General features: G+C 38.8%; 2 protein-coding genes and 2 long non-coding RNA genes across 6 annotated transcripts in view; 2 read left to right on the top strand and 2 right to left on the bottom strand.

Annotated features, from left to right (window-relative positions):
* LOC116423278 overlaps window positions 1-15119 on the bottom strand; it is a 19310-nt gene extending 4191 nt beyond the window's left edge. Inside the window, exon 1 of the long non-coding RNA XR_004233826.1 lies at window positions 14744-15119. This is a non-coding gene — a long non-coding RNA (uncharacterized LOC116423278). The remainder of the gene's footprint in view (window positions 1-14743) is intronic.
* Window positions 15120-57453: 42334 nt separating this feature from the next.
* On the top strand, window positions 57454-89214 carry PRPSAP1 (phosphoribosyl pyrophosphate synthetase associated protein 1). The gene is made up of 10 exons (XM_003768460.4): window positions 57454-57623; window positions 67558-67610; window positions 70286-70352; window positions 76720-76892; window positions 77918-78033; window positions 78523-78578; window positions 78893-79038; window positions 84773-84843; window positions 85895-86041; window positions 86740-89214. Exons 1-10 carry the CDS (start codon window positions 57454-57456, stop codon window positions 86896-86898), a joined length of 1158 nt encoding a protein of 385 aa, XP_003768508.1. The 3' UTR covers window positions 86899-89214.
* Window positions 85326-89593, bottom strand: LOC116423277. Of its 3 annotated transcripts, none has more exons than XR_004233825.1 (3): window positions 89485-89586; window positions 86727-86868; window positions 85326-85708 (listed from the first exon to the last, which is right to left on the bottom strand). It is a non-coding gene; the product is annotated as an uncharacterized LOC116423277 (long non-coding RNA). The 3 variants fall into 3 exon arrangements; XR_004233823.1 differs by lacking the exon at window positions 85326-85708 and adding an exon at window positions 85935-86105 and having other exon boundaries at window positions 89485-89593; XR_004233824.1 differs by lacking the exon at window positions 85326-85708 and adding an exon at window positions 85935-86105 and having other exon boundaries at window positions 89500-89593.
* Window positions 89594-89826: 233 nt separating this feature from the next.
* QRICH2 (glutamine rich 2) lies at window positions 89827-122959 on the top strand. Its single transcript, XM_031968642.1, has 22 exons — window positions 89827-90650; window positions 91924-92013; window positions 95387-95476; window positions 95871-95972; window positions 96395-96844; window positions 96990-99871; window positions 99915-101122; window positions 102240-102325; window positions 102762-102859; window positions 103508-103622; window positions 105675-105929; window positions 107717-107839; window positions 108192-108266; window positions 108532-108696; window positions 109050-109171; window positions 112651-112716; window positions 113463-113564; window positions 116520-116720; window positions 117469-117616; window positions 118131-118215; window positions 119896-119997; window positions 122715-122959. Exons 1-22 carry the CDS (start codon window positions 90138-90140, stop codon window positions 122819-122821), a joined length of 7185 nt encoding a protein of 2394 aa, XP_031824502.1. The 5' UTR covers window positions 89827-90137; the 3' UTR covers window positions 122822-122959.
* Window positions 122960-130810: the final 7851 nt, after the last annotated feature.

Below are 130810 nucleotides of genomic sequence, written 5' to 3'. Positions count from 1 at the left end.
CAGAAGATTACAGGGATCTCTTATTAGTACTGAGAGCAAGGTTCTGTTGCCTTACTCATATCTGATTCTAGATTTCAATCTCAGGATGAAGAGTGCTAGCAGGAATGGGGACATAGTTCCAGGACATAAAAATGCTTGCGATTGCTCAAAGACTAATGTACAAACCAAGAGAGCAATGGCCACACCTCTCCTTAGTTTATACCACCTTGGAAGAACTTACAAACCTAAACCCAGCTCTGAAAATAGCAGTATGAAAAACCTGAAGCTTAGGACAGTGCCTCTTCCAACACGGGAGTAGAATCCAATTTTAACATAAAGTTAAAAGTAAAGAAATAGGTTGGAAAATGAGCATACAACAACAAAAAAACCTGGCCACAGAAAGTCACTAAAGTGACAGGGAAGATCAAAATACATAGTTGGAAGAAGACAACAATTTCAAAACAGCATCAAAGCCTTAAAGAAAAATGTAAATTGGTCTCACGCGCCCCCTCAAATTTTTTTTAAATCAAATAAGAGAGGTAGAAGAAAACTTGGGAAAAGAAATGAGAGTGATATAAGAAAATCATGAAAGGAATCAACAGATTATAAAACACACACACACACACACACACACACGGCTATAAGGTGGTACAGTGAATAGAGCACTGGCTTTGAAGTCAGGAGGACTTGAATTTAAATCCAGCCTTAGACACTTAATACTTCCTAGTTGTATGACCCTGGGCAAATTACTTAACCCCAATTGCCTCAGCAAAAAAGAAAAAAGAAAAGCTGAATTGCTTGCTGTCTAGGAAAGAGGGTGGGAAGAAGGGAGAGAGAAAAATTTGGAACACAGGGTTTTGCAAGGATGAATGTTGAAAACTATCTTTGTATGTATTTTGAAAATAAAAAGTTATTTAAAAAAGAAATAACACATAATAAAACAAAAAAAGCCAAATGGTAAAAGAGATAATAAAAGTTCACTGAAGAGAACAACTCCCTTACAAAGCAAAATTGGCCCAGTGGAAAGAGATATTTAAAAATTCAATTTAAAGGAGATCTCTAGCCAAATGGAAAGAAGTACAAAAGTTCATTGAAGAAAACAACTAGAAAAGAATTTATTTTAAAAATTCTTTTTAAAAAATTCCTTAAAAAAAGAAAAGAATTGCTTACAAATTAGAATTGGGCAAGTAGAAGTTAATGACTTCATGAGATAGCAAGAAACAATAAAACAAAATCCTCCAAAGAGTGCAGGGGAAGGAGGCAAATAACATGTTGGGTGCCTTCTTCTAGATCTCTCAATACAACGTGGACATCAATTGAATAGATTGAGAGTTTCCTGGTTTTCACTTACTCTTGGCACATAACTGGTCTACCTTCTTTTAAGTCTTATAGTTCTTTGGTGCTACCCTTTATGGAATTCTTGTATGCAATTTTTCATTATTAATATGTGGCAGCCCATTTACACTGTGGGAATTTTGTCCAGAATATATCAGCTTGCACTATGCATATACAGAAACCTATTGGAGAGTTTCCCTTAGAACCACTTTCTTAAAACTGTTCGGTTCTGCACACATATATTGTATCCAAGATCTACTGTAATCTATTTAACATGTATAGGACTGCTTGCCATCTTGGGGAGAGGGTGGAGGGAGGGAGGGGAAAAATCGGAACAGAAGTGAGTGCAAGGGATAATGTTGTAAAAAAGTACCCTGGCATGGGTTCTGTCAATAAAAAGTTATTTAATTTTAAAAAATAAAAAAAAAAGAACCACTTTCTTAGAAACTCTTCTTCTTAGAATCCTGAGGCAACTCTGAAGCTTGTATTTACATATTGAAGGAATATAAAAGAAGTTTCACCTTCCTCAGGATTAATTCAATCTTCCTACTTGGAACTCAGAATATAAAACTTGGAACTCTCTCAGAGGGGAGGAGAGAGAGAGAGAGGAAACACTCCCTCTTTGGCCCAAAACAGGTCAGTGTAGTTATGCAAATATCAAGACAAAACTAATTTTGTCACTACATAAAGGGTTATATATAAGATGAATTCCAGCTGACCCCAAATCCCTAATATATACAGAGTCAATGTATTCTGGAAGTTGTGTATTAACCAGGGGATAATCTTGATTCTCTTTTTTTCTTTTCTTTTATTAATTTTGGTTGGGAGAAGACCTTTTCAAGCACCAAGGTAAATAGTACTTATCAGAATTATGTAAAATGATGATTCCTTATTAAAATTGCATAATGATGAATTTAAAAATGAAGATAATCTTCAAAATTGTACTATATATAGCTCTGTATCCTTGTGGGAGAATTGTTATTTTCTGGATTTTTTTGTTCACATGAATTTCTCTGAAAGTCTTTGTTATGTGATAGCAGGGAAAATACTCAAAAAGATAGTATAGAAAATACTGAAAAAGTTACTAGAGAAACATCCAGATTTTGAGATTACAGACTTTTGACAAAAACACTCTGGCTGATTTTCTAGGGACAGCAAAAGTTTAATGAGGAGGAGAACATAGGAGGTAGGCATCTCTCCATGCCTCCAACTCTGTGAGTGTGAAGTTATAGAATTTAGTCAGAGAAGATGAGGTTTTAATGTGACAATAAGATGCTAAATAACTGCAAAATTGAAGCCATGCCTTTATGAGATACACTTTCATCAATAACTCAGAAAGGGAAAAGTGATTGGTTAAAAATAACAATAGAAGTCTGAGAGCCAGTAAGAGGCTAGATTGCTTAGCTCTACAAGCAGTTTGAGAAACTGTTCCAGAAGTGGAGCTTAAGAAGGAATCATTTTTAATGAAAGAATAGAGAGAAACTTGTCTTCTTCCTACCACGTTGCTCTAAAGCAAAACTATTCAACTTGTAGTTGTATCTACCAGGGAGCAAAGATACATACTCTAGATAGAAATAGATACAAAGTGGCACCAACTCTAGTAAGGAAGCAGTTTTAAGTAATTCAACACAGTGTCTCAGACAGCAGAGACATTATACCCGAAAAGATCTGCATGTGAACTCTACAAAGAAATAAAAGGATTTCTAGGACCCTACAATACCAGATGTTTTGAGCTGCCTTTACCACCTGTGAATCTTACATTTGTGACTCATCACCATTGTACTCTCAGTTTAAGTTCAGTCTTTTCATGTATTTGTGAGAGAGAATGTCCTAGCTTTACTAGAATGGTTTGTAAATATTAGGTTTTCTCTGCTACCTTGTTAAATGCCTTTGCTACAAGCTGATTGGTCCTACTTGCTGATTTTTCATTTGAAGTACATTGGTGGGGACTTGTGACTATAATGTTAGTCATGTAAGTAATCTACAAGGTTATTCCTAAAACCCAAAGAAGCAGCCATTCCTCTGGGGACCCCTCAAATGTGAGTGTAAGTTGTAGGAGCATTCTAAGGGATATTAGCTGTGTGGCCCTAAGAAAGTCATTCAAATTCTCAGTGCCCTCCCGGGTGTCCTAGAAGGCTAACTTGGAGAAAAGTCAATTGCTTTGGTAGAAGGAGTTCACTTATCAGGAGCTCCATATATCTAAGAAATCAGGTCTGATCAGCCCATCCAGACCCAAGATCCTGGGCTGTTTCTGAAATGCCTCCCTGGTTCATAGAGGTTCTTAGCCAGGAGGAAAAAAGGAAGAGAGGACTGAGAACCACATGCCAAATAGACTAATGAAATTCCCAGAAGACTTCCTTCTGGGAATCAGGAAGGGGAATTTGGTACCTCTGGAGTCCGGGGGCAAGAAAACTGGACTGCTTTTATCCTTTAAATAGCCAAAATAAATAGGCTATAGGGTTGGGTGTGTACACAATTTTCCTAAGGCTTTTATTTGGAATGTTTTCCACTTTTACATCACTCAGAAGCTAAAATGTGTCCTTGGGCTGTACCCAAAACAAACAGCTGGAATGGAAATAACCAGAAGTCCAGAAATGCAGCAGCAGCTCTCATCCGCTTAGCATTTGGAGAATTATATAACAGTCTATGGGTATGTTACACCCACCTGACATTGGATTTGAGCCTGCTTCATAGAATGTAATTAAGTCCTTTCTCATCACAAACCTCAGAAATTCCCCCAAGCAGTTACTGGGAATGCTTGTCAAAGGTGCCTTACTACTCTCTCATAGCAATTGCCTGAGATCTGGCTGTCCTTTGCTCAGGGCTCTGACTTCAATAGATTTGATGTGATGTAGCTAAAAGGCCCCAGAAGCCCATTAACAAGGAGTTCATAGGAAGTAGGGTAGATTTCCACTGTTCAGGGTCCTGGGAAAAAGGTGAAAGAAAAAACTATTGAAAAAAAAAAGATGCAGTATCTCTTAAGAGCTTATTATATGTCAGGCAAAGTTTTTTAAACCCCATATGGGGTCTTATAACTGAATGTGGGATCCCAAAATTATGATTATCAGTAAAAGTTTGGTTTGTATACCAATTTCATATACATATATCTGGGGTCGGGTAAAAATTTCTTGGGTTTAATGGGGCAATGAGTAGGAAAAGTATAAGAAGCCCTGTACTATCCTAGAATGTCTCTCTATGTACACTCTTCTCTCTCTTTTTCTACTGATAAATAGATATGTGTCCTCTTCCAGATTTATTTATTTATTTGGTTGGTTGGGTTTTTTTTTTTTTTTTTTGAGTTGGTGAATAAGGAAATTCTTTGTCTCCGTTGTTACCAGTCTTAAGCATCTGAATGTATGTGGCTTTGGTCAAACTGAGACCTGTTGTAGACCTTATCTTAAAAAGGCCAAGGTCTCCCATTGTATTCAGGGCCATCTCCAGTCATCCTGATCTGTATTTTTCCACTAGACTCAGATGGCTCTGGAGGGAAAGTGAGGCAGGTGACCTTGCACAGCCCTCCCTCACTTCAATCCAATTCACTTGCATGTCATGATATCATCTCCCTTATCTCACAGTCCTCTTCAAGAATGAAAGACAAACAACAACAACTCTTTTTTCTACTTATACATATACCACATGCTCTAATCACCTTGCACCTATACTATTTCAATAGGCATCTGATTGGCCACTATTTCTCCTTCCCTCCCACTCTATTCCAACCTATCTATCACTCAGCTGCAAACTGATTTTTCTAAAGGTGGATTTGACCATATCACCTTCCCCCTCCTCAAACCCTAGCTCAGTAAGTTCCATTGGCTCCCTATTATCTCTAGGATCAACTATCTAAATCTTTTGTTTGGCATTTAAAAATTTTCATAATCTGTGCCTTCTTACCTTCTTTCCAGTCTTTATACCTTGCCCTCTTCCATGTGTTCCAGAATCCATCTATGTAGTCTTTGAACATATCACTCTATCTTCCAGGTCCCTCCCTGCCTTTGTACTAGCTGTCCCCCATGACTGGAATGATCTATGATCTCAAAAATCTGTTCAATTTCCCTGGAATCCTCCAAGCCTCAGTTCAAATCCCATTTTCTTCAGGAGGTCTCCCTACCTGCCTTGTCTTCCCCTTTCAGATTATCTTTACTTACTTTGTAGACTCTCTTCAACTCATCGATGGGGTTTATGTCTATAAATTATCCTCAATCAACAACAGTGTGCCACTGTGCATACTAAAGTTTTTTGGAAACCCAGGTAAGAGTTGAGTACCAGACAGACATTAAAGGTGGAGAAGCAGCCCTGAAAAGGACTCAGCAAGTCCTTACCCAGGAGATGCTAGTTTCTCTTGAAAATCCCCCCCACATGTGAACTCTGCCCCTGCTGGACTGGGCAGATGAGGACAATTTATTCCAATGGCCATGAAGGAAAACTTAGAACTTGGTCAGAAATTGAAGATACCAAGGTCATTCACTGTATCTAGGACCACAGACAATTTTCCTGAATTCTCTTGCCCTGGACTCTGATGGCTGGAAGAGAAAATGAGGCTGTCAACTTCGTGCAATTGCTTCACTTAAATCCAATTCACTTACAAGTCAAAACATCACCCCATTATGTCATTGGTCCTCTTGAAAATAAAGGACAAACCACAACGCCTACTCTTCATATCTTCTATGAACCTAGACATTTACATATTATCTCCTTCACTGAAGTGAATGCTCCTTGAGGGCAGAGACTGATTTTTGCTTCTGTTATTGTTGTTTGCCTTTCTTTGTAGCCCTGGGACTTAGTGCTTGGCACATTGTAAGCACTTAATATATTATTTGTTGACTGACTGACTGACTGACTTGATATATGAAGACAGAAGTGAAAAAGGTTCCTGCCCTTAAGAAGCTTATAATCTAGCTGGGGGAGATAACATGTACATATTTAGGAATATACAAATTAGATGCAAATAGATACAATATAATGGAGGAGGAGAGGAGCTAGCAACTGGGATCAGAAAAGATTTAATATTGAAAATGATACTGGAGTTTAATATTGAAGGAAAATAGGGAAACTTAAGAGTCAAAAATTGGGAGCAAATGCTGGAGTAGGTCTGGGCAAAGAAAACACAATGCAACTACACAGAAATGGAAGATAGAATGGGACATGATAAAAAGACAGCAAGATGGCTCAAGAGCATCAGAAAGACCTAAATTCAAATCCTGCTTCGGATTCTTAGTAGTTGTGCAACCTGTTTACCTCAGTTCCTCACCTGTAAAATGGTGTAGAGATGGCAAATTACTCCAGTTTCTTTGCCAAGAGTACTCCAAATGGGATCGTTTAGAATTGGACATGACTGAAAAATGTCTGAACAACAATAAAAAGGACCTTAGAATGGACTGTAGTTTATATGAAAAGGAATAATGTGTAGGAAGGTCATATGGGGTCAGATACTAACAGAGTTTATTTTTGATCCTCGAGGCAAAAGGGGGCCACTGGAATTTACTGAATAGGGAAATGTCAGGATCAAATCTGTGCTTTAGGAATATCACTTTGATAACTATGTAGAACAGTGACATTAAACTCAAATAGATTCAGGAGCCAGTAATCCATAGATGTCAGGTACATGTTGACTTAGTTTTAAAATATGATGTTATCTATATTTTCTTGTGTTTTTATTTTGTTAAATATTTCCCAACTACATTTTAATATAGTTTTAATGTGGGGACAGGTTAAATACTCACTAAGAAGTGTTGCTGAGGTATGTTTGACATCTGGAGGGACTGTGATTTAGGAAACCTTATTACGAGTCTATTGCTACAATAAGGCAAGTGAAGAGGAAGGCCTTAATGAGGTGAGTGGTCATGGGAGTGGGAAGAGATAAAGTGAGAGAGGTGGTGGTGGTGGTAGAACTGGAAAGACATACCAATTGATTGGATGTGTGGGATGAGGGAATCAGGAATGACTACAAGGTGGCCAACCTAGATGACTAGAAGGATGAATGATATACTTGACAGTAAATGGGAAGTTCAAAAGAGAAGTGTGTTTGGATTAAAAAGATAAAGAGTTCTGTATGAATACTGAGTTTGAGATACTCATTGGATATTCAGTTTGAAATGTCTGCCAGGTAGTTGCTGGTGAAGAACTGGAGGTGAGAAAAATAATTTTAATTAAAAAAAAAGAACTGGAATTTAAGAGAGAGTGGCTAGGACTAAATATATGAATCTGAGAATCATCCACATAAGATGGTAACTGAATATATGAGTTATTGAAGTCACAAAGAGACAGAGAGAAAGATGGACAGAGATAGAAACAGAGAGACAGAAGAGAGAGAGAGAGAGAGAGAGAGAGAGAGAGAGAGAGAGAGAGAGAGAAAGAGAGAGAAGAGAGCTAAGAAGAAAAGATCCTTGGCATATATCCATAGTTAGGATGCAGGATAATGAAGGGATCCAGGCAGCAAGTATTTATCAAGCTCTTACTATGTGCCAATTCTGAAGATAGAAAAGCAAATAAGAACAGTTCGTCTTTAAAGAACTTAGATTCTACTGGGGAAAATGACATAAGAGAGCACTGAAAGGGGGAGGAAGGATCAAAAGAAGGGGAGAAAGGGACAGGAAGTATGGTGGTAAGATCCAGAAGAATCAGCAGCACATATAGGAGGGGAATGAAACATGGGCCCAGTACCCAAAATAAAGGTACTCACCAAGGGGAAAGAGGGCCAACATAGGGGAAATTTGTGCCAGAAGGAGAAGGTCCTAGGCTTTGAGGAAAGTTCCAAGGTGAGAAACCTTGATGAGAATTATGTTGGTAAAGTTCAGAGGCCAGAAATACATCCAAGAAGGAGCACAAAAGGAGAACAGTGTAATAAAAATTAAGAGAAGAAGGAAGAATACCAGAAAGAGATAATGGCCAACAGTGTAAATGGTGGCAAAAAAAGTCAAGAAGAGTGAAAATTGAGAAAAGACCATTGAATGTGGCAATTAGGAATTAATTGAGGAACTTCAGCTCAAATGAGTAATAGGATGGGAGGTTTGATATTTTCTCCAATCCCTATGACCTCTCAAACCTCTTCAAAATTGTGAAAAGAGCAATTTTAGCTGAGGGATGTGGTTGAAAGCCAGGTGAAAAGAGCTGAGTGAGAAGAAAGGAAGTAGAGGCATGTTATGGTGAGAACTCTCCTCCCCACCAAAAATTGAGTAGTCACCACCAGACAATGATTTATCTGGCAATGCATATGGTTGCAAAACAAATCAGACAGGGCTCTCAGTAGCCAAGGATGGCAAAGCTTGGCTTCTACACAGTTAATATGAAATTTAGAGAGAGTGAAAAATAGAAGTTTATAGTGATTGAGACATCTAGTTTCTCATTGATGGAGGGCATTGGGAGACACTGAGGCGAGGAGAGGGAGTAGTTTTGTGACTTTCCTTAAATCAGGTGAACTTTGGGAAGGGAGGTAATCTTATGACTTCTTCAAAATCAGGTAATTTACAAGAAGCTAATCAGCCTAACAAAATGGTAGAGAAAGCAGTAGCTAGATAGTGTGGTGAATAGAGCACTGGCCTGAAGCTAGGAAGACCTGAGTTCAAAACTGTGCCTAAATACCTAAGATTTATTAGCTATTTGGCTCTAGGCAAGTCATTTAACCCAATTACTTCACACATACCCCAACAAAACAACTCACAAAATGGTGGATAAATATAAAAATGGAGATACTACTTATTTAACCTATATCAGATTACTTGCTGTCTTGGGGATGTGGGAGGTGAGGGAGGAAGAAAAATTTAGAACACAAAGTCTTACAAAAATGAATGTTGAAAATCATCTTTACGTGTATTCATGTAATGAATGTAATGAATACATGAATATAAAAAATTGAGGCACTAATACTAATTTTTTTAAACATAATAGAAGAGAATGGGGGCAACTTTTTCTAGGTTCAGGTTCTTGCTCTGCCAATTACAAGCATTGTGATACTGAGCAAGGTGCTTAACTCAATTACCTCAATGTAAAATGGGAATAATAGTCGAACTACCTATTTCATAGAGTTGTTTGGACAAAAGCTCTCTGCCAACCTTAAAGTTCTATAAGAATGTGAGCAATGAACTATGGTTGAGAGACTGGTAGACTTAGAGTTAGAAAAGATCTTGATGTGGGTGTAGTGGTAGAGAAATGAGGGATGAGAATCCCCTCTGATCAAAGACACAGGTCCAATGTGAAAGAATTCACAAACCCCGAAAGTCAGGTATCACTGAGAAGAGAATGTCTTCACAGCAAGCAGGAGTCCTGCTAGGCAGCTGTGCCAAGAAGAAAAGTCCCTTGGCAAAGCATATTCCTACTTCAGACTTCTGCAAAGATTTGGGGTACAAAATTCTCTTTTTATTGGCATTCTGAGGCTTGGTTGCAGTTGGAAAGAGTCAGTGCCCCTAGGCCTAGACACTTATTTTGGAGTTTCAAGCCATTCAACAATCCCAGATCTCCAACTGAATAAAATCATTTTGAAGGCTTTTTTTTTTTTTCTAGAGCCTGGAATTTCTTGAAGTGGAACAGGCAACCCCAAAAGATCAATGGAGAGTGATTTGACCAACATCTCCAATTGAATGAAGCCACTTAACTTGTCTAGGAACATATGCTTTCCCAGACTTTTTGGAGTCTGAGACTCCAAATCTCCCTTCTTTTACAGATCAAAGGGGACACAGTTTCAGAGTTCACTCCCATTGTTTCCCCACAAAAGTCAAGGGAGACAGTTTCAGGGTTCACCCCTGTCAATCTGACTTCAAATCTCACCCTTGACATTTTCTAGTTATATGGAAAAATCAATTAATCTCTTTGAGCCTTAGTTCCCTCACCTGAAAAATGGAAACAATGCTCCCAAGGGGTTACTGTAAGGCAAGATGTACATAAAGCACTTCTCAAACCTTAAAATGCTACAAAGAAATATTAGCTATAATTATTTTTGTTGTTTGTAGTACCACTCAGAAAAAAATTGCTACCATTAGAATTGCCTGTTTTGAGAAGCTAAGCATATTCTAAAGTTTTTGATTAAATGAGAGTTACCAGATTACAGAGTCAAGGTCAGGGAGACAGGGATTGGGGAAGGGGGAAGGAGGAAGGGTCAGGACTTTGGTCCTCAGGGCATGATATCTGAGGAAGCACAGCAATAATTCTTGCAGTATCTTAGCTTGTCCTTCACAATCTGTCTTGACAACAATCACATCTGTGCCAGAGAATGTAAAATTGGGACAGTATTCTTTTCACAAAGATTTCTGGCTTTGCTTTTGCAGACTGTGAGGTTGAAAAAGATAAATATCTTTCTCACTTGTGTGCTGGAAGGAATAAATTGACTTCTAAATGTCCCCAGTTCTTCCATAGGAAGATGAGTTTCTTCCCTAAGGTGTTCTTTATCTCCTTACTTTGTTTCCTTTTATGGGCCTATTTTTCCCTGCCCCCTACCCCTAAGGGAGTGAGGGTCAGGCTCTCCTCTCCCAATTGGATTATTTCCATGGTTACATTGCCCTTTGCCCTGCTGCCATTCCCAGTCAATTGTTTTTGCCTCAAGTGAAAAAAAAAAGTTATTGCTGTACCATATGCCATAGCCACAACTCCCTGAATTACTATTCAATTTTCAGTGACAGAACTTTAAGCTTTTAGGAGGAAAAATCCCTCAACAAAATGCAAAATATGTTTAGTAAAATTTTTGGGGGGCTCTTTATTATCTTTTGTCAGGCACAAGTGTTAGTGCAAAGATGATCTCATTATTAAATCTTCCCAGTTCCATAAGTAACTCTTAATCATAGCCTTTATCAATGCAGGAGCCAGTCTGACTCTGGGAAAACTGAGCAGGAGCTTCTGGTGTTGTATATATGAATAATTATAACAATAGCAAACAATAGAGTACATACATTTTCTCTTGTGTACATATCCTATTCTGTAACATATTAATATTGTGAAAAAGTGCAAGAGAGTAAGAATGTCCAATTGTAGGTCTTGTCTAGAAACTAGCACCTTATAGTACAGTCAAATTAAATAGTAACAAATTATTAATTATTACCGTTGTTGAAATAAAAACTATAATTAAAAGAAGAAGCACAAGAAAAGGCAATTTGACCTTAAGGAAAAGCATCTATATCCTTGAGAAATTAAAAGAAATCTGATGTGCAAAATTCAGCAATAATAGATTCAGGCCACTTTAGTGAGACCATAATTTCTAGCCCTGGAAGAATAATTGAAATTCTGATATATCCAAGAAAAGAGTGTGTTCATTCTCTATATTAGTCTATCCCATAGTCTAGCCCAAATTAATATTAGATCAAATGTCTAGCAATCAAGTCCCTGTTCTATCAGTCAAGGATATCCTCTCAAGGAGCCACTAAAAGAGCTGGGTGCAGTACACAGCTGTAAAACTGGGTGACTGAGATTTTGTCCTAGAGAGCTGAAATATAAAGGATACTAATAAGTATTCTTCAGCAGCGAAAGAAGAGCTTAGCATCTACTTAGTAAGGATAATTAGTTAAAATAGAAAGGTATAGAATGGCAGCTAGAGCTGCCTCTTAGGTAAAATTCCTGGGAGTTTTGTGTCACTCATGGAACATGTATTTCATGCTATTTGCATTAGAAGCAAGAATAACTATGCAGTCCCATCCAGGAGACATTGATGAGGCACATCACTTTCCACTCTTTCTACTTTGTGGAAACTCTTTCCACTTGTGACTCCTTTCCACCCAAGAAATTTTTATGTGATCTGGTTATGCAGGTATATAAAATAGGTTTACAAGTGAAACATTTACTGATAAATCATAAAAAATTTATTTTAAAATAATCCTTTGATATGCATATAAATTTACAATTTATTAAAGATGAAATCAAATTTGCATATCAATGAGATAAATGTGCTTGTTTATTTTTACATAAACAATTAAATCTTGAATGCAAATCAAGACAATTCTGAGGTACCACTACCTTTCGGATTGGCTATGACAGGAAAAGATAATGAAGAATGTTGGAAGGGATGTGGAAAAACTGAGACACTAATACATTGTTGGTGGAGTTGTTAATTGATTTAATCATTCTGGAGGCCAAAGGACTATCAAACTGTGCATACCCTTTGATCCAGCAGTGTTTCTACTGGGTTTATATCCCAGAGGGAAAGGGACCCACGTGTGCAAAAATGTTTGTGGCAGCCCTTTCTGTAGTAGCAAGAAAGTGGAAACTGAATGGATGCCCATTAGTTGGAGAATGGCTGAATAAATTGTGGTATATGAATGTTATGGAATATTATTATTCTATAAGAAACAATCAGCAGGATGATTTCAGAGAAGCCTGGAAAGACTTACAATGAAAGATGCTAAGTGAAGTGAGCAGAACCAGATCATGATACATGGCAACAGCAAGATTATATGATGATCAATTCTGATTGATGTGGCTCTTTTCAACAATGAGATGAATGATGCAGTTCCAGTGGTCTTGGGATGAAGAGAACCATCTGCACTCAGAGTGAGGACTGTGGAACTGAATGTGGATCACAACATAGTATTTTTACTTTTTGTTGTTATTGTTGTTTGCATTTTGTTTTCTTTCTCATTTTTTTTCCTTTTTGATCTGATTGTTCTTGTTTAGCATGATAATTGTGGAAATATGTATAGAAGAATTGCACATATTTAACATATATTTGATTACTTGCCATCTAGGTGAGGGAATGGGAGGAAGGGAGGAAAACAATTTGGAACAAGAGGTTTTGCAAGGGTGAATGTTGAAAATAATCCATCTATATGTTTTGAAAATAAAAAACTAATAAAGAATTAAATCTTGGTGGAATATTTATCTTTTAATGTCAAATTTTTCATGACCCCGACTTTCAGTTACTTGATCCTTTATGGGGTTGCTACTCACAGATTAAGAAGCTTTGGTATATATGGAATTATGGTAGGGGATAAGAACTCAAAGACAGAACCAAAAAATAGTCCCTACTTTCAAGAAATTCATATGGACCTGGAAATGCTAGAGACTCTGAGACAATGAGTGATTTAGGATCATTACATGAGGGAGATGATAGGGTAGAGGAAAAATTTCCTGCCTAAGAAAGTAGTGCTACTTTTGGAGGCATTACAAATTCTCCCTTAGAGTTTATTAAATAGTTGGGAGTCAGAAATTCAAAGAGCAGAGAGCATTTGGGGGCTGGCCTATAGGTATATCCTTAAAGATAACAGAACTCTAGATTGAATGAAGTAATAGGCTGCATGAGCATATCAAATGTGTCTTTAAAGGATCCAGTCTGATTCTAGGACCTATTGCTTAGCATCAGAGAAGGCTTTGTTTCCTGTTTTCTAGGCAGGATACAAATCAAGGAAAGCCTTTCAGCTATAAACAGTTCATTTTCTTTAAATAGTATCAAATATTCATATCACTGCAGTATAACTGTCCTGAAGGCTTTTTGGAAGTGAATCAGACTGACTTAGCAAGCAATGACAGATATTATTGACATTTAGTCCCTCACCACCACAATCTCTTAAAGAGGAATGTTAGAATGCATTACATACTGGTTGAAACCTTGGCTTCTTCTCTTCCAAAGAAGAAAATTCAGGCAAATGCTAGAACTCCCATAAATCCCAGCATATGGTCTCTATCTCAGAAAGCACCCAGGCAACTATGATTTAAGCCATAGTCTGCTTCTTGGAAAGTGCAATTTCAACTTCTGAAAATTTAATCACAACCACTAACAATTTTAGAGATGCCTGATAAATAATGATTGTTTAGCAAGGGAAACTAACATTTTAGCTTTAAGTTTTCTGTTTATCTGTGTGAACTTCCAAAAATCACTTAGCTTCTTAGGATCTCATTTTCCCCAGCATTAAAATGAAAGGGATGGATCAGATGAATTCTAAAGTGCCTGGCAATTCTAATATCCTATGATCCTGTGCTTTCTCATACAGACCAAATGAAATTCCAAAGGACTAACCAAGTCTTTTAAAAATTGTAATGTAATCCTGGTTTGAAATTTTTGAGAATCCAGTTTTTGCCAGATATTAATGGAATGAGGATAGCATTATCAAAAAGGAGGACAAATAGAAGGAAAAGGGGAAGAAAGTAAAGGAGACTTACTATTGTTGCTATTATCATTATTAATGAAACAGCTGAATTCTATTTTTGAATAGAACCCCTTATGGGGAATTCTACAAATCCCCTAATTTGGCACTCAAAACATTTTCAGGTTTGGTCCCCAGGGGATTGGCTGTTCCCAAGTGTAGGGTTCAAAAGACACTCTGTGAGACTGCACTTCTAAAACTATAACTTTGAAGGCCCCCTAGGCTAGGGAGCTTACCTCTAATAGTCAGCCAGTAATAGCTAATAAATGAACACAAAGTAAAGATGTCAACTAAGATAAAATAGTAAGAAAAATACCTATAAAAATCCCCTCCTCCCTCATAAAGGTTGATAAACTATTCCATAAACTTACATCCTGGTTTCATATTTAGGGAACACATGTTCAAAGAAAATCACAGTAGCTTTGTAGGGCGGCTCATTCATCTGGGCTCCTTGGGTCTGCTCTTCCCTAGAGTTCAGTTCTCCACTGCCAGGGCTAATTAATCCTTGAATCCATTGTTGATACTCTTCTCTGCTGTCAGAGGCCATGCTCCTTAAAGCTGCTTACTGCCCTCAATTCTCTGTGATTGTTTTACTTCAGGTTGTGAGATCCCTGCTGAATATGATGTCTTGTTTTGGGCAGAAAGCTCTACTATAGAATACTACTGCTGATGGGAGAGAGGAAAAGAGAAAAAATCCTCCTCCTCCAATCCACCAAGATGGTCCTTGTCTCAAATTCTAACTGCCAAACTGTCTCAAGAATATGGAAGGTTTAGCTTTTTTTTTTTTAAACTCCAGTTAAATGAACAATTTTCAGATGAAGAAATTAAAGCCATTTATAGTCATACGAAAAAATGCTCTAAACCACTATTGATTAGAGAAATGCAAATTAAAATAACTCTGAGGCATCATCTCACATCTCTCAAAGTGACTAAAATGACAGGAGAAGATAGTGATAAATGTTGTATAGAGTTGTGTCCGACTTTCTAGAGCCCCCAAGCTGGGTGACAAAACCTACCATTGCTTTCTAGAGCCCCCACACAGGGGTGATTAAATTATCCTGCTTTCTAGAGCCCCCAAAGTGGCAAAACATACCATTGCTTTCTAGAGCCCTCACTCCAGGGTGATTAAAATATACTGTCCTAGTGGAAAAGTGATGAGGTAGGGCTTCTGAGGATAGTGGAAAAATGAAATCCGTTTGTTCTTTCCCCTTTTTATACCCTCATACTGTTATGTTAAAAAAAAAAAATACTGGGCATGCGCCCAGTATATACTGTGCACGTGGGACCACATAAACAACTTGCTATTGTACATAGTTTGCCACCTGGTATCACTTTTCCACCTGGTATCACTCTGCTTCAATCACAACACAAGTTGTCACCACCTCCTGACTTCTCAGGAAGGCAGAGAGCCCTTAGGGGAGATGAGGAGCTGAACCAGAGGTTGTCAGCAGGTTCCCTCTGGGCTGAAGGGTCTTATACCTCATCCAGAGTTTCCCCACTCTCTGTGACCCTCTACAGGAAAGGATGTGAGAAAACTGGAATACTAATGTATTGTTGGTGAAATTGTGAAATGATTTTGGAGAGCAACTTGGAACTATGTCCAAAGGACTATAAAACTGTGAATACTCTTTGACCCAGCAATGCCATTACTGAGTCTGTTATCTCAAGGAAATCATAAAGGAGGGAAAAGGACCCACATGTGCAAAAATTTTTGTAGCAGCTCTTTTTGTGGTGGAAAAGAATTGGAAAATTCTTTGCAGTAGATGTAATACATGTCCATCAACTGGGGAATGGCTGAATAAATTATGATATATGAAAGTAATGGAATATTATTATTCTATAAAAAATGATGAAAACTCTAGGGGCATGGCCAATTATTAGCTAACCAAGCTCTCACTGCAATTCAGAGAAACTTTTCTCCACTTTGTAAAGGATAAAAGGGCATAGCTATATAACTCATTCACAAACCTTGTTACTATCTATCCCTTATTTTTTTTACAATTACATCAATTGAGCTCAGGAAAGGGGTAGGATGAGTGTGGGACCAGAAATTTCTCTCCCCTTCCCCATGCTTTCTTTCTCCCAAATATTGTTTGAAATATACAATGGCATATAAATAAAACTGAATTCCTTTCCGCACCAGTCCTACTCCAACACATGACAGCATGGAGGTGACCCTGGTTTTTTAAAGCCCACACCAGGGGATATGAAAAAACTGGTAGGTTCTAGAATACTGAAAAAGCTTCTTTATATGAATGTATGGAAGTATAGATCTTATTTGGAAAAAGAACTGATTTCAGTGACTTTGTTTTTGTTTTCATTTATATGATTCTCACAGATATTTTTTTGTGCACTTTGGGTAACTAAATTGAAAAATACTGACTCTTTGAAAATCATTTAATTTTTCCACATATAAATTTGCTTTTGGTTTTGTAGGCTCTTGGAATTGTAATATTTTTATTACTATTTAAGAGATGGAGGTTGACTATACTATTTAGCTTAATTAGTTTAGGCATCTGCATTTTTGATTTCCTTCACAGGCTAATAGTACACTATTTCAAACTCCGATTCTTTTTGTACAGCAAAATAACTGTTAGGACATGTATGCTTATATTGTATTTAATTTATACTTTAACATACTTAACATGTATTGGTCAACCTGCCATTGGGGGGGAGGGGATGGGAGGAAAAATTGGAACAAAAGGTTTGGCAATTGTCAATACTGTAAAATTACCCATGCATATGACTTGTAAATAAAAAGCTATAATAAAAAAAAATCAGCTTAGGCATCTTAGTTACTCTTGGTTTATCTGGTATGTAGACTTTTCACAGGCCAAGCATTACTTGGGGACTTTTAATTTTCTCAACTTATGTAATTATGCTTACTGTCCAAAATTATACCACTGTAATTGAGAGTATATCATCATGGAGATTTTTAATTGGCTATTTTTTTATGATTCCAGCCTACAAAATGCCTGCAAAAGTGATTTATTATTTAGGAAACTGGAGAAAACATGGTTATTATATTATTTGGGTATTGAGATAATTGAATTGAAGGTTTTCAGGGAAATCCTTTCTGTCTCATTTTCAGTCAAATGCATATTTAAATTAGGTTCTTGAATTATAATGTTAAGCTGTTGTCTTTTTAATTATTTTTTTATTTTAAACTAAAATTTTATTAATTACCATTGGAGGGGGAAAGCATAAGGATGAGAAAGCATGGCACAGAAACTTCATGCCTTTACATCACAAACAATTTCTTTGAGAAAAGAATTGTTAGGCAGGGGATATTATGAGTACAAGATGACAATATAAAAATGTAATAGATTATATTTTAACAGACTTGTTATTGATGTGGGAGTTATTGCCTAGTCAGCTGATTGTGCAGCTAACTCATTGACTCATCAAAGATAAGAACAGAATTAGGTTTTTTCTTAAAGCCCAAGAAAGAAGAATAATATTGAGAAATTTAAGCAATTTAATCCTAAACTATTTAAATAAGTAATTGACCATCAAAATGGGAATGGAAAACAAAAATTATATTAACATTGATAAAATAATTTTTTCCTGAAGTTTAATTAGTGGAAATTAATTGCCACAACAAGGAGACCAAAGAGCTCAGAAAGTGCCTCAGTCAGCAAGCATCTGACTTGCTTGTACTATCATTAGAAGATAAGCTTGCTTATAAAATTTTACAAAGAATGATAGATTATCGGGAGCAATATCATCTCACAAAACAAGAAGAATCTCCAAGACAATCCCAATAAACTTTGGATAGAAAATGCCATCTACATACAGAAAAAAGAACTATGGAGACTGAATATAAATCAACATATACTATGTTCACTTCTTTTTTCTGTATTTTTTTTCTCTTATTGTTTTTTCCTATTGTTCTGATTTTTCATTCCCAACATGTTTCATAAAGAAATACATATTTTAAAAAGTTAATATACATGTATAATCAGAAAAAAAATTTAATTAAAAAAAGAATAATTAGGGGAGGATAAAATCAGCTTAAAGGAAGTGTGGTACTAATACCTGATACAGCAGTGATTGACTCAAAGTGCAAAATGAGACATAACATTTTTATATGTAGCTAATATGTAGATTTGTTTTGTGTGATGATGCATATTTGTTACAAGAGTTTTGTTTTTAAAATTTTCAATGTGGGACCAGGATGTGTGTGGGGAAGGGAGCTAATTATGGTTTTGCCAAAACTAAATGCAGACAAAGAAGAAAGGGTCATTGAAATATTTTTTTAAATGCCCAAAAGAACTGGGGGAAGTTCAGAAGGAAGCAAGATAACTTTGACATGTGGAAAGTGACATGTGAAATTTCTTATATACTCTTTATGAAAAAGAAAGCTTTATATAATAGTGGTTTATATATTCACATATGTAATACTGCCTCCCACTGAGGTGAGGTAGGTGCTAGGACACTGGGACAGCCCAGAACTAAGGGAAATATGATAGTTGACTGGCTGAAAGAATGCTGAGCACAACCTGGAGTACCTCTGTTGTTAGATAGTGTTGGAAGACCCTTGAAGGGACTTGAAGAAGAAACAAGTAGAGACAGGCAAGGCATGAATTTTTGCATGGCTAACAGAAAACTCCAGCACTACATGAGGAAGCCAGCCCCCATTCTGTCTCTTGATTTCCAGCGCTTATAATTCTGCATACAGCTGGGAGCAGATTTCCTAGATGAGATTGTTCCGTCTCTTCCTTGATTAAACTGAATTATTTTATTTTGTTCCTCTGAAAGGGTTTCTTTGCTATTGGGTATTCTTTGGTCTTTTCTAATCTAAGTTTCCTGACTTCTGTTTGTAATTTTGCTTGGATAAACGAATTTACGCACTATTTGTTATTCATAATTGTCTTTTATATAGCCAGCTTTGGTGAGAAGTTAAGGTTGCAATATTAGACTAACTAATATCTTTTTTTTGAGAGTGATCAGGAAAAGCAGTATGTATCCTGGACATTCCCACCCCCACTTCAGTATTGTACCTCTAGATTTACAGAGATTGAAACAGAATAGATGGACACAATTCTAACCCAATTCTTGCCTCACTTTGGAGATAGATAAGAGAACAAGCAAACAAATATCCCTTTTCTCCTGCTCCTATGAAAGGAAGAAGTCACTCTTGGAAAGGCATGGACCAGCTTCCAGATCAGATCTTTATCAGGGGAGCCAGCCATCTTTTGCTTAAGGAGGAGGTAGAAATGGTAAAAAGGAGAACCAAACAATGGTTATTATTCAGTTCTTTTTCAGTAGTATCAAATTTTTCATGATCTCATTTGGGTTTTGGGGGCGGTTTTTGGGCAGAGATATTGTGGTGGTTTGCCATTTCCTTCTCCAGCTCATTTTACAGATGAGGAAACTGCCCAGGGTCATTCAGCTAGTAAGTGTATGAGGCTGAGGAAGATGAATGTCTGGAGGTACTCTATCCACTGTGTGCTAGCTGTCTGAAAAAAAAGCAATAGTTTTAGACCATATTTAGAGATATAAGATCCATGCTATAACACAATTATGAGGGCATTGAGGAACTTATATGGAAGGTACCTAAAAGAGGGGAAGAGGGGCAGTTAGATGATGCAGTGGATAGAGCACTGGTCCTGGAGTCAAGAAGCTCTGAGTTCAAATAATGCATAGCCAAAAACAAACAAAAAAACCAAGAGGGGAAGATACTAAAGATACAGAAAAAAGCATGGACCTTAATAATGAAGAAAGGCAATGGAGATGACAGTAGTAACTTCTTTCCTATATCCTGCTTCTCCCATCTACTAAAAATATTTATAAGAATCACCTATGCATTAGATGTGGATATCTTCAGTGAGGGTATTAGTAGGGAACAAGTAAATTTTCAGAAATGATATTCAACAATAAAACATATCTTAAGCAGCTCACAACTAACAGATTGATAAGGAGAATATAAGATACGATTGTACTTATTGCTTGTTGATACAAGAAAGTTATTGATCTAGGATGACAAAGCTCTACCTTTATAAATCTTTCTTTTACAAAAAGGTACTTCCCATCCATACCTCTCCCATCAAAATCCTTCAAGCTTCCTTGAAAAATATAACAGAATCCAAGGTAATCCCAATAGACTTTAGATAGAAAATGTTATCTGCATCCAGAAAAAGAATTATAGAGATTGAATGTAAATCAACACATACTATGTTCATTTCTTTTTTGCTTTTTTTTCTCTCTATCATGGTTTTTCCCTTTTGTTCTGATTTTTCTCTCCCAACATTATTCATAAAATAAATAAATTTAAAAAGTAAAAATAATAGAAAAATATAACAGAAATAACTCTTGTTTCATTACCCTCTGATTATAAATGTTGAGTGAGGCAGAACACAGAAAATATATTCCCATCAAAGTTATTCTATACTGTGATGCATCACAGAGTCCAATTTAAAGAGAGATTCTTTGTGGATAGTGAGGTTTTCCAGATATTTCTGTTTGGGGATGGCATTTGCTGATTATATCAAGTCCTAAACCACTATACGTCTGTAATTACTCAAAAGAATTTTCCCTAACCATTCATATTGGAAAGACTAAATAGATGAATGATGGCTATAGCCCATATTTTAATACAAGTTTGGATGGATGACCTATATAACTTGTTCATCAGTGTATATATATATATATATATATATATATATATATATACACTATAAATATATATATAACAGAGGGTATAGATGGACAATAAGTTGGGACCAAATTTGAGCAAGGAAAGTAGGCTGTTGTCTTCAGGAAACTGAAGTTCTTTCTATGAAAACAAAGCCTCCTCTTTTTACTTATTAACATTCTCTAGTACTAAACGATAGTAAAACATACAATCCAACCTTCTCCACAAAATTAAAAACAAATGTTACCCAGACAATACCATATAACCACTGAAGAATTCAATTAAGAACAAGAGTAAAAGATGTCATCCAGCATTTGTACTCCCTGCAAACAGGATAGTCTGTTTTTAGAGGAACCAACCTAAAAGTACAAGTTAGACGGAGGGTAGTGCCTAAGACATATTTGAATTTTTTGTGTTATAAGAAGCATTATTAGTGGTAGAAGAAACAAACTACAGCTTTATATTTCAACTCTATATTGTACATTGGGTATTTTCTATTACATTCTTTTATCTATTACCTATTTCCATTATCTTCATTCTATTATCTAGGCATGAGCCCTACTTAAATTTTCTTTTAGAGATTACTCTTGGACTGAAGCAATGTGTCAGAAATTGAGAGAAGTCTTCCTCTATCTCTACTTCTTGGGGTACAGGATTTGCCATCACTCCCTTCTCGCTATGATGAATCTGGATCTCTGTGAGTCCAGAGCCATTTGTAGGGGAAAAGTCCTTTAAGCATATATTACAAGAAGATCTCAGGCTTATTTGAATATTTTAAGGTGTAGGAAATCATGAATCTAGACTTAAAAAATCTTTCCATTAGTAATAATTTTGTGTGTACCTGTCAGATTGGCTAAGATGACAGGAAAAAATAATGATGATTGTTGGAGGGGATGTGGGAAAACTGGGACATTGATGCATTGTTGGTGGAGTTGTGAACGAATCCAACCATTTTGGAGAATAGTTTGGAACTATGCTCAAAAAGTTATCAAACTGTGCATACCCTTTGATCCAGCAGTGTTACTACTGGGCTTATATCCCAAAGAGATTATAAAGAAGGGAAAGGGACCTGTATGTGCACAAATGTTTGTGGCAGCCCTTTTTTGTAGTGGCTAGAAACTGGAAACTGAATGGATGTCCATCAGTTGGAGAATGGCTGAATAAATTGTGGTATATGAATATTATGGAATATTACTGTTCTGTAAGAAATGACCAACAGGATGATTTCAGAAAGGCCTGGAGAGACTTACACGAACTGATGCTGAGTGAAATGAGCAGGACCAGGAGATCATTATATACTTCAACAACAATACTATATGATGACCAGTTCTGATGGACCAGGCCATCCTCAGCAACGAGATCAACCAAATCATTTCCAATGGAGCAGTAATGAACTGAACTAGCTATACCCAGAAAAAGAACTCTGGGAGATGACTAAAAACCATTACATTGAATTCCCAATCCCTATATTTATGCACACCTGCATTTTTGATTTCCTTCACAAGCTAATTGTACAATATTTCAGAGTCTGATTCTTTTTGTACAGCAAAATAACGTTTTGGTCATGTATACTTATTGTGTATCTAATTTATATTTTAATATATTTAACATCTACTGGTCATCCTGCCATCTAGGGGGGGGGGGGGGGGGGTAAGAGGTGAAAAATTGGAACAAGAGGTTTGGCAATTGTTAATGCTGTAAAGTTACCCATGCATATAACCTGTAAATAAAAGGCTATTAAAAAAAAGTTAACTATAAAAAATAATAATAATAATAATTTTGTGTGTATATATATATGTATCTATATATACTCATGCACACATATACATATACACATATATGTACGTATACATATATTTGAGTATAAATGTACAGTATTTGTTGTTTAAAACAAAAAGACTTTAAATAATAGTAATAAATAAAATAAAAATAATTTTAATATAAAAACCACTTCTAAAACCACTTTCAGTTTATCCATCATGGACATTCTAGATAATCTTGCATATACTCTCAGAAATGTACTACCATGAAAACAGCCCTGAATTTGGATCTTGGAAAAACACTCAGTAAACCTCAGTGTCCTAATCTATAAACTAAAGGGATAGGACTAGATAATCTCTAAAAATTCTGTAATTTTGAAAATCATTATTGACTTACTTCCCAGGACACATCTACGTTTCTATAACAGTTTAGATAAATATTAAAAAAAAAAAACAACAACTTTGTGGATACTTCTATATAACTTTCAATGCTAGTTTCTTTTTATTCAGTATATAAAGAAAAGGGAACTGAAAATGATTTATTTCTTTTCCCATACAAGTCTGATGCATGGCTGTGAGTAAATGGTTTGAAAGTTCTTAGAAAATCCAACATATGTGAGTATATGAATGGAATAGGATATTATTGTTCTATAAGAGATGATGAGCAGGTTAATTTCAGAGACACTTGGAAAGACTTATCTGAATTGATGCTGGGTGAACTGAGCAGAACCAAGAGAACATTGTATATAGTAACAAGATTATGTGATGATCAACTGTGATGGACTTTGCCCTTTTCAACAATGAGGTGATTCAAGGCAATTCCAATAGACTTGTGATGAAAAGTGCCTTCCGCAAATAGAGAAAGAACTATGGAGAAGGAATGTGGATCAGAGCATAATTTTTTTTTACCTCTTTTTGTTGTTATTTTTTTCCCCTTTTGATCTGATTTTTTTTTTTTTTGCTCAGCATGACAAATATTAAAATATGTTTAGAAGAACTGTACACATTTAGCTTATATTGGATTGCTTGCTGTCTTGAGGGGAAGAGAAAAATTTGGAACACGTTTTAGCAAAGGTGAATGTTGAAAACTAGATTTGCATGTATTTGGAAAAATGAAATACCATTAAAAAAAATCTAACATGGGGAAATCCACAAGGCTAATTCACTCTCTTTAAAAACAAAAACAAAAAATAGTAACAACAACAACAACAACAAAACTAATATTTATATAGTGCTTACTATGTGCTGGCATGATGCTAAGTGCTTCATTTGATCTTCAAAACAACCCTGAGAAACTGAAGCTATTATTTTTCTCATTTTGAAGTGTCTGAGGTTAATAAATCTGACTCCAGATCTGGTGCTCTGTACACTATGGTGCCATCTAGCTGCCTTAGCTATACTGCTGAGGATGTTGGCTAATTGCAGCAAGAGCAAGACAAGAGAGAGAATACAAATATATGTATTCTTGGACAAACTTCAGTGATTCCCTATTGCCTTTAACATTATATATCATCTCCCAAAAGAACATTAGAAATGGTGACAGAGTTGTAGGCAGCAAAACTCTCAGAAACTTTCTCCAAAGTTACAGTTACAGAAAGTATCCCAGATCAAATCTTGATGAGGAAATCTAAGAGGAAAAAAAAGTTACAATGAGTCATTTGTCTAGCCCACCTTCACTAGGTCTGTGAATATTGGGGTTGACATCAGACATTCCAAGAAAATACTCCAGGGTTCAGAGAGAGACACAGTATTGGGACCCATAGTGGGAAGCTATGACAGGAACAGGTGCTAATTGTCAGCTTTATATCCCACTGCCCAGTTTTAGGTTACAGATCTAAGGTGTTTGTTGATGGAGTTGGTGTTCCCAAATTAGGAGGTTTTGGGAAATATACCAAAAAAAGAGAAATTTCAGAAGCCATCAGTAACAGTGGTGTGGAAGGCCACAGAACAGGGTCTCATTCCTAGCCCTTAGCCAAGGCTGCAGAGAAATAACCAGGGCAGGAATCTCAACTCTGCAACTCTGAACCAACAGAGCTTTCCAGCTAATTAATAGGGATTGAGTCCAAGAGCAGTCTACTGTTGCTCAGGACCAAATCCAGGTCAGAAATTTGCAGAACTCGGACAGGAATGCAGCCATCAGACTTTGTTCTGGATCAGATCACTTTGGGAGCACTAAAAGCTTGCAGGCCACCAGTCTATCCCTGAGATACTGGAATAACACAATATTCAGTACCACTAGAAAATAGCAATAGGAATAGGCCAGACCTTCCCCCCTCAGAAGTGCCTCAGAGCCCAGTACTAACATCAAATCCAAAATCAGGAAGTGGGCTGGAAGAATGAGTAAACAAAAAAGAATCCTACCACAAAGATCTATTATTGTAGCAGGGAAGCACAAAATACAAACTCAGAAAAGAATGATTCCAAAATATCTATAAGCAATGCTTCAGAGAAAAACACAGCTTGGGTGCAAATTTAGCTGGAATTCTTAGAAAAGGTGATGTAGGAGTTGATTTTCTTAAGAACATATAAATGTTTTTATAAATGCAATGAGAACTTAATGAAAAAATGGAAAAGAAATAAAAATTATGGAAGAAAGATTTGGAAGGAGAATAAACAGTTTGGTGAAAAGAAGTACAAAACTTACCCAAACAACAAACTCCCTGAAAATTCAGATTGATCAAAATGTCTCCAAAAAGCAACAAGAAATATTAAAATAATGTCAAAAGACTAAAAAAAGAGAAGAAAGTATATCTTATAAAAAAAAACAAATGGCCTGGAAAATAAATCAAAGAGAAAAAAAATTTTAAATCATTGGACTATCTCATTATCATGACCAATAAAAGAATATAAACATCCTATTTCAGGAAATTTTCAAATAAAGGTACCAAAATCTCTAAGAGGGCAAAATGCAAATCAAAAGAATCAACCTTTTATCTTCTGAAAGAAACACCAAAATACAAACTTCCAAGACCATCATACCCAAAATCTATGGTTTCCAGCTCAAAGCAAAAAATACTGCAAGCACCAGAAAGAAAGAAATCAAGTATTGAAGAACCATAGTCACGAATGCATTCAATTTAGCAGTTACCTGTATAAAGAAGCAGAAAAATTAAAATATAATATTTTAGGAGGCAAATAATATGGCAAGTATGCTTTACATGCCAAAACTAAATATAATGATACAAGGAGGGGAAATGGATTTCTCTCTCTCTCTCTCTCTCTCTCTCTCTCTCTCTCTCTCTCTCTTTCTCTCTCTCTCTTTCTCTTTCTCTCTCTCTCTCTTTGCAAGGCAACTGGGATTGAGTGACTACTTGCTGAGGGTCACACAGCTAACAAGTGTTAAGTGTCTGAGGTTGAATATGAGGTCAGATCTTCCTGACTTCAGGCCTGGTATTCTGTACTACTGTGCCATCAAGCTACCCCAGGGAAAGGATTTTTCAAGAAATAGAGGACTTTTTATTACATTCAAACACAAGAATAAAGAGAAAAATAAAAAGATAATCATGAATGAACAATGATAAAAGATTAAACAAAAATAAAGTTCTTCCATTAAATTATGGAGAGATGATAAATATGCCCCTTCTGAATCCTGTCATCATTGGGGTTCATTCCTATAAATAGTTCAATTAAAGAAAGCCTGAGAATAGCTCTGTTACATTTTGATAATCTTAAGAAAAGAATGGAGAGAGGGGAAAAGACATACCCTGCAAAGAAGGTTGGGTGGGTGGAAGGAAGGAAGGAAGGTTAGGGAAAATTATTTCACATAATCAGAGTACATACAAGTAGACAGCTATACAAACAAGAAGGGGGGGGGGGGAGGAGAGTGTTAGACACTCAACCTTTATTCTTATCTGAACTAGTCCCAAAAAGGAAGAATACACACTCTCACAGAATTGGAAACTCTGTATGTAGATTTCGATCTTCAGGGAAATAGGAGAGAAAGGGAAGAAGGAAGAGGGGAGGGTAAAATAAGGAGGGATTCGTCCTAAAGAAAAAAAAAACTTTATGTAAAAAAAAAAAATTATAGCTCATTTCGAAGCATCAAAGAGTGGGAATCTGAGGAAATGTCCATAAATTTTAGGGAATAGATGAACAAGTTATGGTATATAAATGTGATAGTGTATTATTGTGCTGAACTTTTATCAACATAATGACTAACCAAAATTCCAGAGGATGATGATGAAACATTCTACTTATCTTCTCATATGGAGGTGAAGGACTCAGCATGAAGAACAAAGACAAATGTTTTCTAAGATATAGCTGTTGTGGAAATTCGTTTTGATTGACTATACATGATATAATGGTTTTGTGTATGTGTGTATGTGTGTGTATATGTGTGTGTATGTGTTCTAAAATGAGTTTGTATGAGAGGGTGGGTAGATTAAAACAAATGAAATATTCAACAAAAATTGTAAATTTCTGTTTGACTTTTAAAATCCTTCCCAACTTGGCCCCAATTTAACTTTCCAACCTTGTTATACACTAATCTCCTTCCTGTACTAGCCGTCTTGATGTTTTTCAGGTATCTCTCATCTTTCTGCCTTTGCCCTTTCTTGAAATATAGGACTTCCTTACTTCAGCTTCTTATAATCCCTTATTATCTTCAAAACTCAGCTAAGACCTCACTTTTTACATGATGTATTTAGAGATCTCCTTAATGTTCTTCCAAATTACAATGCATCTTATTTTACATATGTTTTGCATATATCTTAAATGGGTGTTGTTTTTCCTGGGTAAATTGTAAATTCTTAGAAGACAGGGACTGTTTTAATGACAAAAATAATAGTAGCCACTTCCTAGTTTGACCACTAGGGATCTCACTGCTAGTAAAATGCCTAACCTATTTGAAGATGATGGTCAAGGACTCCTATTATTTTACTTTATTTTATAATATTACATTATTTCAGTAGGCCCTACCAACAAACTTCTGGGATGCAACATTAAATAGTTGAAACCAACCTAACATGGGGCATTAAACAGGCTGAGGTCCTGGTTGGCTAGAGATTGTCAGGAACATCAGAGGCCAAATCTGCTTTGAGAAAAGCAACCAAATGAGTTAATTCAAACTCCTTGCCATCTAAAGAGTTTATTATGAATTTTATAGCAATTGTTAGGGAATCATGTTCTTTTAGATATGCAGGCAGCATTCCTTTCCCAGTCTCCTTGCTGTGCTGGGGTTAGGGTCACTCCTAGTGTTTTTAGTTCTGTTTGCCCAGTTTTTGCTCCTTTCCCCAGCATGGTTTCTGGTATCCTGTAGGGAAAATGAATCGAAACATCCAAGTTAATGTTATTTTTAGAAATAAAGATCATGCAAACCCAGCTTGTTGCATAGCCTGTTCAGGGAATGAAATCGGGGGAGAGAAGACCATATTTTTCTTGACTCTAATCTGGGTATCATTGAATAAAAGTACTGTTCCTTTTCTTGAATCACTGCCTAACCTCTTCTCTTGATATTGCTGAGATTCACCTTGACTTAAATATAGGGATGACAATTCTCTAATCCATCTTCCCTTTGTCTGATCCTTCCCTACTTCTGTAATGATTAACTTGATTTCTGAATTTGCTCCATCCTCTGTTCTTTGATCATCAAACATCGGAGACTATATTTCCATAATTCATGCTGAGCTTACAGACCAGCTAGCAACAGGATCATTTTTTAAAATGTGAATATTGGAAATAGGCTATATACAGGGTACGTTTAAAATGTCACCTTGTAACTAATTGTACTAAATTTTCTTCTGCAAAGGGGAGTGTCACAGCGGCAGGATCTACCCCGTACAAGGTGAGGTTAGTTTTTGTTTTTTTCCCCTTTGGCAACATTGTCTAAAGCAGAGGACCTAATATCAAGAAGACTTTAATCAAATCCTACTTCTGATATGTGACTAGCTGTGTGATCCTGAGCAAGCAACTTAACATCTCTGAGATTCATTTTCCTTAAATGTATTGACAGCTAAGTGATACAGTGGTTGGAGCTTCAGACTTGGACTGAGGAAGATCCAAGTTGTAGTTTTTCTTTATATACTTCTAGCTAGGTGAACTGAACAAATCATTTAACCTCTTGGCTTCAGTTTTCTCACCTGAAAGAATAAAAAAGTTGGGTTCAGGCCCTGAAGTCAGGAGGACCTAAATTCAAATCTGGCATCAGACACTTAACACTTCCTAACTGTTTTACCCTGGGCAAGTCACTTAACCCCAATTGCCTCAGTCAAAAAAAAAATTAAATTTAAAAAGTTGGGCTTGATGACTTCTATAATCCTTTCCAATTCTAAATGATCCTTAAAATAATAATCATAATATTGTTGGTGGTGTAGTTTAGTCATTTCAGTCCTATCAGACTCTTCATGACCCCTTTTTTGGAAGGCTTTTTTGGCTAAGATACTAGTTTGCCATTTCTTTCTCCAGGTCATTTTACAGAGGAGGAAACTGAGGCAAAGGGTCAAGTGACCCTTTAGGTATTTCAGTTATATCAGATGAGGAAACGAAGGCAGACTGGGTGAAGTATAAAATAACCAGGGTAAAATAACAAATAAGTATGTGAGTTTGGATTTGAACTCATAAAGGTGGAACTGATTCCTGATTCCAAGCCCAGTGCTCCATCCACTGTGCCACCTAATTGCCTAATAATAATAACAGCATTGGTCTTGATTATGTCAAAGGTAAAGATTAGGTCTGAGTAGCCAGTGACTCTTTCTCTAATAGCTGTCAGGGAGCTATGTCATTCAGTAACTTAAACCTTAGCCTTTTGTAATGAAATCTTATGAATGGTTTTAATAACTCTGGGGCAGCTAGTTGGTGCCAGGAAGAATTGAGTTCCAAAACAGTCTTAGACACTGACTGTGTGACTGCAAACAAGTCATTTTAAAAAATTCAATAAGCCTCAGTTTTCTTATGTGTAAAATGAGGATAATAATTGCATGTGCCTCTCAGTGAAGTTGTAAAGATCAAATAAAATAATAATTGTAAAGCACTTAGCACAGTACCTGGCACATTGCAAGTATAATACTTGTTAGCTGTTATTATTATTAAGCAGTTAGGTGGCACAGTGGATGGAGCACTGGGCTTGGAATCAGGAATCAGTTCCACAAATTTTGCAGTTAACCAAATCAAAGAGGTATTATTGTAAAGATACTTTCCATGCTGTCATTAAATAAACCTTCCTTTTTTAATATTTAATAGCACAAATGTCTCTGCTGGGTCTTATATCCCAGAGATCATAAAGAAGAAAAAAGGACCCACTTGTACAGAAATGTTTGTGGCAGCCCTTTTTGTAGTGGCAAGAAACTAGAAAGTGAGTGGATGCCCATCAGTTGGAGAATGGCTGAATAAATTACAGAATATAAATGTTATGGAATACTATTGTTCTGTAAGAAACGACCAGCAGGATGATTTCAGAGAGGCTTGGAGAGTCTTACACGAACTGATGCTAAGTGAAATGAGCAGAACCAGGAGATTGTTATACACGGCAACAACAAAACTATATGAGGATCAATTCTGATGGACGTGGCTCTTTTCATTAATGAGATTCAGGCCAGTCCCAATAGATTTCTGATGGAGAGAGCCATCTACCCTCAGAGAGAGGACTGTGGGAACTATGTGGATTACAATATAGCATTTTCACTTTTTAGTTGTTGCTTGCTTGCATTTTGTTTTCTTTCTCATTTTTTTTCCCTGTTTAATCTAATCTTTCTTGGGCAGAATCATTGTGGGAATATGTATAAAAGAAGTGCACACGTTTAACATATGTTGGATTGCTTGCTGTCTGGGGGAGGAGGTGGGGAGAAGGGAGGGAGAAAAAAAGTTTAAAACAAGGGGTTTTGCAGGAGTGAATGTTGTAAATTATCTATGTATATGTTTTGAAAATAAAAAGCTTTAATAATAATAATAATACCATATAAATGTTTGATTTTGTTCTATCCCTATGCCGGAATACCTGTCCTGGCCTAAATCAGATCTCACCCTTAACAAAAATCAACAAACCTGAAGCTTTGAGGATAAGCAAAATGTCTTACTTATGGTGCGAAGAAAGACAGAAAAGTCTAGAGTGAATTAAAAGAAGTCAAAACTCACCAGAGCAGAAACTTTCTCTATGTAAGAGTGGCGGCAGCTAGGTGGCGCCATAGTACACAGAGCACTGGGCAGGGCATCAGGAAGACTCATTTTCCTGAGTTCAAATCTGACTTCAGGTTCTTACTAGCTGTGTGACCCTGACAAGTCACTTTACCCAGTTTGCCTCCGTTTCCTCATCTGACATGACTGAAACACCTAAATAATAATGTAATGAGTTTCCTATAAACCTAAAGGGTGCTGAGACTTTTATTTATCTCAATTGAAGCTCTTCCTCAGTTCAAGCCTGGAGCTCCAACTACTAGTATTACTTAGCTGAGCTGGTGCTGTGATTAGGGTTGGATCAAATCACTGTAGATCAGAGCCGTTTCTTTGGCCTGGCCTACATATAAAACAATCTGGATAATAAAGGCTGCCCCTTAAAAAAGGGGGCCAATTGCAAAGTCAGCCTTTTCCCTTTTCTAAGGACAGACCCCAGAACTGCAGAGCTCAGAATAGGACTACATTCCTCAAGGGGCAGGATAGAATACAAGTTCATAGTTTTCCCCACACCAAGTAGGAAGAGCTGCTAAGGTTGCCTTGTGGCTTATTTCTCATTCTCATGGCCCGAGAGAATTCCCTGAACTCCAAATTTTGAAATCTGGTGTTTTAGAATGAAGATAGGGAATTCCTATATAACTCTAAAAACCTCTCTTGAACAACCTCTTGTTTAAGAATTATGGATCTAACCAAATAATTTCCAGTGGAGCAGTAATGAACTGAACCAGCTACGCCCAGAGAAAGAACTCTGGGAGATGACTAAAAACCATTACATTGAATTCCCAATCCCCATATTTATACCCACCTGCATTTCTTATTTCCTTCACAAGCTAATTGTACAATATTTCAGAGTCTGATTCTTTTTGTACAGTAAAATAATAGTTTGGTCATGTATACTTATTGTGTATCTAATTTATATTTTAATATATTTAACATCTACTGGTCATCCTGCCATTTAGGGGAGGGGGTGGGGGGGGTAAGAGGTGAAAAATTGGAACAAGAGGTTTGGCAGTTGTTAATGCTGTAAAGTTACTCATACATATAACCTGTAAATAAAAGGCTATTAAATTTAAAAAAAATTATGGATCTATCCTTCTAAAGAGGACAGAGGGGAGGTTTCTTGATTGTATTTTTAAAAAAGAGGATCATATATTTGATCCTGTAGCTGGAAGAGCTTCAAGCAACTAAACAAAAATATAGAGAAGCAAAAGACCTGGCCTTTAACTCTTATTATGAGTTTACTCAAGACAGTATGGACACAGTGAGAAAGGAATGGTAGTGATGGAGGTGAGATGATTATAACTACTTTGGGATTGTATTCCTTTCAGCGGCTCCCAGCCCCATATAAGGCTGGAATCCTATATGATCTTTAGGAGGATGATGGGGACAAGAAGGGCTGCTTTTCCAGGAAGGCTAAATTAATTTTCATCCAAGGGGAATACAGATGATAGGGTGGTGCTATAAGGAAAAGGTGGGACTTACTGAAGAGAGAGAATTGTGCTAATTATTTATAGGTTACTGTAATTCTTTAATGTGTTTTCTGCTTTTTTTTTTTTTTTTTCACTTGGTGAGGCAGTTAAGTGACTTGGTCAAGTGTCTAAAGTTAAATTTGAACTCAGGTCCTCCTGAGTGCTCTACCACTGTGCAACCTAGCTGCCAAAGTTAGGCCTAACAATTAACACCAAAAAAAACACAGATATCCTTCAGTCAGCACCGCACTATCCATTTGTGGAACCATCAGTTGCAATAAATATTGTGGATAAGTTCTCCTCCTTTGGCAGTATACTTTCCAGTCTCATTGATAATGAGATCGACACAGGCATTGTCAGAGCTAGCTCAGTGTTTGAGAGGCTGCAAAGGAAAGTGTGAGAGAAGAGAGATATTGGGCCAACTACCAAACGGAAGGGCTACAAAGCTGTTGTGCTGACCTCATTATTGTACGCCTGTGAAACCTGAACAGCACACCAGAGCCATGCCAGGAAACTGAATCACTTCCATTTGAATTGTCTTTGGAAGATTCTGAAGATCACCTGGCAGGATAAGATACCAGACATTTGAGGTCCTTTCTCGAACAAACTGCCAACCATTCCAACTCTACTGCAGAGAACACAGCTCCATTGGGCTGGTCACATTGTTCAAATGCCAAATATATGCTTGCCAAAAAGACTATTTTATGAAGAACTCACACAGGGCAAGTGCTCACAAGGTGGTCAGAAAAAGGACAAGTTCAAGAATTAATTACATTGGGGGACAGCTAGGTGGTGCAATGGAGAGAGCACAAGCCCTGAAGTCAGGAGGACCTGAGTTCAAATATGACCTCAGACACAACACTTCCTGGCTGTATGACCCTGGGCAAGTCACTTAAACCCAATTGCCTCAGGAAAATAAAATGAATTAATAACATGGGGCAGCTAGATAGTGAAGTGGACAGAGCATTGACTCTGAAGTCCTGGCTTTCTGAAGTCAGGAGGACCTGAGTTCAAATTTGGTCTTAGACACTTAGCACTTATTAGCTGTGTGACCCTGAGCAAGTCAGTTAACCCCAGTTCCAGAAGAAGAAGGAAAGGAGGGAGGGAAGGAGGAAGGAAGGGAGGAAGGAAGGAAGAAGGCGAAGGAGGAGGAGGAGGAGGAGGAGGAGGAGGAGGAGGAGGAAGAAGAGGAGGAGAATTGATTGCATGACTTGGGAGACACTGGCACAGGAACATGCAGAATGATGTACCCTCATGAAAAAAGTTGCTATGAGCAAAGCAAAATTGAATTACCTCAGAAGAAATTCAAGTCGTGCAAAGTTAGAGAAACAATCCCAAGTGTTCATAGGGACTGTTTGTGTCCAACCTGTGACAGAACATTCTGAGCTGTTATTGTTCTGATCAACCACAGTCAGACACGCTGTAACTTGACTCTAACATAATGATATCATTTTAGTCTTCATCAAGAACTAAGGACAACTCTCACCTAGCTGTCCCATTTTCTGTGGAGGCAAATAAAGACTTTTCTGTACCCAATTACAATTATCCTGAGTACAGGATCTGAGAATCTTTTTTTACCAATTTTACCAAATTTGAAGAAAATCTTGACAGTCACTAAATTCACTCAATAGTCAGAGATTTCCTGAAGGCAGACAAGCTCTAAGATATATGGTTGTCCTCAAGATTAGACCTGGTCCTTGTAACCCCCAAACTACTAATTAGTACTACTAATTACAAAGCTACTAATTACAATGATTTTACAAAGCAAATATTAGACTTACTCCTCTTACTCTTAGGGTATTAAAAATTCAAACCAGGAAGCCACAGCAAACATAAAATTTTAAAACCTAGAATGTAAGGGAAGTAAGATAAAATAGAAAATAAAATAGAAAAAACTTCAGATTGGGAATTTGGAGACTTGAGTTCAAATTCTGTTCTCACCAATAACTAGATTATAACCTTGTGCAAGATACTTCCATTCCTATGGCCTCCATATAACTAACAAAAAATTGTCTTTGCATGGACTTTTTCTATAATGGACTTAATGTCTTTAAGTGAACTTTACTCTCTATAGTGCTTATCTATAGAAAATACCAATCAATAAATGCAAAAGTATGTAAATATAAGTAGTTTGGATTTTGTTAAAAAGAGAAAAAGACTGGGAGAGAGACAGAGACAGGGGGGGGGGGAAGAGAAGGAGGGAGAGGGAAGGAAGAAAGAGAATGAGAGAGAAGGAGAGAGAGATTTAATCATTAAGAATAAGAAATATTTTCTTTTTTGGAGGGGATCATTAACAATACCTGGCCCCAGAGGACATAATTAGAAGCGATGAATATTGTAGGAACAGGTTGGAGGGAATCAGAATTAGACTCATTTTAATATCGTGTGTGTGTGTGTGTGTGTGTGTGAGAGAGAGAGAGAGAGAGAGAAAGAGAGAGAGAGAGAGAGAGAGGCAATTGAAGTTAAGTGATTTACTCAGGATTGCTTAGCTAGAAGTGTTAAGTGTCTGAGGTTAGATTTGAACTCGGCTCCTCCTGACTCCAGGGCTGGTGCTCTATCCACTGTGCCATCTCGCCGCCCCTAGATTCTATTTATTTATTATTTATTTTCATGGGAATATTTTATTTTATTTTTCAAAATTTTATAATAGCTTTTTCCCAAAATACATACAAAGATAGTTTTCAGCATTCACTCTTGCAAAATCTTGTAGAATAAGGAATATTTTCACCAAATATACTAAATTATATTTCAATACCAAGAAAAAGTTGGGAAAGGGGTGGGGAATTGAGAAAAAAAGAAAAGTAGTAAGAGACAAAGCTAAAAGGAAGAAAAGAAAGATGGATTAACAGAGAAATAACACAAAGAAGAGGGAGACACACAGAGCAGGGGAAAGGTACAATGAAGGAAGGAAGTAGTAGGGAAGCAGACCAGAGTCCTAAATCCAAAAAAAAAAAAAAGATATGGTTATTAGCCCCGGTTCTGTCACTTACAACCTATGAATCTTTAGCAAATCGTTTCACCAATCTTGACTTCATTTTCCTTTTCTGCAAAATGACTATCTTATTTGACCATCATATTAACTCTAACATTCTAGGATGCTATTGCATGTGCTATAATATAGAGACTGTATACATCAGTGGATTTCACTGTCTCTATTAAAGCATTCTCAATGCCAAACAGAAATGCTGCAGCTAAATTTAACATCTGCTCTAAGGAACTGATTCCCCTTTTGACTGCAGTGAGAAATAACAGTGCATCTGCAGAGCCTCCTCATCACCTTGGAATGTTCTCTGCACTACTGCTTATGTGAATTGGAGGAAGGAGGATTTTGAGGGAGATAAGCAAAATTATTGCAGAGCAGTAATAATAACTCCCATTTATATAACATTTTTAGGTTTTTTTTAAAGTTTTTTTTTTTTTTTTAGCACTCAACCGTATATGTAATCCATGGCATAGCGTCCTAAGTTGATTGGGTTGAATTTGTGAGGCTTTTTACAAATCTTATCTTTGGTTCACATCTCTGTCCAGAATTCTGGAAGCCTCGGAATTAATATCATTTTACTCCAACCTAAGTTTTCCCCTGAAAATGTCAAATACTTGTTGACTAATATTACATTTTAGTTCCAGGTAATCTCTTGAATTAGCTATACATATCAGATATAGGAGAGCCTTAATTTTACCCCCTCATTAAGCTCCCTAGCCCCTGAAAAAAATAACCTACAAAGTACTGATGGAAACCCAATAAACATGTAAAACATTCCTTTCTGGAAGGGATCTAGCATTCCCTGTGATCAAAATTCCCCTGGAAGAGAAATGGATCTGAGGTTGCCAAAAAAGTCATCCTTTTCCCATCGGACATGTATCATCTGAATAATTTATAATTGTTGAAGCCCTAATTCCAATCTTTATTACTTACAGTTATAAAGGAGGAAACATTTTAAAACACAGACTTTTGGAAAAAGGGAAGTTTTTCTTCAGAGTTAGAGCAAGGTTGGACTCATAACTTTTGAGAAGATTTTAAAATCAAATGAGACTGGCATAAAGTTAGCTGGAAGAATGAGGGACAAAATTAGGAGAGTGATGAAGGTGTATTATGCTGTCAGCCAATGACTCTTAACAGCTAAGTGGGGTACGACGTCCCCTAGAGTGGCTCCCCAAACTTGTACTCATAATCTCAAAGTGGATCAGTGTGATGACTACTCTTGGGTTCTTTAGGTCAGTGGTTCTCAAAGTATGGTCCAGAGAATCCTTTTTCAGAGAGTCTACAAATTCAAAATTAGTTTTTACTTATAGTAAATAACTATAAATGTAACCCACACAAACAAAAACTCTTTAGATAGATCCTAAGTAATGTTTAATATTATAAAGGGATATGAGAACAAAAGTTTGAGGACTATTGCTTAGTAACCCTAGGGGTAGCTCTTGAACTCCCACTGGTTTATTTACCATTGATAATCAAATGATAACTTAAATGGAGTAAAATGAGCAAAACCAGGGAAACAATTTATAGAATCACAAAAATGTAAAAAGAAAAACAACTTTAAAAGATTTGAGAACTTGACACTTCAGAACTCTGATCAATATAGTGAATGAACCATGATTCCAGAGTACTCTGGAATAGAGGTACTCTGGAGGTACTCTGGAATCATGATTCCAGAGTACCATCTCCTATGACCTTAAGTGGACCCTTTGTTCTTAAGTAGGCCTTTTGTCCCTTGTCAAATACCTCACATAGACCCCACATATGACCCTACAGATAACTGTATCCAATCAGAAAGGGAAGTTATAATGTCACTCCCCCTTAATCTCTCCCCCCAGAAAGATTATTTTACCTATCAAAGAACCTATCTGAACCTCACTTGTTATGGGCCAGAACTCTGAACTTGAAACAAGGATTCTTACAAGGTTCTCAAATCATACTGAATTTAGAGAACTATTAATCACCATGCTCAACTAGATAACCATGGTGATTAATAGTTTTCTAAATTCAGTATGACTGATTTAATCTTACAACAAATAATGGTTTCCTAGTGATATAATGATTGGTTTATACTCAGTATAGGCCATATAAAGCTGAGACAAACTCAGCCAGAGTGAGAGCAGAGACAGACTCAGAAGGGCCAGACACAGACTCGAGGGGACTCAGAGACACATTCATTCCATCTTCAGTCAGGCTCTTGGTGGCTCTCCTGGGGGACTGAGAGGCTCAGAGACAGAGCCCAGAGAAAACAAGTAGACTGGAGGTGGGAGCTCAAGAGTGAAGGAGAGCCAAATTAGTTCATTCCATCTCTTACCACTGTGGTGGTAGGGCTCTCCTCCTTAGCTTCTCCACTGAAACCAAGACACCCGAGGGCCTCTAAGAAAGCTAGCCCAGGCCCCAGGCAAGGAAACTAGATTGTGAAGGAGATAATAAAGGCTTTGGACTTTAACACCTGGCTATTCTTCTGGTGATTAATCCGCTGAAAGGAAGACTGCTCCAAGACCTCCAGAAAACCAATAAAAACACTACACTCACTAGTTTGCTAACTCCTTTTGCGTGTTAGTTGACTTGCTAAATGTCACAAAAACTAACATCTATTGGGACTCTAACACTTAACCCATTTGCTCTAAAACCCTTTTTCTTTGCTAAAAAATCTTTATGGATTTAGTCCACTCTTAACAGCATAATAATAAAATATTTACTCATTGATTTTGAGGTCTAAGCATACAAATTCTTTTGAGACAACCCTGGATACCAGCCTATAACCCCAATATATTTTGGGGGTATCACCCTGTACCTCATCATTTTGGTGGCCATTGCACCATGTAGCCACCACTTTTTCTGTTCTATTACATATAAACACTTTATTTAGTTCAAAAATTTAAAAATAAAACACAAACAAAAAACTATTAACCAGCTTATAGACTTGACTTTTAGCATAGGCATTACTAAGATGATATTGTAAGAACAGTTGATATAAAACATTCTTTTTATGGGAAAAAATGGGTTAAAACTTATGGTATAGTATCTGATAATGAAGCACAGATGTAATGAACGTTTGTGACAAAGACCCTTCTAGCTTCATAGAGATCTTATGCAGCTTTTCTGGGGTCTATCTCTATCTATAGTTAATACTTTCTTTGCCTTGAGGGGTAATGATCCCTAAAACTCCTCCTTCCTCTAGTGACTAGAAAGTTTTTCTACATCCTTACTGTCTTTGGTAACACATGTGACTCCTTTGCTGTTATCCACTATCTTAAAGACCTCCCAAGATTTTTGGACATTTTTGGAATACACAAGATCATTACCAGTTCTGAATATACCCACCATGGGATATTTATTTGCCCAAGATCAAGACCAAATGTCAAAGTAGCAGAAATGGTCATATGCTCATAGTTTCATCGAAGAGAGACAGAAAAGTGGGCTGCTACCCTCCACTCTCAGAACCATTTCAAAATAGCTTCTATAGTCCATAGATAAAAAGAAAAAAGGAACTATAAAAGCCACTAGGTAGCTTTTATAAAAAGTCATTAGTTCTTTCAGCTCAAAAGTCTATTGGGGACTCTTCATCATTCCATTTTGCAAACTCTTCTGCATGGTGGGAAGCATTTGCACCCCTCCCTCAACTTCTTAGCTGAAAATAGGCAAGGGATATATGCAGATAATCCAGGAAAGGACCCTGAAAGACTAGTTCACTTATAATATGAAGATTATAGTGTATTATTTAAAAGGTGAAATGTAAGTGAAGATTATGGCAAGTTGAGCAAATGTTTTTCCATTTTCCTGCTTATATAGATGGCAAGGTTTAAAGAAGGCAAAGAAATTTTTCTCATCCCATATGCTTTTTCAATAATATCAAAGTCTCTATAGAATTAGCTTTTGATTCCATAAAAGATTAGCATTTTGATTCCATATAGCAGCCAAAGGGGAAATGAAGGTATTAATATGTGTCATTATTCTTCTTTCTAGAAGAGGACCAATGACATTGTGAAGGGGCTGGCTTGACTTGGAATGACTTAACCTGAGAGTGACTTGAATTTAAATGAGGCAAAGTGCACAGTCTTTAGCCTCACTCTCAGTCTTCAAACTCTATTGGCAAGACAAAAGTCAATATTCCATTATATTCATCTAATATATTCAGGCATTCTCCAATTGATAGACACCTTCCTTGCTTGTAGTTCTTTTCATTTCATTTCAGTCTTTAAGGATTAGGAAAGTTTTTTAGTTTGGGCTTATCTCTTTCCTGGTATTCTTCACTTCTTCCTCTGGGAAAGGCAGGAGAAAGTATGTACTAATGATGTAATATGATTTTGTGATCTCCTGATTTTAGGGGGGCTTCTATTCTAACATTAAGTCAATAATCCTAAATCTTCTGGATTTGGAGTCTGCCTCAGGGACTTCTCATACTCCCAGTCTAAGAACAATAATCTGTCTGATTCTGAATAGACTACTCCTCAATTCAATGTTGACTGTCAGATAGTTTCTGGCCTCAGAATAGTCCCACAGACCAAACTCCTGAGACAATCGTGATAATCTTTTCAGTGATAACCAAATTCCAGAGACCATTCCTGAGCCATAGAATAAGTATGTCAATAATAGAAAGATGGATAAATGTGTCTCCTTGCTTTCTGTTTCTCTGCTGAATTCTCTTAGAATCAATCCACTTGGAATAGGATTACAATTACAATAAACTTTGCCCCTTGGCTAAGAAGATGGGTTCAAGCCTGCAAATTCTTTTGAGACACCTCCTGACACCAGTCTATGACGCAAATTTTTGGGGTCCTCTTCCCAACCTCAACACTAAGAAATGTGCCCACTTATTTCCCTGTTGCTTTATGTATTTCTACACCAAACTATGTTTTAATTCTCTTATCCATTTCAAGTAACTGAAATTTATCTGAAGTCCACTTCTGTTTTCTTTCTGCTTGAATATTTTTCTTCTAACACATTTTGATTATGAGAAATAGCAAGTTCTACTTCTTATTCCTCCTTTCTTTACTAACATTTTCCTCCTTTTACCTTTCTCTTTGTCCCTCTTAAACTGAAATAACTTAGTTTCCCTGCCTCAGTTTCCCTGAATTGTAATACCTCAGTTTCCCTAAATTCCAATTAAATTTTGCAGGCAAACTGAATAACCATTTGGTTATATATATATATATATATATATATATATATATATATATACATATACATACATACACATACATATACATACATACATGTGTGTGTATTAAACTATCTTTCAGAAGTTTGAATAAAGAGGCTCCCCCCCCTCCAGTTTTTTTCTCCAAAGCAATTGACATCAGCTTTTTTTGTTCTCTCTCTTACCTCCCCCCAGGCAAAGCTGCAACTTGAATCGGATAAGGTTTAATTGCCTCCTTTCTTTTTCTAACAAATCAGATTTTAAAAGTAGTCAAGCTTGTTTCATCAAATTATGCAAACAGGTTACAATTAAGTCCAATAAGAAATTAAAAACCACAAGCATTTCGTTTTATGCTAAGCAGCTTTGCAATATTGAAATGACCAATTGCCAGAGTTCTTAATGATTGTTTTTAAAACTTCACAGAATTCCTTAAATCAACACAAAAGACAGACAAATCACAAACACATATTACACAGATAACATTTAACATATACAAGGGAGAGGCAAATTCCTGATATCTCAGGAGTGCTCAGGTCAACAATCTCTCCCTTCCAGAAACTCAAATTGAGCCTTTAAAATAGGCTTTCAAATTCCAGTGTGGTACATTATCTACCTTCACAGAGAGTACCCAGACCAAAAAAATAACTAGAATCCAGATTTGTGCCCAGAGGCACCCAGACCAGTAGAATTTAAAAAAACACCCAGAGTTGTGTTCAGAAGCATCCAATTTTGTGCCAAAAGGCACCAAGACCAGATTGTGCCACAAGGTGTCCCTTTGGTACTTCCCAGAGTTGTATGGCTCATCAGCCCAACTTTTTCTGGAGACCCAGCTTTGCTAGCAATCAAACCAAACAGAAAACTTACCCTGTAGGGATTTCAAACCAGTTTTTCCACTGCAGCCAAAATGAAGGTGTCTATGGTAAGTTCTTGCTATGGCTAGAGATTTACTATACAGCACTTGGTGGATGAGGCAGTGTATGGCTATTGGATGAGAATGGTTATGTTTGTCCATCTCTTGGTTAATGTGAGCAATTATTCCTTTCTTAGACCCCACCATGCTAGGAGCACCATCAGTTGTCACACTGGCTAGTTTAGCCCAGTCCAGCTTCAAACCATCCATAGTTTGGTAAACCTTTTCATAGATAGCCTCTCCTGTTGTTGTTCCTTTGATGCTTTGCAGTGAAGCAAGCTCTTCTATGACTTCAAAATAATCATTAGTCTCATGAAAAAAAAATTAGAAGTTGTACAGAATCATGAACATCATTGCTTTCATCGAGTGCCAAGGGAAAATATGAAATTTTTTTTTATGGAGTTTTGCAAATGCTGATGCAGATTGTCTCCCATTTCTTCAATCCTCTGTGTAATTGTAGGAACCGAAAGACTCACTGTACTAAATAAATCAGGCTTCTCTGCACACATTTCTTTGGCAACAGAAAGAAGGCATTCTTTAACAAATTCTCCCTCCACGAATGGTCTGCCAGTGCGTGCTATTAGCTTGGCGACTTGAAAACTTACTTGCAGTGATGAAATATTTAGCTACTTCTGCTTCACAAAAGTATTTTGCTGAATTGTCAATGTATTTTTCAGTTTTAATATTTTATCTTTTCTCACTTCTCCAACCAAACAATTATATTTATCTTTATGTTGAGTTTCATAGTGTCCACACAAATTATATTCTTTGAACACAGACACTATATTCTGGCATATCAGACATACAGCTCTTTCCTTGTACTGCATGAAAAAGTAATCATTAAGTCCACTATTCTTTGAATATCCTATACTCCAAGTCAATTTTTCTTTTTCTTGACATCATTATTTCCTAGGGATTCCAAATTGCTATTAGTAAAATACCAATATATACAGTGCTACAAAAACAATATACCAGCAATAACTTTGCCCACACAGAGACATACAAACTGCAATGCCCAACTTCCTCCAAGCTGCCTCTGCACTGTGATGCTGCACTCTCTCTCCCGCTCTTCATGCTCCCGCTTCTGACCTTCACTGCTGCAGTGAATTTCCTCTGCAGTGGCTGTGACATGCGCAGCATGCACTGTACATCCCCCATGCTTGTCTGTTGTGGTGGCTGCCATTACTGTACAAGGCCGCGGGCCATCAGTTCTCTTCTGCATCTCTCTCCCTTCCCCACACCACACACCCCAGCCTGGGAACTCACTTTACCTTGGTATTGCCTCACACTCTGCCTCTGGAGCCTCAGCCCAGTGTTGGAAGTGTGCATTGCTAACACGAGTTTAGGTCGAACGTCACTTCCAGTCTGATTTTGCCATAACCCGGCGGACCCATAAACGTCCATAGCAGGCTGCATCTGGCCCGCGGGCCATAGTTTGAGGACCCCTGTCCTAAATATTGAAAAGGAGCATGCCTTTCAATTGTTTCTGGAATTATATGCAATTTGTAGTTCCTTATTGTTTCTATGGTCTTTTGTAGACATGCTTCTAATATTTGCTCCTCAGGTGTACATCCCAAGATATCATCCATATAATGATATAATGATATAAACATAACTTTTGGAAATGCTTTTCTTACTAGAGTAAGAGCAGCAGCAACATACATTGACACATAGTAGGACTATTTTTCATTCCCTGTGGCAAAACTGTCCATTCATTTCTTTTATAAGGCTCAGCTAACTTAACGCTGAGCACTGAAAAGGCATATCTCTTCATATCCTCCTTATCAAAAGGGATAGAATAGAAACAATCCTTAATGTCTATAACCCAAAGAGGCCATTCTCTAGGCAATTAAGTAGGAGATGGAAGTTCAGGCTGAAGAGTTCCCATAGTTTCCATCCATTTCTTAAATCAATCAATATACTCCATTTTCCAGACTTCTTTTTTTTTTTTTCAACAAATACAGGGGAATTCCAAGGATTAGAGAAGGTTATAAGTGTCCTTGGTCAAGTTGCTCCTGTACTATATCTAATAAGCCCTGAATTTTTTCACTTGTTAAAGGCCACTGTTCTACCCACACTGGTGTATCAGTTTTCCATTGAATGGGAACAAGTGAGAGTGAAGGCAGGTCTTCAACTATGCCCAAAAAGCCAAAGTACTCAATTATAATCCTAACTGTTGTAAAATGTCTCTTCCCCATAGATTGATGGGAATTTTTTTAACTACACAAGTAGTAAAATCTCCTGTTTCACCTTCAAATATCCATCTCAAAGGGGTAAGCATAATTTTAGCTGCTATTGATTCTTCTATGCCAGACATATGAGTGTCTGCTATAATCTATGGCCAATGATTGGGCCAATTGGCACCTCTAAAGACTGTACGATCTGCATCTCTGTCTACCAACCTTTCCAAAGGTGTGCCATTTACATAGATAATGAGCATAGGACGGTCAGCAGTAACAGCTGCAGTCCAGAATATTCCTGAATTCTGTTGCTGGCAATCAAAATCTGGATAAATATCACCAAATAGCCTATCAGGAGTATGTATCAGTAAACCTGATGTTATTACTTCTCCTGGGTGATAAATCATACATTGTCTACCTGTATTAGTGACTGGGGTATTAGCTATACATTCCCCAGTTTCCCAAATCAGTGTATGGATGGACACTGTTTTGTAACCCTCTCAGGATGTGAAATGGTAAAATCTATTATGTGTGGAGGTAAGGGATCTATAAGCTGCACAGGGACAGATTTCACCTCTCCAGGGAATATCTCAGTAGTCCCAGCTGCATACAACTCCCCAATTGTGATTCCTTTCCCCCATCAGGTTGCTTCTCAGCTGATTGATCATGGTGGAGTACTGAACTTCTAAAGACTTTCTGGATGTAACATTGGCTGCCATCATGCCCCGAGTGTTTTTTGCCTGAGACCCTGGAGCCAAGCCCTGCTTCCCATTTCCAACTCAATCTACATACTGATGCCCAATGGAAGCCTTTGTTGCATTTTGGACATGGAGTTTTGGGTCTTATTCTCCCACCCTGTTTTTTATGCCAACATTGAGCTTTCAGATGCCCTACTTAACCACATCAAAATCACTGACAAGTCTCTCTGGATTGCCAAAAGGGACCCTGTCTTCCCATGTTCAGATCTTGAAAAGTCTGCATTATAGCCTGGGTATAAAAAGTATTTGTAATTTTTCTTCCTTGGAGAGCCAAGGAGATGTGGAGTCTAATATATTTAAGAGTCCAGTGATTTTGCTTCTTTATTAACCTAACTATGCATGCTACACAGTCCCCTCGGGGTGGAGGAGGCTCTTTTCTTAGTTTTTGTCCCATTTCAGCTAAGAAATGAAAGTGACTAGTTTAGTCCTTACCAAAGTTTCCTGCTTGTCTATTTTTGTATTCATCCTATTTCCAGATCACAGGGGCTTCTCCACTGAGCTTATGATTGCACCAGTCAAATTGCTGAGTGTAGGTCCTTACCTCCAGAGCCTCACATTTAGCCCCACGTTGGGCACCAAAATGTAATATTTGGGCTAGCTTTCTGGAGGATCTCTGGATGGACCTTGGTCTTAGGTGGAGAAGTGATGAAGGCAGGAGAGCCACCATAAGTCAAAGATCAAATCTGGAGTCTGGAGTCTGGAGTCTGAGATCAAGCACCAGCACACACTCTCATTTCCAGTCCTCTCAGCCCTTAAATACCTTAGTACAATTACATCACTACAGCACACTGAGCATAGGCCAACTGTAGAACCATTACATCATCATATTATACTAAGTATATGTCAACTACAGTGATTACATCATTAAGTCACACTAAGTATATGTGAACTAGGAATCCATTATCTCATCAATCACAGTAAGTAAACACCCTACTATCCTTGCTTCAAGTATACCTTTTCCAGAGTTCTCCACTATCTTCGGTCTTCTACACTCACTGACTCTCACTGACTAGGTCAGGGAGCCTTAGGGTTTCTGAAACAGCTAGCATTTTTTGTTGCCCTTCCACAGCTGGGTAAACTTAAGTTTTTTCAGGAATTGCAACTTTCTCATCCCTCATCACTATTATATTGACATCTCTGCTTTTTCCTCTTATAGCAAATTTCTATAATCAGAGCAAGTAGTCAGTAGAAGCTATAAACATAAGATAAGTATGTAAGATCTTGCCATTTTAAATTTGAAAATATGTAGTCATTATATCCTAAAAAATTGGCATTAAATGAGTATTTGTCCTAGTCATCTGCTTTTTATTAGATACATATCCATATGAAATTAGATTTCTAAATGGGTACACTGTCTATAGGATATAACTGTTATTCCATTAATTATTGAAACAAAATCTGAAACATCTTCAGTATGGTTTAGAGAAGAAAATTTTAGTGCAATCAGTTTTCTTAGAGGGATATAATTTAATGGCATATTTTATGCTACATAAATGAAAAAAGTTGATTTTATTAATTTGTTATGAGTGTGGAAATAACATTTGTTTGTACTATGTGTTCTGTGGTACAGACATTTTTTTATAAATGACCCTCCCCAGTCTTTTACCATAGGAGTAGAAAGCCTCTATTAGCAAATAAGTTGTTACTCATGCTTCCATGACAACTGTTATTCAACCTTTTTATGAGCTTTGTCTCTTCTAGACTTCAGGCAATGAACTTCCAACTACTTGTTCAACCTGAATAACACAGATACCTAATTCTGAGACCTGGGCCAGGGAATGCCACAAATAATGCTGGCTGTCAGAGAACTGTTGGTCAGTAAGCCATAGAATTCAATGATGGGAACTACTCAGTCTCTGTTCAATATTTTTCAAGAATTCAATAATGGGTGCACCTTAACCCTACCACTCCTCAGTTGTACCTCTAAGCCATAAAATTAGCATATATGTAACTTGAATTTGCTCTTTTTTTCTCCTTCCTACAAAATTATCTTCTTGCTTCTGGCTCTTTGCTAAATTCCTTTGGAAATTAGCCTGCTTCAATTGGTGTTACAATTATAATAAACTTTGTCCCTTGACTTGAAGATGGGTCCAAGCCTGCAAATTCTTTTGAGACACCTTGTGATACCAATCTGGAACTTCAACCTTTTGGGGGTTTCCTTTGAACTCCAACAATATGAAATTATAATGGATAAACTTGGCACCCATCAAAGGGTCTAAAAATATATACACCTTTCCTTTCTATATAGAAGTTGGTTAATGGGAGCACATAACAAGGCATATAATGTCTGACTTTGTTGATGGATTATATAGTGTTGATACATTGGGGTTTTTTCTCTCTTTTTTGCTCTTGGGAATAAGGAAGGGCTCTTTGGAAAGGGATATAAACAATATATACAAAAAAAACCCACTTATTTTCAATGGTAGCAAATAGCTCTTTTTATATTATCATTTGCTTAATATAGAACTACCAAAGGGAATAGGTTCTCTGAAACAAATGGTAAGAAAGCCTGAAAGGCAGCAATAGAACAGTTCTTGGTCTTTTGTGTTCCCTATTAAAGGAAAGAAGATTGGTAGCAGTCTACATCAACAAAATTTTAAAGTGCCTACACATCTCTCAAATTGGCTAAAATGACAGTGACGGGGGGAAGTCTGAAATTGTCCTCTCTGATTTCATGGGGGAAGTCATGCGGTAAACTCGTGAAAAACTCCTCTGGGAGAGGCCCGCCTCAGGGAATCAAGATAAAGTGGCTTCATTCTGTTATCTTGGTTGTGACTAACTGTACCCTCTATTGAGCTGAAAATTAGTCTAGGTCCACTTCTAGTAGCTGGAACTTAGGTGGTCTCAATCAATTGGACATCTAGGCCTGGGGACAGTGACAACATTGAAGGAATATCATTCAATTGAAACTTCAGTCTCAGATTTCCTATTAAAAGGCAATTTTAAACTCATTTCTCTCTCCTTGGCATAGCTGGCTGCCAGGACTCTGGCCCACTGTGAAGCCATAATCCTTTTTATTTCTCTACTAGGACTTTTATTTCTCTGCCAGGACCTTGTCACTTGGAAATCAGTTTTCCTAGCTGCAGTGCCAACAATAGAACTTCCTTTTTTGCCACTAATATTTTGGGTTGGTGAATTCTTTCATGTTGAACCTGCATCAACCAGAAGGGGATTATCACCCCTCAACTCTCTGCACTGCCACTAACCGCATCAGCAGGAAAAAATAATGACGAATGTTGGAGGGAATATGGGAAAACTGGGGCAACCAATATATTGTTAGTGGAGTTGTAAACTGATTCAACCATTCTGGAGAGCAATTTGGAACTATACCCAAAGGACAATCAAAATGTGCATACCCTTTGATCCAGCAGTGTTTCTACTGAACTTATATCCCAAAGAGGTCTTAAAGGAAGGAAAGGGACCCACATGTGCAAAAATGTTTATGGCAACCCTCTTTGTAGTGGCTAGAAACTGGAAACTAAATGGATGCCCATCAATTGAATAATGGCTGAATAAATTATGGTATATGAATGTTATGGGATATTATTATTCTATAAGAAATGATCAGCAGGATGATTTCAGAGAGGCCTGGAGAGATTTACATGAACTGATGCTAAATGAAATGAACAGAATTAATAGATCATTGAATAAGAGAATAATAAGATTATATAATGATCAATTTTGATGGATGTGGCTCCTTTCAACAATTTTGACAAATCAAAAAGGAAAAGAAATGAGAAAGAAAATAAAATTTTTCTTGGGCAGCAAGTTAATTGTATGAATATGTATGCATATATTGGATTGTTTAATCCATATTTATCCATAAAAATATCCATAAAAATCCATATATTTTTACCATATTTAACATATATTGGATTACTTGTCATGTAGGAGAGGGAGTGGGGGAAAGAGGGGGAAATTGGAATACAAGTTTTTGCAAGGGTTAATGTTGAAAAATTTTCCATGCATATGTTTTGAAAATAAAAGGCTTTAATTTAAAAAAACGTTTGAAGTACTTAAAACAATATGGCATCCTCCATCTCTCTCACTTCCAATACTGATTAAAATATTGAACACTTTTTAAATGACTACTGCTGTGTTAAATGACACTGTTCTCCAGAAACTGGTTATATAAAAGCCATTACATTAAGTAGCTTTCTAATGGCCAGAAATGATACATACACATGTGCTGGGGTTGAACAAGAAATTTCTCTAGTTAATTTGATAAGCTTATAGGGAGGTTTAGGTTGGGCCTTATTCAGGCCAATCTGGTGATTCAATTCTAGAATATAAAAAAAGAGATATATAGAATACCTACTAGTTAACAAAAGGAGATTTACTTAGCCATAGCATTAAAGGATATTATTCAGCAATGATTTAGCACTAGGATGGGTAGATGTCTTGCCCCCATACAAAAATAATGTCTGATCAGTAGGGCATATTAGGTATAGTGATTAATACAGCATTGCACATTTGCCAACTGAAAAGGGCACTGATATCTCATAGATAACTTCATTTATACTTTAGATGACCAGAAAGCTAATGACTTGGGCCTTAGCCCCTGAACCAATCAAATCTCATAGTTGGCTTCCTTGTTTTTAAATAAGTTTTTTGATATTTTCTATTGCTTACTTCATCATAGTTATTGCGAGTACCTTTCCTCTTCCTCTTCCCAGAAAGACATTTTATATAATATTATTTTTTAGAGAAAAAAATTAATATAACTAATAGTTATAAAAACTAGTACAACTGATCAATACATGGAAAAAGTTTGAAAATATGTATAATATGTAAAACCTGTGGTCCTCCTACATCTGCAAAGGATTAGGTTGGGGATATCCTCTCATATCTTCTCATTCAAGTCCTGATGGACCTTTATACCTTTGTTATAGTTGTTTTTTTTTTTAATCTGTGCAGTTCTTTCTATTTACATTGTTGTAGTTGTGTATATTGTTTTCTTGGTTTTGCTTACTTTATTCTACATCATTTCATATCGATCTTCCCATACTTCTCTGAATTCATTACATATATCATTTCTTTTCTTTTCTTTTCTTTTTTTTTTTTTTTTTGCTGAGGCAGTTGGGGTTAAGTGACTTGCTCAAGACCACACAGCTAGGAAGTGTTAAGTGTCTGAGGCCATATTTGAACTCAGGTCCTTCCTGCTGTATGGTAAATATTTTCTTTATTAGAGTACAAAGTTTCCTTGTGGCCAAAATGTATTATTTCTCCACTTTTGTCAACATTGACCCTTGCATAGACTTGTGTTTTAGATTTTCTCCTCCTTCCCTTACCCTCCCCCCTAGATGGTAAGCAATCCTATAACGTATATCATTTCTTACAGCATTATAGTATTCCATTATATTTGCATACCATAATTTATTTATTTTTTCTGAGGCAATTGGCATTAAGTGACTTGCCCAGGATAACACAGCTAATGAGTATTAAGTATGTGAGGCCAGATTTGAACTCTGGTGCTCCTGACTTCAGGGCTGGTGCTTTATCCACTGTGTCATCTAAATGCCCACATACCATAATTTATTTAATTATTCCTCAAACGATTTTCTTTGATCTACTTTTTTTGTATATTATATTTTTATTTACAAAACATATGCATGGGTAATTTTCAACACTGACCCTTGCAAAACCTTCTGTTACAACTTTTCCCTTCCCCACCCTTTCCCCAGATGGCAAGTAGTCCAATACATGTTAAATATGTGAAAATATATGTTAAATCCAATATATGTATACATATTTATAAATTTATCTTGTTACATAAGAAAAATCAGATCTAGAAAAAAAGAAAAAAAACCTGGGAAGAAAAAAAATGTAAGCACATAATAACAGAAAGAGTAGAAATGCTATGTTGTGGTCCATACTCATTTCCCAAAGTTCTTTTGTTGGGTGTAGCTGATTCTTTTCATTACTGAACAACTGGAACTCGTTTGAATCATCTTTGATCTACTTTGATCTACTTAGCTATCACATAAATGCTGCTAAAAATATTTTGGAGTATATGTGCACTTTCCTCTTATTGATGGATTCCTTGGATTATAAACTCAGTAATGAAGTCGCTGGTTCAAATGGTATTGACATATTAGTCACTTTATTTGCATAATTTCAAATAGTTTTGAAAAAGGATTGTACTATTTCATAGCTCCACCAACAATATATTAGTTGAATTTATTCTTTTTCTTTTCTTTTGAAATGCTTATTCATTTTCTTTTACTATTTGATGTGGGTGATGTAGACACCAGATGATAGTATGTACCTGTTGGCATACAGGAACCACCTGACAGTGACTGCTGGAGATCCAACCCAGACCTGCAGAATGATCTCCTCATGTGAGAAGATGATACAAGGAGACTGAGAGGCAGTTGCTGTTCTCTAACCTCTCTGAGAGGCTGTTGCATTGTCTGACTTCTCTCTTCTCTTCCCTCTGCCTCCAATTTATCTCATTCCTAATCCACAACACCTGTGTCAGCAAAGGCTGCCCTGTAACTCCTTCAGATGCTATGATCCACAGCTGTGGAGGCTCTGAGAGAATTGACCTGACCCTTAACATGTACCAAAAGTTGGGAGTTCAGTTATATGAAGAATTCACAATGGCCATTCTCTCTGGCAAAAGGTAGATTTATTTAGGGGAATAGGTTATAGATAAAATGAAGGGATGCATAGACACAAAGAATGGTAAATACTAAATAGAGTAGCAGAGCATATGAAAGACAAGTTCCTCAGTGGAACTCACAATTACCTAATAGAAAGGGAGCATTCTATGAGGTTGGGGCATGTCCTTAGCTAGTAGGCTAAATCCTGAAAAAAGATTAGCAATCTAAAAGAGTTAGTTGTAAGGAAGAGATGCATAGTGGAATTTGAGAGATTCCACTTGGCAGAAGGGGTTGGTTTAGGCAAAAGATATTGTAAAATTGTGGTGATTGGAGGGCAGCTGCGATGGGATGGCTCATAAATAGATTTATAGGGAAAATTTAACCTCAGGGACATGAGTGGGATTTCTGAGATGACATGGCAAGGTGAGACTGCTGAAGACTCTTACAGAGGTTGGTTCTCAGGGATTTGATATAACTTGGATTTCAAACTAGACAATCTCCCTAGATGGTGGGACCATGAAGCTAAATCCTTATCAGAGACACTTGATATAAAGTCCCCCCCCCCATTTGACCCTTTCCCTTATCTGATCCTAATTTTGTCTATAGTTTTTCCAGTTTCAAGTAATTATCTTTTTTTTCTTTCAAAATTGCCTATCTCTTGTCTAAGCAGCCATCTCTTACCAATAGCTGTGAGTTGCATATGATCTGTTTTTTCTTTTAATTTTGTCTTTCCTTTGTTTTCAAAGAGGATCAATGACATCATAGGGTGATGTCTTGACTTCTGAGTGAATTGGATTTAAGTGAGACAGAGTTGCACAGAGTTGTTAGCCTCATTCTCCCAGAGCAAGACAAAACTCAAAAAGACTGGCAATGGCTTGGGATGCAGTAGATGGCCATCTTGGCATCTTCAATGTCTGACCAAGCTCTGAGTTCTCCACAGTCCCTACCTCAGTCACTGTCAGACTCTTGGAACAAATTTTTCTCATTTACCCTTTAGGGGAGGGAAAAAATCTTCACAAGCTTGGAGTAGACATCTCCCTATCTTACCCATGGGTTTCAGGTCCGTTGGTTACCATCAATCTGGCTTAGCCTGTCACTGAGATGGTTTTACAGGTATGGCCATTACACATGCTATTACTTCTCAGAGCTGCAGGTTACAGTTGGGTGACTGATTGGATACCAATGATAGATAAGCAGCCCTGAAAAGACCTTGGCAAGCTCTCAAAGCAGAGGTGTTAGTCCTCCCTTTAGCAATCCATATACTCCAATTTTTAAACAATATATTTTTAAAATATTAATGTATTGGGGAATATGATATATAGAGTTGGTCTATCAACAACAGTACTATATGATGATCAATTCTGATGGACATGGCCCTCTTCAACAATGAGATGAACCAAATAAGTTCCAATATAGCAGTAATGAATTGAACCAGCCACACCCATCGAAAGAACTCTGGGGAGATGACTATGAACCACTACATAGAATTCCCAATCCCTCTATTTTTGTCCACCTGCATTTTTTATTTCCTTCACAGGTTAATTGTACACTATTTCAAAATCCAATTCTTTTTGTACAACAAAATAACTGTATGGACATGTATACATATATTGTATTTAACCTATACTTTAACATATTTAACATGTATTGGTCAATCTGCCATCTGGGGGAGGAGGTGGGGGGAAGGAGGGGAAAAATTGGAACAAAAGGTTTTGCAATTGTCAATGCTGAAAAATTACCCATGCATATATCTTGTAAATAAAAAGCTATAATTAAAAAAAATAAAATAAAGAGTTGGTCTAAGCCTAATTTCTACCAGACTACTTTCCAATTTTTCCAGTACTTTTTGTCAGGTGAGGAGTCTTCTTCCTAGGTAATTTATATTTTCCATTCTATCAAGTATTGGGTAACTGAGTCCTATTATTTCTGAATTGCCCTTTTCTGTTCTGTACCATTGATCCTTTTTTTTTTTTTCTTTTTAAATCAATACCAGATTGTTTTGATGACTTTATTAATATAGTTTGAGATCTGGAAGTGATGGAGTCCAGATTAGCTAGATGGGCATTGATGGAGAGATCCTGAATTGCTATAAACAGTATAGAAACACAGCTACTCCCCAAGGCAGGCTGGGAAAAGCACTGATAGGATCATTAGTGGACCTTTTGGATTTTGGCTAGGCCTATTGTTCTTTATCTTTATTATAGCCCCACCCCAGGTAGAGGTCTCTAGTAAAATTCTTTGCTGAATTCTCTGCATTGACAAAATCATCATAATTCCACTTACTACATACAATCAGAAAACCATGTCAAACCCTCAAGATTCTATTTCCCCTACAAAAGATCTGCTCATACTATAGATCTTCCCTAGCTCTTTTTAGATTGCTAAATCCCTTTCAGTGTTAGCTCACCAAGATATACTCTTGCCTTCTCTCTCCTTAATGGCATCCATCTCCAAGTTAATTGTATATTTCACTAGGGAACTCCTTTTCCTTGCCTACTTTTAGCAATATAATAAAATCTTTGTTCCTTGATTTGGAGGATGTCTAAGCCTACAAATTCTTTTGAGACAACTCGAGACACTGGCCCATAACACCAGTACACTTTTGGGATATCACCCCACATCCTATCATTTTGGTGAACAACCTCAACATTTTGGTGGCCTGATACAGGGAAAGTCTGACTGCATCCTATAAGCTCAACAGAAATGCTATTTCCACTTCATCTCTAATGTTTTTTTCATCATTTTCCTTGATATTCTAGACATTTTGTTTTTCATAATGAACTCTGTTATTTCATCAAGTTCTATAAAGTACCCCCTTGGTAATTTAAATGGTATAGCATTAAAAGTATGAATTACTTTTGACAATATAGTCATTTTTATTATGCTGATATGATTATGCTGATAAGGAGCACAGAATATTAAGGAGCACTTTCTAATTGAAATTATACACAACTTTTGTGTCCCTTGGTAGGTTGATCCTCAAATATTTGGTGCATTTTGAAGTTATTTGGAATGACATTTCCTTTTTTTTTTTTTTTTGCTATTATGTAAAAATTCTATTGGATTTTGAAGATTTATTTTGTAGCAGGCAACTTTGCTGAAGCTACTGTCTCAATTAATTCAAAACTGTCCTATATCTTTTAGTTGAATTGCTACCTTAAGTGGGTATATGGGATGTGAGGGCTCCTCATCAATGAAGTACTAGTACTTATATTTGAAGATTTTTTCCCAGAGTAAAGTCTGAGTGGCATAAGAATCAAAGTGTAGTTGATTTACCTAACCCCAAGACCTTATGTTTACACAATTTATTTCAAGAAAAGATCTGAAGAATTTGTCGTCTTAATTAGACTTTAAAGGAAGAATCTCCACACTGGTAGGGGAATGAGAAAGAGTTCATTCAAGCAATGGAAGATGGATTAAGCAAAAGCAGGAATGAAGAAAAAAACCAAAGAAACCAGGGTTAAAAATGAGGAATAGATAGTGATGTGTTCTATGATGTGGAGTTTGTCACCAAATGATGGCAGGCATCAAAAGTTGTGAAGAATTCACAGTGGTCATTCTCTTTGGCATGAGGTAGATTTACTTAGGGAAGAGGTTACACAGAATGAAGGGATACAAGAGACACTGGTAATGGCAAATATGAAATAGACGTGGGAGAGCGTGTGGAAGACAAGTTTTTCGGTGGAACTCACAATTATCTACTAGAAAGGGAGTATCCCTTGAGGATGAGGCATTCCCTCAGCTGGCAGCATGCGCCAATGAACATAGCGGTATAAGGCTGCAGCGTGGAACCCATGTCCTTTAGCCATAGATGCCCTGTCTTGAAGAGACTTTCTGGGTTTCCTCTCTCTCTCCATTTACTTCTAAATAACTAGTGTCCCAAGATAAGCTCGAAGAACTTTTATCGTTTTGGAATTCGCTTACTGCAGTTTTTAAAATACCATGACCCAGGGCGTTGGCCATCTTGGATGCGAGCAGAAGCGTTAACCATGACTGACTAGCATAACGCTGTCGGAGGCTACGGAGAAGAGTCCCCCTGGTGGCAGGTTAAATCCTGAAAGGATTTAGCACCCTAAAAGAGTTAATTATAAGGAGAAGAGGGGTTGAGAAGTATAGTGGAGTTAGTGGCATGAGAGAAGGGGAAAGGGTAGGAATAGGTAAAAGGGAAGGGGAAAGACATCCCAAGGCAGAGTGCTGTGGTGGACTGACCCAAAGGAAAGTTTTGAAAATAAAAAGTTTTATTAAAAAAAAAAAAGTTCTTTTCTTCAGTGAATTTTTGTACCTCTTTTACTATTAGGCCACTTCTGTTATTTAAGACATTATCCTCTTTGGTATTTTTTGTGTGCTTCTTTTATCAGGCTGTTAATTCTCTTTTCATAATTTTCTCACATCACTTTTTTTTCCCCCAATTTTTTGTCTACCGCTCATCTTTTCCTTTAATTCTCAGGCTTGGGTTCAATTAGGATTTTTCTTTGAGATTTTGATTGTAAGCTGTTTTTACATTGCTATCTTTTGAGTTTATGTTATTCTTTTCCTATCACCAGAGTAACCTTTTATAGTCAAATTCTTTTTGTTGTTTATTTTCTCAGCCTATTTTTTCACTTTGTATTTTTTGTTAAAGTTGGGTTCTGACTCAAGATGGGGAGGCATTGTATCAAAGGTTAGGCTTTTTGGAGCTTTTTTAAGGCTTCTAGAGGAAGGTGGCACTTAAACTAAATTTTGAAGAAAGCCAAGAATTCTAAGATCATGGTTAGTTAATAAACATGCATTAAATGTCTTGTAAGTGCCAGGACATGTGCTAAGCACTGAGGCACAAAATAGGCAAAAGACAGACTCTGCTTCAAGGAGCTTAAAATTTAATTAGGGAAATAAAAATTTATGTCAGGGAAGGTACTAGAGTTGAGGGATTGAGACGGTTACCTCTAAAACCCAGCTTCTTAAATTGGCTCTTGACCCCATATGGAGGTTTCCTAACTGAATGTAGGGGTTGAGAAATTATGATTTACTATTTGTAAATGTTTGATTTGTATGTTATTTTATATACCTATATTCTTGGGATCACATAAAAATTTCTCTGGCAAAAAAGTGTGGCAAATGGAAAAAGTTTAAGACCTGAATGGAGATTAGACGAGAAGGGAATTCTAGGAATGAAAGAAAGCATGGGGGGGGGGGGGGGGGGGGGGGGGGGGGGGGCGGGGAGGTGAGGGGTTGGGGGGGGGAGGGAAAGCAAAAAAGTGCAATGAATTTGGAGTCAGAAGACATGGATTCAATTCCATAGTCCAATACTTAGAGCTTTGTGATCCTGAGTAAATCACTTCAGTTTTCTGTCAGTTTTCTAATCTGAGAGGTTCTAAATCTCAAAAGAGTTTTCTAAACCTAAGTTTTTATTATGCTTGTGAAAGAACCAAGGAAGCTTTGAACTGACTAAAAAGGAATGGAAAACCAAGGCAAGGGGTTGTGCCACCTCGGTCACCTAGAGTCAAATTCTGCTCACTTTTGTGTCTTTTAGTAAATCACTTAACTTCCAGGAACCCCCACAAACGCAGAAGTGTGCTGGGTCAAAGTGGAGCCAGTGTGAGCATTTAGCCCTGGGAAATCAGGATATGCTTGATTTGCTTTGTTGACCAAATGGAGAAAATGTTAATGATGCAGATTAAACTTAAAAGCAGGCTCCCTCCCCCAGCCGGATGTCAAACATTTACCATCATACCCCCGATCTAAGGTCCTTGCAATTCTAAATCTAAGTTCCTAAGAAAGCACATATAACACTGACACAGCCAGTGGAGGATCCCAGCCTTCCCCGGGGACTTTTGTCTATTACTGCGAAAAGGATGTTCAGCCAATCACCTCACCCTCCTTCCCTCAAACAAACGCGCATGCGCCAATGAACATAGCGGTATAAGGCTGCAGCGTGGAACTCATGTCCTTTAGCTATAGGTGCCCTGTCTTGAAGAGACTTCCTGGGTTTCCTCTCTCTCTCCGTTTACTTCTAAATAACTAGTGTCCCAAGATAAGCTCGAAGAACTTTTATCGTTTTGCAATTCGCTTACTGCAGTTTTAAAAATACCATGACCCCCGGCGTCCGCCATCTTGGATGCGGGCAGAAGCGTTAACCATGGGACTGACTAGCATAACGCGGTCGGAGGCTACGGTGTCCCCCTGGTGGCCGGAAGTGGAAACGATGAGTCCCTTGCCACTTTCCATAGAGAAACCGCCTCGGACGGCCCATCGGAGGAGGAGTCTGAGGCGAGGGGGAACGACGCTCTAGCCCGCGCCTCTCGGATTCTACTAGAGGGGGAGGGCCTAGCTCTTTCCCAGTAGTTGGAGCTCGCGGGGCGGGCAGTCACTAGCGCTCTGTGGGTTGCGGGAGAGCTCCGAGACTGCCGGGGGCTCGGACTGAGACCACCAGACTCCTCCCTTCCTGTTCCGACCTCGCCCCCTCCCCCCACTGCGTTTGCTCCCCGGGCGGAGGCCGCCTCGACCTTGGCCTCAGTAGTTCTTCCTGCCTCCCCGCGCAGCCAGCGCCGGGCCGGACGATGCCCAAGAAGCTGCTGCTGCTTCCCCCGCTGTCCGTGTCCTCGACCTTTCGCACCCTTCGAGCCCGGCCCGTCGCCTTCCCAACCATGAACGCCGCCCGTTCGGGATACCGGGTCTTCTCGGCCAACTCCACGGCTGCCTGCACCGAGCTGGCCAAGCGCATCACCGAGTAAGCGGGCGTGGGTGCGCACGCGCGGCGTCGGGGTGGCGGGGGCTGGTTTGGGAATCGGGAGATCGCTTCCCAGTCTTGGGCGAGTTATTTCTCCGGCCTGGGGCCGCAGTTTCGCAGTCGGTAAAAGAGAGGGAGTGTACTGAAAGTCTCTGAGGCCCTTGTAGCTTTAAGTGCCGTATTTGCATGTGGGCCTGCGAGAGGAGGCAGGTTTGCAAAAGCAAGGCCTAGGCAGAGAGAATGGATTTGGGGTCTTCTTCCTCTTTAGGAGTGATGAGCCTGGGCTCTTCACCAATTTGGGTTTGATTTTTCACACCTGAGCCAGAAAGAACCTCACCACGCCGACCACCTTCTCACTTTGCACGGACTTTGTTTCTTTTTGTCGGTGTTTCTTTATGACCTTTCATTAAAGAACTAGTCATTCACTTCAGCCTTTTTCTGCTTGATAAAAAACCAGGACTAATAAGACTTAGGAACCTAGCTATCCTTTCTTACCCTGTTGCTATTGCTCACTCAATCATCTCTCCCCGTAGAGGTTAACGCTATCCAAATTCGTCAGGCTGTCTCACATCCCAGGGGCCACGATTCTTACACACCTCCATTATTCCCCTCATTTCTCGACCAATACCTTAAATTCTCAGTTTGGTGCGTGCCCTCGGGTTTAGCTTTATTGTATTGGGATGATTGAATCACGAAATTAAAGCCGATCTGAACCTTAAGCAATCTAATCGACCTTCCTCTTTCATTTTATTTTTTTATTTTATTGTTTAGGCTATTGAGGCTTAGTTATTTGCCCAGGGGTCACACTACTAGTAAGTATTAAATGTCTGAGGCCGAATTTGAACTCCAGTTCCTTGGCCGGTGCTCTATCCACTGCGCCATCTAGCTGTACCAATTATTTTTTTATTTTAAAAAGATACGGAACCTGTGAAATAGGTAAGTGATTTATCTTCCAGTTCTTTCTTTTACCCCTCCCTAAGTGTAAGACCCTGAGGGTACAAAAAAAATTTTTTGGAGACTTTCTACCCTCAAGCTTAACATTCTTTTAGATTGATAGGCTCACTGAGTTAAAGCTGTTTTGTAATTTAATCTATACTCTCTTTTTAAAGTTGAGTAAATTCATGAAATAGCTAAGTTTAGTGATTTTTACCCAACAGTTCTTTTATTTCTACCTAATTAATTCTCTGTACCATTTAAGTGATGAAGAACCCTAACCCTGAAGTTAGAGAATCTGAATTCCTATCTAGTCTGTGACACTAGATATTCGAAGCTGAGCAAATCACTTAACCCCTGTTTGGCTCAGTTCCTGGTCTTTGAAATGGAGACTCTGGAGAAAGAAATGGCAAACCACTCTTATTTTTTCCAAGAAAATCCTATGGACAAAGCCCCCATAGGATTACAAGAGAGTCAGACAAGACTGAACAACACTGATTTTCTATCCCTTTCTTCCTGAGACAGTTTCACATATTCCACCCTTCCACCCCCCCAGTCTCCAAGAGCATCTCCCACTACTGTTGAGGCCTTCACTTTCATATTTGACCAAAAAAATTGAGGCTATTAACAAAAATTTCTTTATTCCTTATCTTGCAATCCCAAAATTTAGACCTTTTCATTTTCTTTTTAACTCCATCTAGTCTCTGATAAAGAGGTGTCCCTTCTCTTCTCCATGAATCCTTATTCTTACCTCTCTTTTCATTCAGATTGCTCCCATTATCACATCCTCTTATCTTCAATCTCTACCTATATATACTTCTTTTTCTCTCTGCTGCTTACAAACATACCTGAGTCTTCCTTAGATACTAACCTTACTAGATACCACCAAGCTGCCAACTATCATGCCTTCTATTCCTCCATTTTATCTCCTCAGTCTCCTCTTATTATCACTCACCTGAGACTTTTTCCAAAGCTATCGATTACCTCTTGATCTTTTCTTAACCTTCAGTCTTCTTGATCTCTGTCACATTTGAAATTGTTGACCCCCTTCTTTTTCTGTGTACTCTTTTATCTCTGAGTTTTAGTTAATGCTATTCTCTCCATGTTCACCTCTTCTCCCTCTGAATAGTCATCCATGTCACTCCCTGTGTTTTTGTACCAAGGCTCTATATAATAGTTGTGGGGGTATATTTCATAAGTTGGCAAGTGATTTGATTGTGGTGACATTTGAGAAGTTAAGTGTTAAGAATATGGTTAGAGTGGCAAAAATGTAGAGGATGACTTGTATTTGTACTCTATTTGTACTCCCTCACTTGGTAATCTGATCAGCTTCCATCAGTTCTCTCATCTCTGTGCCAGTGAATCCCAAATCTATATATCTAGCCCTAGTCTCTGTCCTTAGCTCCTTTTTACCCAGAACAAATTGCCAGAAAGCAATTCTATCCAAATATCCCTTACACATCTAATGGTATAGTGACTGGAAGCAGTTATATTAGGCTTCCCTCCATAAACTCCTGACAAATATAGATAGTATCTTGATAGGAAAATCCAGAAAAAAAAATTAGTGAGTCATTTGTCTTGCTTATCTCCAGATATGGAGACAGACTGGGAGATCATATCTAGCCTACGGCTCATGGCACACATTCCAGACCAAGAAGAGATCCCAATCCTATACTGAGGCAGGCACTACAGCAGGGCAGGTACAAAACTGCCAGCTTTATTGCCTCCTCTCCAGTTTTGGGTCACAGATCAAAGATGGAAGATTGAGAAAAGGACTTGTACAGGGGAGGGGCATTCCTAGGTGGTGAGGCCCTAGACTGTATGGGGAAGAGCTGGCAGCGGCAAACTCAGAGCAGAGTATTATTTCTAGCATTACACTAGTTTGCAGAGGAATAGCTAGGGCAGGAAACTTAGATTAAACAGTAGCCCACAGCTCTGACCAGTAGAACTTTTCCAAATCACTGATAAGTATAGAATCCAGGAACAGTCTACTATTTCTCAGACCTAAATCCAGAAACTTGGAGGACTTAAGAGTAGCATAGAATTTGCCCTGGATCAGACCATTTTGAGAACACTGAAAGCTTGCAGATCCCCAATCTGTCCCTGAGATCCTAGAATAACAAAATACCAAGAAAACAGCAATGGAACTAGACCAGATCTTCCCTCCAGAAGTGCCTCAAATCCCATCCTTAACATCTAGAATGAGTAAAGAAGAATGAGCAAACTGAAAAAAAGTCCCACCACAAAGAGCTGTTATAGTGTTAAACTCAAGACACAAGGTTCAGAAGAAAAGTGAATGACTTCAAATACAACTTGGACACATACCCAGAATTCCTAGAAGAAATGAAGCAAGAGTTTTTAAAAAGTTGAACATATTTTTATAAATGGAATCAGAGCACTTGAAGAAAAATTGAAAAAGAAATGGGAGCTATGGAAGAAATATTGAAACAGAAGTAATAGCTTGGCCTAAGAGATATAAAACCTTCCTCGAGAAACAAGATCCCTGAAAATTATATGAATGGGATGAAATCCTGTCAGTGATGACCAACCAGGATTTCAGAAAATTAATAAAACATTCTACCCATCTAATAGGGAAGTAAAGGACTCAGAATGCAGAAGGCAACAAAAAAAAATTTATATATGATCAATGCAGAAATTTGTTTTAATTAACCATACATGTTTATAATGAATTGTTTTTCTTGCATTCTCAACTGGGGGAGGAAGGAAAATGGTCAGAGGAAAGAAGGTAGATCTTCCCCCCCCCGCCCATTTCCCAGTATTCTTTCTTTGGGTGTAGCTGCTTCTGTCCATCCTTGATCAATTGAAACTGAGTTAAATCTCTTTGTCGAAGAAATCCACTTCCATCAGAATACATCCTCATACAGTATCGTGGTTGAGTTATATAATGATCTCCTGGTTCTGCTCATTTCACTCAGCATCAGTTCATGTAAGTTTCGCCAATCCTCTCTGTATTCATCCTGCTGGTCATTTCTTGCAGAACAATAATATTCCACAACATTCATATACCACAATTTACTCAACCATTCTCCAATTGATGGGCATCCATTCATTTTCCAGCTTCTAACCACTTCAAACAGGGCTGCCGCAAACATTTTGGCACATTTGGTCCCTTTCCCAAGAAGGTAGATCGTAATGCAGATTGATTTTTTTTTTTAATTGCTGAGGCAATTGGTGTCAAGTGACTTGCTCAGGGTCACACAGCTAGGAAGTGTTAAATGTCTGAGGTGAGATTTGAACTCGGATCCTCCTGACTTCAGGGCTAGTGTTCTATCCACTGTGCCACCTAGAGTCCCAGATTGAAATTTTTTAAAACATATTTTAAAATTTAATCTAATGTTTTAAAATATTTAAAAACAAAACTTATCTTTTCCCAAAAATCTATTTCCCAATATTTTCCAAGATTATCATCTACTAGTTGCTGAGATTCAAAACCCTTGTGTAATCCTCAGCTCCTCTGTCTCTCATCACATATTCAATCCATTGCCAAGTCTTGTTGCTTGAATCTCCCATGGTTTCTTCTTCTTCCTTTTTTTTTAATTAAAGCTTTTTATTTACAAAACATATGCATGGGTAATTTTTCAACGTTGACCCTTGCAAAACTTTGTTCCAAATTTTTCTCTCCTCTCCCCCATCCTCTGCCCCCCAAAAAAAAAATTTCCCTTAGATGACAGGTAGTCCAATGCATGTTAAATATGTTAAAATATATGTTAAATCCAAAATATGTATACATATTTATACAGTCATCTTGCTGCACAAGAAAAATTGGATCCGGGGTGGGTGGGGGGGAACCCTGAGAAGGAAAACAAAATGCAAGCAAACATCAACAGAAAGCATGAAAATGCCATGTTGTGGTCCACACTCTGGTCCCACTGTCCTCTCTCTGGTGTAGATGCCTCTCTTCATCACTGAACAAGTGGAACTGGTTTGAATCATTTCATTGTTGAAAGAGCCACATCCCTCAGAATTAATCATCGTATAGTCTTGTTGCCATGTATAATGATCTTTCTGGTTCTACTCATTTCACTTAGCATCAGTTCATGTAAGTCTCTCCAGGTCTCTCTGAAATCATCCTACTGATCATTTCTTAGAGACAATAATATTCCACAGCATTCATATACCATAATTTATTCAACTATTCTCCAATTAATAGGTATCCAATAAGTTTCCAGTTTTTTGCCACTACAAAAAGGGCTGCCACAAACATTTTTGCACATGTGGGTCCCTTTCCCTCCTGTAAGATCTTTTTGGGATATAGGCCCAGTAGCAAAACTGCTGGGTTAAAGGGTATGCACAGTTTCCCATAGCTTCTTTATTAGTCCCCTTTTCTTCACTCACAGGTTGCTTCTTTATTCTGGTCCTCATCTACTTTTACATGTACTGTTGCGTTAATCTAACTGGGCTTCAAGTTCACATCACATTAAATGCCCTTTCCAATCTATCTTCTATACAGCAGCCAAAGTAATTTTCCAAAAGTAAAAGTCTGATAAATTCCAGGGAGTCTTTTTTGCCTGTAGAATCAAACTCCTGTTTGGCTTTTAAATCCTTTTACAACCTGGTCTCTTATCTTTCTAGTTCGTAATTCATCTACATTGGCATACAGGACACTATCTCTTAGGATTTAGGTTTCTTTCAAGTCTCAACTCATATTCCACCTTCTACATGAAACCTTTCTTTATTAATTATCTTCTAGTGCCTTCTCTCCCATAACCATTTTGTATATAATTTTATGTTTTATATGTATATTTGTGTTTCCCATTAAAGTATAAACAGCAGAATCAAAAGAACATTGTATATAGTAACAAGATTATGTGATGATCAACTGTGGTGGACTTGGCTCTTTTCAACAATGATTCAACAGTAGACTTGTGATGGAAAGTGCCATCCTTATCCAGAGAGAGCTATGAAGATTTAATATGGATCAAAACATAGTATTTTCACCTTTTTTTGTGGTGTTTGTTTATTTGGGTTTTTTTTCCCCTTCCTCATTTTTTTCCTTTTGATCTGATTTTTTTTGCTCAGCATGACAAATGTGGAAATATGTTTAGAAGAATTGCCTATGTTTAACGTATACCAGCTGTCTTGGGGAGAGGAGGAAAGGGGGGAAAGAAGAGGGAGAAAAATTTGGAGCATAAAGTTTTGCAAAGGTGAATGTTAAGCTATCTGCATATATTTGGAAAAATAAAATACCATTTAAAAATAAGTTAAAAAAAAAAAGTAAATTTCATAAGATCAGCAATGATGTCACTTTTTGTATCTGTCCCAGTGCCTGCCATATATATATATATATATATTTAATAGATGTTTACTGATTAATCCGTTGATTTGAGTTGGAATAGTTAAATGAATTATATAACATCAGAACTAAAAGACACCTTAGAAATAATCTAGCTCAGTTCTTTCATTTACAGACAGGAAATTAACACTATTATAAGGTCATATATCTAGGTAGGTTCCAGCCCATGTCATCTGACTTCTATTTAGTTCAACAAACATTTTGTTTGGCTTGCTGTATCAAGGACATTCCAGTTAGGTATTGGAGGGGATACAGAGGTGAATGAGACACTCTTGCCTTTCAGGAGGAGCTGTCTATATAAAATAGAGTATAAATGCATAAGAAAGCACATAACTTCTGAGGCAAGTAAGATAGTTTTTGCCAATGTCATCATGGACTCCAGATTGTCTTAATTTTAGAGTTGAAATGGACCTAGCCAAGTCTAATTTTCATTTTATCTTTTTTCAGGGAAGTACTGACTTCCTTGCTACTAACCTTTGTGAGCATTTTATTTTTCTCTTCCTTTCCCTATTCTGCCTTGGGAAAGCAGGATAAACAAACCCCCTTACAAACAGGTCAAGCAAAAGAAACTTTTGCATCCATCAGAGCTTTTAAAGGGGAGCTGTATAATCAGCATGTTTCATCATGAGTCTTTAAGAATATGATTGGTAATTGTATTGATCAGAGTTAGAATATTTTGTTTTAATCAGTCAAGGTCCACCTTTTTACTTTAACTTCTTATAACCTCCCCCTCAAAATCTCTCCCACTCCCAATAACCATTGAAAAGACAAGAAAAATAAAACCCATTATAAACATGTATCATCAGTTAAAACAAATTCTCCTATGATCATATCCTAAAAATATTTCTTTTTCTGAATCCTTTACATCTATCAAAGGTAGATAGCATATTTCTATCAGTCATCTGGAAATCATGTTTAATCATTATTTTAATAAATGTTCAAGTCAATAGTATTCTATCATATATTCCATAACTTGTTTATCCATTCCCTAATTTATGGACATCTTCAGTTTCCCATTTTTGCCACCTTTTCCCCTTCAAAAAGAAACAAATATTTTTCTAGAGTTTTGATTAGGATTAATCTGTCCCTTAATCTACCATTGCCCTTTTCCTCCCTTTTCTTCTGGTTTCCCTGTTGAATATTTCCATACATACGTATGTGTGTAAATATCTATTTATGTATGTATTCCTTCTTTTGACCAGTAGAGAAGAAAATTAGATTGAAGTATCAGCACATTTCTACTTTGCCTTCCCTTCACTTTCACCATCAATATGTTTCTTGTCCTTTCTCTTCCGTTCTTTTCTTAAGGTCAAGACATAACAGAAAAAACTGTTCCTTGGCCTTATCTAATTGGATTCCCTTTATGAATCCTGATTAGAGGTATCATCTCCCTATATTGGAAAATTAGAAGTTTGCCCTTGTTTACTTTATGTTCATTCATATTTACCTTTTTATGTGTGCAAACTCTTGTTTAAACTTTAAAGTTCCTACATAGCTTTGAGCTTTTCATCAGAATGTTTGGAAAGCTTGCATTTCTTTAAAGAGATCCTTCACCCCCACTCTCCCATAGCATTATATTTAGTCTTGCTGGTTAAATTATTCTTGGCTTAAATCACATATCCTTTACCTTCTTGAATACTACATTATAAGATCTTTTCTTGATAGTGGTACTAAATCCTGTGTGATCCTGACTTCTTCAGTATTTGAATTTCTTTTTTTCTTGCAGTGATTCTAAAAATTTTTCTCCCCCTTAGTCTGTTTTCCAGGTCAGTTATTTTTGCCAACAAATCCTAAAAATCTGAATGAACTAAATAGAAGTCATACAAGATTATACTGTAACTATTAGGAAAGAGTAAAAATCTTGGAATAGAATAGTTAAAATTGTAAACTATAAAGGTTGACAAGCAAATATATAACACCCTACAAACCTACAAAACCAAACATAAAACCTACACGGGGAAAAAAAAATTGGCCTTTAATAAAAAAGGACTTTCTGATATTTTTTTCCCCTGAGGCAATTTGGGGTTGTGATTTGCCCAGGGTCAGTCACACAGCTAGGAAGTGTTAAGTGTCTGAGACCAGATTTGAACTCAGGTCGTCCTGACTTTTAAGACTGCTGCACTATCCATTGCATCACCTAGCTTCCCCTTTCAAATGTTCTTGATATAAGAACTGAGTATAGAAATTCTGAAATATAAACATAGGAGTAAAATGAAACTAAATTAAAAACTAATCCCTCCATGAGAAACAAAAAAAAATTTTTTTGGGGGGGATATATATATATATTGACAGAATCCATGCCAGGGTAATTTTTTGCAACATTATCCCTTGCACTCACTTCTGATCCGACTTTTCCCCTCTTTTCCTCTACCCCCTCCCCCAGATGACAAGCAGTCCTGTACGTGCTAAATATCTCACAGTATATCCTAGATAAAATATATGTGTGCAGAACCGAACAGTTCTCTTGTTACACAGGAAGAATTGGATTCAGAAGGTAAAAATAACCCGGGAAGAAAAACAAAAATGCAAACAGGGAATCAAGAAATATTAAAACAGTCAAAAATCCAGGAATTCAAATTGCATATATATATACACATACACACACATAGCTGTTTTTCTTTGAATCTTTATGTATAGATGTTTTAAAATCATCTTTTGCATTTATGTCCTGAACTCCTTGTCATCATAATGGGTTTTTTTATGGAGGGATTTAAAAAAAAAATTTGCCCATACTTCCAAGGTCGGTCCATCCTGAACCTGTTGCTTTTTTGCTGGGGGCGTTGAGTGTTGTATTTCAGAATCTCAGGGACAGCAGGCTGTGAACTTGCAAACTTTCAGTACTATCAAAGTCAACCAGTTGATCCCAGTGCCCTTTTATAGGTACTGCTTTTCTTGATGCAACTCTTCTCCCAGAGCCTACAGGCTTCAAAAAAAGCCTGTTTATCAGACCATGCTGGCCTCCCTGGTGGAAGCCCCCCTGCCAACCTTTACTTGTTCTGGCTCCTTTTGAACAGTTTCTCATTTATAGCCTTTATATGTAAATTCATATATTAAAAACTTCTCATATTTAGCCTTGTTTTTCAACCTATTTGGAGTTTCCAAAGTTTTAATTAAGACCTTAGTTCTACCTTATAAAATCCATATGCCAGTGAAATCACAGGTCTGATTGTTCCCATGATCTTTCTCTCCTTTTTCCTAAAACCTCAAACAAACCAAAACAAAATCAGATAGTCTCAAAATATTTTTTTCTGATGTATTTAAGATCGAAGGGCAGACTCGCAATTGTGAATAGAATGAGAGATGCTACAGTTAAATCTGTAGCATTGGACATGATTTGTGGCCTTTAGCCATACCATTTCCTTTCCTCAGTTGAAAAATATAGGGTTGAACTTTCTCTTTCCTTCTTTATTATTGGGAGGCTTTTAGAGTATTGTAAAGTTCAGGTCCTGCCTGAAAGACATTTTTCTGGGATATAGGATACAGAAATCGGTGACCATTATGTTACTCATCAGGTTGTTGTTGAATGGGAAGAGATATTGGATAGTGCTTCTGTGCCACTCAGACCCTCTGTCATCTTTTGGCTATCTTCTTTGAGAATGGCTTTTTCTACTCCATGAATGGCAATGGTTCCTCTATATCCCCTATACTATTAATATATACTATTAATCACTGTTTTTCCTCCTGTAGGCGTCTTGGTGCCGAGTTGGGAAAGTCTGTTGTGTACCAGGAAACAAATGGAGGTGAGACTTTTGCCTTTATTCACTAACTTCCTTAGTTTAGAAATAAGCTTTTTATGCAACATTTTTTAGAAGCTTCTCAGTCTTTTGCATACAGTTTCTTTGACAACAAGGATAAATAGGATCTATAGATTAAGAGCTGAAGGAAATTTTCAAAGTTAGTCCCCGCACATTTTACAATAAGGAAATGGGGTCTAGAGAGGGGAAGTCTTATCCAGAGTAACAGATATGGTAAGTGGCAGAACCTAAATTCAGGTTTCATGCTTACTTTGTGTCCTTAAGTTCTCCTTTTTCCAGTGTATGTCCCTAGCCATTATGCAGGATCCCAGAAACATTTATATTTAGAAAATGTTAGCTTTTAGTATTAATTCAACAAACAGGTAAGAGCTAACTTAGTTGTGCTTGATGCATTGTGCTAGTGACAGAAAGATGAAAAAACACCACAGACTTTGGCCCATGAAGAGCCTTCAGCGCACTAACCCCCCCCCAAAAAAAAAAATCTGATCCATACCACATAGGAGGAGATTGTATTTCAATGTTACTGATTTTTTTTTTCAGTAGAAGAAAAGTAAGCTATCAACAAGAATATTAAAAAATACTAAAAGTCCCCAATTATAAAGCAAATGCAGATTGATAGAATTTCAGGGTTACATCTCCCATCAAATTGACAAAGATAAGAAGAGGAATACAGCAATGGTTATATTTGTTATTTTTTCATTTTTATATCACTCATTATATTATATTTTATATATTATATTACTCATCTTAAAGCATTCTACCCTTCTTTTACCTCAGAGAGCAATCCCTGATAATAAAGGGGAGAGGGGAAATGGTTTAGCAAAGCTATACAACATATCAAAAAAGTTTGCCTTGATGAATCTACAGTGTCCTTTCCCCCAAGACAAAGAAATAGGTGAAGGTACTCTTTCATATCCCCTGAGTCATCATAATTTCACCATATTCAGTTTTGATTTCTTGTTCTAGTGTTTTAGATCTTGTGTATATCATTTTCCTGGATTGATTACTTATTAAAGTCTTCCCATACTTCTCTGTATTCATCATATTTGTTGTTTCTCACCGTAGTAATCCATTACATTCATTTGCCATAATTTAGCCATTCCTCAAGAAATGAATATACTTTTCCCCTAGTTTTTTGATATTACAGAACATGTTCCTATAAAGAAACTAGCCATTTTGTTAAGAGTTTTGAAAGAAGAGTTTAATGTACTATCATTGATGGAGCTCCAAATTTAATCATTCTGAAAAGTTTGTAACTGTGTCCCAAAGATAGTAAATACTACATGCCCTTTGAACTAGGGTTATTACTATTAGTCACATATCCCAAATGGGTCAAGGACAGGCAGAAAAAATGATTATGTTCAAAAGTACACTGGCAATTTTGTCAAAACAAAATAGGTTTTTGTCATTTGGGGAAAAGCTGAACAAATTGTATAATGATTTTGTCAGAATAATTCAAAATTATGAATGATGTGTCCAGTGACTTTATGACTTATTTAAATTGTAGTTCAAGTGGATTAGTTCATGCATTGACATTTATACTGTTGTGAAGAAAGAATTTTTTTTAAAACTTCAGAACTCTGATCAAAGCATGAACTATGGTGAATTCAAAAAGTGATGGGCTAGAGATTTAGAATGAAATAGGCTTCCTCTTTTATAGTCAATGAATTGATTTGTTTTGCTGAATTCTACAAATTTGTAAAAGTGAGGGCTTCTGTTCAGGACAATGAGCATTATAAGTTAATAGTGATAGATAATACCTCCCCCCCTACCCCCACCCCTCAAAAAAAGCATCAATGAAACATTTTTTAAATTCTGAAAGTGTGAAGGTATCACAAACAGCAACTTTGTTTCTATCTTAGTAATTTTGTCATGTAGTTTTAAAAACCACGTAACACAATTCACCATGTTTTATTCAGATCTTGTTCTTTGTATATTGAAATGTTTGTATTTGTTGGTGATTAAGTTCACAATAAAAAAGAATAATAATAATAGATATCTAGCTGCTTGCTTACCTTCCCTATACTGTAGTGGTAACACCATCCCCCCCAATCCTCCCGGGTTCACTACTACAGAAATCATCTTGTATTCATCACTATCTCTTACTCCACATTATCCAAACTATTGTTAAGGCCTGAAAATTTCTTTTTTATTGTCATTATTTTTCCAAATACATACAAAGATAATTTTCAACATTTATCTTTGCAAAACGTATTTTACATTTCTCCCTCTCTTCTCCTCCCCAAGGCAGTAAACAAAAAATGCAGTTCTTCTAAACATATTTCCATATTCATCATGCTGCACAAGAAAAATCAGATCAAAAAGAAAAAAAAAAAAACACGAAAAAAGGGGGAAAAAACACACAAGCAAAGAAATAGAAACAAAGGTGAAAATACTGTGTTTTGATCTATATTCAGTTTCTTGTTGTGTATTTGTTTGTACATTGTTTTCCCCATTAGATTATAAACTCCTTGAGGGAAGGGACAGGACTGTCTTTTCCCCTTCTTTTTATATCCCTGGTACTTAAGCATAGAGCCTGACACATAGTAGGTACTTTATAAATGTTTATGGGCTGACAAGAAAACTTTTTTATAATATACTTTAAGTTATATCAATTGAGCTGTAAGCTATCTGAGTTTAAATTATTTTTTTCTTTTTAGAAACAAGAGTTGAAATAAAAGAATCTGTTCGAGGTCAAGATATCTTCATTATTCAGACAATACCAAGGTTAGAGCTCACTTACATCTCTTTCCTTTTAAGGAACTTATGTGTAGTACTACATAAATATTTCCTCCAAAATAGAATTTTTAGGTTCATGCAACTATGTGCTCATTAGAGCAAAATCTAACTCTCTGAGCAGTTTCTTCTAGTTATATAAGTTCTGCTGTGAGGCTTTTTATTAAACACTGTGACCATTTGTATCTTCCTTTATGAATATGGATCTCTGTTTTCTTAGAACTAGCAAAATAACAACTTTTTCTGACTATTCTAGTCTTAAGAAACATCACTGAAGTTCTGTGCATATTAGAGCTGTGAAAGGTGCAACAATGTGTGAATTTACATGCTAAGGGTGATAATATATCTATTCTGGGTATATGGGACCATGTCTCCATACCATGTAATGTTTTTCCCCATAAAACATTTTAATTTTTATTTATCTAGGAAGACAACTTTTTTTTTTTTTGTAATATATCATCATTTTTTTAGGTTTTTTAAAAAATTAAATTGTAAACAAGAGCTATCAATAAGAAATTCAGTTTAACTCAAATACTTAAGTACTTTTTGTGTGCTAGAGGCTAGAAATACAAATATAGAATAAAGGAGAATAAAGTACCTTCACTGAGGCATGGGCTCTTAATCTGCAGTCATTGGACTTGTTTTTCAGAATATTTTGGTATCCATATTTCAGCATATTTGTTTCCATTATAATCCTGTTTTATTTTATATGTTTATAAACATTCAAAGGGGGCCATAAAATACAAAAAAGTTTAAGAAGCTTTGGGTGGGCAAGATAGCAAGTGACTTTTAAATTGTGATTTAGGAGGTCAGATTAGATCATCTCTAAAGTCTTGTCTTGCTTTGACCATTATGATCTTGTGGTGCTTAAGATTTGCAAAGACTATCTCTAGCTTTTTTCTTCATATAGTTAGTATATATATAGTTCTGGTTTTGATGAATATCTCTTTGTATATATATTTTCCCTGTTTCTTTCATATTACACTATATTATGAATATTAATAGCTAACATTTATGTTTTGTTTACTGTGCTAAGCACCTTAAAAAATTTGATTTGATCCTCCCAACCACAGGAGATAAATACTATTTCATTCCCATTTTACAGATGAGGAAACTGAACATATAGTGGGTAAGTTATTCACCCAGGGTGATATAGCCAGCCAGTAAGTACCTGCGGGTAGCTTTGCACCCAGGTCTTCCTGACTGCAATGCTCTTCAGTGTGCTATAATGCCATTTATTTATAGGTAGCTGTTTCACAATATGTATTTCTATCACATTTAGAGTGGCTATGAATATTTTTATATTTACCATCAGGGAATAAAATTCAGATCAATAATTTGGGGGTCATGTTATCTTCTAGTTAACGTGTTCATGCAACATTTTGTTGTTGTCCTGGGTCCTAGTGGAGCTATGAGGTAAAAAACTGTCTCAAAGATCTCAGTCTCTAGAAACCTTTTTCTCTAAATGGCCTTGATTAGCTTATAAGGTTCAGCAATATTTAATTCTTCCTCTGTCTTCTCTACTAAAACCATCAATATGGTAAAGGCCTGTACCTTGGTACATTCTTTAATTAGACTATATTCCTGTAATAGTTGAATTTGAGTGAAATGGAATTAATGCAATAAGAGGTTTCTTTCTTTACTTAGTTGATCTCCCAACTGTTTAGTACTCAAAGGAATAATCTTTTTTGTTTGGGTTTTTTTTTTTTTTAATAAATTTAAATAACTTTAATGTACCTATTCCCCAAGTTGTACTACTGACATTAATTAACTGACATTAACTGGATGTTTGCTTCTGAATTTTTTTGTTAATATTTTTATTGTTACAATCAGCATATACAAACCTAGCCACAAAACTTCTTTCCAAGGACTAACCTCCCTAAATATAAAAGAAGGTCATCTGTAGGCTGGCCATTTGGTGCTGAGTTTTTGAGTCTCTTCAACTCAAAAAACAAAGAACAATACAAACAGGTCCACAGTCCTTGAAGATCTTGGCCACTTCCATTCCCACAGTGACAGTGATACAGCATTGGAAAGGGATAAAATATGCCAAGAATCTTGCCATTTGTTGACAGTCTGTAAAAGTGTTATAAAAGATGTCTTCAAAGAAATGTACAACCAGAAAAAGAGATAGTGAGATAACCAGTGGACAGATCAAGTGCTCTTCATTGAATGCCTGTCAGATAATAACAAAACTCTAGGAAAAACTTTTCCATAGTTACATGAAGTGGTGGTATGTTAACATGTATTACTTTGCTTAGCAACTTCCCTATTTAATTATGTAAGAGTTGTTTCCAAATTTTCCATTATTAACATTACTATGAATATTTTTGTATAAATTGCCTTTTTCTTTTAAATACCTGATATTAAAATCCAATTCAACAAAATACTTTTCACTTTAAGTACACCAGATACTGTAGAGGACTCAAAGGCCAAAGTTTGCTCAAAAGTTTTTTCATCTGGACTAAAAGTGGTAGGTAGGTGACTCAGTGAAAAGAGCACTAGAGTCAGGAATATCTGAGTTTAAATACAATCTCAGAAGTTAATACTTATTAACTGTGTGATCCTGAGCAAATTACTTAAACTCTATTTGCTTTTATCCACCAGAAAAGAGAATAAAATCCATTAAGAAAAAATTAAAATGTAAATAAAAGACAAAATATTGAAACAGTGACATGAGGAAATCAAGTCAATTATAGTACAATAAAGAAAGCATTAAAATATTCAAGACAAATTATAGCTCATCATGAATGGCAATAATGGATTTTGTTTCTGATATTTAATCATTCAGGCTCTCCTGAGGTGCTCAAAATGGAAGCAGGTCAAGAGACAAGTATAGAGTGAATAAGCTTTAATGTCCTAAACTATTCACTCTTAAAGATCATGATTGATGCTGTTCAGATTTACTCTAAAGGAAAATTCATTCTATATCACCTAGGCATAGATCCACTGCAATATAACTTATTTTTCTATCCATCCAAACTTGTTTGTATGTATTAAAAAATATTATTGAAATTGAAATTACAATTAAATGACTGAAGAGTCTTAGGAACCTCATGGGCTGATCTTGAGATTCCTTCCTCTACCTCTTCTTCTTCCCCTTCCCCCCTTTGGCTTCTTGGTTTTTTAGTTTAGGTTTTTAAACTTTTATAGATATTTATCATATTGTTTTGCTGGTGTATGAATTCTTATTCTTTTTAGTCCTTGCTGTTTTGGACTTGTATTTGTTTTTAATACTTTCCTTATTTCCTCCTTTAATGAATTGCTGCATCTGATAGACCAAAGCATAATCTTTTTTAAATTTTATTTTAATTTTGGGGGGCAGGTAGGTGGCGCAGTGGATAAAGCATCAGCCCTGAAGTCAGGAGGACCTGAGTTCAAGGCTGGCCTCAGACGCTTGACACTTCCTAGTTGTGTTATCCTGGGCAAGTCACTTAACCCCAATTGCCTCAGCAAAATAATAATAAATTTTAATAGTGTTTTATTTTTTTCCAAATACATGCAAAGGTAGTTTTCAACATTCACCTTTGCAAAATGCTGTTCCAAAATTTTCTCCCTTTTCCCTCCTCCTTCCCAAAACAGCAAGCACTCTTGAGTCTGAGAAATAGAGAAATTTAATTTTTAATTTAATGTGACAGTGTAAAGTTTATAAAAAATTTTTACTTAACCCTGTGAGCTAGTATAAATAGTATAAACCTCATTATACAAAATAGAAAATAATAAAACTAACATTCTTAGAGCACTTTTAGATTTACCAAATGCTTTTTTACCTACTGTCTCAGACTAAGTTTGACAGCCATTTTGTGTTTCTGATTTTCATGTTATTTTGTATATACTTGTATATGTACCTGTCTTCATCAGAATACAAGTTCCTTTCAATAAAGATTGTTTCATTTTTTTGTATTTTTTAACTCCAGTGCCTTGTCTATGCTTTCTCTTCCTCATTTGTTCATACTGTTCCCTTGCCTAAAATGTTTTCTTTCCCTCTCTTTATCTCATGAATTCATACCCATTTATTAAAGCCCAACACAAGACCTCCTGTGGTCTTCCCCTGTGATAACAATACTCTTGAGTTTCACATAGCTCTTTTGTTATATATGTGAGGCATTTTGTTGTTGTTTGTTGTTCAATCACTTGAGATGTGTCCAACTTTCCATGACCCCATTTGGGGCTTTCTTGGCAGAAATCTAACTGAAGTGGTATGCCATTTCCTTCTCCATCTCTCTTTACAGATGAGGAAAGCTGAAGTGTTTGAGGCTAAATTTGAACTCAAGGAGAGAAGTTTTCTTGACTTCAGGCCCAGGACCCTCTCTAGTTTAGCATTTTGCTGTCCCAGTACACTTCTTAGTATCCCTAATGCACTTAACCATGTAATAATGTCTGTGTTTGGATCTCATTTCTCTTCTAAATTACATGAGTGCAAGAACTTGTCTGAACTTAGATCTTCTTCAGCACCTCCCTCAATAATCTATATACAGGAGGAAAAGATTATAAATATTTGTTGAATTTAAATTTCTTAGAAAGAAGATTCTCACACTAACTAAAAAGATAAGACATTGTCTCAAGGAAAAGGCAAAAATATATTACTGGTAAAGGGGTCCCCATTGCAATTCTCCCTTTTGAACATGGAACTAATTATAGTTGTGATCAGCTTATGCAGAGAGTAGCAATCCAGAGTCAATATAACAGAATAGAAATTTCTTTGGTATCTTTGGTCTGTTTTTTTTTTCCTTTTGACAACAGATCAAAATGGATATGAAGAGGGAGGGGTGGGTCTGAGAACTTTCTCATTCATACTGTGCAGTTGGGGTTGGTTTCCCCCTGGTGGTAGCAGCATGATAATACAGCATGGATTGGTGAATGACTAAATCGTAGTGTGTGAATGGAATATATTCACATATGTGTAATATGATATAAGAAGTAACATGGCATTCAGAGAACTGTAGGAAGATCTTTATGAACTGACAATAGTAGGAAGCAAGCTAAACCACAATAACAATATATAGAAAAAACCATGGATGTAAATGGAAGCATTACATAACAACTAAATTCTGATTCGTTGTAATATATAATCTTAGTTTCTGGGAGAACAAATAATCATATCTGCTTCTTAGTAAAGAGATGGAGGACTGTGGGTACAGTATGTTAAGTGTGGCTTACTCTGTATCACCTAGTTTGGCTTTTTTGCTTGTTTTTGTTTTTTTGTTTAGAATTGGAGTGTTTATCAAGAAATGAATGCTGTATAATTAAAAATTAAGTAAGCTAAGCAGATTTTCCCTTGGATTGAGAAAAAAAAAATGAGATACTAGTATAGAAGTAGTATTGAAAGTGGAAGCTATGGTTTGACCCCAAGGAATGTGTGATCAATCACTTAGAGGTTAACTACTTCCCCCATTGTGTTGGTAACCAATCATGATTTTTAAAATCTCCAACCTAACCATATACCCTTATCACCAACATTTCCCCACTCTGCACCTACTTCTTAGCTGAATATATGCAGGTATCATTGGGAAAAATTCATCCCTACCTCTTATCTCCCATGCCAGAAGGAAGATTATGTGCTTGAAGATATTGACCAATGAATGAGAATCTCTTTTCATTTGAGGCAGGACAGGATGAGTCACGTGGATTATAGTCTAGATCACAAATATTATATTCTATCCCCTTGTCCCAATGCCTCTTTTTCTTCCTTTCACCCCACTGCCAAAAAACAACAACAAAGAAACCAAACACTTCCAAATTTCCCTTAGTGTTGAGTATAATACTATTCTTCATACTTATTTCTGACTCCTTGCTTTCTGTTACTCCAAAACTACATATCCAATTACTTGTCAGATCTTTGTTCTACCTTCACACCCTTTATGTCCTACTTTTTCTTTCAGCAGTCCAAATTTTTACCATCTGAAGGTTAAAAATAAAGCTTATCCCTTAGAAAGAACAAGTCTTTGAGTTCAACTGTGATAGTATTTTCCTTTTTCTTTTTTGGCAATTAGATTTTTGTCCCTAAAACCTGACAATTGTACAAGCAGGTGCCTATTGGTGTCACATCATGGTGCCTTGCAGAGTTTGTGATTGTAGGTTGGGATCTGAAACAATCCCCACAGTTACAGATAAGCTAGCATAAAAAAAATTGAGTATAAGGTCCAGGAAATGGGTTATTTATGTTGTCAAGTTAAATATTCATTAGTATTTAGCATGAACTGTTAAGTAGGTGGGGCTGGTGAGTCTTCCCTAGAACCCAAAAGAACAGGGAAAGAACTATGATGTAAAAGTTTAGCATTCTGATGCTTTGGTCAGGATTTGAAATGTTTTTCAGAATTAAAAAATGAATCCTAATGATTACATTTTAATGTTTTAGAGATGTGAATACAGCTGTTATGGAATTATTGATCATGGCCTACGCGCTGAAGACTGCCTGTGCCAGAAATATTACTGGAGTCATCCCTTACTTTCCCTATAGCAAACAAAGTAAAATGAGAAAGAGAGGTTCCATTGTGTGCAAGCTCCTAGCTTCTATGTTAGCCAAAGCAGGTAAGTACAACCAAAAATAGAAGTTTATAGTCTATCGCTTTGGCACTCTCATTATTGAAAGTGGAACAGAACCAAGTAACCAAGTATCCACTCTATATATATATGAGAGAATCAATGAGTAAATAAAGGAATAGATAAGGTATGAGTTTTGCTGGTCATTTGCATAGTATAAGTCTACTGCTTGGTTTTTGTAGAATTTGTATAGGGCTCTACTGGTAATTATGGCACAAACTCTTTCCACCAGTATGTTTCTTTTGCATTTTTTTAGTCTTTAGATATTAGTCTTGTCATTCTACTAGCCTTTTTTTATCTTTTGGCCTGATTTCATATATTTGTGCTGCTTAATTTGCTAATTCTGTTCCTGTCCAAATTGTTTTTCTTTTTAATATTTTTATGACTGAACTTAAAAAAAAAATCTTTTCATTCCTTATACCATCTTTTACTGGTATTTCTGATTCTTCTGCCAAGGTATTTTATTTTCCCAACATTATTTTGCTTTCATGCCTACAACTCAACTTTTCTTCTACATCAGACAAGTAGGAATAACAGAATTTATGATTAAACCTATAAATCGCTTTGCTTTTGATATTTCCACTTTGGTATTTTATTTTTCCAGTTTGCTGCTTGTTGCTTTTATTTTTCCTTCTAATTATCTTTTAATCAAACTATTGTCATCTGCATCTCTTCGTATTTCAGTGTATATTGACTCATTATTTAAATTTCTTCTTTTATCTTCTCTGTTCTTTGCTAAGTTTTCAGGAACAAGTTCAAACAAACCCTAAGTAGGAGCAAACTTATTTTGCTTCTCAGTTCGGCCTGGTGAATCCTTTGTGTCAGTAATTCTCATTGAGGTGTGATCTTAAAAGGACCTGTGTGTAACTGACTTGTTGAAGCCTCCTTTGTTGAACTGCCAGCATCACTCGCCACTCTTTCTCTCAGGGATCCTTAGTTAGACCACAAGATGTTGTCCAGTGTTTCGCTATTTGTAGGTGAGAACATTTTAATTTTTTGTTTTAAAATTTCAGGTTTAACACACATTATAACTATGGATCTTCATCAAAAGGAAATACAAGGCTTTTTCAGCTTTCCTGTGGACAACCTTAGAGCATCACCTTTCCTACTTCAGTATATCCAAGAAGAAGTGAGAAAATTCTTCTCTTAATGCAACTAGCAAAAACATAGTAGTCTTCTTTAAAATATTTTGTTCCTTTGTTCTTTTTCTGGTGTGGGATTCAGGCATCTAAAAGGCAAAACAGATAATTTTTCCCACAGAGGTCTCTTCTAATCATTTGTATAAGGCATAAGCTATTTCAGTCTCCCCATCAACAAGCCATGAGTATTATTCTCATGTTATTTATAGAACAAAAAAGGATTGCATTTTTTCAGTCCATTTGGTGATATTTTTTACTCTTCAAGATTGAAGATTCAGAATTTAATTCTTTTTAGCCCAAGGGACTTTTTTTTCTGATTTTAAATGACCAATATGTTTTAAAGGTTCTTCTTTAGTTATAGTATATTGCTCTGTTTCATGTGATTTTTTTTTTTTTACTTCTGATTTTTTTTATCTAATTCTGTGACTAGTAATATGCAGTGACATTTATGATTCTTTTTTTTTTTCTTCCTAATCCAGATCCCAAATTACAGAAATGCAGTCATTGTAGCCAAGTCTCCTGATGCTGCAAAAAGGTAAATAAGCCAGAAATGTTATCTCTTTGCCCTTTTTATTAGAATCTAACTTTGATAGAACTCAGTGATTCTTCTACTACAGTCAGTTTTAGTTGATGTGAATAGGTTCTATGTAATACCAAGAGTCCACCATCTTCATAAGATACACATATACACATTCAAATTGAGGAGCAGGCCATATTTTTGTGTAAATACAGAGTATGTTGGTGTTAAAATTAATTGGAATGGTTTTTTTGATGACAACTATATGATGAAGTGATTCCCTATTGATTCCTAGGGTTCTTTTTCATGAATGTTCTTGGGTTTTCTCCTAGAGCCCAATCATATGCTGAGAGACTTCGCTTGGGTTTAGCTGTAATACATGGAGAAGCTCAGTGTACGGAGCTGGACATGGATGATGGGCGTCATTCTCCTCCGATGGTCAAAAATGCCACTGTACACCCTGGTCTTGAGTTGCCTTGTAAGATTATATTTATTTTTATATCTTTTGAAAGGCATTATTTATGTAAAGGGCACTGAATAGAGACATCAGGAAACTCTTAATTGTTACTTTCCTTTGTTGGGCCAAAGTTTTCTCTTCACTGATTTGAAAAGGTTATGAGCTCTATATCCAATAACTTTTTGTTAACATTAATGCAGCTTAAGTTTTGCCACCATTTAACATACATTTAAAGGAGGTATAATAAAGTTATTGTTGCTGTGTACAATAGATATGCTTTTTAAAAAATACAATAAAACATAGATAACATTACATTTAAAACTAAGTATGTAGCTAGTGGGGATCCTTATGTATAGATAAGTAGCTACCATTTCTACTGGTCTATATCGTAGTTTTTGAAGTATGTCCTCGAGACCAAAACTATTTTCATAATACTACTTAAGACATCCTAATTTTTTTTAAATAGCTTTTTATTTTCAAAATATATGCAAAAAATAATTTAACATTTACTCTTGCAAAACCTTGTATGCTAAATTTTTCTCCCTCTCTTCCCTCCACCCCACCCCTAGAAACAAGTAATTAAATATATGTTAAATGTGTACAATTTTTCCATATGTATTTCCACAGTTAGCATGTTGCACAAGAAAAATCAAATAAAAAAGGGGGGAAAATTGAGAAAGAAAACAAAAAGCAAGCAAACAACAAAAAAGGTGAAAATACTATGTTATGATCCACATTCAGTCCCCATAGTTCTCTTCTCTGGATGTAGATGGATCTCTCATCACAAATCTATTGGAATTGGCCTGAAATCACCTCATTGTTGAAAAGAGTTGAAAAGATCAGAATTGATCATAGAATAATCTTGCTGTTGCTGTGTACAGTGTTCTCTTGGCAATACTCACTTCATTTAATATCAGTTCACGTAGGTCTCTGCAGGAATCTCTGAAATCATCCTGCTGATCATTTCTTATAGAATGATAATGTTCCATAACATTCATATAACATAACTTATTTAGCCAGTTCCCACCTGATGGGCATGTACTCAGTTTCCAATTCTAGCTACTAAAAGTGTGCTATTTTTTTTTCTGCTTTATAGTGTTTTATTTGTTTATTTATTTTTATTTATTATTTTTTTTTTTTTAATTTTTATTTAATAGCCTTTTATTTACAGGTTATATGCATGGGTATAAAAGTGTGCTATTACAAACATTTTTGCCCATGTGGGTCCTTTCCTCTTTTTTATGATCTTTTTTGGGATACAAGCCCAGTAGAGACACTACTATATCAAAGGATATGCAAAGTTTGAAAGCACTTTGGGCATAGTTCCAAATTGCTCTTCAGAATGGTTGGATCAGTTCAGAGCTCCCCCCAACAATGCATTAATGTCCTAATTTTCCCACATTTCTTTCACCATTTATCATTATCTTAGCCAATCTGAGAGGTGTGTAGTGGTACCTTGGAGTTGTCTTAATTTGCATTTGTTTAATCAGTAGTGATTTAGAGCATTTTTCCATATGACTAGAAATTTTCTTCATCTGAAAATTGTCATCCTTTGACCATTTATCAATTATTGAGTATTGTAGAATGAGTATTTTTCAGAATTTTTTACATGAAGTCAGATTTGCCTCATGTATTAATTGAGAATTATTTATAGAGACAGGTTAGTTAACATCTGCTTAAAATAGCTTAGTAACTAGTGAGGGAAAAACAGGAACATGAGGAATTACCCACCATTCTGATATTTTTGCCTTGTAAGTATTGCTTTGTCTCCATATTTATTCTCAGCCTGGAGAAATCTTTCGTGAAAATACAAATGAATTCATTTATAGGAAGCAAAGTTCATAGCGGCAACAGTACTAACTTTCTTCCCTTATTAACTTGGTTATTATACATGATAGAATTCTGTTTTAACTGGGTTATTTAGATAGCAGCTTTCCAGAGCAAATGTGTTTGAAATATATTTATATACAAGTAGACCTACATGAGACATCACTTTATTTTGAACTTAGAACTTGCTTTAAAATCCAGAGACCCTTATTTTAAATCCTATTTCTTTTTTTTTTTTTTTTTATTGAAATATTAAAAGCTCTGGGTTTGTGTCGGAATTTAAGACCAATGGAAAGATATTTCAGCTGAGTGCTTAGAATAACCTTTCCTTCTCTCCTGTATTTCCAGCCTTAAGAAATCAGCCATTAGTTTGGCTTCTGATGCACTGTTAAATAAATACACCTGAATATTCTCTCTTCCCCCTCCTTTTATCTCTCCTCCCTTATTCTCTCCCTTATCTACCTTCTATCCCTCTTGGGTTCTTATTGTTGGACTTGATAAGATTCTTCTTTTGCTTTTAGAAGCTATAAATGATCTTTTATTCTCTTAAACAGTTGCCCCAAACTATGCTATAATAAAAGGCTTCCAGTGTTTGTATTACTTCATTTATACTATTTCTGGGAAAGAAAGGGCAATGTCCTTGTTCTTTAAATAGGTTCTATGATTATGATATCCTGTTCTCATCCTAAAAAAGAGTTGTTTCAAAATCTGTTTCTCAGATACTGTCATGCCTTCTTGCCACCATGACACCCAATTTTGTATGCAGCATATATTTGATACACAATTAGTTTAGTTTGGAATGTTTGCATTCTTAACATTATAACCCTTCCATTAGTGAGAATCAAAAATATAAGCATTTCACCATTAATATGGATTTGTCTCAAATATATGGCGGTCATTAATTGGAAAGGCACTGCTTATGGGTTTTTTTGGCTATTATTTCTATTGCCTGTCCTAAAAATTGGATTTTCATGTCTCCTCCACTTTTTACTAAGTGTAACTGAGATTCAAGATCTTTTTAAACTAAAAACAAACAAAAACCCCCTGCTGCAGGCTCTAATTCTTTATACACATATATAGTGTTAAATTTGAGTTTCGGTGTATAGAAAAAATGGTAGCTATCAAGGAGGGCCATGTTTTCTGGCTTTTTATTTTGCCTAATACTGTGGCAGGTTTTGGGTTAAGTTTTAACTGGGGCTCTGTTCTTGAGCTGTTTTCTCTGTCTTATCAGACTTTTGTTGAGTACTGTTTTCTATTAAGGAATGAAAAAAACTTCTTTTAGGGAACAGAGCCGATATTTCAGTCAAGTGCCATCTAATCCAAAGAATTGATTTGGCTCTAGTGAAGATGCTGTGATAGGATTGTTAGAATTTCTCATACTCTGTGTAGAGTTCAGCTGTGACTGTCACATTTTACTGGGGACTGGTTTACAAGTATTACCTTAAACTCTTTTAAAAGAATATTGTAGTCACTTCTGTTTGTGGACTTAATTTTAACAGTTTTTGTCCACAATTAACCTTCAAAATTAGCTTTGTATTTAAGGTGTGTTTTTCTTAATGAACTGGAAAGCATTATATATATATATATATGGCTTCTGATGTTTTGGGTTTTTGTTGGTTTTGTTTGTTTGTTTTTTGCTCTTGACGTTTCTTTGATCCTAAACCACCATCATTAAAAACAAACAAACAAAAAAACTATTTTATTAGGATGAATTATTTTTAATGTGAAATGCCTATTGGATCTACTCTTTTCCTTTTTTAATTTTTGTTATATTGGTATCTTTTATATGTAACATTTATTCTACCCTATTCTAAAGGTTATTTTAAATAGTTTTTGGAATTGCCTTAACCAATTTTGTCCATTGTTTATTTAAAATATAGAAGAAATTTTGCTTTTGAGAGAGAGCTATTAAGTAACAAATTTTTCTTTATTTTGCTTCCCACCCAATTTTTGAATTTTAAAGAATTAAGATATTTTCAGGGAGATGGAGAATGTTTTGGTAGAAAACTAACCACAAAGTTGACTGTCATATTTTTTGTATCACAGTGGAACAAAACTTCTGCTGGTATTTGATGTGGTTATGGGTAGATGTTGGCTTGCAATTTCTTTCTTTTTTTGCAGAGTAAAAAATGATCAAGAAAAAGGATCCCATCTTTTTAAGAAGCCGGTAGGTCAATATAACTACCTACCTGTGTGGTTTATCTTAAACTGCTTAAAGACAGTTTAACTGCTTCCACTGGTAGCTTTTCCCTTTTTAAAATAACATTAATGGGAGCAGCTAGGTGGCACAGTGGATAGAGCACCAGCCTTGAAGTCAGGAGGACCTGAGTTCAAATTTGACCTCAGACACTTAACACTTCCTAGCTGTGACTCTAGACAAGTCATTTAACCCCAATTGTCGCAGCCAAAAGAAAAAGAAATAACATTAATGTATAGGAGCTTGGGGCTTCTTGGCCTCCATGATACAGAAAATAAAATTACTATTGGTAATTTTTTCTTGGACAGAAAGGCCAATATCTTAAATTTGCTGATAAAATAATTTCTCTTCAGCTCACCAACTGAATTCAGCAAACTTTTATTCACTGAGTTGTAGAGTAAAATGGGATTGAATTCAACTATTATCTCCTGATAATAAGAGCAGAATCCCCCAAATTCAATAATTGTGTGAATAAAATCAAAATATTTTAATTAACTTTGAAATCAGAGTTATTTTTCAGTCTTAATCTTTGTTTTATACAAAATCAGAACTACTTGTAAATTTCTGCACTCTAATTTCTCTTTTAGATATTTTTTTGCCTAAGTGGAACTTATTCTTTCTTGGGAAGAACTTTCAAATTCTGTTACTTGGCCCTTATGAAATTTTTTTTTTTTTTTTTTTTTTTTTTTTTTAAGGAATCTGGTATAGGTGGGGTGTGGCTATGTGTGAGATTTGGACATGGTCATTGCCTCACAGATGCAATTAAGGACAACCACACTAATCCATCTCCTGACCTATCTCCTTATTAATTTTCTGGCTTTGAGTTCAAAGACAGTTTGTATCTGTGGGAATATTCTTCCCTACATGTAAAGATAGTTTTCACCATTCATTTTTGTAAGATTGTGTTTTCTGGATTTTTTTCCCAGTACCTCCCTCCCCAACACAGCAAGCAATCTAATCTTGGTTAAATATATGCAGTTCTTTTAAATGTATTTCCATCTTTGTCATGTGCAAGAAAAATCAGACCAAAGGGGGCGGGGAGGAAGCTATGGGAATATTCTCAGTAAATTCCCAGATTTTCAGAAATTCTTTCTCTAATGAGTTCAACCTCTACCTAGAAGTAAGTCCAAGATGATTCCCTCCCCTGTAGCTGTCCAGTTTTTTTCTTCAGTCTCAGACCATGACTTTACAGGGGTAGGTAGAATCACCGCTAATGTCTATATAAGTTATTTCTGAGGGAAGCAAGGTGGCATGATAGATAGAAACCTACCTGGATTCTGACACATGCTGGCAGGGGGATCCTGGGCAAGGCACTTTCCCTCTCAGTGCCCCAGACAGCTCTCAGATGGGAGTTGGAGAGAAAATACTGATCTGTCCTACCCGAGGAAGTTCCTCACTAGGAACCTTTCAAAATAATTTCTGAACTGCATCAAAGAACATAGAAATTCAGACCAGCCACAGAGGGACTTGAAGCTTCTTTTCTGTTTTCTTCTTCCCAGCTGGTCTGAGACAGACCTTGCAAAAACAGCTGAGGAGTCTTCCAAGGCCTCCAATCCCAGGAAGGTCTGTGTTTCTGGCTCTTGGCAGCCTGGGACTACACTAGATTTGATGATGGGGAAGCATTGAGAATCTTAGTCAGTGGCAAAACCATTTTAAATGGTGAATGAGAGAGAGACATTTCTCTTCTGACTATAAATACTAAGTTTTTGTTGTTGTTTTTTTTTTCCCCAGTGATGATGGCTAAAGAAAAACCACCAATCACAGTAGTTGGAGATGTTGGAGGGCGGATAGCCATTATAGTGGTATGGAATCCTTCATTCATAGCAAAAACATTACAGACACTCGAACTTGTGGATGTCACTGCTACAACACACTGACACATGCGTACAGGCACATATATTGTTAATAGTTCATGCTTTTAATCTTTTTTATATCATAGTTTTACGTATTTGTATTTATATTTGGGGGAGGGGGTGGTAAGGCAATCAGGGTTAAGTGACTTGCCCATGGTCACATATTAGGTGCCAAGTGTCTGAGGCTGATTTTGTATTTTAGTCCTCCTGATTCCAAAACCTGTTTTCTATCCACAATGCTCCCTAGCTGCTTGATTGGTAAAGTACCTCCAGTCTTTTATCCAATAGCTCTAAAGACTGGTGGAAAAATTTATGAAATAATTGTGAAGGCCAGAATGTAAATTCTGCTCATGAAATGAGACAAAAAGAATAAAAATCTCAAAATTACATTTTTGAGCCAATGGTTATTCACTATGCTCTAGCCAAAGAGATTACTTCCATGATATTTAATAACAAATATTATTTTTATCACAAAGGTAAGCCTGTGTCCCAAGTTCAGATTCCTCCTACCTAGCGTTTAGTTTATTTTAATTTTGCATTCACCCACAACTCTCCTTAGAATTTCTTTCCTGGGGCACAGTCTTATTCCCTTATTGAGGAATTCTTCTGGTGTGGTTCCAATGAACTTGATTTATCAAGAGCTTGAATGAGAGATTAAATATTTATACTTATATACACTAAAATCCTGCTGTTTGGGCTAGTAAGACAGCCACATACAAGGCTTATTGCTTTGTTCATCCTTGGCTTAGGGTGGTCTTTAGTTGAAGTAGCCAGAATAATTGTAAACTCAGGATAACATACAGTGTGAAACAGCCTGCAGATAGAGATAAGAAAAATACATTTTATTCCCTTAATATTAGTATTTTATTTCCTTAAAAAAAAGAAAAGGCTGCTAACAGGAGAATTAAATTATCTTTCCTTTAATTCTGTGTTTAAAGTAAAGCACAGGAATAGATTAAGACAGTAATAAGTCTCGAATTCTGTTCTGCTTTCTCCCCAGGATGACATCATTGATGATGTGGAAAGTTTTGTTGCTGCTGCTGAGATACTCAAAGAGCGAGGTGCCTACAAGATTTATGTCATGGCCACTCATGGCATCTTGTCTGCAGATGCCCCTCGTCTCATCGAGGAATCATCCATTGATGAAGTATGTTCTGTTTTTAATCCTCCTTTACTTCGAGCTGGCCAATCATTGTTCATTGCTACTTTTTCTGTTAATGGCAAAAGCAGAAAACTCACAAACCTAGTATTTAAAAGTGTGAAATGATTTGGCTTGTGGTCCACAGAACATGACACATCTGAGACTAGAACCCAGGTCTTAAGGCCCATTTATAAGATTGTTATGTAGATACATGCATGTAGTGTTGCACAGTGCAAAATGTTTCATTCACAGGAACTTTGTGGGTTGATATTGCAGCCATGAAATGATGAATTTTCCCATTTTTCAGATTAGGCAAGCTAAGAGGTAGGAAGGGGAAACAGTTTGCCCAAGGGTAAGGAAGAAGTGGCTTTTTCTTGCCAACTGGTCAGAAAAGCATATTTTAGAATGTGATCATCAAAATCATTAGAAAATAACATCATTAAAAAATACTTCTTTGGGAAGCAATTTTCCCAATTCAGGTTCTCCAGGATAAATCAAAAACTTTATCTAGCAGAATATTTAATTAAGATAGTTGATCATCTCCTCCACCATTTTTTTTTTTTTTAATTGCTACCCAGCTTAGTATTCTCATTTCTATTGTAGAAACTAATATTATTAAAATGAGGATTCTTTGAAAGGAATCTGTGGGGAATTATTTCAAAAATTGATAACACTATTTCTTTTCTGTTACCTTGTGGCTTTAGGTGGTTGTGACCAACACAGTTCCTCATGAAGTACAGAAGCTGCAGTGTCCCAAGATAAAGACTGTTGATATCAGTTTGATTCTTTCGGAAGCAATAAGGAGAATCCACAATGGGGAATCCATGGCTTACCTATTTAGAAACATTACTGTAGATGACTAGAATGCAGACTTGCTTTTGTTCTGGGGCTTTTGAGGAAAAAAAGGCATGGCCATCAGTTATGTACATCAAATGTTTCTTAGGGGAGGAGAATGCTGGAGGTTTCTTAGATGGTGGATAAGCAAAAGAAAATTAACTTGAGCAGTGTTTATACCAGAAACTTTCTTTTACCCTGTGGAGAAGCATTGTAATAGAGATGATGAAAAAGAAATGAGTCAGCTGACTGAAGGGTCTCCTACCAATCCAATTCTTTTTTATAAAAGCTATTAAGTCTCATGCTTAAAATGAATATTTCAAAGACTTATCTGAAACTTTCATAACTCAACTACTTTGTTCATTTCTTGGAAAATGGATTTGTTACATTGAAACTGCTTCTACAAACAGAATACTTATCTGTAGTGCTTATGAATCAAGTTTCTGTTTAAGAAAGGAACTAAGTATTCTGCATAAGTATAAGCAAGAATGTTTCATTTCATAGGGTTAAATGCAGTTTATACATGGGATAGGAAATAGTACAGTGATATTTAGCCTATGAATCTGGCCATCTATACAGGCTTTCCTTAAGTTGCAATTTAAATACTTTATCTAATTCCATTCTGAACTACACTGTAGAAGTCAAGCCTCTGTCCCCATCCTCCTTCCCTCTTTACATGTGTGCTCAACCACCCCATGTCCTTTCCCATCCTACTACATGAGTTGTATGTATGGTGAATACTTGGGGATTAAATGATAAATTACATGGCAATGTGAAATTAAAATCCCTCTTTATTAGCTCACAATGTCTGTATGGTGTGTGAAATGAATAGATTCATGCTTTTGCCTGTACTCATCCCTTCTAATTGGGGTCAGTCATCTGTTGGGAGTTGAGGGTGTAGCTTACCTTTTGTAGTGACCTAGAATTCATTCCATTTTCATTAATATTTGAGGGTTAAAAAGCATAAATGGAACTATACTGCAGTCGCATTTCTCCCAGCAACAAGTTTTAAATGTACAGATAAAACTTTTTAGCCAGTTTAATTTAGTTCTTCCAGAACTGCTTCTACAGTACTGAAATTTGCTACTGTCTTGAAAATAGGTAGAATTTTGGTTGGGAAGACCATGAGGATTTAGGAAAAGCAGTGCAGTTTCTAGGGTGGAGCCTCTAGAGATCAATTAGCTGTGTAACATTGGGAACATTATTTTACCCCTCTGAATGGATCCATTTCCTTCATTGAAAGACAGAAAGGTATGGACAGAAGTCCCTTCAGCTTCTAGGATCTGTTGGCCTGTTTACCACAATAGCAAAATTTTGCATTTGATTCTAATACTGTATGGTAAATATTTTCTTTATTAGAGTACAGAATTTCCTTGTGACCAAAATGTATTATTTCTCCACTTTTGTCAAAGTTGGGTGTCTGGAAGACTGATTTCAGTAATTCTAAAGAAAAATTAACCATAGTTCTCCAAAGGTTAACTTGAGCTGATAAGTTAATTTTGTTTTCTTTGCTGTCATAGGAATCTGCTAGGGTGTAGATGGGTGTAATTTTTTTTTAAAGTTAAATTAATAAATGGCAATAGAGTACCTCTTCTCAATTTTCATTGACCTTTCCATTCAATCTATCAAAAGTTAGCTGAGTTAACATCCCTTTTATCATCACTACTCCCATTTTAATGAAGTCAAGTAGCATAACAACCTATTCATTTTTGCTACTTTGAGTGAAGAGAACTAGTCTTTGAGATGACATGTTCTGATTCACCAAAGTAGGGTGCAGAGTTTCTTTGAAAATTAGCTCCAGTCCTCTTTTAAGTGGGATGATTTTCTCTCTGCAGTAGTTTAGCAATACCGGATTTGAAGTCAAAACAAAACCTAATCCCACCTACCACTTAATACCTTTTTGACCTTCCAACACCTCACAACTTTGAGTCTTTTTTCATTTGCAAAGTGAAGAAATTGGACTTAAATCTTTTAAGAGCCTTTCCGGCCATGATCCAGTTGAACAGTGCCCATGGTTAGGCTTGAAATACTAAGCTTCATCTTTCTAATTTGCAAAACAGACTTAACAAGTGCACATTTAATTTTAGAGCAATCTGTCAATGTAGCAGAAGAAAGTCTTGCCACACAAAACACTTTCAAGATAATAGACATATATTTACCACTTCTCTGCCTCCATAGTGAAACTCCAAAGAGCCCACTTATTTTAAATAGCAAGAATCCTTAACCTTTTTTGCCCAATGAACTGCTTTGGCAGCCAGATGAGAATTTGAAGAGGGATTGGGGGGAGCCTTTAGAGTAATGTTTCTAAATTAATATAAGTTTTACAAAATAAAATAATTATGAAATGCGGTTGTCAAAAGTTGTTTTTCCAAATAAATTCATGGACCCTACATTAAGAACAAGTTAGCTGTTAAAATGGTTAGGGCCCTGGATTTGGTGAATTCTAACGTAGCTAGGTGACCTCAGCCCTCCAGATCTTAAGTTTTTTGGAAAGGATAACTTCGTGGAGTCAGAAGGCGATCACAGGCTGGCTTTCCTTGTTCGGATGCTGCTGGACTTGCGGGTTGTTGGTACGGATAGAAAATGCTTTTGAGGCGCGCGCCTCCCCAACGGACCTATCTTTACTCCACCTTTCCGTCCTAAGTTGGAGAGTTTGCTCTGCACCGGGAGTTCTTCAGTGGAACTCGTAGCGAGCCGTGCTGCTGCTTTTGCGACTGTTACCGAGCAACCACAAATAGTAAAAGAATAAAATCCCCTTCGGAGAAAACAAATGGTACGCCGGACGTTTCGAACCGCCGGGAGAACAAACCGAATTGGCGGAGAACCAATGGGAGGGAGAGGGTGGAACGCCCGGACTTGGAGACTTGGAGATTAGGTACTGCGTGGAGGTCTAGTTGACAACATAGGAAAAAGCTTTGAGATTTCCTGAATCGACGGTGGGAGGTGGGAGGGTGGGGGAGGGGGGAGGGAGGTCTGCCTGGGGCAGGGCTTCCAAGAGGGGCGAGTAAGCCCTTGCTTGGACAGCTTCCTCCCTGGGTTCGCACATCCTTAGATTCCCGATAGCGTCGTCCTCCGGCAAGTGGGACATCGAGCAGTCAGATAATAGTTAACTTGGCCGAGACCGCTGGAGGCAATTTGCGGGGGCTTGCCGAAGACACCCTTCTGGACTCAACGAGACGGGGCGAAGAACTGGCCTTTTCTTTCCACTGAGGGAGCCCATCCCGAGCCTGACCCATTTGAATGTTAAGTCGATCTAAGTGGACTAATCATGCCTTCCAGAGTCAATCTAGCCGAGCTGCTGGACCTTTCAATTGGCACGCCGGAGATTGGGGCCGTCAACTTCAATGCCCTCCACACCTTGCTCACGGTTGTGCTCAAGCAACTGAATCTGCAGGATTTCAAAACTGAGCTGCCACCCCAGATCACCGAGCAGACCCGGAGCATAGAGTCTTTACGGCTCCCCTCCAAGGAAAAGAGAAGACCCAGCCTCACCAAGCAGGCTTCTTTAGGGAGACTCGCACCTCAGGAAATAGAGGCTCAGGTGAAGGACCTGGGGGGACTGGTACAGGATTTAGGCAAACAAGTCCAAGCCATCGAGAACCAAATGCAGGACATCGGCTCCCACGTCAGTGTGTTTGGGGAGCAAATGGCTGCTTTGGACAAGCTGCCATCCGGTACCGATCTGCTAGAGAAGACTCCGAGTGGCTCCCGTGTGTCAGACATATGGCAAATGTTGCAGCTGAAAAAGAAAGTGGAAGCCAACGAGGATGGGGTTTCTAAGGTGAGCCAGTTTCGGTGACTGGCTGAGAGGCTGGAGCGGGAGAGGGGAAGGATCGTCTTCCCGGGGACTTGAGTTTCCTTTCCTCGTGGAAAGCTCATTAAAGTTTGGTCAAGTTAGGTTTCTCCTGTCATTAACTGACATGTTCTGAAGGAGGAGAAATACTGGCTGGGTTCATGGAGAGAAAGGAGAGCTTTGTGTTTCCTTTCCTAGACCTGTAACTGCAGTAGACATCGGAGGCTCTAGAAAAGGCAGGAAGTGCCTCCACACCAGAAAGTAATGGAGAGTAGGGGGTCCTGGTGGTGAGGGGGTGGGAGGTTAGGCATTCCAAGGTTTAGGAACACTCTGGCTCAAACTTCACACCTCCTCAGTCCTAATCTAGAAGATGCTGGAAAAGGACCTTAGACATCAGTCAAATCACTTCATTTTTCACAAAGTGAAGTCACTTGCCCCAGATCACATAAAATTATTGACATAGTTGGGACTAGCATCTCACCTCCTGCTTAGACTGGTGCTCTTTCCAATACTGAATTGTAATCTCGCCAGAGAAATCTCTAAAATCATTTCATTTTTGAAATTATGCCATTTTGAACAGGATACTAAGAAAAATTTTATTCAAAAAAGTAATAGCCACAAGAACTCAAAAGAATGTTTAGATAGTTGTGGTAAATATTAAATTTTGACCATTTCAATAGTAAAAACAGTCTGATATCTTTCACTCGTGAGCTACCAACACACACACACACACACAGTGGTAAGTATCAGTGCTGAGATTCCTGAACAATTTCAGGTCCCAAGTATCAGCCCCAGGTTGAGAGCTTTTTTCCTGACTGACTGGAGGATCCCACGACAGAGGTAAGAGTAGGACTTAAGCATCCCTCATTGACCAGACGTGCACTCATTCTTCATGGTAAAGGAGAAAGAAGGGTAAGACCCAGATAACAAGAGTTTTTTTTCTCAGCCTGGAGAAACTACCCCACTGGGTCCCAAGTAGGAGTATACTAGTATTTGTTTAACAAGTGACTCTCCAAGAAAAAAAAATGTTCATGACGTGCACTTTTAAAAATCTTTTAAGTTTAATCTACATTATTAACATTTTCTCAGCAACAACTCAACAAAATCAATACACCAAATCCTGCTTTGTTGTATTTGTGGATTTCCTGAGATGTAAATGCTGATATTGAAAATTTGACAGTCAACTCCAGTGGGTTCAAGTTGACTCCAGCACACTTCTGGATAGATAAATCATCCCAGCTTCTGTTGGTTCCTCCTGCAGGCCATAGGACTGATCGAGGATGTCATGAATGAAGTCAAAGACTTGAAAGGGGACCCAGAGAAGGGGTATCTTCAGAAGGATATTCCCCAGGTGAGAAGGCTTTCTTGCCCATCTACCGGGTCCCAAGCAGGCCAAGTGTCACCAGGATTCCTTCTTCCAGCACTCCTGCTGAGGTCAATGCAGACTTCCAAATCTTAGCAGTAATCTGGTCTGATTCTCAAAAATTAGGGGATCATTTGGGCCTTTACTCTAAAGAACAAGTGGATTTTTAAACCTGTAGAACTCTTCCCCACTCCTGTCCTCTATTGCTTAGCTGGCAGCAGCAGAGGTCACAAGCCCAAGCTTTAAGATTTGCACTGATTTTAAAAACTTCATAGTAGGAAATGGAGAAATTATCCAAAACTAATTTTAATAGAGCTATTTAAAAGTAAATTCCAGGAATCAGCACATTTTGGAGGGCAGAAGGCAATGTGAAGAAGAAAGAAAAGAAAAAGAGTGTGGCGGGGCGGGGGGGTGAGGAGGAGAACTGAAATAACTTGAGACAAAGATGGGAGATGGGATTCATTTGGCACATTTTGCTCTACTACAATCCCACAGACATATGCTATGGGAACACAAAGGGGCAGTAGAGAGCAAGGATTAGAAGAGAAAGGGAGGAAACTTCAAAAGCTACTGTCCTCAAAAAAAAAAGGCGTAAAACAACAAAGGAAAGCAATTTTTAATCTGGTTTGGATTTGCTTTCTTTTTTCTGTCCAAGAAGGGAAGTTTATAGCCCCCATCCACTTTCTAAATGAGGGACATAAAATAATCAATAGTTGCTTATTTTGCCCAAGGAACATGGGTGATAAATTAAGAGGACAAGGCAAATGTAATTAAGGAGACAGAGAAACACTGAAAAAGAAAAAGAGAAGTAAATAAATTCAAGGAGAATAGAAGAAAAAGAGGCATAGATAGCCTGAGAGATGCCTATTTCTCTTGCACCTTTACAAATTTGACCATATATCAGAGCATAAAAACCTCATAAATGCTGAAAAGTAGAATCATTAAATGAATCCTTTCTGAGTCATAATGCAATAAAAATTATATTCAGTAAAGACATTGGAAGCATAGATTAAAATTAATTGGAAACAAAATTCTAAAGAATGAATGGGTAAAAGAACATATCATAGAACCAAGCAATAATTTCATAAAAGACAATGACAACAATGAGACATTTCAAAACTTGTGGGATGCAGCCAAAGAAGTACTTAGGGGAAATTGTGTCTATCTCAATTTTTTTAAAAAGAAAGAGCAGATGGATAAATTGGATGTGAAATTTTAAAAACTAAAAAAAAAAAAAAAAAGATAAATTAAAAATCTTTAATAACACAGAAGTCCTGAAAATCAAAAGAAAGATACAGTACTGTAAATTTTTTTAATGGACTAAATTAAAGAGCTCATTTTATGGGGAGAAATAGATTAACCAATGATTAATTGTTTTAAAAAAAGAAGAGGCTAGGTTTCCTTATATCCTACTGTTTGTTCACTTGTATTTTAAACTAAGTTATTAGACAGTTTACCTAAGACTCAGAGAAGTTATAATTTGTCTTTGATCACAAAGAGTAAATGTTTGAAACAAGATATGAACTCAGATTCTTCTAAGTTTAAAATTTCTACTGGTTTAGAATTGTATCAAAAGCATATTGAGAAATTCTCCAACTATTCTTGATTAATTTCAACAGTAATTTTAATTATAAAAAATAAAATTCTAGACATAAGCACATTTCCCAGGGGTTTGGTGAAATTAACAATGACAAAATAAAAACAAAAACCCTCAAATGGCTGAGGCACTCTACTGTATTAATTTCTTTTAGGAAAGATTGAGAGCATTAAAAAAAAAAATTTTTTTTTGGTGAGACAATTGGGGTTACGTGACTTTCCCAGAATCACACAGTTAGCAAGTTTTAAAAGTGTCTGAGGCTAGATTTGAACTAAGGTCCTCCTGACTCCAGAGACAACATTCTATGCACTGTCCCATCTAGCTGCCCCTATGCTGTATTTCTAAACATCAAAATAGATATTTGAAATAAAATATTTTCTTTTTTTTTTTTCACGGAGGCAATTGGAGTTAAGTGACTTGCCCAGAGTCACACAGCTAGGAAGTATTAAGTGTCTGACAACACATTTGAACTCAGGTCCTCCTGACTTCAGGGTTGGTGCCCTGTTCAAGCATTGGCTCTGAGGGGAACCCACCCTAAGTCCTTTCCCCATTTTCCCTAATCACCAAAAAGGTTCTTCGACCAGAACTTAATGTTTCCTCCAGGTCCTCCCAAGTAACTATCGAATTGTCTTCTGGATACATACTTATCTTCCGACTTACAATTTCTTAGTGGGGAAATGGTCATATCCATGTAAGTTTTGGAATTTTATTTTCCCACAAACCAAGAACCACCTTTTCCTGCTTCCTTTCCCCAGCAAGCTTCTGACAGCTCCTTTCTAGCTGCATCACCTAGCTGCCCCTGTTATTTTCTCTGAGGAATTCTGAAGATTTTTTGCACATGAGTTGAGGAATGATTTCAATTCAGCAAACATTAATTAAGCCTCGATTATGTGCCAGGCCCTGGATGTTAGGTGTTAAAGATAAGAAAAAAAATGCATCTTGTCCTCAAAGAAGTTTTAGTCTTAATGACAGAAAACAACAGAAACTCAATGTACACAGATCAATAAGCACACAATATACAGAAAATAGCAGGTGGTGAAGTAGATAGAATTCTGGATCTGGAGTCAGGAAGACTCATCTTCCTGAAATCAACTTTGGTTTCAGACACTAGTTGTGTGAGTAGTCACATAACCCTCTTTGCCATAGTTTCCTCATCTGTAAAATGAGTTGGAGAAGGAAATGGTGAACTACTCTACTATTTTTGCGAAGAAAACTCCAGAGAGATCATGAAGAGTAGGACATGACTGAACAGCAACAGAACTTGAGAGGGGATAACATTTGGATTAAAGACATGTATTCATTTGAATACTTGAGTTATGTATGAGAAAGAACATTGGATATTCCAAAACTTTTAATTGTTCCACCAAGTTTCTGAAGAGATTAGGGTCCTTCTCCTTTTCCAAAAGGCTTTGAAAGGGTTGGTTGGTTTGGGGGCTGTAGGAACCCTAGGCCATGGTGGAGACAATATATTGAACAAATGTTCTGAATTTGCCCTTGTTTTTTAATACTCTCTTCTGAAGACATCTTTTTCTCTAGAATAAATTTCCCTTTTACTGGGCCATGAGAACAAAGGTGCTGGAATTTGGTTCTCATTTTTTTGTTGTTATTGTTCTTAGCTAGGACCCTTCTCTTAATCCTGGGTCATTTTTTCTCTTTAGGGATCTTACCACAGTGCCTTTGTTTTGTTTTGTTTAATCACTATTCTAGAGATGAAACACTCAGGGTGTGTCCCTTATCTGGTTTCTGTTTGTTTGTTTTTTGCAGGTATTGAAAGACACCAGAGATATGGTTTCAGAACTGGAAAATCAACTTCAAGATTTACAGAAACTAGTCAACGATCAAGAAAATAATCTGGTAGAATTATGCCCAGTACAGGGAAAAGGGGACCCTTGAACTGGGAAGGCGATTATCTATAGTCTTCACTTTCCTCTGCTGATCTAATTAGGTTCTTCTCAGCAAGCCCCCCTACTCATAATAACAATACTAGGAGTGCTCTCTGCATTCCGGATTTTCAGGATCCTGCAACCAAAAGAGTGCTTTTTAAGGTGTCAATCCTTACTTTAACTTCTAGTTCTAATTCAAGGTCAAGGGAGTTAAGATCTTTATCTGCTATGAGTCTGGTCTTCAGTGGAAAAAAGAAAGGAGCTGTCAGAAGCTTGCTGGGGAAAGAAAGGGGGAAAGGGTGGTTCTTGGTTTGTGGGAAAATAAAATTCCAAAACTTACATGGATATGACCATTTCCCCACCAGGAAATTGTAAATCGGAAGATAAGTATGTATCCAGAAGACAATTCGATAGTTACCTGGGAGGACCTGGAGGAAGCATTAAGTTCTGGTCGAAGAACCTTTTTGGTGATTAGGGAAAATGGGGAAAGGACTTAGGGTGGGTTCCCCTCAGAGCCAATGCTTGAAAAAAAAAAGGGGGGGCACATTGTATCTACAATATTATTCTAAGTCCCTGGATAATTTACCTAGTGGACTGATATCACAAGAGTTTAATTTTCTGTTTTATTAGGTATACCACCCTGGAAATTTCCATTAATTCCTACCTCAGGGACCCACTGAGATTTGGCTTAACTTTGTTTTATTAGATATTATATTCTACTCTGGAAATTTCCATTAATTCCTACTTGGGGACCCACTGGCATTTAGTCCCAGAGATTCTCTTGACCAGTGCCCTAAACTGACTTGATTAGATCTCCCCCAACACACAACCTGGAGAGTCAGTATAAGTGACTTTGACCACATGCTTCTGTCTTCTTCCTCTTAACTAGCCAGATGAAGAGAGGCCTTTAACTTCAGAGACTGCTCTAACTACCACAGATATGACCCCAGACAAGGCTTCTCAAGTCTCCAGAAAATTAAGTCCAGTGAAGATAACATCTGGTGCAGAGATTCTACCCACAGCTCAGGAAGCTGCTAGAGCAAGGCAGATTGGCCCAGCTCAAGAAGCTGCTAGAGCAAGGCAGATTGGTCCAGCTCAACAAGCTGCTAGAGCAAGGCAGACTGTCATAGAACAATATGGCCCACAGCCCGCCGGCGCTCCACAGCAATTTCCTGTAACCCCAGTTAGCGGCATACCCCCTTCTGCTCCCCCAGGCATTTCCCAGTTTCCTCCAGTAGCTCCAGGCATAGGTCAACTAGTTCCTCCAGGAGCCCTAGACATATATGGTCAGCCAATCCCCCCAGCAGCCCTAGACATATATGGTCAGCCAATCCCTCAAGTACCCCCAGGCGTATATGGTCAGCCAATCCCTCCAGCAGCCCCAGGCATATATGGTCAGCCAGCCCCTCCAGTAGCCCAGGGCATAGGTCAGCCAGACTCTTTAACCGCAAGAAGAGATCAAGTACCTACAGCTTTAGGTCCAGGTCAACCAGTACCTGGAGCTCCAACCACCTATCCGCTACCACCTGGAACCCCACGCACACCTCAGCCTGTTCCTGGAGCCCTACCCACCTATCAACAGGGACCTCGTGTCCCTAGTGCCTACCCTGGTGCCCCCGGGCCCTATCCTGGTGCCCCCGGTGCTGTCCCTGGCGCTGTCCCTGGCGCCTACCCTGGTGCCCCTGGTGTTGTTCCTGGTGCCGCCCCCGGTGCCGCCCCCGGTGCTGTCCCCGGTGCTGTCCCTGGTGCAGTCCCTGGCGCCTACCCTGGCGCCCCTGGTGCTGTCCCTGCTGCTGTCCCTGGTGCTGTCCCTGGCGCCGTCCCTGGCGCCTACCCTGGCGCCCCTGGTGCCGCCCCTGTTGCTGTTCCTGGAGCCTATCCTGGCGCCCCTAGTGCTGTTCCTGGTGCCGCCCCTGGTGCTGCTCCTGGTGCTGCCCCTGGCGCAGCTCCTGGTGCTGTTCCTGGTGCTCTCCCTGGCGCAGCTCCTGGTGCTGTTCCTGGCGCCCCCCCTGGTGCTGTTTCTGGTGCTGTCCCTGGTGCTGTCCCTGGGGCCTATCCTGGCGCCCCTGGTGCTGTTCCCGGCGCCGCCCCTGGTGCTGTTCCTGGCGCCGCCCCTGGCGCCTATCCTGGCGCCCCTAGTGCTGTTCCTGGTGCTGTCCCTGGTGCTGTCCCTAGGGCCTATCCTGGAGCCCCTGGTGCTGTTCCCGGCGCCGCCCCTGGTGCTGTTCCTGGTGCTGCCCCTGGGGCCTATCCTGGCGCCCCTGGGGCTGTTCCTGGTGCTGCCCCTGGTGCTGTTCCTGGCGTCGCCCCTGGCGCTGCCCCTGGTGCTTATCCTGGCGCTCCTGGTGCATCTCCTGGTGCTGTACCTGGTGCCGCCCCTGGAGCCGCCCCTGGTGCTGTCCCTGGGGCCTATCCTGGAGCTCCTGGTGCTGCCCCTGGTGCTGTTCCTGGCGCGGCTCCTGGCGCCTATCCTGGCGCTCCTGATGCAGCTCCTGGCGCTGCTCCTGGTGCTGTACCCGGAGCCGCCCCTGGTGCTGTCCCTGGTGCCGCCCCTGGAGCCGCCCCTGGTGCTGTCCCTGGCGCCTATCCTGGCGCCCCCGGTGCTGTTCCTGGTGCAGCCCCTGGTGCTGCCCCTGGTGCCGCCCCTGGTGCTGTTCCTGGCGCCTATCCTGGCGCCCCTGGTGCTGCCCCTGGTGCTGTTCCTGGCGCTTATCCTGGTGCCCCTGGTGCCGTCCCTGGTGCTGCTCCTGGAGCCGTTCCTGGTGCCGCCCCTGGCTCCGTTCCTGGTGCCGCCCCTGGCGCTGTTCCTGGCGCCGCCCCTGGTGCTGTTCCTGGTGCTGTCCCTGGGGCCTATCCTGGCGTCCCTGGTGCTGTTCCTGGGGCCGCCCCTGGTGCTGTCCCTGGGGCCTATCCTGGCGCCCCTGGTGCTGTTCCTGGTGCCGCCCCTGGTGCTGCTCCTGGCGTGTATCCTGGCGCCCCTGGTGCTGTGCCTGGCGCCTATCCTGGCGCCCCTGGTGCTGTGCCTGGCGCTGCCCCTGGTGCTGTTCCTGGTGCCGCCCCTGGTGCTGTTCCTGGCGCCTATCCTGGCGCCCCTGGTGCTGTGCCTGGCGCCTATCCTGGCGCCCCTGGTGCTGTGCCTGGCGCTGCCCCTGGTGCTGTTCCTGGTGCCGCCCCTGGTGCTGCTCCTGGCGCCTATCCTGGTGGCCCTGGTGCTGTGCCTGGCGGCCCTGGCGCTGTTCCTGGTGCCTACCCTGGCGCCCCTGGTGCTGTCCCTAGTGCCGCCCCTGGCGCCTACCCTGGCGCCCCTGGTGCTGTTCCTGGCGCTGTTCCTGGCGCCTACCCTGGCGCTGTTCCTGGCACCTATCCTGGTGCCCCTGGTGCTATTCCTAGTGCCATCCCTGGTGCTGTTCCTGGCGCCTACCCTGGCGCCCCTGGTGCTGTCCCTGGTGCCGCTCCTGGTGCTGCCCCTGGCGCCTATCCTGGTGCTCCTAGTGCTATTCCTGGTGCTGTCCCTGGTGCTGCTCCTGGTGCCTACCCTGGAGCCCCTGGTGCTGTCCCTGGCGCTTTCCCTGGCGCCCCTGGTGCTGTCCCTGGCGCTTTCCCTGGCGCCCCTGGTGCTGCGCCTGGTGCTGCTCCTGGTGCTGTCCCTGGTGCTGCCCCTGGCGCCTACCCTGCTGCTCCTGGTGCCTACCCTGGCGCCCCTGGTGCTGTCCCTGGTGCTGCCCCTGGCGCCTACCCTGCTGCTCCTGGTGCCTACCCTGGCGCCCCTGGTGCTGTCCCTGGCGCTTTCCCTGGCGCCCCTGGTGCAGCGTCTGGTGCTGCTCCTGGTGCTGTCCCTGGTGCTGCCCCTGGCGCCTACCCTGGTGCTCCTGGTGCCTACCCTGGCGCCCCTGGTGCTGTCCCTGGCGCTTTCCCTGGCGCTCCTGGTGCCGTGCCTGGTGCTGCTCCTGGTGCCGTGCCTGGTGCCTTCCCTGGCGCCCCTAGTGCTACACGTGGTGCCACCCGTGGTGCCTTCCCTGGCGCCCCTAGTGCTGCCCGTGCTGCCCGTGGTGCCCCCCGTGGTGCCCGTGGTGCTGTTCCTGGCGCCGCCCCTGGTGCCTACCCTGGCGCCCCTGGTGCTGTTCCTGGTGCCGCCCCTGGTGCCTACCCTGGCGCCCCTGGTGCTGTTCCTGGTGCCGCCCCTGGTGCCTACCCTGGCGCCCCTGGTGCTGTTCCTGGTGCCTACCCTGGTGCCCCTGGTGCTGTTCCTGGTGCTGCCCCTGGTGCCTACCCTGGCGCCCCTGGTGCTGCCCCTGGTGCCGTCCCTGGTGCCTACCCCGGCGCCCCTGGTGCTGTCCCTGGAGCCTACCCCGGCGCCCCTGGTGCTGCCCCTGGAGCCTACCCCGGCGCCCCTGGTGCTGTCCCTGGAGCCTACCCGCGCCCTGGTTGCTGCCCTGGAGCCTACCCGGCGCCCCTGGTGCTGTCCCTGGAGCCTACCCCGGCGCCCCTGGTGCTGCCCCTGGAGCCTACCCCGGCGCCCCTGGTGCTGTCCCTGGAGCCTACCCCGGCGCCCCTGGTGCTGTCCCTGGAGCCTACCCTGGCGCCCCTGGTGCTGTCCCTGGAGCCTACCCTGGCGCCCCTGGTGTTGTCCCTGGAGCCTACCTTGGCATCCCTGGTGCTGTCCCTGGCACCTATCCTGGTGCTGCTCCTGGTGCAGTTCGTGGTGCCCCCCGTGGCCCATTTGGTATCCGTGGTCCCCCTCGTGGGATCCTCCCTGGCCCCCGTGGGGCCTACCCTGGAGCCCGTGGTGCTCCCTTTGGGGTCCGTGGTGCCTACCCTGGGGCCCCACAAGCTTATCCAGGATATGGGGCCCCACCGGCTCATCTGGCAGGTCCAGGAGCCCCAGGTGCAGATCAGCCAATCGCTATTGATCCAGTTACTGGTCAGCCAATGTTTGTAGCCCCAGGTACAGGTGGACCTCCTCCTGGGTATCAGCCATATCCTGGAGGCCCATTCCAGTATCCAACAGGCCCTATGCCCCCATCTATGTATCCCGGAGCCCCAGAAACAAGTGCTCCAGCTCCCAGAGGCCCAGCAGCTGCTCCTGGCCAGGACCAAAGATCCACATCATTGCAAACTGGAGAAGTACCCTCAGCCACTGGGCAAAGGGCTTCTACAGTTTCAGCTGCTGATCAGCCTGCCTTTGTTGCCCCAGGCACCACCCCAAGTAGTGAACAACTTATGGGTCAAGCTGGCATTCAGACTGAGTTGCGTCCTGATGGCCAGCCTGATTTCATGCCACCCCAGCCTTCCTATAGTCCAACCTATCCTCCCTACATGACTCCTTCCATGTCAGGCCAACCTCCATACCCATCACCGCAGCCTTCCATGGTGTCACAAACACCATGGGAAGCCCCACCGCCTGGGTCCTTCGCCTACCCTGCACCTCCATATCGATTCTCAAGAGAGAAATCATTAGAAAGAGAGGGTTTCAGCTTTCCCTTTGCCTTAGAGACCCTGCGTTTGATGGGGGAGCTTACCAACTACTACATGATTCTGAAGGAGCAGATGGGGGCACTAGATGAAGATGCTGGCCATTCTGAGCTGGAGAAGTTGCAATTCCTGATAGGGAAATTAAGTAGGTATTGTCTGCTCTTGCCCTGCTCCAAACCAAAGTGAATTTCTTACCTCTTTGCCTTCTACTTTCCTGTTTTAGTTTCTAGGCCTTGAAACTCTGCTCCCCTAAGTGTCACTTACATACTCCTGACCAAATCATCTTCCTCCCTTGAAACTAGGTTTCCCTTGGCCTGTCTTGTTTTCTGAGAGTACTTTCCTTCAGGGCTTTCAGATTCTAATTTGGAGGCCTGATGCCGCAAGATAGGTGGCATGAAAAGCTGGGGAAGTAGCAGCTTCTAGGCAGAGGAAGGAGCTGCTCTGTGCCTGGTCCATTCTAATATATTTTAAAATTTGCTTTAATTTCCAGTTTTAACAATTCTTGCTAAGTCCTAAGCTCACTTTTTATCTGGTTAAAAAAAAAAAAAAATTGAAGAGCTTTTAAGTGCCCTATAAATTTTATTATCCTGCTATAGAGTTCTAATCATCCTAACCTAATTATAACTCTCTAGGGCCCTTATGAGTGATAGACTGTGAGAATCGGCCAGATTTTCTAGTGATTTCAGGGTTGGAACCAATGACATGTGAGAGGAGTGAGAAGTTTATATGCCATTGTCAAGCCTCCAGGTTAAGAAAATTGAAGAAAAAAGATAGCTTGTAGTTGAGATGAGAGAAAGCAAAAAGATCTTCATCTATGGCTTTAGGGTCTTAGACTAAAGATTTGAGATGGGGTAGGTGGCCACCTCCCCAGAACAAGCCAGGAAAATTTTCTGGAGAGCTGTTTAAGAAGAGTTTTGGGAAACTTAAAACAATGGTGTTCTTTCACTTCCAGAGAAAGTGGAGTTTTTCACATTAAGGAAAGGCATTGTGGGAACCATCTGGCAAGACAACTTTATTAAGCTCTTGTCAGCCTTTGCGCTAAGTATCAGGGATATAAATATAAATATAGTTCCTCAAGGAACTGAGGAAGATACCAAAAGGGAGATGAAAAGGTCGAAGAGAAGTTTGGAGAATCAGAAGCAGCAAAGCTAGGGTGTCTAACTTAGCTCCCTCCCCAACATGGAGGCCAGGGGGGGACCTCATCAACAGGAGAAGGGAGAGATGTTTAGAACTTGACAATTTTTCCTTTCCTCCTTTCATAGCTAAAAAGGCCTTCCCAGATGAAATGCTAGAACAGCTTCGTGGTCTTAAAACCTTAACCAAAGAAATTAAAGAGGAGCGGGAAAAAGTACGTGAGTAAAGAGGGACCCAACTTGTCCTGAAATCCATAAAGAACCCACCATTCCAAGGGGACAGTCAAAAGAATTTCAGAATAAAGTCCTTGGACTAGGCTGCTTCTAAGTAGTGAGACCCAACACAGGACTGAGGATATAGGATTCTAGTAGCTTTGTTTTTTTAATTCGCTTTATCCCTTGTCCCCCACTAATTAAGGTAGCCAAAAACTCCACTCTGTCTCTGAAGATAGGAGGTAGACAGCTAGAGAATACAATGGACAGAATCATCCTGCCTTAAACATTCAATAGCTGTGTGACTCCAATCACATTACTCAGTTTTTCCACCTATAAAACTAACCCCTTTCCTCCCAACTATTATCATTAAGTCTGGGCCAGGCTTCTGGGAGGGGAAGACTCAGGCCTAAAACTGCTGAACTATTGGGATTACAGATGAAATTAATGCAACGAATCCTGGAAGGAGAGGAGGAAGATGTTGAAGAAGAAAAAGAAAGGCCTGGACACTTGGGTTTACAGCTAAATATTCTCAGGTAAAAGCTAGGTCCTCAGGACCATTTGGTGTTTAGATACATGGGAAGCAGGTAAGATTAAGGGTCAGATGATGGAGAAAATTGGTCTTCTGGGATTTTATACTGTGAGCCAAGGAATTGATAATAATGAATGGGGCCATTCCTGGACTGGCCTTGTCTTCCTCATCTTGATCTGGGCTGTGAGGTCTGTCTCATGCTATGGGAGGATGTATAGCTAACCCAGAAGAGTGGGTGACTTCAGAACAGTCATGCCCAACATTGACTAGAATACTCTAGAAGACAGTGCCCAGGAGAAATGAGAGCAAAGCCTCTCAGATCCTACCCTAAACAAAGAAGCCAGAAGGGGTCCATGACTCCCCATCTCTGTCTTGGCTTCCAATCCTAATAGGCTGGAGGTTTCACAAGCCAGCTGAGTGGGCATCTGTCTACAGTCATCACAATGACCAAATGAGGAGAGAGCTTAATTTTCCTATAAGTATACCAGAAATGGAACTGATTTTTTTTAGAGAAGAGAGAAGAAGAAAAACCTACCTCACCCAAATCTGAGTTTTCATTAACCCTTTGAGTAAAGCTGAGCACTAATATCTAACAGCTCAAGTTGCTTGGGGACTGCCAGTAAGTAACTAGCCTTTTGGTTCTGCCGCCCAGACTGAATGTGAATGACATAGAGAAAGAGCTGGCCCTTCTGAGGGAACGGCAGGAGCAGGGCAAGGCCCTCATGGAACAATCAGTGAATGAAGCCACGATTTATCTACAGGAACAGGTGAGGGATCTGGGTCTTGGTTCTTAGAACCAGTTCTTAGAACTGACTAGATTGGAGAGAGCAGGCCTCTCCCTGCTAAGTACCAGATACCAAGTTTCTACTTTTGCTATCTTTCCTGGGGAAGTTCCATCTAAGTTTGGGGGTATGCCAGAAATATTGGAGTACACCAAAAATGTTGAGGTACCAGGGGGTGGGTCACAGTATCATCTCTGAATGAATTTAGCACCAAATCAAGCAAGCACATTTATTTGGGCTTATCCTTGATAAAAAGGGGGATGCACCCTGTGGGCCTCCTCCTCAGGGGAGCAGGCAACCCAAGAGTGAAGGGATTATATTGAGAAGGGAAAGAAGAAAAAACAGGAGAGTTGGTCAATCTCAGATAAGATGGGCATAGATAAGATGGGCATTTCCTGTGATTAAATATATCTCAGATAGGATATGCATAAGAAAAGTCCTTTTGTTCTAGAGAGAGTCAGAATACAGAAGCTGGATGTGCAAGGTAAAAAGGTCTTTTTGTAGAGAGATATTGGAGATGGGGCAAGCAAAATTTCTATCATGAGAGTCCTCTGGCTTCGAGTTATAAGACTACAGCACAGAAGCAAACCCTCTTTTGGTCATCCCCTGTGTTGTCTTACTGACCACTTTATGGCCATTTAAGGTCATTCCTAGGTTCTTCTTGTACTGACCCAGTCTAGCATACAGAATCTGCCCAGTGCCAATTATCCATTTTAAATTGAAGCTGTCATAAGTATAAACATACTTTCTTCTTTTTTAAATGGTATTTTGTGTTTTCAAATATATGCAAAGTTTTCAATATCCACCATTGCAAAACTTTGTGTTCCAAATTTTTCTTTCTCTCCTTCTTGCTTCCCCCTTGCTCAAGAAGCAAGCAAGTAGAGATAGGTTAGCCATGTACAATTCTAAAAATGTTTCCATATTCATCATGCTGAGGAAAAAAATCAGATAAAAAGGGGAAAAAAATAAGCAAACAACAACAAAAGGTGAAAATATTGTGCTTTGATCCACATTCAGTCTCCACAGTTCTCTCTCTGGATGTTGTTGGCACTTTTCATCACAAGTATATTGGAATTGCATAAGCATAAGCTTGAGCTTTATCTTGAGTAAAAGAGTAATTATATAAAGCTCCCAATATCAGCCATGTAGGATATATAGGTTAGGACGATAAAGGAACTGACTGATATGTGAATAGATCTTTAGGGCCTGCTTTATTTGTTTATTTTTCCAATAGTATTTTATTTTTCTAAATACATGTAAAGATACTTTCAACATTCAACATATTTCCATAATTGCCCTGTTGTACAAGAAAAAATCAGACCAAAATGCTATATTTTGTTCCTTATTCAGTCTCCACAGTTTTTTCTCTAGATGCAGATGGCATTTTCTATCCCAAGTCTATTGGAATTATAGGGTGTGTTTTAAAATGGAGAATGCATTCTTTTCCAATACTTTGGGTAATGATCGCTCACAGAAACATTTGGGGGGAGAGGTCCTATGGAATAAGAGCAACTTTCTCTCTCTCTCTCTGGAACTGTTAGGAGAAGTTGCTAGGTGAAATGAGGAAATCCCATTTTACTGCCTTTACAAAACCTCACACCTTCCCTGAGACTAGTAACTCAGACCCTCAGGTTTATTCCCAAATTCCCTAGGACAATGTGACTCTGGAGTTCTACTTAATAATTAGCATTCACTCACCAATAGGATCATGCAACACCTGTATGCCTTATAGAATCGGGTGTAATCTCATGGTTTAATTCAGAATTTAGAAAGCTTTTGGAGTCAAAAAAAAAAAAAAAACAAAAACAAAAAACTAGGCTCAAAACAATCCTATGGCAGGAGAGGCAGAGTCTGAATATCGCTACCCTAAAAACTAACTGAAGCAAATAGAACCTTGCATTGAACCCACAGCCATCAGAGAAGGCCTAGAAGCCACCCCTATGCAAAGAATCCTATTGATATATTTGTTTCATGCTGCTCCCTGAACCTAAACCCACCCTAAAAACTCTCCTCCATTGGACTTTCTTTGATATGTAGTTAGATAAGCTCAGGATGATCATAGAAGGCATGCTGACTTCGTCATCCACACTGCTGTCTATGAGCATGGTGCCACCTAAACCTCCAGTCCCCTTGGAACCAGGTAAAGTTGACTCACACACCACCTGTCCAGCTTGCAGCCTAGACCTGAGCCAGCAAGTCAGCAGGCTAGTACAGCGTTATGAACAACTCCAGGATATGGTCAACAACCTGATGATGACTCGACCCTCTAGAAAATATCATCTCCAAAACCAAGTAAGTCTGGCTGGGCTATCTCCCATACAGAGTATGCTATAGAGTAAGGTTTCAGGGCCACAGGGCCCCACTAGTCTAAACTCCACAAACCTCCATCCCTAAGTGGGGAAGTAGAAGCAATAAGTATAGTAGAAGCAGGTATCACCTAAAAGTAATTGGGTACCAATGATTCTCCTTCCCTCATACTCCCCAGAGGACTGCTATTTTGTTGGAAAGGGGAATGTTAGCAAGGATTTGGGAGGGAGTCCTAAGATTCAGTCCTACATCACTAACTGCCTATTCAACAACACCAATGGGAGTAGGCATCTCACACCCAATATAAGGGCTGCGTGGTACAGTGGATAGAGTACCAATCCTGGAATCAGGAAAACCTGAGTTCAAATCTGGCTTCAGACTCTAGCTGTGTGACCCTGGACAAATCACTTAATCCTAATTACTTCCCTTCCCTCCCCAAAAAAGAGTCAAACTCAACATAAATGAAATAGAATTCATTATTGCCCTCTCCTCAAAACACCCTCTTCCTAAATTTCCTATGATATGTCTAGAACATCACCATCCTTTTAATCACCCAGGTTCAAAACCTGGAATATAGTCTCAGCAATTCACTTATAATTCTGCCTCCATATTTCTTGTATCCATACCTTTCTTTCCATCCATATGGCCACCACCCTAATTCAGACTCTTAATTGTGTTCATCCCTGGACTGCTACTATAGCCTCCTAGTTGTTCACCCTGCGTTCAGACTTTCCCCTGGAGATGCATCCTCAACACAATACCAAGTTGCCATTTTACAAACACATATTTGACTAGGTCATTCTTCTGCCCAAGGGCTCCCTTTTGCTTCTAGGATAAAGATACAAACTTTTTTATTTAACATTTAAATTCCTTCACAAATCTGATTCTAGACTGTTTCCAGGCTTACTACACATTACTCCCTTTTATACATCCTATAATCCAGCTAAACAGGTATATATACATTAGAGAGGAATTTAACTTTAGGTCCTCTTCCTCAAAAGCCAGTGTTCTTTCCACTGTATATCCATATTGTCTCACTTCAAGGATCCTAGAAGAGGCCTATCCTGCTCTCCCAAGTTATTAGGTATTACTTGATATTTACTTTGCAAATGTGTTGAGTTTTATTTGTTATTTTTGTGAGGCAATTGCAGTTAAGTGACTTGCCCAGAGTCACATAGCTAATAAGTGCCAAGTGGCTAAGGACACATTTGAATTCAAGTTCTCATGACTCCAGGACCAGTGCTCTATCCACTGTGCCCTTTAGCTTCCTTGCAGATATGTTGTATATACTTCTCTAATCTATTGTTTCCACTTACAGGAAGATGTAAACATTTTGAGGGCAAGAATAATTTAATGAATGCTTGTTACACTCCATCACATTATCTGCACTAATTATTCAGAAACATGAGATTCCATGCAATAAAGAAACAGAGCTGGAGGGGACCTATTAATCCCACCTTTAGAACATACATTTCCATAGTGCTAGATCATTAGGTAGAGATCCTGCCTACTTTCAGATGCTGGGCTGGGGGTGTTGAGAAAGAGCAAAATTTATCCCCTAAACTACACCAGGAAAGTACAACTACTCAGTGTTTCTTCAGTACATCCCTTGGGGTTGATCAGTTCTTTAGTAGGCTGCTGTCTATTTCACATAACCTGACTTGGGACTTTGACATATCCTGAAAGAAAGGTCTATGAGTTTGTGGGGAGGGCAAGAGTCAAGCCATTAGCCTTAAAATAGCTTCCTTTTGTCCTTCGTCCCCACCCCTCAGGATGAAGAGCTGCTGGGTCATATCCAGGCCACAATACTTCAGGTGCAAGGTGACTGTGAAAAACTTAACGTCACCACAGGCAATCTCATTGAGGATCACAGGCAAAAGCAGAAGGACATTGATGTGAGATTTGGGCGAGGCTGGGTTGTACTGGGAGGAAGGGGCAGGAATGAGAAGGGGAAAAGGCTAGAAATGCATGAGTTCTCCCAGCCACAAGTCTGGCCCTTAGTGATTCTCATGAGGTAGAAGGAAGCGTCACCTTAACCAATTTCAAAATGGCATCCTTAGGTCCTCTATCTCTACCCATCACCCTGCTTCAGAATCACACAGAGGGATATATTAACCTGTAGGACTGGAGATTTTTCTTGGGCTCAAACTTAACTCTATTCTTGACATAGCCTCCCTCACTCCCAACTCATTCCACTACATCCAATGCTTTTATTTCTGTCTCTTTCCCTCTCAACCTTCTACCCAGGTGCTGTATCAATCCCTAGAAAAGCTAAAGAAGGAGAAAGCTAACAGAGAACATCTGGATTTGGAGATTGACGTGGTGAGAGGTCATGCACACTTAACAGGCCTGTTGTACCAGCTAATTCTTTGAAATGCATTTGAGGTTGAGGTGGTGGGGACATGTGGGGGGGGGAAAATGAAAGAGATTGGTTGCTGCCCAACCAATATATCTCCAGTGATATCTCTTGGGTAGATATCAGGTGAGTGGTTGAGATGGAGTGTGTCCCTAGAGAGACAAATTCGTTGGGGAATGCCTCCATTGCCCTTACCCACTGTGGGCACCTCCTTTAACTCTCCTGAGACAGAAAGCAGATAAGACTGCCCTTGCTGCCAAAGTGAGTCGGATTCAGTTTGATGCCACCACAGAGCAGCTGAACCAAATGATGCAAGATCTGCTGAAAAAGATGACTGGGCAAGAGAAGGACTGGAAGAAAGTACTGGACAAGCTCCTGGTAGAAATGGACACCAAGGTGAGGGACCCTACTTTGGAGTTGGAATTCTTGGGTACCTACTCCCTGAGGGTACCTGGGCATTCAAAGAGCTGAAGATGGCAAGATCTCAGGAGTTTGTACATCTTTAGATGGCATGAGGAGAAAACAAACTAAAAAAATTGTGCCCAGATAGCTACATTAGGTAATCTTGCCCTCTATGCCAAGGATTTTCTACTATCTTCAATGTTAAGGATTTTCTACTATCTTCAAAAGGTGGAATGTGGCTTGGAATTATTGCTATCGTTCCCCCTCCCCTTGCCTTTTCCTTGTTTTCTTGTTCCCTTGGATATCCATACCTTCCTAAACATCAATCCTTGTTTTTCCTGAGGAAGCTGGATCGCCTAGAGTTAGACCCAGTGAAGAAGTTGCTAGAGGATAGGTGGAAGTCCTTACGCAAGCAGCTGAAGGAGCAGTCCCCACTCTATCAGTCTGACGAAGCTGCTGCCATGCGCAGGTGAACTAAGTGGGCAGACACTGTGAGATCACACTTGGGTGGGGGTGGGGTAGGGAGGGGAACTGGAATGGTCCAGCACAAATGAAGGTAAAGGGGCCTCAGGAGTCAGTGGCAAGACCACAGGATGGAACGACCAATACCGACAGGTCAGTGGACTCCCTTGTTCTGGGAGAGGGGATCGAGGCAGACTTTTCACACTGTGCTCTCTCTGTAAGGGCCCAGGAGAGACTTGGATATGTGTGTGGGTTTCACTCCCCAGGTTTCCTCTGCACCTACCTGTTCTACAAGAGTAGGATAGCTGAAATATCCAGAACCACCAAGGGCGTGACAATATTGGAGCATAATTCTACCTCCCTGCATAAATTGGGTTGAACTGGACTATCTCAGCCTGAGATACTATCATCCTGTGAAAATATGAATATGATACTAGGAAACCTGGAAGGTAGCAGAGCTCAGATCCCAGCTTTTCTGGGTGGGCCTCTAGAGGGCACTAGCAAATTATCATAATGAATTTGTAAATATCCTAAGTAGCCACAGTTCCCAAGTAGCCAGGGAACTACATTAGGTTCCACCTGGAATGTGCTAGGGCAGACTTGTCCTCTGTCAGTCTGCTTTTCCTCCTGGGAAAGAATTTGTGTCAAGGAGAAATAATTTAAGAATTATCAGACTTCCTGAAAGCCATGATCATAGAAAGATATTTCTAGCAACATATTTCAAGAAATTATAAAGAAAAACTGCTCCAATATCCTAGAACCAAAAGGGAAAATGGGAATTGAAAGAATCCACCCATCACAGCCTGAAAGAGATCCCCAAATGAGAAAGAAGATGTGGCACCTACAGAGAGAAATATGACTGACCTGTACATATGTGAATGTGAATATGTGTAGTTTATGGATGTGAGATAAATTATTTCTCTCTCGTATTCATAACTGATTATTGAATCAGAACCAAGGTTTTTCTCCTTTTCTACTTACTTATCTAGAAATCAAGTGGTGTAGGAAATCTTTCTCAAAGACAGCAAAAGAAATTCTTAAGTTTGGGCTAATGGGAGGATTTCTGTCATTGTATTTACACAGACATGTCTAGGAAAATGTGGCTTCCCCCTTTTTGTGAGACAGGTGATATGGAAATTGATGAGTCTCTTTGACCAAGGCTAGGATAATCCAAATCATGTACCTCAAGACCCTCATTTTTATATAGCCCACCTTCCATTACAATACTCATTTTCTCATCAATTGTTAACCAATTGGGGCAGCTAGGTGGCGCAGTGGATAGAGCACCAGCCCTGAAGTCAGGAGGACCTGAGCTGTGTGATCCTGGGCAAATCACTTGACCCCAATTGCCTCAGCAAAAAATAAAATAAAATAAAATTAAATTAAATTAACAAATTAGAATTGATTATCACCTACTATTACAAAGTCATATAAACTGTAAGCCCATCACCTTAAGAAGTCTTTAGCATTCAAGAGTGCCACTGACTTTGTTTTATTAATAAACTTGCTAACTTTATTAATAAAATAATTAAATTACCCAGAAACTCCCTCAAACTTTTAAAATGTCACAGTTATGTGTGTAGATATTTCTGTATGTGACCATCTTGTGCATGAGCAGATGCTACCTACCCTGATCCTTGGCAAGTCCTCAGGGGTGGGATTAAAGTATTTTTTTTAATTTTTAAAATATTTTATTTTTCTAAATACATGCAATGATAGTTTTCAACATTAATCTTTGCAAAACCTTGCATTCCAGATTTTTCTCCCTCTCCCCCACCCTCTTCTCTCCCCAAGACAGCAAGCAATCCAATATAGGCTAGACTATGTACAGTTCTTCCAAACAAATTTCCACATTTGTCATACTGTGCAATAAAAATCAGATTGGGGGGAGGGGGGAATCATGAAAAAAAAAACAACAAGGTGAAAATATTATGCTTTGATCCACCTTCAGTCTCCATAGTTCACTCTCTCGATGCAAATGATACTTTCCATTATAAGTCTATTGGAATTGCCTTGAATCTCTTATATTTCCATATTTGTGATATTATACAAGAAAAACCACACCAAAAGAGAGAAAACCACAAGAAAGAAAAAGCAAACTAAAAAAAGGTGAAATTACTCTGCTTCAATCCACATTCAGTCTTCATAGTTCTATCTCTGGATACAGATGACATTTTCCATCCTAAATCTATTAGAATTATCTTAGATCACCATATTGTTGAAAAGAGCCAAGTCCATTACAGTTGATCATCACATAATCTTGTTATTTTGTTCTCTTGGTTCTACTCTCTTCACTTCACTGGAAAGACTCATATAAGTCTTTCCAGACTTTTCTGAAATCAGTCTACTCATCATTTCTTATAGAACAATAATATTCCATTACATTCATATACCATAACTTCTTCAACCATTCCCCAACTGACAGGCATCCACTCAGTTTCCAGTTCCTTGCCATATAAAAAGGGCTGTTACAATCATTTTTGCACATGTGGGTCCTTTTCTCTCTTTTATGATGTCTTTGGGATAAAGACCCAATAGAGACACTGCTGGATCAAAGACTCTGCACAGTTTTGTAGCCCTTTGAGCATAGTTCCAAATTGCTCTCCAGAATGGTTAGATCATTTCACAACTCCACCAATAATGCATTTAGTTTCAGGGTTATTTTTACTCAGGCTTTATCTCCAACTTATGTGTTCCCTGCTTTTTTTGTCACAGGGTTCAGCACTATTCTTTTTTTTAATTATAGCTTTTTATTTACAAGATATATGTATGGGTGATTTTTCAGCGCTGACAATTGCAAATCCTTTTGTTCCAATTTTTCCTCTCCATCCCCCCACCCCTTCCCCCAGATGGCAGGTTGACCAATACATGTTAAATATGTTAAAGTATAAGTTAAATACAATATATGTATACATGTCCATACAGTTATTTTGCTGTACAAAAAGAATCAGACTTTGAAATGATGTCCAGTTAATCTGTGAAGGAAATAAAAAATGCAGGTGGACAAAAATAGAGGGATTGAGAATGCTATGTAGTGGTTCACATTCCTTTCCCAGAGTTCTTTCTCTGGGTGTAGCTGGTTCTATTCATTATTGAACAAATGGAGCTGATTTGGTTCATCTTATTGTTGAAGAGGGCCACATTCATCAGAATTGATCCACACATAGTATTGTTGTTGAAGTATATAATGATCTCTCGGTTCTGCTCATTCCACCCAGCATCAGTTCATGTAAGTCTCTCCAGGACTTTCTGAAATCATTCTGCTGGTCATTTCTTACAGAACAATAATATTCCATAACATGTATATACCACAATTCAGCCATTCTCCAATTGATGGGCATCCACTCAGTTTCCAGTTTCTGGCCACTACAAAGAGAGGTTCAGTACTATTCTTGGAGTAAAGATAAGAAATCCCTCCAGTGTTCTTTGTCTTTCACATAACATGATATGCAGGAGGATTTACCCTCAGCTTTTCTATCCCAACAGGCAGCTTTTGGCCCATTTCCATTGCCTTTCATGTGACCGCCCCTTGGAAACAGCTGTACCTGGACCGTGAGTGCTTATATACCACCATCCCTTTAGAGAAACTTCATTTGTCTTCCTAACTCTTTCCTAGGACAGTGTCTTCCTAATTTCTTAACTCTCCCTTACCTTTCTTCCTTCTCTCTCTAACTCTCCAACTCTCATGTTGAGGTAAATATTTGGAAAGTACCTTGTAAACCTTAAAGCGTTGTATAAATTATTACTCTTATTATTACTTACTTATTTATACCTAATATAAAGACCATCTCCTTCCCTGGGTCTGGGAAGATGTATTTAGCAGATTGTTGTGGGGGTAAAGGAAAGTAATAATCTTCTATGAGATGTTAGGAGCTCTTTTTTTTTTTTTTTTTTTAATGAAATAGAAGTCTTATTGGATATTTGTTCAAATTCTTAGGCAAGGTCCAAGGTCCAAGTCATAACTAATATCTCTGGGGTGAATTATTTAGCCACTCTCACTAATATAAAATGGATAGAACAAAGGGGATCAGAATGGTAAAGGCCAACTGTGCCATAATCTAAGATGGTTCTCAAGGCCAAGATTGTATGCCATTGCAGAGTTCAGATCCCCTGATCTGAAAAGATATGGCCTTTATCCATCACTCTAGGATACAAATTTTCTTGAAAAACTGATGAATACGATAGAGGAGAGAGCTCTTGTCACTACTTGCCCCTCCCCCAACTGAATTTATGTAGGAATCATAAGTGGACTTAAATTAATCTGTATTGCTCATGTTGTTCCCATTCTCCATGGACAGAATCATCCCCTCAGTGCCTAGTGGCCCAGGACTGCCAGCACATCGTTCTAACCGTCCCTATACCATCTATGAACTGGAGCAAGTTCGGCAGCAAAGCCGCAAGTATGGGATGGCTCTGGCTGAAGAAGCCCTGTGTGAACAGGGATATCAGAGATAGTGTCAATTTCTAGAGAGCTGGAGAAGAGACTCAAAGAAGTATATTGGAGTTGGGTCAAAGGATTTGTTGCTTTGTGGGGATAAGGCTTGGAGCACCAGAAATGATTGAATCATTAAGGTAGATGAAAGCTCCCCCAATCCAGCCTCTCCCCAGAGTTCTAGCTACAGGTCCTAGTGCTGACCTCTTTTTTATGGTCCATTTTCTGCTAAAACTGAGTTCTACCCAGGACTCTGCTGAGTACTCATCTATATCCTTCAGACAACTCACCTTAAGTTACAGAGCAAGGAATAAAACCCATCATTTGGGGCGACAGAGTCATGGGGGGGCAGAGGAGAAAGTGAAGATGGGGAGCAGATCAACAAGCATTCATGTATAGGGACCAATTAATTAACAAGCATTTTAATAACTTACTGTGTGCCAGGCACTATGCCAAGCAGTAGGTTTACAAAGAAAGACAAAACATGATCTCTGCCCTCAAGGAACTCACATTCTAATGATGAGATAACATGCAAATGACTTATGTGCATATAAAATACATGGATTTTAAAAGGAAAGTAATCTCAAAGGGAAGCTATTGGGAGTCCTAGTGACCAGGAGAGGCTCTGGGAGCAGGCATATCTTGAAGACTGGATTTGAGCTGAATCTTGAAGGAAGCCAGGAAAACCAGGTAAGAAAGGAGAGAGCATTTTAGGACTAGATAAAGGCATAGAGCCAGTGGGAGATGAAATGCTCCCAATGTTACCGGATCACTATTTGTTGCTTTCAGTCATTTTTTGGTCATGCCCTCATTTGGGCGTTTCTTGGCAAAGGTACTGTAGTGATTTGTCATTCCTTCTCCAGCTTGTTTTAAAGGAAAAAAAACTGAAGGGAAAACTGGGTTAAGTGACTTGTTCAAGGTCACACAGCTAGTAAGTCTGGAAGATGAGCCTGGCACTCCATCCACTGGAGAGATAGGAAGGGTCCAGTTTATGAAATACTTTTAAAGCCAAACTGAGGATTTTGTGTTGGATCTTGGAGGTCATGGAGAGACATCATTCCTTGTGTGAGACATTTGAGGCTCTGCTGAAAGGCATTTTTAGTTCCAGGGCTCATAAACTTGACTCCCCCAGACTCCATAAGTACAACTTGTTTGGAGATCAGTAGGATGAGTGATTGGGCTCAGTTCAGTTTAAATTTTAAATCCTGTTTCAAGGACGATGAGTAGACAATTCCAGCTTTAGCATAAAGTTGCCATTGGAAAATCTCTGTAGAACTGGCCAACACCAATATCTCTCTCTCTAAATTCCCCATTAATTATTTAATTACTATACTTATTTAATCTGTTAAATAGGAGAGAGGAATGGATGGCATTTGGACCAAAGGGTCTCTGATGTCTCTTTCAGATCTAACAGTCAATGACAGTACATTAGCTCATCTGATTCCTCACAAGAACCTTAGAACAGGTATTATCATGCCCATTTTACAGATGAAGAAACTGAAACCCACAAAGATAAAGTGACTTAGTTAAGTGGCTCAACTGAGACTTGAACCCAGGTCTCCATGACCATTGATTTTTTTTAGTAGAAATATACAATGTTTTTTGTTTTTTTTTTACCTTGCCAAATCATACATTCTGTCAATTTGCTCATTCACAAACTTTTGTAAAATACTCTCTACATGCTGTGATTCCCCGTGACATTGAATTTATTTTTAAATGAAATTAAATGGTTTTTGATGAGCAACAACAATTAAAAAAAAACAAACCCTATTTTCTCTCCCTACTAGAAAAAAGGGAAGAAAAAAAAAAAAAAGAAAAGAAAAATGTTACCAAAAATATAGTCAAGCAAAACAAATGCCTGCATTATGCAAAATGCCTGTTTCTTTGTATCTTTGTATCTCTATTAAGAGGTAGGTAGTATGCTTCATCATTGGTCTTCCAGACCAATTATATTAAATGTAACATCCTATGGTAACTCCTCTTCTACTATGTAATCTCCTCTTTCTTTTGATGACAACCAAAGTGGAAAACTGATATTCCCTTTCCCCCAACAAAAGAGAACACAAGAAAGACTCTTAAGACAATGGGTGGATCTTCTACAAAGGGCTGATGGAAAAATGATTAAAAATTCCCGGGAAAAGAAGTCACAAGCCTTTCTAGCTGAAGTGGAAGAGCATTGCCACTGCAGCAATGATAGCTCTTTCCATGTCTGAATATGTATCAGTATCTGTGCCTTGCCTTTTCCCATAGGAAATATTTGAATAGTGTTTCCCTCGAATTTTAGAAAACAAAGCTCTTCCCTGCCTTAGCTTGTCTGATCCCCACAACCACCCTGGAAGATTAGTCTTACAGTAGGAAAACAGTAGGAACTATCTCCTGCTCTTGTTGTAGAGAGGATGCTTAATTAGGAAAACCTAAAGGCAGTAGAGAAATGAGAGCTATTGTCTTCCCTTTACAGATTAAAAAAGTAGGTCCAAAAGAAGTTAGTTAAAAAGCTTTGCCCGATCACACAACTGGGACTAGAATCTTCTGCCCTTGTACGTGAATCTCTTTCTGCTCTACCATAATGACTTTTAAGGTGGGTGATAATTGTATTTCTGTTGTCTCTCCCATACTGCCAACCACAGTGCGGCACACAGTAGGCCTCTAACAAAGAAGAGAATGCAATAGAATTGAGCAGAGGGCTCCTGCCAGAGGCCTCTATTGTTAAGAGGAAATATCTCTCTATTCTGGGGTCTGGATGAAATTTCAGGAAGCTGAACTAGAAAAGTGGAGCATCCAGGAATACAGCCCTAACCTAGGCTTGGAAATAATTGGCCTAGTTCCAAGTTAGGGTTAAGGATAAGGTAAAGGGATTGGACCACTTCCCATAGTTTGCTTTGGGACAAAGATTAACAACCCCTCTCTACTCTATCACCCCCAGCATGAGGTTGGGCCCTGCCTTCCAACGCATGGAACTAGGACAGCTGGAACGAAGTGTAGGCCGCCTGCATTCCATGCACTCCAAGATGCTGATGGATATAGAGAAGGTACAGATTCATTTTGGAGGCTCCGTCAAAGCCAGCAGCCAGATGATCAGGGAGCTGATCCAGGCCCAGTGCCTCAGTTCCTCCTACTACAAACGGTAGGACAATGGGAAGCCCTGTACCCTGAGGAGGTGGGCTTAGGAGGACATGCTTAGAGATGAGACAAAAGTTCTGGGATGACCCTTGTCATTCTGATAAAGCATCTGGAATGCTCCAAACATCTCAAAATTCTTATTTGGCCTCTGAAGTGATAGGACTCTGAGTGCCTTACTCCCCACCCTCCTTCTGGGGAAAAAAATGAAATAGAAAAAACTGAAGTCTATCCAGAATAACAGGGAAGATAAGAAGGATGAGATGCAGTCAGTTTTCTTTGTTCATCTTTTCCCCATATAATCTCTCTCTCTCTCTGTAGTTGATTCATGTTGATTATATTTTTTTTGTTTGGTGAGAGTGTCAATCATTCATTTAACGTTAAGTGCCTACTCTGTGCCAGAACTGTACTAAGCACTGATGATAAAAAGAAAGGCAAATAATAATAATAATAATAATAATAATAATAAATAACCAGTGTATGTGTGTGTTCCCAATTCACAATGCCTCTTGATTGCAGCTCTCCCGACTGGGACATGGCCCTTTTTATGCTATACTTATTGTACCTCCTGCCACTCTATGAGTCACTCCCTTCTTCCCTCTACTGGAAGGGAGCATTGACTAGCCATCGTCCTCTGACTCCCCAAAGAGAGCTATTCAATTCATTGCCTACTGTCCTGCAGAGTGAGCGGTATATCCTGTTCCATCACCCTCATTATGATTGTCTGGTGAACCTATAGCTATTGTCTTTCACAGGATTCAAGATATGCCAGATTACTCCTACATGTCAGTGCCACGACGTTGTGGTGGCAGCCATACACTTACCTTCCCCTATCGCCGCTATGCCCGCCTACAGCACCTGGCTCAGTGTGTCTATCCTACAGAAGATGGACAGGCCTTAAAGGTATGGAGACCTTAGCTGGGGAGAAGAGCACAGGAAAGTGGCAAGGGAAGCCAAGATTTACCTGCCTTACAACTATAGAGCTTAAATTTATGGAAAGTATATATATCTCACAGACTTCACTCACAGGAAGTTCTGTCTACCTTTGTCATTCTAGCACATATCTTTCTGAGGCCATAGGGATGACTTTATTCATGAAGTGGATGGAAAGGGAGTTATAAAAAGGTCCCTATGATCCCCTTATCATTCTTCTGGTTAAGGAGTTCCTCCTAACCTAGGTCCATGAACTTACTATTTTAAAAATTTATATAACTCTATGTCTCTGTAATTGATTTCGTTTGTGTGTATTTTGTTTACTTGAAAACATTATTCTGAACAGGGGTCCCTAGAGTGTTTTGTCCCTGACACAAAAAAGGTTAAGAACTTCTGACATAGATATGGATGACTGATGCAAGTTGGTAGTTTGAGGATGGGAGGTCTTGGGCAACCCCATAGTGATGGTGATATGTCCTTGCAGCATGAAGTGGACATCTTGGGCCTAGATGGACATATCTACAAGGGAAGGTTGGAGACAAGGCTTCCTGGAATCCCAAATAAGGAAAGTGAGTATACAGGTGCACAGAATCACCTGTATCCCTACCCTGTAAGTGACCCTGGCCAAGTCACTTCACCCTGTCTGCCTCAGTCTCCTCACTTGTAAATCACTAGGTCTGCATTAAGCTGACTTTTACCAGGCAGTTAGGCAACAACACAGGACACTAGATCTCAGCAACCAATAAACATTTATTAAGAATCTCCTGTGTGCTGGGATACAAAAAGAAACAGAAGATAGCCCTTGCCTTTTAGGAGATTATAATCTAAAGGGGAAGAAAACATGCAAACATACATACACACACGTGTACCTACATATATACACATATACATACAAGCTATATACAGGATAAATGGGAAGTAACAGAGAAAAGACACTGGAATTGAGAGGTTAGGACAGGCTTCCTATAGAAGGTGAGAGTTTATTGGGAGTTAAAGAAAGCCAGGGATGTCAGTAGTTGGATCAGAGGAAGGAGAATGTTTTAGGCATAAGGGACAGGCAGAGAAAAATGCCTGGAGCTGAGAGATGGACTTTCTTGTTCATGGAACAGCCAGGAGGCCAGTGTCACTAAATCAAAGAGTTCATGTCAGGGAATAAAGTGTAAGAATCCTGGAAAGCTAGGAAGGTTTATGAATGCCAAACAAAGCACTTTGTATTTGATCCTGGAGGTAATAGAGAACCACTGGAATTCATTGAATGTGGAGACAGGGGAGTTACATGAGCAGTTCTGCATTTAGGAAAATCACTTTTATGGCTGAATGGCAGATGGATTGGAATGAAGAGGTAAACTTGAGGCAGGCTGATCTCCCAGCAGGCTTTGGCAATTATGCAGGCCTGCATGGAATGGTGGTGCTATTAGAGAGAAGGGGCTTATGGGAGATGTTGCAGAAATGAAATGACAGGATTTGGCTTTGTTTCCTACTCCCAGCATCACCCTCTCTCGACCCCAAGCCCACTTCCCCAACATGCAAAAAGTGCAGATTCCCCATGGACCTTGTGCCAAGCACAAAAATGAGTTTCTGAGGGCGGATTCTACAACCTCTGCCCTTCAGGAATATGTTGAAGTCCTCACGGCAGGAAGACCTGTCTATACTGGTTTCCCAGTTGAGTTGAGGGGTTCAAATCCCAGTCCTGTTACTTACGAGCTGGATGACCTTAGTCAAGTCACTTCCTTGATCAGCCTCAGTTTCCTTCTCTGTAAAAGGCTAGATCTCTAAGAGACCTTCTGGCTCTAAACCCATGACTCTTAAGAGTCATACTCTGCCCTTGGTTACTGTCTAACTGGGCAGCTGGATGGTGCCACAGTGACTGAGTCCAGGGTCTGGAGTCAGGAAGTCTCGGACCCTCACCAGCTCTGTGACCCTGGCCAAGTCACTTCACCCTGTTTGCCTCAGTCTCCTCACTAGTAAAATGAACTGGAGAAAGACATAGCAAACCACTCCTGGGTCTTTGCCAAGAAAACCTCAAATGGGTTCAAAAAAGAGTCAAACGCAAGTAAAAAAAAAAAAAAAAAAAAAAAAAAAAAAACAATTACTACTAAAAGGAAGCGAGATATCAGCCCACAATGATCAGCTTCCCGGCTGTCCCCCTTGCCTGTGGATCCCTGAAGGTGACCGTGTCTGCCTTTCTGCTTGCACTGACCCCTTTTCCCTAATGTTCATCTTCCTGCTATCCTTCCTGAAACATCCAGGTCCTTTGAAGAACAAACCAAAGAATCTCTGTCCTGTTGGGCAAAATAGGCAATCCCCTTCAAGACCACAGAGTGCTCAGATGTTGGTGGCTTCTATGTCAGGTAACAATTTGGCCCTTGTTCCTGAAATCCTTTTCCTTCCCATCCCAACCCTGGGCCCCTTAGGTCTGGCACCTCCCTATGGACTCTGACATCAAAGGGAAGGAGGTCAGAAGGGAGATTGGGAAGGAGGGCTTTGGATATTGGAGAAAGAGAGTGTTCAAGACTTGGGAAACATGGGGTGGAGGGTCAAGATTGAGCTTGATTTAGGCATTTCTCCATCCTAGATTCTATCCATGAGCTGGATTTTGCCTCAGGACAGGTTTTGTTGTTGTTGTTGTTTTTTTAATAGCTTTTTATTTACAGGATATATGCATAGGTAACTTTTCATCATTGACAGTTGCAAATCCTTTTGTTCCAATTTTTCCCCTCCATCCCCCCACCCCCTCCCCCAGATGGCAGGTTGACCAATACATGTTAAATATGTTAAAATATATGTTAAATACAATATATGTATACATGTCCATACCGTTATTTTGCTGTATAAAAAGAATCAGACTCTGAAATAGTGTACAATTATCCTGTGAAGGAAATCAAAAATGCAGGCGGACAAAAATAGAGGGATTGGGAATTCTATGTAGTGGTTTATAGTCATCTCCCAGAGTTCTTTCGATGGGTATAGCTGGTTTAATTCATTACTGCTCTATTGGAACTGATTTGGTTCATCTCATTGTTGAAGAGGGCCACATCCATCAGAATTGATCATCATATAGTATTGTTGTTGAAGTATATAATGATCTCCTGGTCCTGCTCATTTCACTCAGCATCAGTTCATGTAAGTCTCTCTAGGCCTTTCTGAAATCCTCCTGCTGGTCATTTCTTACAGAACAATAATATTCCATAACATTCATATACTACAATTTATTCAGTCATTCTCCAATTGATGGGCATCCAGTCGGTTTCCAGTTTCTGGCCACTACAAAGAGGGCTGCCACAAACATTCTTGCACATGTGGGTCCCTTTCCTTTCTTTAAAATCTCCTTGGGGTATAAGCCCAGTAGTAATACTGCTAGGTCAAAGAGTATGCAATTTTTGAGGATAATTCCAAACTGTTCTCCAGAATGGTTGGATCTGTTCACAATTCCATCAATAATGCATCAGTGCTCCAGTTTCCCCACATCCCCTCCAATATTCCACATTATCTTTCCCTGTCATTCTAGCCAATCTGACAGGTATGTAGTGGTATCTCAGAGTTGTCTTAATTTGCATTTCTCTGATTAATAATGATTTGGAGCATCTTTTCATATGGCTAGAAATACTTTCAATTTCTTTGTCTGGGAATTGTCTGTTCATATCCTTTGACCATTTATCAATTGGAGAATGGCTTGATTTTTTATAAATTAGAGTCAATTCTCTATATATTTGGAGATGAGGTTATCAAAACCTTTGACTGCAAAAATGTTTTCCCAGTTTATTGCTTCCTTCTAATCTTGTCAGGATGGGTTTTTCTGGGATATTGGTTAATATAACCTTTAAGTAGTGGCTGAGGCATTAAGGTTCTTTCCAAAGGCCCCCAAAACAACTAGGTACATTCTTGTCCATAAAGCGGTTTCTTTTCCTTCCCAAGATCTTTCAGACTTAATGTTGCCCAGAAAGCAGAGCGCTGAGAAGTCAATGTAAAAAAACAAAACAAAACAAAACAAAACAAAAAAACTTCCTAATAAGTGGAATGAGCTGCCAAGTTCCCCTAACTGAAAGTATTTACTGTAGTATGTTGTGAGGGGGATTTTTGCTCCATTATGGGCTGGCTGAGATGGTTTCTGAGGTCCCTTTGAGCTTTAAGGGTCTGAGATTCTGTGAGTGACACCTACCTCTTGGGGCCTCAAAACTGGAGGAGGGAAGGGTCCAGGTGGTCCTTAAAAGGAGGCTCTTCCAGAAATATGGAGATTAATGAAAAGAACATTAGAGTGGGGAACTAGGTCCCTAGTACCTGTTCTAATACTAGTAAGCTGTATGTCCTTGGACAGTTCATTCCCATCTAAGTAAATTGAAAATGTTAAACTGGATGAGGGGAATATGTCCTATGACTAGAAATTAGATACTCAGCAGGCCCATTTGGGCTCATTTTAGACTGCTTCACAGTATCCTCTGGGACTCCTTGAAAAAGGGAATAGTAACTGACAGATGGTCAGTCATACTCCTATTTCTCAGACCTCTAACAAAGTTTTAGACTGTTCTGCTCTCCCCTAAGGCTCTAAGGAATGTATATTTAAGGAGGAATCTTAGTCTTAGCCCTGTCATCTTTATTCCCACTGGAGTTTTAAACAACATTTAGCGGGATGGGTAAATATACATGGAAAGCAGAGTTTAGAAGAAATACCAACAAGCATGAGTTTTACCCAAAAAAGGGAACCCTAAAAGAATTGTTGAAGCCTGTTTATTTTGTAATTCACAAGGGACAAAGGGGTACATTTGACTTTTTGTTTGTTTAACTTAGGTATAAGGATTCAGAACTTAAAACTTATATCCCCATAAACATTGGCTTTATCCTAACCTTGAGATTTTTAGTATAGCCCTACATTCAGTTCTGTGGTCAGTATGGCCCTGGTGAAGCTAGGCAAACAAAAGGCCTTGTCCTGTTGGGCCTACTAAGTAGAGAGAATTTCTTAGCATGTATTTCTTGTAGAATTCTTCCGGACTATGCCCTCTCTTAGACATTAACCAGATTGCATGGAGAAGGCGCCAGAAGTCTAAACCCCTGTTGTTTCTTTTGTCTCTAGCCCAGCAAACAAAGGGCAGACCTGTGTCCTCTCAGGGGCGCCTCACACAACTTAATGGCACACACCCACCAAGCCCCAACTCCGTTAACCCCAATAACCTACCCTAACACATCAGAGGATGCTTATCGAGATGTACATGGATCTCCTCTACTCTGCCCTGGATAAAGACCAAGCAGGAATACCCTGAGGCCTCAGAAAAAACATAACTTCACGCATAGTACTTGCCAATAAATGTTTGCAAAGAAGATGGCTGAGTGTTTATATTCAGCCACAAGGATTGGGGGGGGGGGGGGGGGGGGGGGGGGGGAGGAGGGGAATGAATGTATGTTAACGGTCAAGATGACACTTCCTTAATTCAACAAAACACAAAACTATTCTGCAACCACCAGAAACCACAGAACAGAATGGAATAATGTATTCTGAAGAGCAAAGTAGTTCAAGATGAAACACAGAAATGTAGTCTGCAAACCTGAATTTAATCAGCAATAAATAGGTGCACATTAATTAAAAGATATATTCAAAGCATTCCTACAAAAGAAAACACAGAAGTGAGCAGATTAATTGTTTTGCAAACACATGATAAATACCCCCCAAAAGCAAACAAATGTAGCAATCAAAGGAAACACAAATACTAAAATAAATTACCCCTGAAAAAAAGAGGGAAAAATAGAAAAAAGATATTTCTGGGGTTAGAAAAATAAATAAAAAAGGACCATTAAGAGATCTGTTTCTTGGCAATCAGAATTAAGTGACTTGCTCAGCTAGTATATATCTGAGGCTGGATTTAAGTTTAGATTCTCCTGACTATTCATTGCACCACTTAGGTGCCATATTTCTTCCTAAAAATGCCAAAGAGACAAGGATAAAAATGGATCTTAAGGAGAAGTGATGATGGAGAAAAAGGACTGAAATACCACAGATTAACCCTCACATCACCTTGCCTTTAAAAAAAAAAATGGCGCTTCTTGGTGCTACCCTAGTCTTATAGTTCTAAATTGCTAATTGTCTCTGCGATAGATCATCCAACCCTGAGATCCATTCTTAGCCAAATGAAGGGTGAGGTTCTTCTGAATGGTGGTGAAGCATGTGCCCAACTTTGCACATTTCCCCATTACAGGGTGCCCTAAATCATGCTCCCTCATGACTTGACATTGAAATCTGCTCAGCCTGTGGTGTGGAAGTTCTTCCAATATGCTCAGGGTTCCTAATCTAGGAATCTATGGGTCAAGGGTCTCCCTGGGCTACTTGCTCTGGTTCTAATCCTCCTTTTCTATGTGAATGCTGGCTTCCTCAAGTTGAATAGGGTGGACCAAGGCAGTCATCTGCCAGCAGGATGCTGCGCTGAGTGAAAGGGGAAGGAGGGTAGCCGCTTGGTGCTTGCTTGATCATTGGCTAAGGGTCTCTCAAGGTGTGAGTCCATTTTCAAATTCCAAAATCAGTAGCTGTTTGTCACCTGGAAGGCTGCTCTCACTCTCTGCCCTTAAGTCTTCTGCTCATAGGTATAGCCTACTCTGGAAGCGCTACTGGGTCTCTTTCCCTAGCAGCACTAGCAGATTAGGTTTTTAGCCTGCCTTTGCTGTGTTCATTTTCTCCTTCTCCCCTCCATGAGCCATGAAGCTAGCTTTCTTCCTGAGCAGACCAGAACTATATTCAGAATGAAGAAATTTGGGGATCTGGAAGAACTGGCATGGCACAAAATTTGATGGCTCTTGCCTTTCTCATTGTTTTCTCTCTTGACCCAGAGAGTTCAGTGCTGGGTTAGAAAGGAACATGGGAGTGTTAATAGTCCTGTCCTGACACTCCTTCCCTTGCCCCTTCCCTCTTTTCCAAAGTGCTTCCTCTAGGATGGCAACAGAGAGGGATGTGTAGAACTTGTCAGACATTCACATTCCCAGGCAACTTTGGACCATCTTCAGCTCTCAGAGACCTTCCCTAACACAGTTGAGGAACTGCCTGTATTAGGAGGTTATAATGGTTAACATGAGTTCTATTAGACTGAATGGAGAGAGGATTCCCTGAAGAGTTGTTCCCATGTCAAGGGAGTGGGTGCCTGGACTGACAAAATAATAGAAGTACAAGGTACCCTGATAAGTGCTGAGATATACAAGAGTAAAACAAAATACTCTCAAGGAATTTACTGTGGGGAGAAAACACATCTATGTGTAATACAAGGTAATTTAAGTAAGGAAAGGGCAACAATGACTGGGAACATCAGGGAAGGTTTTGTAGACCCTTTCTCATCCCCAATTATGTTCTGCCCTGCTGTGACTAGAGTGTGTAGCTCATCCTATTCAGCTCTTGCCCAGAATTATAATTAAATCAATACTAAAATCTCAGTCTCTGCAAAGCCCAGAAAAAAACACCTTCTTCAGCCACCATCCCTTTATATATTATCTCCCACATTAGAAAATAAGCTCTCCGGGGGCAGACAAGATCATTCTTGTATTTGTATCTGCAGTGCTTAGCCTATAGTAAGTGCTTTGTGGTTGTTCAGTCTTTTCTGACATGCCCAACTCTTTGTAACCCCATTTGGGATTCTCTTGGCAAAGATACAGGAGTAGTTTGCTATTTTCTTTTCTAGCTTATTTTTACAGATGAGGAAATTGAGGCAAACTTACTCAGGTCTTCCTGACTTCATGCCCATCCACTTTATCCAGTGTGTCACTTAGCTGCAAATGCTTACTAAGTGTTTTTTTTTTTTTTTTAATCCATTAACTAATTTATTCATGCTTAGAGAAAATGGGGAATCTAAGAGCAACTAAGTAGTAGAGGAGATGAGAAATGGAATCAGGAAGACCTGAGTTCAATTGTGGACTCAACTAACTATTGTTTTTCTTTTCAACTGAACTGGTCCCTGAATTAAGAATTAAGAGAAGATAAGGTATGGGAGAAGCAGATATGAATTCCAGTCACAGGAGACAGTATAGATTACACTACTGGTAGTTCAGTTTGGTTAACATAGAGTTTGTGAAGGATAATTAGGATCCAGGTCATTAAAGGACTAAAACTCCAAGCTGAGAAGTTCATAATTTATCCTAGAGACATTGGGAGCCATTGAAAGCTTTTGAGCAGAAGAATGACAGTAGTCAGATCTTTCCTTAGGAAGACTATTTTTGGCAGTCATTTGGAGGCTGGGTTAGAAAGAGACATTGGATATAGAGAGATCCATTAGGAGATTCCTGCAATACTTCAGGTGAGACATGAGCGTCTGAGTTAAGGAAATAACCCTATTAAATGGAAACAAGGGGACAGATGTGAAATATATGGAAGTATTATCATCAAGACTTGACAAATGATTGAGGATAGAGAAAATAAGGGAGAAGGAACAATAGGTTATGAAGCTGGGTGAATAGAAGGATAGTGAATAATCAACAGAAATGAGGAAGTTTGGAGGAGGAGGAGGAGGAGGGAGAGTTGATTATTCCTTTTAAATAAAGAGAAAGAAAGAAAGAAATGGAAGGAGAGAAAGAGGGGAAAAGGAAGCGAGGAAGGGAGGGAGGAAGGAAGGAAGAAAAGGAGGGAGGGAAGGAGAGAGGGTGGGAGGGAGGAAAGAAGTAACGATCAATTCGATCAACAGTTAACAATGCAGGATTGGAGTATAAGAGAGAGTTAAGGGTAGGATGGGTGGCACAGGGTATGTTTGGAATCAGAAAGATTCATCTTCCCGAGTTCAAATCCAGCTTCAGTCATTTACCAGCTGTACTACCATAGGCAAGTCACTTAATCCTTTTTGCCTTAGTTTTTTTTTTTAATATTTTCAATTTAATAAAATACATTTTCATAACAAAGCAGAATTAAAAAGGAAGATTGCACACGAAATTGCAAATCTATTATAATTTGCTTTTCTTTTTAAATATTTTTGGTCAAGAATACCCCAGATGGGTCCCAAAGAATTGGAGACCACTGAACAACAAGGATGGGATACATGGGTGGGAGAGTCATCTACATAGAATTGATCATTGAATCCAAGGGAGTTTAGGGGATTAGTATGAAAAGGAGATCCCACAATACCTAAACTAAGGGAATTGGGGGGAGGGAGGGCAGATGGATGATGATTAATAAAGGGAATGATCCAGAACAGAGAGACAGATGGGGAGGAGGACCAGGAAAGAGCAGTGCCATGGAAGCCAAGGGAGGAGGAGGGTGGTAGAGATCGTCCAGGAGAAGGTAAACAAGGCACTGAAAGCTGCAGAGAGGCCGAGGAATATGAGCACTGAGAAAAGGTCATTGGATTTAGCAGGATCATCGGTTACCTTGGAGAGAGCAGTTTCACTGGAGGGCTGGATCAGAAGCCAGATTGCAATAGATGGAGAAATGAGTGGGTGAGGAAGTGGAGTCAGTGAGCCTACAGGATTTTCTGTCCCAGAATTCTCTCACCCTTTCTTCTCTTCTTACCGAACCGAAGACCTTCCCTCACACTTTACAGAGATAACTGAGGCCGTTGCTTCTCCCTCAAACCTTATGACATCACCCTCCACTCTCCTCTCTTTTTCCTCAGCCTCTGACAATGAGGGAGCCCTTCTACTTGCGGGAACTGACATCTCCCTGCCTGGCCTTGACCTCAGCCTCTGGCAGATTGCATTCTTAATCACTCTTCTAATCTTCAGTCTCTCTACAAGTTCCTTCCTTGTTGTCTACTAGGGCAGGGAATAAACATTTATTAAGCACCTACTAAGGGCCAGCCACTATGCTAAGTGCTTTACAAATATCTCATTTGCTTCTCACAATTCTGGGAGGTACTTGATATTATTGACCCCATTTCACAGTTAAGGAAACTGAGGTTAACTGACTTGTCCAGGATCACACAGCTAAGTGTCATGAGTGTCATGAGTCACATTCTAACTCGGATATTCCTGATATCAGACTTGACCCCCTGGGCTCCTTAGGTGTCTTAAAGAACAAAACACATATTTCCCATCTTTAAAAAACCTTCACTAGACCGCTCACAGGAAGCTATTTCCCTGTGTCTCTCATCTGTTTTCATTTATCCTTTTTATATCACAACTTCCCCTATCATGGTTTCCATATATCACAGATCAGCATAAGAAATTAAATGGGAATTTGGGGGGAGTTTTGCAAAAGCTGCAAATGACACATGAAAGCCAGCAGATGATATAGAACCTATGACCAAATACTTAATGCTAATTTTATAAGGTACTGTAAATATACCATAAAAGAAAAACAAATTTTTTTTTCACTTTTCCTCCTTTTGATCTGATTTTTCTTGTGCTACATGATAAATGTGGAAATATTTAGAAGAATTGCATCTCTTTAACCTATATTGGATTACTGGTTGCCTGGAGGAAGGGGAAAGGAAGGAAAAAAATTTGGAACACAATTTTTTGTAAGGGTGAATGTTGAAAACTATCCTTGCATGTATTCTGAAAGATAAAAAAGCCATTATTATTTTAAAAAGTAATTTTTTTAAATAAAATTTTTTAAATACAAAAAACCCCCAAAATTCAGACTTCTCTGGTATGAAGTCAAAAATCTTTATAAGGATTTTCCATATTTCTGAGGCACTGTGCCCCAAATCCCCATAACTTGGAAGGGATAACTATACTTTCATTCTCCCTACATCCTTGCCTCCTTCATTTCTCAATCCTTTGTATTCTAGCTTCCCACCTCTTCACTTTCCAAAGTTCTCTCCAAAGAGCCAAAGGTATTATCAACAATACCCTAACCACTAAATCTGATGGATTTTTCTCAGTGTCATTCTTTCTGACTTCTGTTCACTTTGTTGGCCTCCCTCTCTTCCTGGATACTCTTCTTTTATCTCATTTGATGATTTCATCATCTCACATGGGTTTATTATCTCTACTCAGATAATACCCACATCTATGTGTCTAATGCCAGTTTCTCCAGTCTTACATTTATTATTGTTCAGTCATTTCAATTGTGTCCAATTCTTTGTGATCCCTTTTGGGATTTTCTTGGCAAAAATACTGGAGTGGTTAATTCTTTCTCCAGGTCACTATACAAATGAGGAAAACTGAGTTAAGTGATTTGTTCAGGATCACACAGCTAGTAAGTATCTAAAGTCCTGACTGGAGACCCAACATTCTATCCACTGCATCACAACTATTGCCTAAACTAGCTCGCTTCCCATTCTTTTACCTTACATCCCAGATCCATTGTTTTACATCGATGGTGAGCCAAGATCTCATATGGGAGTTGCATAACTGAATGTTGAGGTTGTGAAATTATGATTTATTATCATTAAATGTTTGATGTGTATACCTGTTTTATATACCTGTATTCCTATACCTAGAGTTATGTTACCAAATGTCATTTAGATTTGTCAAATTAGATACCAAAGATATCTCAATATGTCTAAAATAGAACTCATTATCTTTCTTCTCATACCTATGTTTTATTGAACTTTGTTATTTCTGTCCAGGTTATCATCATCCTTTCAGTTTCCCAGATTTATAACCTTAAGGGAATCCTCACCTTCACACCAACCCATGCCATATTGATGCCGGAAAGATTCCAATCTTTGATTCCCAACCCCCCAGCTAATGTAAATTACCCTTTGACTCACAAATCCTGGTCCCTTTGAATTCCAATAGAAGGTCCGGACCTGTCCCAGCCCCACCCGGATCTGAGCCAACTCTGGGGCTATACCCCAAAGCCCCTCGAGCTAAGTCTCCCGACTTAAAAGGACCACACTGGGAACCCCTCTTTGCAGAGATTCCAAACATGGTCGCCATGTGAGGACCCTCTGTCCACTGGACCCTCTGTCCAGTGCCCTCCTTATCTCTACCTTCACCTATCTCCTACTTCTAAACTCAATAATAAACCTCTTTTATTAATCTAGCTCTCTGGGCCAATAAATGCTTTTATTGGGAATCTGCGCCGCTACTAGACCTCATATACCGCCGTATCCTTGCGCCGAATCCAAGGGGGTTGCAGGGGAGCTTTGCTTGACTCCCTGTACCCCAAACCCGCCACTAGACCTAACTAAACCCTAATTTCATTTAGGTATCCCAAATGTAGACCTCAACACATGTGGTCTACACCTCAACATTCGGTTCCTAACCTCAACAATATAACTAGTAAGTTGCCAAATCTTATTATTTCTATCTCTAGCACATCTCTGGCATCTATCTCCTCACTACTTATACAGCTACTACCTTAGTTTAGATTCCCAACACCTTTCATGTGGACTACTTCAGTGGCTTCCCAGGTGGTATTGTAATGCCAAAGTTCTCTTTTAATGGGGTGACCAGTTCCTCCATTTGTCCTATTTCATATTCTGCCTTAAGGTTATGACTGTCCCCTTTTAATGGTTGAGATAAAGGTGTTATAGACATTCCTTAATGTCATTAGAATATCAGTAACCTCCATCTATGAGGCTATCCCCACCTAGGTCTCTGCATGATGGCATTGTTCTTGTTATTCCATAAAAGGCTGGCTGTCCTGATACTCGGGGCTAGACTCTTTGAGATGATAGTCTCGTCTACCCCTGGGATCCATTGGTCACAGTATTTCTCTCCATTTAATAAATTATTGAATTGGTCTCTAATCTCTGTCTTGCTCAGTTTCTTTTGGCATTACAGTATCTCCCCTCAATTCTTTTCCTACTCCAATCTGTTCTTCATATGGCTGCTAAAGTGATTTTCCTAAAGCAGCAATCTGATCATATTGCACCCCCTCCCTCTTTACAACATATTCAATAAATTCCAATTCTATTACTCAAGATTAAATATCTATTCCTTTTTCTGGCTCTTAAAGATTTTCACAATCTGACCTCAATCTATCTTTCCAGATCTTAACACCCTAAGCATGATCCAGACAAAATCACTTTTTCTGTTCCTCAAATATGACATTTTTTCTTCTGGTGCCTTTTCACTAGTCTCCCATGCACTCCATTTTCACCTCTGATTCATAAAATTCTTCCTTTCCTTTAAGAGGCAGCTCAAGCACCACCTCTTACAGGAACTCCTCCTTAATCACCCTTCCAACAACCGGATCCTCCCTAACTACCTTACATTTGTTGTTATTGTTCAGTCTTGTTTAACTCTGTGTGATCCCATTTGGGATTTTCTTGGCAGATAATGGAGTGGTTTGTCACTTCCTTCTCCAGCTCATTT

The sequence above is a fragment of the Sarcophilus harrisii genome, chromosome 4, assembly GCF_902635505.1.
Source record: "Sarcophilus harrisii chromosome 4, mSarHar1.11, whole genome shotgun sequence".
In the NCBI taxonomy this organism is placed as follows: Eukaryota; Metazoa; Chordata; class Mammalia; order Dasyuromorphia; family Dasyuridae; genus Sarcophilus; species Sarcophilus harrisii.
The sequence above is the reverse complement of the archived record's forward strand: the minus strand, read 5'-3'. Positions and strand labels throughout refer to the sequence as shown.

What these genes read in the sequence shown, in the direction of transcription:
- QRICH2 (XM_031968642.1), top strand. Translation starts at nt 90,138, where the DNA reads ATGCCTTCCAGAGTCAATCTAGCCGAGCTGCTGGACCTTTCAATTGGC. An exon ending in TTAAAGAGGAGCGGGAAAAA is followed by an intron (nt 102,326 to 102,761) that starts GTACGTGAGTAA and finishes TTGGGATTACAG; the next exon opens with ATGAAATTAATGCAACGAAT. An exon ending in TTACAGCTAAATATTCTCAG is followed by an intron (nt 102,860 to 103,507) that starts GTAAAAGCTAGG and finishes TCTGCCGCCCAG; the next exon opens with ACTGAATGTGAATGACATAG.
- PRPSAP1 (XM_003768460.4), top strand. Translation starts at nt 57,454, where the DNA reads ATGCCCAAGAAGCTGCTGCTGCTTCCCCCGCTGTCCGTGTCCTCGACC. An exon ending in TTCAGTATATCCAAGAAGAA is followed by an intron (nt 78,034 to 78,522) that starts GTGAGAAAATTC and finishes TTCCTAATCCAG; the next exon opens with ATCCCAAATTACAGAAATGC. An exon ending in GGCGGATAGCCATTATAGTG is followed by an intron (nt 84,844 to 85,894) that starts GTATGGAATCCT and finishes CTTTCTCCCCAG; the next exon opens with GATGACATCATTGATGATGT.